The 144,179-nt window shown below is 40.3% G+C and overlaps 2 protein-coding genes across 2 annotated transcripts in view; both read right to left on the bottom strand.

Annotated features, from left to right (window-relative positions):
* The window catches only part of rgl1 (ral guanine nucleotide dissociation stimulator-like 1), a 101,451-nt gene extending 76,012 nt beyond the window's left edge, over positions 1-25,439 (bottom strand). Inside the window, exons 1-3 of the mRNA XM_061888313.1 lie at positions 25,381-25,439; positions 16,200-16,299; positions 15,857-16,123 (exon numbers count right to left, since the gene is read on the bottom strand). Of these exons, the coding sequence (XP_061744297.1) occupies positions 15,857-16,123; positions 16,200-16,202 (270 nt within the window). The 5' untranslated portion in view covers positions 16,203-16,299; positions 25,381-25,439. The remainder of the gene's footprint in view (positions 1-15,856; positions 16,124-16,199; positions 16,300-25,380) is intronic.
* Positions 25,440-48,216: 22,777 nt separating this feature from the next.
* On the bottom strand, positions 48,217-141,767 carry colgalt2b (collagen beta(1-O)galactosyltransferase 2b). The gene is made up of 12 exons (XM_061888011.1): positions 141,449-141,767; positions 76,559-76,669; positions 76,366-76,483; positions 76,169-76,303; positions 75,887-76,091; positions 74,196-74,315; positions 73,883-73,956; positions 71,126-71,232; positions 60,853-60,985; positions 60,588-60,715; positions 57,879-58,085; positions 48,217-48,900 (listed from the first exon to the last, which is right to left on the bottom strand). The coding sequence occupies exons 1-12, from the start codon at positions 141,673-141,675 to the stop codon at positions 48,627-48,629; spliced, it is 1,839 nt and encodes a 612-aa protein (XP_061743995.1). The 5' UTR covers positions 141,676-141,767; the 3' UTR covers positions 48,217-48,626.
* Between the last annotated feature and the right edge of the window lie 2,412 nt (positions 141,768-144,179).

The following is a 144,179-nucleotide window of genomic DNA, read 5'->3' as shown; positions in this document are numbered from 1 at the left end:
TTGATGTACCCCCTGTGAACATTTTTTTAATTCGAGTACCCCCTAAACAGAGCAAAGAATTTTTGGTTGGAAAAAAGAGATAAAGAAGTAAAATACAGCACTATGTCATCAGTTTGTGATTTATTAAATTGCATAACAGTGCAAAATATTGCTCATTTGTAGTGGTCTTTCTTGAACTATTTGGAAAAAAAGATATAAAAATAACTAAAAACTTGTTGAAAAATAATCAAGTGATTCAACTATAAAGGAAGATTTCTACACATAGAAGTAATCATCAACTTAAAGTGCTCTCTTTGGGATTGTAATAGAACTTAATTCTAAACATTTATTCACAAAAAAATAAATCTTTAACATCAATATTTATGGAACATGTCCACAAAAAATATAGCTATCAACACTGAATATTGCATTGTTGCATTTCTTTTCACAGTTTATGAACTTACATTCATATTTTGTTGAAGTATTATTCAATAAGTATATTTATGAAGGATTTTTGAATTGTTGCTATTTTTAGAATATTTAAAAAAAATCTCACGTACCCCTTGGCATACCTTCAAGTACCCTCAGGGGTACACGTACCCCCATTTGAGAACCACCGTCATAAATGATTGGTAAAAAGCCCCTCACGTGACTACAGCGTGCCATTTTTGCAATCAACTTTGAAACAGAGTTGACAAAACTCTCTCTGTACACAGCTCTGACTATTAAAAAAAAATGTCAGTCTGCTCTATATTTGCTGTACTAGTTTGCACAAAAGAAGCAATAGTGACCTATTGGACCAGGGGTGTCAAACGTACGGCCCACGGGCTGGATCATGTCCGCGAACAGGTTTTATCAGGCCCGCGGGATGAGTTTGCTCAGTATAAAAATGAGTGCAAAATTTTGATTGAAAGAAAATGCTGTTTTAAATGTGTCCACTAGATGTCGCAAAAGCAATTATTTGTATCTTTGTAGATGATACTACATTTGTAAAAAAAATAATTAACCACATGATGTTAGTACACCAGTAATGGAAAATGATCAAACTACATAAATAATCTCCCGTAATTTGATTTTGATATATATTTTTTTATCTTCACAGATTGAAAATGAACACCAATAAATTGACTAATGAACATTATCACATAGTTTATTCAAAAAGTATAAATAACGACAAATAAAGATAGAATACTATTAACCGCAACATGTAAGTCTAATAAAAAAACCCTACAACATTATGATTTGTACATTTTCAGAATGTGCTCGTTCTATTTTTAAACAAAGAAATCAATCTGAAGATGTCTTTATTTTTAAGTTATCGTGCCGTGATTTTACCAGTCCGGCCCACTTGGGAGTAGATTTTTCTCCATGTGGACCCCGATCTAAAATTATTTTGATACCCCTGTATATATTGAAATAATATTGGTAAACATTTACTAGAAGATATTGATTTTTTAAAACATTAAAGGGTAATTTTATGTTTTTTTCCGCATTTAAAAACACTTCCTTGTGGTCTACATCACATGTAATGGTAGTTCTTAGGTAAACATTTTGCATGGATAATGTTTTACAGACTGTCTTTAAGTCGCTTTCTGTCTGTCTCTTTAGGATGCGTCGTTTTGTGGGCAGTCTTATTTACTTGCCTCCACTTCGACTGCGTCTTCTCCGCGCAATCTTTGTTGTGGTTTTTAGCGTTTCCGTAGCGAGTCTACTGCCAGCCTATAAGTGAGAACTATACGCTACTTTGTATTGTAAACAGGATCTGCTGGAAGTCACACATTACATACATCAAAGGGAAGTTGGCGAGAAGTATTGCTGTCCTGGGTAAAACAAGGCACATTCTTAATCAAAAAACATTACACACTCTTTATTGTACACTTGTTTTACCATATTTGAGTTACTGTCTAGAAGTTTGGGGAAATACATATAGGACGAACATCCAACCACTATTCATAATGCAAAAAAGGGCCATCAGACTGATACATAACACAGGACCCCGAGAACACACTAATGGATTATTTATAAAAACATTTGATTTAAAACTACCAGATCTCATCCAACTCAAGACTGCCCAAATGATTTATAAAGCAAGTAAAGATTTACTTCCAACAGGGTTACAGAGAAGATTTTTACAAAGAGAAGGGAATTATAATTTAAGAGGAGAACTACTTTTTAAGATCCAATATTGTAGAGCAACGCAGAAACGAATGAGTATAACAATAGCAGGGGTTAAAATATGGAACTGTTTAAAGGATGAAATAAAACACAGCACCAACATAGACCAGTTTAAAAAGCTTTTTAAATCATTTATCATTAGTAAATATAAGAAAGAAGATCAAACATTGTTTTAGAAAGACAATAATATATATGTATATAAATACAATTTATGATTTCATAATTATACATATAGGTTATATTAAAATGTATATATTACCACTTTATATGGAATTTAAATAAATTGTGTATATATATAATATATATATATATATATATATATATATATAAGTGTACAAATGTATATGTTTGATTTAAATGTTAAACTGTGTATATGAGACGTGTGCTACATATATGTTGCTTATATATTGTTTGAAAAAAAAAAGTAATATAAGTGAAGCATGTTTTAGATTTTATATATTTTGAACCTTGTTCTTGTTGTGATGGGGTAGGTTTATATAAGATTTGCTTCAACCTACACCCTTTCGGCTTAATCATTGCTCAAATGAGTGTTTTTTTTTGTTTTGTTTTTTCTTTCCTTGTTGTTGTTCTTTGTTTTATGTGAAGATTGCCGAAATAAAATACATTGATTGATTGATTGATTGATAAACGGCATTAGCGGAAGATGCACGTGCATGTACGAGCCAGTTTGCCCCACAGCGAGATGATAGTGAAAAAGAAGCGCGAAAAACATCACAAGCTGGGCAAATTCCAACAGGCTCATCTGGAGGAAGTATGAAGAAAGGAAATATTGTTTTATAAATCTCTCTGCCAAGCCTCTATATCTTATGCAGATCCCAAATACAAGTACAAAAAGGTAAGAAAAGTTGTTTTTGCATAACAGGTCCTCTTTACGGATCATTATCTCTGTTCCTTACATTTTGAACCCCTATTCATCTTGCATACTAATACAATCCTTAATGTTAATATTTCACTTTTGGACTGTCTTGTGGTGTTTCAAAGAGTATACTGTGTTAGAGTTGGGTATTAAAAAAACGTGTCTGTGTTTGCCTGCTCTCAGCTCCCCATCAGGAAGTCATTTTTCCCTCGCTCTGTCGCGCTTCTGTAGCATCATTACTTGCTGACTTTGTAGTTCTTTGTAGTTTGCTACACCACAAGTCCCTGTGCAAAACAACCCACCATGAAGCTAAAGAAGGTGAGGACCAGTAGGAACTAGTAGGAACTTGTGTGTCACTTCCCTCAACTTCTCCCTCTCCACGCGTCACCAACAAGAGTCTTCAACAAAATGATGTTAAATGTTTATTTATTCATTTCATTCATCGTTTATAAGTATTGTGGCCGAGAAAGGTAACAACAAATACGAACGCCACCACACAACTTACACCACAACACAACATAGAGCAACTACAGAAGTGACATTGATCACAAGAGCTTATCTTCACTTACTTTTTGCCACTAACCAGCCGGGTTACACGAGGGCTGCAATGACTAATCGATTAAATCGTTTATTTTGATGAGGGAAAAAAGCTCCGACTTATATTCTGTTGCTTCGATTGATCATTTAATGAGAGTAACTAATAAAATTGAGACAAATCCGGACCACTAAGAGCACCTGGAACTTAAAATGGGCGTAAGTAGTTTTTGCATGGCACACATGTGAGCGGTAGTGTGTGGGTGCCGTGATCAGTGTGGCAGCAAACAGCAGATTTTATATAAAATGTTATGAACATATGTTAAATTGGAACTTTTAATCCATCCATCCATCCATTAATCCTCTTCCGCTTATCCGAGGTCGGGTCGCGGGGGCAGCAGCCTAAGCAGGGAAGCCCAGACTTCCCTATCTCCAGCCACTTCGTCTAGCTCTTCCCGGGGGATCCCAAGGCGTTCCCAGGCTAGCCAGGAGACATAGTCTTCCCAACGTGTCCTGGGTCTTCCCCGTGGCCTCCTACCAGCTGGACGTGCCCTAAACACCTCCCTAGGGAGGCGTTCGGGTGGCATCCTGACCAGATGCCTGAACCACCTCATCTGGCTCCTCTCGATGTGGAGGAGCAGCGGCTTTACTTTGAGTTCCCCCCGGATGGCAGAGCTTCTCACCCTATCTCTAAGGGAGAGCCCCGCCACAGGTCGGAGGAAACTCATTTCGGCCGCTTGTACCCGTGATCTTATCCTTTCGGTCATGACCCAAAGCTCATGACCATAGGTGAGGATGGGAACGTAGATCGACCGGTAAATTGAGAGCTTTGCCTTCCGGCTCAGCTCCTTCTTCACCACAACGGATCGGTACAACGTCCGCATTACTGAAGACGCCGCACCGATCCGCCTGTCTATCTCACGATCCACTCTTCCCTCACTCGTGAACAAGACTCCTAGGTACTTGAACTCCTCCACTTGGGGCAGGGTCTCCTCCCCAACCCGGAGATGGCACTCCACCCTTTTCCGGGCGAGAACCATGGACTCGGACTTGGAAGTGCTGATTCTCATTCCGGTCGCTTCACACTCGGCTGCGAACCGATCCAGTGAGAGCTGAAGATCCCGGCCAGATGAAGCCATCAGGACCACATCATCTGCAAAAAGCAGAGACCTAATCCCGTGGCCACCAAACCGGATCCCCTCAACGCCTTGGCTGCGCCTACAAATTCTGTCCATAAAAGTTATGAACAGAATCGGTGACAAAGGACAGCCTTGGCGGAGTCCAACCCTCACTGGAAATGTGTTCGACTTACTGCCGGCAATGCGGACCAAGCTCTGGCACTGATCGTACAGGGAACGAACCGCCACAATAAGACAGTCCGGTACCCCATACTCTCTGAGCACTCCCCACAGGACTTCCCGAGGGACACGGTCGAATGCCTTCTCCAAGTCCACAAAGCACATGTAGACTGGTTGGGCAAACTCCCATGCACACTCAAAAACCCTGCCGAGAGTATAGAGCTGGTCCACAGTTCCACGACCAGGACGAAAACCACACTGTTCCTCCTGAATCCAAGGTTCGACTATCCGGCGAAGCCTCCTCCCCAGTATACCTGAATAAACCTTACCGGGAAGGCTGAGGAGTGTAATCCCACGATAGTTGGAACACACCCTCCGGTCCCCCTTCTTAAAGAGAGGGACCACCACCCCGGTCTGCCAATCCAGAGGTACCGCCCCCGTTGTCCACGCGATGCTGCAGTTGGCAGATGGCACTTTTAATGTTGATTAAAATAACTGACGGTTATAGCAAGTAGAAAAATGTGTTTTTTAACCATATTTCCTAAAATACGCATTGAGGCTATGAAATGTGTTTGATTATTCGAACAAAAATAATGGATAGATTACTCGATTAATAAAATAATCAATAACTGCGGCTTAAAGTGGCGGTGCTGTGGTTTCATGCTGTTGCAGTTGTGATGTGGCTTTATGTTATTGGGTTGTTGCTAAAAGGATGGGAACGGAAAACCAGTTCTTATTGAGAACCAACTCCAAGGGTTTCTTTTCTTGGGAATCATTTGACAATTGTGTTAAAGATTCTCTTATCGATGCCTGTGGATTACAATTATTCACGAGAAAGGAAGACACCAGGGGAACTTGCAATACTTGCAAAGTGGGAATTGCATTAAATTGAGAAAATACTACCAGAAATATTAACAACATGTGGAAACGCGACTAAATTACATGTTTTTTCGATCCTCTCAAAAACGGAAGTGAATCATCAGCACGCCCTATGATATTAAAGGCCTACTGAAACCCACTACTACAGACCACGCAGTCTGATAGTTTATAAATCAATGATGAAATATTAACATTGCAACACATGCCAATACGGCCTTTTTAGTTTACTAAATTGCAATTTAAAATTTCCCGCGAAGTGTCCGGTTGAAAATGTCGCAGAATGCTGACGTGTACGCGTGACGTCACGGACTGTTAGGAAATATTAGCGCTGCGCACACACACGGCTTAAAGTCGTCTGCTTTAACCACATAATTACACAGTATTTTGGCCATCTGTGTTGCTGAATCTTTTGCAATTTGTTCAATTAATAATGGAGGTCAAAGTAGAATGATGGAGTTGGGAAGCTTTAGCCTTTAGCCACACAAACACACGGTGATTCCTTGTTTAAAATTCCCGGAGGTGAAACTTTACTATGGATTAGAGCGGTCAAGCGAACATGGATCCCGACCAAATGTCAACCAGCAGTTTTCGGGGAGAAAATTGTGGTAAAAAGTCGCCACTAGTATACTGGAGATCAGCTGAGCTTGTGCCGTCCGTACAGCTGCCGTCAACTTCCATCAGACACTGGCGTCAAGACACCCGTGGGAACACCCTTCCGATTATCAGGTACTATTAAACTCACTAAAACACTAGCAACACAATAGAAAGATAAGGGATTTCCCAGAATTATCCTAGTAAATGTGTCTAAAAACATCTGAATCCGTCCCAATGCAATCGCGTTTATTTATTTTTTTCTAGTCTGTCACTATCAATATCCTCAAACACGAATCTTTCATCCTCGTTCAAATTAATGGGGGAATTGTCGTTTTCTCGGTCCGAATAGCTCTTTTTGTTGGAAGCTCCCATTAAAAACAATGTGAGGATGTGAGAAGCCATCAACGGGTGACGTCATCATCTGCGACTTCCGGTAAAGGCAGGGCTTTTCTGTTAGCTACCAAAAGTTGCAAACTTTATTGTCGATGTTCTCTACTAAATCCTTTCAGCAAAAATATGGCAATATCGCGAAATGATCAAGTATGACACGTAGAATGGACCTGCTATCCCCGTTTAAATAAGAACATCTCATTTCAGTAGGCCTTTAATCTGCAGGTAAATAACAAACAAAAACTGCCTACAATGTTGAAACATACTTTTATCAACTGTAAACATGAAATAATTGTTTCTCATGCATCACGTGTCGAGACGACGTCTGACAAGCAGTTTGCATGCCGCGTTCCTAAGAGGTGTTCTCCACAGCTAAAGCCACCGTGATTAGTCAGAAATATTGCAAATGCAACTTAAAAGCGCAGATATGCTTAATCTTCTGCAAAATAATGGTACATTTTTATACTTGATATTTTAAAAATTGCACAGTGTGCAGTTCTACTATACTATATTGCCAAAAGTATTTGGCCACCCATCCAAATGATCAGAATCAGGTGTCCTAATCACTTGGCCCGGCCACAGGTGTATAAAATCAGGCACTTAGGAATGGAGACTGTTTCTACAAACATTTGTGAACGAATGGGCCACTCTCCGTGATTTCCAGCGTGGAACTGTCATAGGATACCACCTGTGCAACCAATCCAATCGTGAAATTGTCTCGCTCTTAAATATTCTAAAGTCAACTGTCGGCTTTATTATAAGAAAATGGAAGAGTTTGGGAACAACAGCAACCCAGCCACCAAGTGGTAGGCCATGTAAACTGACAGAAAGCGGTCAGCGGATGCTGAAGCGCATAGCGCAAAGACTTTCTGCACACTCCACACTTGATGTAACCTTTCAATTAGCCCACGTACAGTACGCAGAGAACTTCATGGAATGGGTTTCCAGGGCTGAGCAGTTGTATCTAAGCCATACATCACCAAGTCCAATGCAAAGCGTCGGATTCAGTGGTGTAAGGCATGTTGCCACCGGACTCTAGAGCAGTGGAGACACCTTCTCTGAAGTGATGAATCACGCTTTTCCATCTGGCAAGCTGATGGACGAGTCTGGGTTTGGAGGTTGCCAAGAGATTGGTACATTTCGGACTGCATTGTGCCGAATGTGAAATTTGGTGGAGGAGGAATTATGGTGTGGGTTTGTTTTTCAGGAGTTGGGCTTGGCCCCTTAGTTCCATTGAAAAGAACTTTGAATGTTCCAGGATACTAAAACATTTTGGACAATTCCATGCTCCCAACCTTGTGGGAACAGTTTGGAGCAGGCCCCTTCCTCTTCCAACATGACTGTGCACCAGTGCACACACCAAAGTCCATAAAGACATGGATGATAGAGTCTTGTGTGGATTAACTTGACTGGCCTGCACAGAGTCCTGACCCGAACCCGATAGAACACCTTTTGGATGGAATAGAACAGAGACTGAGAGGCAGGCCTTCTCGACCAACATCAGTGTGGGACGCCACCAAAGCGCTTTTGGAAGAATGGTCGAAAATTCCTATAAAAACACTCCGCAACCTTGTGCATAGCCTTCCCAGAAGAGTTGACGCTGTAAGAGCTGCAAAAGGTGGACCCACATCGTATTGAACCCAATGGGTTATGAATGGGATGGCACTTTAAGTTCATAAGTGAGTCAAGGCAGGTGGCCAAATATTTTTGGCAAAATAGTGTAACTTCACTTGCTTGTATTTGTCCTAACTGATATAGTTGCACTTATTTTTGAGCTCTCAGCATATATACTGTATATATACATAAAAAAAAATAAAACTTTACAATTCTATTTGAAAAATGTTAAACATCATTACTTAACATTTTTGTGTAATAGTAATTTGTCACAAAATAATTGATGCTGTATTTTGTTAATTACAACAGTAGAATATTTATTTTATTTTTATATTATGGATATTTTCAAAGCAAAATTTTTTGGGGGTATTTTAAGAGTTCACTGTTGTGTTTGTAAACTTGTTTTTCTAAACTGAACAAAGTGAAGTGAATTATATTTATATAGCGCTTTTTCTCTAGTGACTCAAAGCGCTTTACATAGTGAAACCCAATATCTAAGTTACATTCAAACCAGTGTGGGTGGCACTGGGAGCAGGTGGGTAAAGTGTCTTGCCCAAGGACACAACGGCAGTGACTAGGATGGCTGAAGCGGGAATCGAACCTGCAACCCTCAAGTTGCTGGCACGGCCACTCTACCAACCGAGCTAAACCGCCCCAAGTCGATGCTAATCACCTTGTTTTCTTTCCGGGTATTTAAATGATAATCGATAAGAGAATCGATTAAGCAGAATAGAAATCGTAAATCGGAATCTCAAAAATCTTATCAATTCCCATTTCTCCTTGTTACATTTGCTCTGACTCTTCTCGGCCAGTGTCGCATAAAGCAGGTAAATTTATCCAGATAAAATATATTTTTTTGTCAATTATTTTGTCTGTCTGTAACGGAGTAATTGTTTTTACAATATATTTTTGCTTAAATTTTCATACAATTTTCTGTCATACTTGGACAAAAGTACCAATGTATCGCACATTAAAAAAAAACGTCTGCCCCCTAGTGGTCTGGAGTGTACACCTTCATAGTCATGCCAGCAGATGGCAAATGTATACATACCAGGTTTGTTTATTGTTACATAATTATTTTTACTGCACTCCTCGTGCTCCTTTTATAATCCCCTTTATTGCCATGCAGCTGTTATAACACTAAAAGTCACAAGATGCTAACATGGAACTGATAGAAGCACTAAGTGCACTTAAACCTTCCAACCTCAGCCCCCCAACCCCGGCAGCAAACAATGGGAGGAAAGAGTGCAGCGAGCAGCGGAGGACACTAGTGCCGGGATGTTTGACGGGCTACACACACACACACACACACTAACACTCGCATGTGACTGACACTTTTCCACACTTGAGGGTCCCATCAGCGCACGTGCCTGTCGCTGCAGGTCAGTCACACGCTGACAAAACGCAGACGCTGACAGGCGGCCTAAAGTGACATTTTCAGCAAGTTTAGATATCGACTCTGACACACTTTCTAAGAGACATTAGGACTTCTCGCATTCTGCAGCTTGTGTGTGTGAGTAATGGCTTTCTCCGTCAATGGGAGGTCAGCAATCCTCCCTTTGGGTGTTACCAGAGGTCAGTGCTCTGTTTTGTGCTGTGGAACGGAACCAAACAGAGGAAGGAAGACGCTGGCAGAGAAAGTCGAGCTGCATTCAAAATGTATGGTTCCTTACTAAACATTTTAAAAATGGCTTGACTGATATTTTTGTCATGTGACCAAAAGCGTGAAAAGCCAAAAGGATTTGAATGAGAGGCAATAGTACAAAACCCAAAACCAGTGAAGTTGGCTCGTTCCGTAATTCGTAAATAAAATCAGAATACAATGACTTGCAAATCATTTTCAACTTATATTCAATTGAATAAACTGCAAAGACTAGATATTTAACGTTTGAACTGAGAAACATATTTTTTTTAGCAAATAATCATTAACTTACAATTTAATGGGAGCAACCAATTGCAAGAAAGTTGACAGAGGGGCATTTTTACCACTGTGTTACATGGCCTTTCCTTTTAACAACACTCAGTAAACGTTTGGGAACTGAAGAGACCAAGTGTTCAACAGTCTGGGGTCTCATTTGTTGTATTTTAGGCTTCACAATGCGCCACACATTTTCAACGGGAGACAGGTCTGGACTAAAGGCAGGCCAGTCTAGTACCCGCACTCTTATACTATGAAGCCACAGTGTTGTAACACGTGGCTTGGTATTGTATTGCTGAAATAAGCAGGGTCATCCATGATAACGTTGCCTGGATGGCAACATACAGTATGTTGCTCCAAAACCTGTATATTTACATTTCAGCAGATGTGTAAGTTACCCATGCCACGGGCACTAATACAAAACCATACCATCGCACATGCTGGCTTTTGAAATGTGCGCCTTTAACAATCCAGATGGTTCTTTTCCTCTTTGGTCCAGAGACAAGACGTCCACAGTTTCCCCCCAAAAATTGAAATGTAGACTCCAAGGACCATAGAACACTTTTCCACTTTGCATCAGTCCATCTTAAATGAGCTCGGGCCCAGCGAAGCCAGCGCCGTTTCTGGGTGTTGTTGATAAATGGCTTTCGCTTTGCATAGTAGAGTTCTAAATTGCACTTACAGATGTAGCGACGAACTGTAGTTACTGACAGTGGTTTTCTGAAGGGTTCCAGAGCCCATGTTGTGATAAATAAGTCACTTACAAGCAGTGATTTCTTCAGATTCTCTGAACCTTTTGATGATATTACGGACCGTAGATGGTGAAATCCCTAAATTCCTTGCAATAGCTCGTCGAGTAATGTTGTTCTTAAACTGTTTGACAATTTTCTCACGCATTTGTTCACAAAGTGACGACCCTCGCCCCGTCCTTGTTTGTGAATGACTTAACATTTCATGGAAGCGGCTTTTATACCCAATCATGGCACCCAGCTGTTCACAATTAGCCTGTTCACCTGTGGGATGTTCCAAATAAAGGTTTGGTGAGCATTCCTCAACTTTCTTAGTCTTTTTGCCTTTTGTGCCAGCTTTTTTGAAACATGTAGCAGGAATCAAATTTCAAATTAGCTAATATTTGCTAAAACATTTTGTTTTCCAGTTCGAACATTAAGTATCTTGTCTTTGCAGTCTATTCATTTAAATATAACGTAAATATTTTGGTTATTTATTTTCTTGTATTGATTTCGATCTGTGCTTGTATTTGTCCAAAAGGTGGCGCTACTTTTTTCCATTGAAAGTCACACAAACCATGAATTGATTAACGTGGACCCCAACTTAAACAAGTTGAAAAACTTATTCAGGTGTTACTATTTAGTCGTCAATTGTACGGAATACATACTGTATTATGCAATCTACCAATAAAAGTTGCAAAGTTTTTTTTTGCAAATAATCATTGACTTTAGAATTTGATGCCAACAACACGTGACAAAGAAGTTGGGAAAGGTGGCAATAAATACTGATAAAGTTGAGGAATGCTCATCAAACACTTATTCGGAACATCCCACAGGTGTGCAGGCTAATTTGGAACATTTGGGTGCCATAATTGGGTATAAAAGCAGCCTACATGAAATGCTAAGTAATTCACAAACAAAGATGGGGTGAGGGTCACCACTTTGTAAGCAAATTTTCGAATAGTTTTAGAACAACATTTCTCAATGAGCTATTGCAAGGAATTTAGGGATTTTACCATCCACGGTCCGTAACATAATCAAAAAGTTCAGAGAATCTGGATAAATCACTGCATGAAGCGATGATATTACGGACTTTTGATCCCTCAGGCGGTACTGCATCAAAAACCGACATCAGTGTGTAAAGGATATCACCACATGGGCTCAGGAACACTTCATAACACCACTGTCAGTAACTACAGTTGGTCGCTACATCTGTAAGTGCAAGTTAAAACTCTACTATGCAAAGCCAAACCCATTTATCAACAATATCCTGAAATGCCGCCGGCTTGGCTGGGCCTGAGCTCACCTAAGATGGACTGATGCAAATTGGAAAGGTGTTCTGTGGTCTGACGAGTCCACATTTCAAATTATATTTGGAAACAGAGGACGTGGTGTTCTCCAGAACAAAGAGGAAAATAACCATTCGAATTGTTATAGGCGCAAAGTCCAAAAGCCAGCATCTGTGATGGTATGGGGGTGTATTAGTGCCCAAGGCATGGGTAACTTACACATGTGTGAAGGCACCATTAATGCTGAAAGGTCCATACAGGTTTTGGAACAACACATGTTGTCATTCAAGCAACGTTATCATGGACGCCCCTGCTTATTTAGCAAGACAAGTGTTACAACAGGGTGGTTTCGTAAAAAAAGAGTGCAGGTACGTTCCTGGCCCTCCTGCAGTCCAGACCTGTCTCCCATCGAAAATTTGTGGCGCATTATGAAACGTAAAATACGACAGCGGAGACCCCGGACTGTTGAACGACTGAAGCTCTACATAAAACAAGAATGGGAAAGAATTCCACTTTCAAAGCTTCAACAATTAGTTTCTTCATTTCCCAAACGTTTATTGAGTGTTGTTAAAAGAAAGGGTGATGAACATGCCCTTTCCCAACTACTTTGGCATGTGTTGCACCCATTAAAATTGTAAGTTAAGTATTATTTGCAAAAAAAAAATAAAGTTTATGAGATTGAACATCAAATATCTCGTCTTTGTAGTGCATTTGATTGAATATGGGTTGAAAAGGATTCGCAAATCATTGTATTCAGTTTATATTTACATCAAACACAATTTCCCAACTCATATGGAAACAGGGTTTGTATAATGAGTACTGACATACTTTTGCTTTTTATGGCAGAGGGCATAAGTCAATTCCCGGCCAGGGTTGTTACAGAAGTTACAATGGGTGTAAACAGTAAACCAAAACTATTCTCTTGATTGACTCGCTGTGGGGACCCCTGACCAAGAAAAGCCTAAAGTGTAAGAGATTGTGTAATATCGCCTTTTTTACAATTATCAATATCGCTGTTTTATATATTTATTGTCAAATTGTCCATAAGCTAGGGGACAAACCAATTTTTTTTCTTTTGCCTAAAATGGTTCTGTTTAATTGTGCTTATAAACATGATCAACACATTAAAAGGCAAAAGTAGAAAGTCATTCAATGATTTTAAAAATTATAAAGTAAAAATATTTGGTATCGGTATCAGTATTGACATTACTGGGCCTGTATTTATTTGGTATTGGAGTGATGGCAAAATGTTCAGTATCTTCCACCTCTACCATTTGATCAAGCAGCTTTTGTGACATATTCCTGTCAATATGGCAAACTATCACAACATTTCATCATACAATGGATTATCAAAGCACCTTTCCGTGTATCGTCATTTAATATAGCATACTTGGGCAGTAAACTTCAAAATGAGGACTGACTTTTGCTTTAATAATGCGGAAGTGTCAAGAAAAGGTTCATGAATAAAATAATTGGGTGATACGGCAAACTAGCTAAGCCACCTCCTTTGCCAGCGATCGTAATTCATTTGGAGAAATATATCGATAATCTGCAGCATCGCTATGTGGAGCGATTGTCATGACCATGAGGCATGTACCGTAACGTGATACCACAAGATTCAGAGCGTGAAACAGTCCTGCCTTGCCATGTTGCGCTTCACCACATCAGAGATTTTTGGGAGATTTTAAAGCATATTCTACTATTTTTGGTCCTTAATTAAGAATCAAGCATAAAAATTGATAAATAAACTAAAACATACTAATACTACAGTAGTATTGGCCACTAGAGGAGACCAACCCAATCAGTATCGTGGCCATTGATTGACTCAGCCTCAGGAAGCATTACACATTGAAATAAAAGAGTGTAAAGGTGACTTAAATGTGTTATTTTATGTCTCATTATGAGGGCTCTCATAATGCTAAAAATTTATTTAGAAGGTAATAAACATGTTTTTTATGCTTTAGCTATGAAAATGTATAATTGATTATTTCGATTTAGCGGAAAGGAATTTATTGCAGTCATGTCCGGAGCTAATTACCAGTGATTATCAAGGTATTACTGTACTATATACTATATGACGTAACTCATATACTCCAAATTAAAATATGTCTCCTGGGTTTTTATATTTTGCTTTATTTACCATCTCCAAAATATATACTTTTAACGAACATTTTCTCTGACATATTTGTCACTTAAAACTGCCCAATGAAGCGATAATATTTCAATGATGGGTCCCGGTCCACTTGTTTGGTGCACACCAGGGTTCGGATGAGGGCATTCACTCTTGACCAAAGCAACCGTTTAACCCGGGGGTCAGCAACACGCGGCACTCGAGCCACATGCGGCTTTTTAGTGCCACCATAGTAGCTCCCTGGAGTGTTTTAAAAAAAGGATTGAAAATGGAAAAATATGGTATATATGGTTTTTTTTTTTGAGGAAAAACATGACACAAAAATTCCCAATTGTTAGAAAGCCCACTGTTGAATATGTTTGTGTGTATGCGTCACTGATGAGAGTATTGGGTGAACATCGTTTTGTCCTACTAATTTCAGCGGTTCTTGAACTCAACATACTATGGACTGTGACACATCAGTTTGTTAACATGTAAAATCTTCCACTCCTTCTTTGTCTCATTTTGTCCACCAAAACTTTTATGCTGTGTGTGGATGCACAAAGGCGTGCTCTGTTGATGTTATTGACTTGTTGGAGTGCTTACCAGGCATATTTGGTCAGTGTATGACTGCAAGCTAATCAATCCTATCATGTTATTTAGGCTAGCTATATGTACATGTTGCATCATTATGCCTCGTTTGTAGGTATATTTGAGCTCATTTAATATCTTTTACCTGTATCCCCTTTGTATATAATTTATATTTGCATGTCTCATGACACACTATCTGTATGTAATATGGGCTGTATCTCAGATAGTTGTGCGCCATGATGTTCCAGACCGCAGCAAACATTGCCTAGCTTGCCAAAGATTGTAATAAATCTATTAAAAAGAAGACAGCCTGCCGTTTCCTTTAACTTGGACACACACATCTATACCTTTGGCCAATAAAAGCCAGTCATTTCAGGGAGTTATCTAACCTTCTGAGTACCTTCAAATTTACTAATGGTTTCTAATGTTGTAAAAATGGGTAGAATAAATATTAGATTTCAACATTTCTGTCAGCGAAGACTTGCTTCAGCCTGTGACACATAGTCTTTTTGATAGTAGGCTAATATCAATCAATCAATATCAATCAATAATTATAATATATATAATATAGCTAATATTAGACCCTTACATAATGTGTTGTCTTCATTATAACACGTATATACTGCTTGTCATTTTTTGCGGCTCCAGACAGATTAGTTTTTTGTATCATGGGTCCAATTTGGCTCTATCAATGTTTTGGGTTGCCGACCCCTGGTTTAAACCAACCAAACATGACAATATGAAGACTGTGTGAAATGTTGTACTGTTGAATTCCCGTCCTTGAATGAAGTTCAAAACAACATGTGCAGGATTGTTGAACAAGACGGAGCCTCCCTTTCAATGCAAACACACACAAGGCAGACTAAACAGGCGTACTCACCCAGTGCCGGGGGCTTCCCTCTGGGGAGCGAGCCTGATACCTCTGCAGGGCCACCCCTCCGTCGCCCTCCAGCAGCAGGGTGCAGTCCAGGTCGGGGTAGTGGTGGCTGGGGGATGGAGGCCAGGGCAAGATGGTGGCCAGTGGGTAGTGGGAGATCATGCTGACCACCTGGACTGGATGGCGGCTCAGCACATGCCTGGACTTCAGCTCCTCTGGTTTGCCTTCACGGCAGTCAACAGAACTTTCCTCGAAGCTTCTGGTTCCCGCCTGCCGGAAGCCAACACAACTCAGGCAAATGAGTGATTAAAACTCTGTTGTCTCTCTTCTTTCTTCCCTCCCTCACCATTCATCCCAGTCAGATGAGGAAAGGAGGGGCGGAGCCTTCACGTGGTGGACGCGCCTCCCCTCTGGACTCGGCCTCCCCCACCCTCCTGGATCAAGACCTGCGACCCACACACAAAAGCGGTGGGGGAAATTTAGAGACAGGAAAGCTGAGAAAGACAAGAGGATGTTGTGGCAGATTTTCTAAGAACCGATAACAATGAGGCGCTTTTTCCATGCTGGATTTTGTTTTTTTTAATACTGAGGAGACACTTTATTAATACGTACACCAACTGAATGACACGTTGTTTGTATTTCATCACGTGACTTCTTCATGTGATTATCTGAGTACAAAAGAGGCTTAAATCTTTGTGCAAAAAGCAGATACGAGCGCAAAAATCTAACTATGTAATGGAATAGATCCCTATACTTTATAAAAAAAAAATTAGTCAAGTTATATTTAGGATTATCCGTTGGTCGCGTTCCCAGACATATCGAACCATTGTGCTCCAGACACCATTCTACACGACAAAAGGGATAAAAACTTGGAAAAGCATGGAAGTCTATGACTTCTTTGTGTGTGGCTGGGTCAAGAATATGCATCGTTTTTGCTCGGGTAGCAAGGTTGCATTTCATGATTTAACTTGGCATCTCCAGCCATGTTTGTTGCTCTTGCACGCATCATTAACGAGTAGCCTTTTTCCCCCCCCCCCGTATTTATGAAAATATAATTATAGATGTCAATATTCTGTATGTGCTGAAAGCTTCATTTATGATGGCTGCCTCTGGTAAAAAACTTAACCCTTTTAGGTTTTGCTCACATTTGCTTTCTAATGTTTAGACCAGGGGTGTCAAACTCATTTTAGCTCAGGGGCCACATGGAGGAAAATCTATTCCCAAGTGGGCCGTATTGGTAAAATCATGGCATGATAACTTCAAAATAATGACAACTCCAGGTTGTTTTCTTTGTTTTACTTTGGCCGAAAATAGAAGAAAGCACATTATGAAAACGTACACATCCCAAATAATCCTCTAGACAAAACACTTCAAATTTGTCAAAAAATTTGAGGAAATTAGTGCAGTTTAAAAAACACAATGAGTTTAGACTTGGTCTCAGTGTATCTACAAAGCCAGGATTAAACTTTAAGCCACAGTCTTTCTGGGATTGAACAAAAAACACAACATGTAAACTCTTCTAGGTATCAAATGCATCCTTTCTCATGTCCACGTATCAATCCAGTGCTAACTCAACAAACCGTAAGAAACGGAGGTAAAAACTATTGTAAAGGGTTAAGTTCACTTTTCTTGTCTTTGACAGAGACATGATAAGGGAGTAAGGGTGCCAAATGACGATGTGTTCGAAGCAGAAGACATAAAACGTCAGGTTTAAAGTTTCATGAGGGTCGAGGAGGAGGAGGAGCCACAGTCACCCTTTACTGTGTACCTCTGTGTTTAAACATTTTGCTTGCCTAACATATTTGCCCAACCAAAACATCCAGTGGACACATTTAGAACTGCAGTTTATTTCGTTATTAAAAAAAATTAATACAAAGCAGCTCATTTTTGTACTTGGCAAACTTATCACGCGGGCCGGTAAAAACCTGTTCCCACGGGCTGTACTTTTGACACCCCTGGTTTAGACTCACCGAGTTGATGCTTTTTAAAAACACTCATAGCAAACATGTTTTTTAAGAAATACAAATTATATGAAGATAATACTTAAATGGGAAATAATCCATTAACAATAAAAACCAAACAAACCTTTCACAAAGTGATCACTGCAAACTCATGCATTCTTCAACTCAGCTCCCTTGGAATGGAGTGTGAGCTGCGTGACTTTCTCGTTGTCGTTTCATAAAATCTTTCGCCCTTCTTAATTGCCTTTCAAAGAATTCAGAAGAAACGTCTATTCTTTTCACGATTTGAACGATTTGTACAGGCAAAAACAACACAAACATAAGGCATTTTTACTTCAAGAAAGGCTAAATGGCGCCTTGTACGCACTGAGAACAGAGTGAGCTTGACCACCACCACCAGTATTCATTGGGCGAGACATGATGTCAGTAAAATCCAAGCAATAAGAGCCATCATCAAACTATCATAAATTGTTCAATAAGGTTGCAGGCAAAGTTTTAGGCAACTGAACAGAACTGATCTGAACTGAACATTTTACATACAGTGGTATCTCACTTACGACTGTTTTGAGATAAAAGCTAATTGTTATGTTTTACGTTGCAAGCAAAAATTTGAGTTACAAGCATCTCCGCCATGAGTCAGCGTAGCAGATGTCAGACTGAACCCTGTAAGACCTAACCAAAACATCCGTTCTATGGAAATAACTTTGTTTGGGAAAGAGGAACATGAGTGTGAAGGACAGTGCTGAGAAGAAGTGGATGATATTCATCAAAACATGACGAAGCAATTTGAGCGGATCACTACTCTGCACTAATGATGAAGCAGAAGGAGTCTCGAATGCCCAGGCAAGAATTTAAAATAATACCAAGGAGGCGCACATTTATCCATGAAAATGTGAAAGCTGCTGAAAGAGACATAGAAATAGAATCTCCAATATAAATGCTGTACATTACTATTACATTATTTTATAAAACTACTGCAGTTGTTAATAGTACAATCTCCATCCATCCATCTTCTTCCGCTTATCCGAGGTCGGGTCGCGGGGGCAGCAGCCTAAGCAAGGAGGCCCAGACTTCCCTCTCCCCAGCTATTTCGTCTAGGTCTTCCCGGGGGATCCCGAGGCGTTCCTAGGCCAGCGGGGAGACATAGTCCCAGCCGGGAGACATAGTCTCATAGGGGCGGTATAGCTCGGTTGGTAGAGTGGCCGTGCCAGCAACTTGAGGGTTGCAGGTTCGATTCCCGCTTTCGCCATCCTAGTCACTGCCGTTGTGTCCTTGGGCAAGACACTTTACCCACGTGCTCCCAGTGCCACCCACACTGGTTTAAATGTAACTTAGATATTGGGTTTCACTATGTAAAGCGCTTTGAGTCACTAGAGAAAAGTGCTATATAAATATAATTCACTTCACTTCAATGTGTCCTGGGTCTTACCCAAGGCCTCCTACTGGTTGGACGTGCCCTAAACAACTCCAAAGGGAGGCGTTCGGGTGGCATTCTGACCAGATGCCCGAACCACCTCATCTGGCTCCTCTCGATGTGGAGGAGCAGCGGCTTTACTTTGAGTTCCTCCCGGATGGCAGAGCTTCTCACCCTATCTCTAAGGGAGAGCCCCGCCACACGGCGGAGGAAACTCATTTCGGCCGCTTGTACCCGTGATCTTATCCTTTTGGTCATGACCCAAAGCTCATGACCATAGGTGAGGATGGGAACGTAGATCGACCGGTAAATTGAGAACTTTGCCTTCCGGCTCAGCTCCTTCTTCACCACAACGGATCGGTACAACGTCCGCATTACTGAAGACGCCGCACCGATCCGCCTGTCGATCTCACGATCCACTCTTCCCCCACTCGTGAACAAGACTCCTAGGTACTTGAACTCCTCCACTTGGGGCAGGGTCTCCTCCCCAACCCGGAGATGGCACTCCACCCTTTTCCGGGCGAGAACAATGGTCTCGGACTTGGAGGTGCTGATTCTCATTCCGGTCGCTTCACACTCGGCTGCGAACCAATCCAGTGAGAGCTGAAGATCCTGGCCAGATGAAGGCATCAGGACCACATCCTCTGCAAAAAGCAGAGACCTAATCCCGCGGTCACCAAACCGGAACCCCTCAACGCCTTGACTGCGCCTAGAAATCCTGTCCATAAAAGTTAAAAGTAGTACAATCTATTGTATTGTTTTTATAGAATATTCTTATATTAAAGTGTGCTTTTCTTTTTAAAATATAAGTTACATGTTAAAATTCTGCTCTTTTGGGGGCCAAGCATTGATTTCAATTTATTTCAATGGGAGATGATGTTTTGAGATACACATGTTTTGAGTTAAGAGCTCCGTCAGCTTGTAAGTTGAGGTACTACTATGAAACAAGTGTAACAGTAAATGAACAATTATAATTACGTTAAGTATAAATGTCTCTCACAGGATGAATAGTCTGTCAAATTGATAATTGATCTTTAATGTTCATTAAACATATCATAGATGTCTGCATGGTATAAAAAAATGATTTTACGTAAATCATATCGTCGCCCGCATATTGTCGGGATAAAATCAAACAAAAATAACTTAACATGTAATGAAATGTAAGTTATGAAATGAGAAAAACTTGACATTATGTTACCAATAACTAATAATCATACACGTTGCCATCCAAGCTGACATCAACTTTTATCATTAAATATGTATCAGCTGTTTGTAGGGCGGCGTGGCTCGGTTGGTAGAGCGGCTGTGCCAGCAACTTGAGGGTTCCAGGTTCGATTCTCGCTTCCGCCATCCAAGTCACTACCGGTTGTGTCCTTGGCCAAGACACTTGACCCACCGCTCCCAGTGCCATCCACAGTGGTTTAAATGTAGTTTAAATAATGGGTTTCAGTATGTAAAGCGCTTTGAGTCTCTAGAGAAAAGCGCTATGTAACTATAATTCACACATTGACTTTTCAGTATGCAGCCCTTGGATGGAAAAAGCTTGGACACCCCTGCGCGTAAATGATGCCGCTAAGGCCTGTATTCAAATAACCACAGTCTCCTAAAGTCACGAGGCACGTGATCTACACAAGCTAATACAGTAAACCATTGTTTATTTCTGTTAATTGATCCCAGGCCTGACTGTGGAAAATTAATTCCGGCAAAGTAGGAATTAATAATTACAAATCAAATGTTTTCCTAACTAGAGCATACAAAACAATTTACTACATTCTAAATACGTTTTTTAACATTACAAAAGCCCACTAAACATGAAATAACCCCCTTTAGTCACTTTTACATTGTTTTAATCCAATATCCCATTGTTGTCTGAGGCTAAGCCAATCAGTGACCACGATACTGAACAACACAGTCTGTTTGGTTCTGGATCTGATGGCCAATACTACTCTAGTCAGGTATGAATACCGAATTCTTTACTTTTATAGGCATCGACCGAATTTCATCGGTATTTCCAGGCATCGATTCACATAAAATGAATCTGTGCCATATTCGATACCTTCGTGACTTTCCGTCCGATTGCAGACTAAACATCGGCTCAAAACCTTGGCGAGGAAACAATCACTCAAGCAGCGCTTAAAGTGGACTAAGTCGAGCTGTCTCTGGATGATGTTGCAATTTTCAATGCCTACAAAGCAAGTATGTATGCCTGATGGAATACGCTAAAGCAGGGCTCCACTTTTCAAAATGTGCTAACTTAATGCTAAATTACATTGCTTTTCCATGCACATGCTACTGATTAGCATTAGCGATTTTACAGGTGATTTCAACAAATTTAGTAATGAAAACGACAACTAATATGTTACAGTCAAAGTGGTGTGTAATAAGTACAATACGTACGGCATAAACACTTTGTTTGTGCAAAAAAAGACTAGATTAGCACATTCAACTTAATGACAAAGACTACGTCCTAGATAATACACTGTAGTCCAGAGCCAAGAGCCGCATACAGAGAGAGTATTGCTAACCTCGGTTTCAGAGTTGTTCTCAAACATGCCGCCCTGTAGTTACGTGAGTGGCTTTTGACCAATCCTTTAGGAGATCGTCTGGCCGTACTTTTCCTGATTGGTCAAAAGCTCCTGACATGACTACAGGGCGCCATGTTTGGAACCAATTTTGAACCCGAATTGGCCATACTCTCTCTATGCACAGCTCTACCATAGCCTGTACCCTATTTGGAATCGCAACTGCATGCAAAGTCTTCATAGTACTTGCAAATGAGACCCAGAAACGTAAGAAGAAAACAACATATAACTGGACAACCCAGTTGTATCAAAAAATTGGTACCGTTGAGTACTGGTATTGATTCCCAGGTATTGTATCGATTCAAATGTGAGAGGTACCTAACAGTAGCATTGATATTTTTAGTTAATTTAGCCATTTTTATGCTTGAAAATGCTTAATTTAGGCTAAAACTATGTTGAATATGCTTTAAAAAAAAATCTGCGATAGAGCGAAGCCGCATACTTCAAAGTGTGGAGTCGCGAGGTACGACTGTAAGCCATGGGTACTCCCCTTTTAGCGATATGTCAAAAATTAAGTTTACAGCTGTGGCTGTAGACAAACTCGTGATTTTTTTTTTTTTTAAATTACCGGTAACACCCTGGGTTTTTTTTTTTATTGACCTCTGCTTGCGCTTTAAAATGTTGCCGTGAACTCATCAGCGGTATTAATGCTGACTAAGCAGTTAGCTCCTTATTGCTATTACAACATTGGTTCTTTTGTGGCTGCGTTGTGCGATACACTTGTTAACAAATCACAATGTGGTCAAAGTGATTATTGTTATCCACAGTCTCATGCACCCCAGTACAATATTTGCATTGAAAACATTTACTTTTTATATACTAAACTTACAAGTTTATTTGGTTCTATGACGAAGCGCTTAACGCAAAACACTTACTTGTATCTCAAATCAGAGTCTTCCATTTCAATACAATAAATGTAATTGGGGATTGCCCCGAGATCCCAAAAAACAGCACAATTTTAACACGCAACATGCCTTATAAAATGAAAAGCAAACTTTTAGATACATAATATTGTACAAAACAATACACTAGAATGTACTATGAACAACTGCAGTACTTTTATGACGTAATGTGATAATAATGTACAGCAAAATGGACCTCTGAAATCTCTTTCCAGCTGCTTTGTCATCAAACACATCATCAGCAGCTTTTTTTTTTTAATTTTCTTGGATATATGTCAACCGTAAAGATATTATTTTAATATTTTTGGCTGGCGTTAGACTCATTTTGCTTCCAGCAGTGATACGCTCATATTGCTTTGCCAAGTTGGCTACATATGTTTTTGATGATTTATTTCTTCATTTCAATGAATATCATCCACTACTTGTTCTCAGCACTGTCCTTTACACTCACTTTCTTCCTTTCCATGGTTGGAAAAACAAAGTGAAGTCGATCTTCTCGCTATAAGATTTAAGCAAGTAAGACCAGATGTTTTCAGCGGATCCTACAGGGTTCACTGTGACATTGGCTATGCATACTAATGGTGGGGATGCTTATTACTAAAATTTGGGCTTGGAATTTAAAGTGGACCTATTATGCAAAACCATCTTTTCTTACCTATTGCAGAGGCAGTGATCATGTCACACACCAGTGTGATGATAGTTAATTCGTCTTAAAACAAACTCCAATGGAACTTTAGATAACACTGAGGTAATTAGTTAGTATTGCAGCGACAAACTTTCTTATGATTGGTGCAGGTCAAGTTAAAAAAAACCTCTTGAAGCGAAATATGAACGTGAAGATGGCGCTGCTGGCAAAGACAGTAAACAGAGGACAACAAACTGCTGGCTGCCTTTACCACAGATAAAATAAACAATTCCTTTTACAAATGGACAGCCACCGCATGGACGACACTTAAAATCTGAGGAGACCGCGTGCTGCAAGATGTTTGTTTAAACAACTGGTAAACTAAGGAAGAGTAAGTGCAGATGTAAATGCTGCACTAAGTACATTTGTGTGTGTGTTTGTTTACAACATTATATACTAATATACATCTGCACCTTGTTTGCAATATTATTGCAAAGTAGAGGAGAGGAAAATAATCGATTTTTAAATTAATCGCAAATAAAACCAAGTGGTTAGAAGTGTCCGCCCTGAGATCGGTAGGTTGTGAGTTCAAATCCCGGCCGAGTCATACCAAAGACTATAAAAAATTGCACCCATTACCTCCCTGCTTGGCACTCAGCATCAAGGGTTTGGAATTGGTGGTTAAATCACCATAAATGATTCCCGGGCGCAGCACCGCTGCTGCCAACTGCTGCCAACTGCTCCCCTCACTTCCCAGGGGGTGATCAAGGGGATGGGTCAAATGCAGAGGACACATTTCACCACACCTAGTGTGTGTGACAATCATTGGTATTTTAACTTTAACTTTAACTTTAAAATCGATTTGTGAACGTCAATAATCGATGTATTTATTGTAAATATTGTAATGCTGATTGTTTCTGAGATAGGCGCCAGCGCCCCCCGTGACCCCGAAAGGGAATAAGCGGTAGAAAATGGATGGGATGGATGGATGATTGTTTCTCAAATTTGGCAGACTGCAGTGAGCCACCTCACTGAGAATAAGAGGAATGAATTTAACTGTTTCTTATTACAAATGCGCTGTTTTTTAAAGTTCGCGTATTTAGTGAAACGAGAAGAAATGTAAAACTGCACCAATATACATAAATTAATGACGCGTCAATAATCGATTTTTGATCGAATCGTGGCTACTGAATCCCGAATTGTAATCGAATCGTGAGGTGCCCCAAGACTTTCAAAATGTGCATTTAATTCACCAAGTTTTGAGCAAATCAATGACTTGCAATTTAGTAAAATATTTAAAACATGTTTCTTAATGACATTCTGACTACAAAATAAAAAAATGTTATTCAAATATCGGGTTATTTTCTTGAGCAAATTTTAATCATGCATGCAAAGATGAATGATTAATCATAATTAATCAGACTTCAAAAGTGTCTATTATAAGATTGAAAAAGCCCTTGTATATATAACAAATTTAGTTGTCCTTGTCTGTAGAGGCGTCTTAATTATTCACTTTGGGCAACAATTATAGCCACAGTGCGCAAAGGTCAAACCATCACAAATAAAATCAATGTGTAACATTCCATTTTTTGCCGGAACAAGACTCTCAAGGCTATATTGAGCGCACTCATGCGCAAAAACTGCTGTGGTTGTTGCTGAGAAGAGGATTATTACACAGGAGCTGGCAGTGCACCGAAACACATTAAACAATGTGGATTTAGCTGTTCTAAGCAGTCAGACTCTGCATCCTGTTGTGTTATTTTGTGTGTAACAAACAACCCACACGGCAGGGCAGCTTAAATCGCCTTGCATGGATTGTTGCACAAACTTGTGTTCCGTTGCAGACGTGACTCACAACGAGTGACAACATTCCTCGGGATGCTTCATGCAATGTTTAGCTTTATATATAGCAAGTGACTCATAACAGGGGGCTCTTAAGAAACATATCAATCATTAAAATGCCTGTGTAATGGGAGCTGATAGTTGGAAGTGACTGAGGGATAAATCAGTGAATGAAAGAACAAAAGAGAGAGACTGACAGACTTTTGCTGAAGTGGTGTCCTTCCTCCACTTCCTGTGCCGGCGGCTCGAAAACACGGCGGACATTACTGGACATCCTGCCATCTTCTAACGGGGACACAAATGGAAAGTATGATTCACCTGTAAACCATGCAGAACATTACAGTTGTCCCTCGTTTATGGCTGTTAACTGGTTCCAGACATGAATTAAATGAGTTTGTTTCGGTCATGTAATCAAGCATTTTGTGTAATCAAATTAACAGTACAGATTATACATATTTAACAATCATACACATTTACACGCAAAAAGAAAAGAAAAAGAATGACCGAAAAGGAATAGGCTGAAGCCGAGGCTTATATTTGCCTATCCTATACATGCACTGAAAATAAGATTACCTGGAACATCAATGTTCAAAAAAATCAATGGGATGAAAGTAATTGTTACTATATTTTATAATTTTCTATTATTTCACCTTTTAAGGCTTTCTTAAACCTTAACAAAGCACTACATGTCTTCAACTCATCACTGAGCTTGTTCCACCATTTAACTCCTAAAACTGAAATACATTTGTATTTTATATTCCTTCTTATTTTACCTATTTCAAAAATCAAAAATACAGTAATATTTTCTGGGGCTGAGCCAATCAGTCCCCACAGTGCGCTGTCCCAACGATAGTCACACACACACTAGGTGTGTTGAAATTATCCTCAGCATTTGACCCATCCCCATGTTCAACCCCTGGGAGGTGAGGGGAGCAGTGAGCTGCAGCGGTGGGCACGCTTGGGAATCATTTTTGGTGATTTAACCCCCAATTCTAACTATTGATGTTGAGTAGTGAAGACACAATATTTGAAGCGAGGGACAACTCCATCCATTCATCCATCCATCTTCGTCCGCTTATCCGAGGTCGGGTCGCGGGGGCAACAGCCTAAGCAGGGAAACCCAGACTTCCCTCTCCCCAGCCACTTCGTCTAGCTCTTCCCGGGGGATCCCGAGGCGTTCCCAGGCCAACCGGGAGACATAGTCTTCCCAACGTGTCCTGGGTCTTCCCCGTGGCCTCCTACCGGTTGGACGTGCCCTAAACACCTCCCTAGGGAGGCGTTCGGGTGGCATCTTGACCAGATGCCCGAACCACCTCATCTGGCTCCTCTCGATGTGGAGGAGCAGCGGCTTTACTTTGAGTTTCTCCCGGATGACAGAGCTTCTCACCCTATCTCTAAGGGAGAGCCCTGCCACACGGCGGAGGAAACACATTTCGGCCGCTTGTACCCGTGATCTTATCCTTTCGGTCATGACCCAAAGCTCATGACCATAGGTGAGGATGGGAACGTAGATCGACCGGTAAATTGAGAGCTTTGCCTTCCGGCTCAGCTCCTTCTTCACCACAACGGATCGGTACAACGTCCGCATTACTGAAGACGCCGCACCGATCCGCCTGTCGATCTCACGATCCACTCTTCCCCCACTCGTGAACAAGACTCCTAGGTACTTGAACTCCTCCACTTGGGGCAGGGTCTCCTCCCCAACCCGGAGATGGCATTCCACCCTTTTCCGGGCGAGAACCATGGACTCGGACTTGGAGGTGCTGATTTTCATTCCGGTCGCTTCACACTCGGCTGCGAACCGATCCAGTGAGAGCTGAAGATCCCGGTCAGATGAAGCCATCAGGACCACATCATCTGCAAAAAGCAGAGACCTAATCCTGCGGTCACCAAACCGGAACCCCTCAACGCCTTGACTGCGCCTAGAAATTCTGTCCATAAAAGTTATGAACAGAATCGGTGACAAAGGACAGCCTTAGCGGAGTCCAACCCTCACTGGAAATGTGTTCGACTTACTGCCGGCAATGCGGACCAAGCTCTGGCACTGATCGTACAGGGAGCGGACCGCCACAATAAGACAGTCCGATACCCCATACTCTCTGAGCACTCCCCACAGGACTTCCCGAGGGACAGGGTCGAATGCCTTCTCCAAGTCCACGAAGCACATGTAGACTGGTTGGGCAAACTCCCATGCACCCTCAAGAACCCTGCGGAGAGTATAGAGCTGGTCCACAGTTCCACGACCAGGACGGAAACCACACTGTTCCTCCTGAATCCGAGGTTCGACTATCCGGGGGACAACTGTAAATGACTAATACTAACTGGACACTGCAATAGGTACAGGTGCTGGTCATATTATTAGAATATCATGAAAAAGTTGATTTATTTCATTAATTCCATTTAGAAAGTCAAACTTGTAGAATGTATACATTCATTCCAAACAGACTGATACATTTCAAGTGTTTTTTTGCCAAACAATAGATGATTATAGCTGACAACCAATGAAAACCCTAAATTCAACATCTCAGAAAATTCGAAAATGGTGAAAAGGTCAGATATTGAAGACACCTGGTGCCGCACTCTAATTAGCTAACTAACTCAAAACACCTGGAAAAGCCTTTAAATGGTCTCTTGTTTTGATTCTGTATGACACACAATCATGGGGAAGACTGCTGACTTGACAACTGTCCAAAAGATGACCATTGATACTTTAAAGAAGGAGGGCAAGACACAAAAGGTCATTGCCAAAGAGGTTGGATGTTCCCAGAGCTCTGTGTCCAAGCACATTAATAGAGAGGCGAAGGGATGACAAAGATGTGGTAGAAAAAAGTGTACAAGCAAGAGGGATAACCACGCCCTGGAGAGGATTGTCAAACAAAACTAATTCAAAAATGTGGGGGAGATCCACAAAGAGTGGACTGCAGCTGGAGTCAGTGCTTCAAGAACCACCACGCACTGGCGTATGCAAGATATGGGCTTCAGCTGTCGCATTCCTTGTGTAAAGCCACTCTTGAATAAGAGACAACGTCAAAAGCGTCTCGCCTGGGCTCAAGACAAAAAGGACTGGACTGCTGCTGAGTGGTCCAAAGTTATGTTTTCAGATGAAAGTACATTTTGTATCTAGTTTGGAAATCAAGGTCCCAGAGTCTGGAGGAAGACAGGAGAGGCACAGAATCCACGTTGCCTGAAGTCCAGTGTCAAATTTCCACAATCGGTAATGGTCTGGGGTGCCATGTCAATTGCTGATGTTGGTCCACTGAGTTTCCTGAGGTCTAGGGTCAATGCAGCAGTCTACCAGGAAGTTTTAGAACACTTTATGCTGCCTGCCGCGGACCAATTTTATGGAGGTGAAGATTTCATTTTCCAACATGACTTGGCACCTGCACACAGTGCCAAATCTACCAATACTTGGTTTAAGGACCATGGTATACCTGTTCTTGATTGGCCTGCAAACTCACCTGACCTAAACCCCATAGAAAACCTATGGGGTATTGTGAAGCGGAAGATGCGAGATGCCAGACCCAACAATGCTGAAGAGCTGAAGGCCACTATTAAAGCAAGCTGGGCTCTCATAACACCTGAGGAGTGCAACAGACTGGTGGACTCCATGCCACGCCGTATTGCTGCAGCAATTCAGGCAAAAGGAGCTGCAACTAAGTATTGATTGCCATACATGCTGAAACTTTCCATGTTCATACTTTTCAGTTGGCCCACTTTTCTAAAAAAATATTTTTGCTACTAGTTGTAACTAATATTCTAATTTTCGGAGATCCTGAATTTGGGATTTTCAGTAATTGTCAGTACTAATCATCAACATTTTAAGAAATAAACATTTCAAATATATCACTATGTGTGTAATGATTTGATATAATATGTAAGTTTCACGTTCTGAATATAATTACTGAAATAAATCAACTTTTTCATGACATTCTAATAATATGAACAGCACCTGTATAGCTGCCCATTGTGACACAATGTATGCTGTATGGATATGGGCACAAAAGTTTGAGTGACATGTAACTATAATCAACTTAATTTTGTGATTAATCCATCCAACCATCCATTTTCTTTACCGCGTATCCTGATTGGGGTCGTGGGAATGGTTGGAGGGTGGAGTCGGCTCTCTCGGTTGCTTTGTTGGGTCTGCTCCTCTCTCTGGCCATGCACCCCCCCCCCCCCCCCCCCCCCCAAAAAACACACACACACACACCCCAGCAGACGATGGCGTGGAAAACCACAGAGGCCACCACAGTGTATATTTTTGTTGTTGTTTTACTTTTGTGGCTGTGTGTAGAAGTGCCTGGTTGCATCAGCCCTGCTCTTTTAATGTTTCCCTCGTACACACATTTATGTGTGCTATGGCATTCTCCTGTTTCTCACCTTTTTTGTAAGGGGCAACGGAAGTTGGCAGACCCCTCAGCAATCCTGTTCTGTCTCCCTGCAATATTTGTCTGCTCTTAAATGGGATTGTGCTGAAAACCTTAATTTCCCCTCGGGGGTTCTGAAACTATTTCTGATGCTGTTGCTAAAGTTCAAAGTCCGAATTTCCCCAAACTTGTCTCAAACGTTTGTGCTGCAAATAATTTCGTTTGTGCCATTATGTTTTTTTAATTATTCTTTAAATATATTTTCTGACTACTTAGGTCATCCAGCCACCCTGCCTTGTACCATTCATTTGTGTTATGTTTGTGCTGCAAAATGTTTGGGTGTAACTATTATAGTTTTTGAGTTATTAACGTTTCAATATTCATAATCAGCTCCCCCACCGTGTCAAAACCTCCACAAACCAGTATCAACTGTTTGTGCAATGTTTGTGGTGCAAAAATGTTTTGGTGTAACTATATTGTTTTTTTTTAATTAAAGTGTAATTAGCGTGCTAAACCTCATAACTTTATCCACCCCCCAACTATGTCAAGCAAGTCAAACCTGCTCGAAGTCATGTCCTTTCTTGGTGGTCCATGGAACCCGCAAGACGACAGCGTGAGTCCATCACAGCAGCACTTACCAGTGAGCTGCCTCTATTTTTTATTTTTTTTTAATTTACTAGAAAGCTGGTCTCGCTTTGCTCTACATTTTTAATTCTAAGAGAGACAAAACTCAAATAGAATTTGAAAATCCAAGAAAATATTTTAAAGACTCGGTCTTCCATTGTTTAAATAAATTCCTTTATTGTTTTACTTTGCTTCTTATAACTTTCAGAAAGACTATTTTAGAGAAAAAATACAACCTTAAAAATGATTTTAGGATTTTTAAACACATATACCTTTTTACCTTTTAAATTCCTTCCTCTTCTTTCCTGACAATTTAAATTAATTTATTTATTTTTTTATTGTAAAGAATAATAAATACATCCATCCATCCATTTTCTACCGCTTATTCCCTTTTGGGGTCGCTGGCGCCTATCTCAGCTACAATCGGGCAGAAGGTGGAGTACACCCTGGACAAGTCGCCACCTCATCGCAGGGCCAACACAGATAGACAGACAACATTCACACTCACATTCACGCACTAGGGCGAATTTAGTGTTGCCAATTAACCTTTCCCCAGGTGCATGTCTTTGGAAGTGGGAGGAAGCCAGAGTACCCGGAGGGAACCCACGCATTCACGGGGAGAACATGCAAACTCCATACAGAAAGATCCCGAGCCTGGATTTGAACCCAGGACTGCAGGAACTTTGTATTGTGAGGCAGACGCACTAACCCCTCTGCCACAGTGAAGCCCAATAATAAATACGTTTTAATTAAATTCTTCATTTTAGCTTCTGTTTTTTCGACGAAGAAAATTTGTGAAATATTTATTCAAACTTATGATTATAATTTAAATATTCTGTCAAATCAAGAAAATTTGTAGAATCAAATTTAAATTTTATTTCAAAGTCTTTTGAATTTCTTTTTAAATATTTGGTCTGGAAAATCTAGAAGAAATAATGATTTGTCTTTGTTAGAAATATAGCTTGGTCCAATTTGTTATATGTTCTAAAAAAGTGCAGGTTGGATTTTAACCTATTTAAAACACGTCATCAAAAATATATATTCATTATGAGAAATATTTAAGATGATCAGTGTTTCCAAAAAGATAAATATCATTAATTATTAATAATAACATAGAGTTAAAGGTAAATTGAGCAAATTGGCTATTTCTGACAATTTATTTAAGTTTGTATCAAACTGGTAGTCCTTCGCATTAATCAGTACCCAAGAAGTAGCTCTTGTAGCTCTTGGTTTCAAAAAGGTTGGTGACCCCTGCTTTACATCCTATCATCAACGTCACCTCACGGAAGTCTTGCCCCCCGGCCAGAGTCATTGGCTAACTTTGATTGATTGATTGAGACTTTTATTAGTAGCTTGCACAGCACAGTACATATTCAGTACAATTGACCACTAAATGGTAACACCCGAGTACATTTTTCAACTTGTTTAAGTCGGGGTCCACGTTATTCATTTCATGGTAAACAGCCCATAGCCAGCCGCTACAATACGAAAAAGTCCAATAACCTAAATATTTAAAAAAGGACCTCCCTAACCCCCTGTTGGAGACCTCTTTACGATGGTATCAATACTTTTTAGATAGATTAAAACAATACAAATACAGTGAAACAATATAGAGTGGGGCAAAAAAGTATTTAGTCAGCCACCGATTGTGCAAGTTCTCCCACTTAAAATGATGACAGAGGTCTGTAATTTTCATCATAGGTACACTTCAACTGTGAGAGACGGAATGTGAAAAAAAAATCCAGGGATTCACATTGTAGGAATTTGAAATAATTTATTTGTAAATTATGGTGGAAAATAAGTATTTGGTCAACCATTTAAAGCTCTCACTGATGGAAGGAGGTTTTGGCTCAAAATCTCACGATACATGGCCCCATTCATTCTTTTCTTAACATGGATCAATAGTCCTGTCCCCTTAGCAGAAAAACAGCCCCAAAGCATGATGTTTCCACCCCCATGCTTCACAGTAGGTGTGGTGTTCTTGGGATGCAACTCAGTATTCTTCTTCCTCCAAACACGATGAGTTGAGTTTATACCAAAATGGATACATGGATGATACAGCAGAGGATTGGGAGAATGTCATGTGGTCAGATGAAACCAAAATAGAACTTTTTGGTATAAACTCAACTCGTCGTGTTTGGAGGAAGAAGAATACTGAGTCGCATCCCAAGAACACCAGACCTACTGTGAAGCATGGGGGTGGAAACATCATGCTTTGGGGCTGTTTTTCTGCTAAGGGGACAGGACTATTGATCCGTGTTAAGGAAAGAATGAATGGGGCCAGGGCTTCACGGTGGCAGAGGGGTTAGTGCGTCTGCCTCACAATACGAAGTTCCTGCAGTCCTGGGTTCAAATCCAGGCTCGGGATCTTTCTGTGTGGAGTTTGCATGTTCTCCCCGTGAATGCGTGGGTTCCCTCCGGGTACTCCGGCTTCCTCCCACCTCCAAAGACATGCACCTGGGGATAGTTTGATTGGCAACACTAAATTGGCCCTAGTGTGTGAATGTGAGTGTGAATGTTGTCTGTCTATCTGTGTTGGCCCTGCGATGAGGTGGCGACTTGTCCAGGGTGTACCCTGCCTTCCGCCCGATTGTAGCTGGGATAGGCGCCAGCGCCCCCCGCGACCCCGAAAGGGAATAAGCGGTAGAAAATGGATGGATGGATGGATGAATGGGGCCATGTACCGTGAGATTTTGAGCCAAAACCTCCTTCCATCAGTGAGAGCTTTGAATGATTGACCAAATACTTATTTTCCACCATAATTTACAAATAAATTCTTTAAAATTCCTACAATGTGAATTCCAGGATTTTTTTTCACATTCTGTCTCTCACAGTTAAAGTGTAAAAAGGATGAAAATTACAGACCTCTGTCATCATTTTAAGTGGGAGAACTTGCACAATCGGTGGCTGACTAAATACTTTTTTGCCCCACTGTGTATGTGTATATATGTATATGTATATATATATATATATATATTTTTTTTTTAATTATTATTTTTTTTAATTACATGTAACTCCGTTCCAAAACATTTACTTTACAAAAGTAATCACTTAAATCTAAATAAATTCTACTGTTTAGTCATTTTTGAGATAATTTGAATTCAAACTTTATTGATGACATCTGGTTAATAATTAACACAATGCTTGCTCACCGTATTTCAGCTGCGTCGTGGGTGGAAATCATAACTCACTTTATTATTCGTAGTCAATCATACTTGACGAACTATTTTCAAGTCGGGTGGGATTTTTAAAGGCGCACTTAATGCTTTAAAATCATTGTCATTATTAAATTTTCCGTATACTTCAGCGTCTTCTTTCGCGGGCTAATATCCAAGCGAATAACTTCCGGATCACGTGACATATCTAGTGCACTTCTTTTAGTTGTCCGGGTAAAATGGTGCCGTTTAACACACATAAATCTTACAATGTACAGTATATGGTTTAGCGTGGTAACACACACTGTTCTTATGAATATTTGGTCTAAAATTACGAAGAAACTTGTGACGAGATTGCATTAAAAATGGGAGTGTTTTGGGAAGTAAATGGACAGCCCTGTTTGCTTAAATACAAAGTCTACACTGCCATCTGCTGGTTAAAACAGGTACATAAACAACACTGCACTTCATGTATTATATCAGGGGTCACCAACCTTTTTGAAACCAAGAGCTACTTCTTGGGTACTAATTAATGCGAAGGGCTACCAGTTTGATACACACTTAAATAAGTAGCCAGAAATAGCCAATTTGCTGAATTTACCTTTAATAAATAAATCTATATTTATAAAAAAATTGTATTTCTATCCGTCATTCCGTCGTACATTTTTTTTTCTTTTACGGAAGGTTTTTTGTAGAGAATAAATGATTAAAAAAAAACAAAAAAAAAACACTTAATTGAACGGTTTACAGGAGGAGAAAACAGGAAAAAAATGAAAATTTAATTTTGAAACATAGTTTATCTTCAATTTCGACTCTTTAAAATTTTAAATTCAACCCCCCAAAAAATGAAGAGAAAAACTAGCTGATACGATTCTTTTTGAAAAAAGAAAAAAAAGAAAATATGGAACATCATTAGTAATTTTTCCAGATTAAGATTAATTTTAGAATTTTGATGACATGTTTTAAATAGATTAAAATCCAATCTGCACTTTGTTAGAATATATAAGAAATTGGACCAAGCTATATTTCTAACAAAGACAAATCATTATTTCTCATAGAATTTCCAGAACAAAAATTTTAAAAGAAATTCAAATGACTTTGAAATAAGATTTAAATTTGATTCTACAGATTTTCTAGATTTGCCAGAATAATTTTTGGGAATTTTAGTCATAATAAGTTTGAAGAAATATTTCACAGATATTCTTTGTCGAAAAAACAGAAGCTAAAATGAAAAATTAAATTAAAATGTATTTATTATTCTTTACAATGAAAAAAAATAATACTTGAACATTGATTTAAATTGTCAGGAAAGACGAAAAGGAATTTAAAAGGTAAAAATGTATATGTGTTTGAAAATCCTATTAATAATTTTTAAAGTTGTATTTTTTCTCTAAAATTGTCTTTCTGAAAGTTATAAGAAGCAAAGTAAAAAAATAAATGAATTTATTTAAAGAAGTGAAGACCGAGTCTTTAAAATATTTCCTTGGATTTTCAAATTCCATTTGAGTTTTGTCTGTCTTAGAATTAAAAAATGTCGAACAAAGCGAGACCAGCTTAATAGTAAATACATAAAAATTTAAAAAATAGAGGCAGTTCACTGGTAAGTGCTGCTATTTGAGCTATTTTTAGAACAGTCCGGCCGGCACTGCGTTGGTGACCCCTGTATTGTATTGTGAATCATTGTTCACAATTTTCTTAAAACAATGTGCAATACAAATTGAATTACCAATACAAAATAAATGTAGATAAAAACAACAACAAAAGTTGTAGATATGTAATTACAACTATTGGCGGTTAGATGGCAGTGCAACGCTTAAAAGTCATGAAAGCATCCTGCTGTTAAAATGTACTTTTTAAAACAACTAATTGGCCACAAAGTCAAGTTCAACACAAACTGTTTAATACATGCAATTAAAAAGTAGACTGCAATCATTTAATAGTGTTTCCTGTCACAATATCACCTTCTTGGGCCCATAGAATTGGCCCTGTCGGGCCCTCCTGCTTGCAGGAAGTGTAAAACAGTAGGCAGTGTCTCACAGTTGGTGGTCCTCCAACATGAAACAGCTCAAATTCATTAAGAGACTTTCAAGTGTTGTTGTTTTCTATGCCATCAGCATGTTGTGTAAGCACTGGGGGCCCACAGAAAGCTGCTGAGTGGCTCGTCTGCAGGCTCCTGTGGTCTCATCGGCAGGTCATGGGAACAACCGCAGTGTGTTTGTGCTCACTGTGCAAGCGGATAAACACAAATAAACTCGGACTTCATGAAAGGAGCAACTTGTATGAAATAACAAATAATAGAATAATCTCTTATAGCATGTGGTGTAGGAAAAAGTGCTTGAAAAAAAACATGATGACATAAGTAAGTGTGCTTGTAGTTTAGGGCTTTTACACTGACTGACGTATATCTGACCTTGAATAGGGACCATTTTCCCCAAAAAATGATATATAATAGCAATAATAATATACATGTACAGTGGGGGGGAAATGTATTTAGTCAGCCACCGATTGTGCAAGTTCTCCCACTTAAAATGACAGAGGTCTGTAATTTTCATCATAGGTACACTTCAACTGCGAGAGACAGAATGTGAAAAAAAATATCCAGGAATTCACATTGTAGGAATTTTAAAAAATTTATTTGTAAATTAAGGTGGAAAATAAGTAATAGTGAATTGTTAAGTGAATTATATTTATATAGCGCTTTTCTCAAGTGACTCAAAGCGCTTTACATAGTGACACCCAATATCTAAGTTACATTTAAACCAGTGTGGGTCAACCATTCAAAGCTCTTACTGATGGAAGGAAAATTTGGCTCAAAATCTCACGATACATGGCCCCATTCATTCTTTCCTTAACACGGATCAATCGTCCTGTCCCCTTAGCAGAAAAACAGCCCCAAAGCATGATGTTTCCACCCCCATGCTTCATAGTAGGTCTGGTGTTCTTGGGATGCAACTCAGTATTCTTCTTCCTCCAAACACAATGAGTTGAGTTTATACCAAAAAGTTCTATTTTGGTTTCATCTGACCACATGATATTCTCCCAATCCTCTGCTGTATCATCCATGTATCCATTTTGGTATCAACTCAACTCGTCGTGTTTGGAGGAAGAAGAATACTGAGTTGCATCCCAAGAACACCATATCTACTGTGATGCATGGGGGTGAAAACAACATTCTTTGGGGCTGTTTTTCTGCTAAGGGAACAGGACAATTGATCCGTGTTAAGAAAAGAATGAATGGGGCCATGTATCGTGAGATTTTGAGCCAAAACCTCCTTCCATCAGCGAGAGCTTTGAATGGTTGACCAAATACTTATTTTCCGCCATAATTTACCAATAAATTCTTTAAAATTCCTATAATGTGAATTCATGGATTTTTTTTTCACATTCTGTCTCTCACAGTTGAAGTGTACCTATGATGAAAATTACAGACCTCTGTCATTATTTTAAGTGGGAGAACTTGCACAATCGGTGGCTGACTAAATATGTTTTTGCCCCACTGTATATACTGTAAAAGTCACCAAATATCTGTTAAATATATTATGTTTATGATAGTTTAAATTTGGATAATGCATAATTGAATTTGTATTGTTTACATTATTTTGTGATAATATAGAAACGTACAATTTTTTTTACAATACAATTTATCATGTATTGTGACAAATTATTTTTGTATAGTATTTACAAACTTTGTATTAGGGGTGCTGAAAAAAAAAAACGATTCACATCCGAATCACTATTGTTATCCATCCATCCATTTACTACCGCTTATTCCCTTTTATGGGTTCGCGGGGGGCGCTGGCGCCTATCTCAGCTACAATCGGGCGGAAGGCGGGGTACACCCTGGACAAGTCGCCACCTCATTTCAGGGCCAACACAGATAGACAGACAACATTCACACTCACATTCACACACTAGGGCCAATTTAGTGTTGCCAATCAACCTATCCCCAGGTGCATGTCTTTGGAAGTGGGAGGAAGCCGGAGTACCCGGAGGGAACCCACGCATTCACGGGGAGAACATGCAAACTCCACACAGAAAGATCCCGAACCTGGATTTGAACCCAGGACTGCAGGACCTTCGTATTGTGAGGCAGACGCACTAACCCCTCTTCCACCGTGAAGCCCCCACTATTGTTATTCATTCCGATAATTAAAGAAATCATTATTTTTAGGATTTTTGTTTTCTTTTTAAAAATACATATTTGTAAGCCTGCATATTCACACTTGTCCGCGGCTTGTAAACTGTACGTCAGAAGCCAAGAGGGTCTTTTGGAACCTGTAACTTGTTTAAAAAAAAGAATGAAAAAAGGATTTACTATAGTTGTTATACCAAATGATATATTGCGAGAATTGGTTTGAACCGAGAATCAATTCTGATGCGAATAGTCAACCCCAAAATGTTAAATGAATCAAAACGTGAGTTGTTAAATATGCTATTATATTTTTCGATATATTTGACACAATACTATTTAGCATGGGCCTGGGATAAGGTGGGGACTTGTCCAGGGTGTACTTCACCTTCCGCCCGATTGTAGCTGAGATAGGCACAAGCGCCCCCCGCGACCCCAAAGGGAATAAGCGGTAGAAATGGATGGATGGACTATTTAGCATATACTGATGAATCTAAAATATATTTTTACCTATACTATTATATGTATAATAGTTTAAGTTTAGATATAGCTGACCTATAATAGAGATGCATACTTGTAATTTGATCTTTTTTACAATATTTTGTATTAATGATAATAATGACAATGAAATAGTACATAGATTTACAAGTTGAACGTATTAAATATTATTACAACTTAATTGACAATTTATTTGTAATATTGTGAGTACTGCAAATGATCAATTCATATCCGAATCCCCATTTTTATATATTTCCATAATGAAACGATTTATCAGTTTTCAAGCTTATTTAAAAAAATATTGTTCCCATCCATCCATCCATTTTTCTACCGCTTGTCCCTTTTGGGGTCACGGGAGGTGCTGGAGCCTATCTTAGCTGCATATTTATGAAATATAATTTTGACATCCGAACCCATTTTTTTTAACTACGTATACTGATATATTTAAAAAGAAAAAAAATATACAATATATAATAGTTTACGTTTCCACATACCTGACCTATGAGAGTTGCAGCCCAAGAATCTGAATTGAAATGTAAGTTTTTCCCTAGTATTAATATTTCATGTTCTTACATTAAAATATAAGTTATTCATAGAATAAAATTGTATATAGTAATCTACGATATTTGAAATAGTATTAAATATTTCTAACATGAATTTTTTATACATCTGACCACATATTAGTGAGAAGATACCGATTCATCTAAAAAATACCTATTTATTATGTGTCACTGGGGTTGCAAAGGGGTGGAAAGTTTCCGGAAATTTGCCGGAAACTCGGGAAGTTAAGCATGGGAAGTTGGGAAATATTGACCATTTTTTCATTATTCAAAGTTGGACACTGTCCATGGGAATTAACGGGAATTAATGGAAATTTGGAGTAATTTATAATAACCATCATATCCAGACATAAATATAAACATTTTGTGGTCATAACAAGCAGACATGCATGCAAACATCCATCCATCCATCCATCCATTTACTACCGCTTATTCCCTTTCGGGGTCGCGGGGGGCGCTGGCGCCTATTTCAGCTACAATCGGGCAGAAGGCGGGGTACACCCTGGACAAGTCGCCACCTCATCGCAGGGCCAACACAGATAGACAGACAACATTCACACTCACATTCACACACTAGGGCCAATTTAGTGTTGCCAATCAACCTATCCCCAGGTGCATGTCTTTGGAAGTGGGAGGAAGCCGGAGTACCCGGAGGGAACCCACGCATTCACGGGGAGAACATGCAAACTCCACACAGAAAGATCCCGAGCCTGGATTTGAACCCTCTTCCACCGTGAAGCCCGCATGCAAACATTTGTAATACAAATTCATTTTTGTGAGCAGAACTTGTTGATTGAATTAAAATAAATGATGGCCCCCAAAAAGTCCCGTTAAAAATGTAAAATGAAAGCATTTAGTGAAGCTTCTCAACCCTCTATTTTTTCATCAAACATAAAAAAACATGAATGTTCAATAAAATAAATGATGCCCCCCAAAAAGGTCCCATTCAAAATGTAAAATAAAAGCATTTAGTCAAGCTTCTCAAGCCTCTGTGTTTTGCATTTTTCCTCTGAATCCTTTCTTCCTGAACCTCATCAACGTCCTCCTCAATGTCCACTTCCTCGATATCTGACTTGTCGTCATCTTCGCTGTCGCTGTCCAACCTTGTTGAGGAGGGCTCTGTGTCAGGTTCAAAGAGCCTTAGGTTAGCCCGGATGGCCACCAGTTTTTGGACCCTGGCATTCGTGAGCCTGTTGCGAACCTTTGTGTGCGTGTTTCCAAACAGTGACCGGTTGCGCTCAGAGGAGGCTGATGTGGGTGGGATTTGGAGGATGACTGAGGCTACAGGTGCAAGGGCCTCAGATCCACAAAGTCCCTTCCACCAGGTGGATGCAGATATGTGCTGGCATGACTGCCATATCAAATCCCCTTCCCAAAGACCTTGCTTGGTACGGTACTTTGCCAGACTGCCGAGGACTTTGCCTTCATCAAGACCCAGATGGTGAGACATGGTAGTAATAGCAGTGTAAGCTCTGTTGATCTCTTCACCAGAGAGTATGCTCTTCTCATGGTACTTTGGGTCCAGCATGTATGCTGCTGCGTGTATTGGCTTCATGCAGAACTCTTGGCGCTTATCCATTGATTTGACCACTGCGGTTTCCTCTGCTTGGATCAGCAGGGAAGTGGGCAGAGCAGTTTGGATTTCTTCTTTGAGCTCGGCAAACAGACATTGAACATCTGACTTGACGGCATCGTCACCTTCTATCTTGGCAATAGCTGCTGCTATTGGTTTGAGGATTGTCTGGCTGCTAGCCACTCTTTCCCAAAACACATCTTCCAGCAGGATTCTCTTGATGGGACTTTCGAGGGACGCAGACTGGGATACGGCCATCTCTTGCAGGGACTCCTTCCCCTCCAGTAGGCTGTCGTACATCAATCAATCAATCAATGTTTACTTATATAGCCCTAAATCACTAGTGTCTCAAAGGGCTGCACAAACCACCACGACATCCTCGGTAGGCCCACATAAGGGCAAGGAAAACTCACACCCAGTGGGACATCGGTGACAATAATGACCCAGTGGGACGTCGGTGACAATAATGACTATGAGAACCTTAGAGAGGAGGAAAGCAATGGATGTCGAGCGGGTCTAACATGATACTGTGAAAGTTCAATCCACAATGGATCCAACACAGTCGCGAGAGTCCAGTCCAAAGCGGATCCAACACAGCAGCGAGAGTCCCGTTCACAGCGGAGCCAGCAGGAAACCATCCCAAGCGGAGGCGGATCAGCAGCGCAGAGATGTCCCCAGCCGATACACAGGCAAGCAGTAGATGGCCACCGGATCGGACCGGACCCCCTCCACAAGGGAGAGTGGGACATAGAAGAAAAAGAAAAGAAACGGCAGATCAACTGGTCTAAAAAGGGAGTCTATTTAAAGGCTAGAGTATACAAATGAGTTTTAAGGTGAGACTTAAATGCTTCTACTGAAGTGGCATCTCGAACTGTTACCGGGAGGGCATTCCGGAGTACTGGAGCCCGAATGGAAAACGCTCTATAGCCCGCAGACTTTTTTTTGGCTTTGGGAATCACTAACAAGCCGGAGTCCTTTGAACGCAGATTTCTTGCCGGGACATATGGTACAATACAATCGGCAAGATAGGATGGAGCTAGACCGTGTAGTATTTTATAGGTAAGTAGTAAAACCTTAAAGTCACATCTTAAGTGCACAGGAAGCCAGTGCAGGTGAGCCAGTACAGGCGTAATGTGATCAAACTTTCTTGTTCTTGTCAAAAGTCTAGCAGCCGCATTTTGTACCAACTGTAATCTTTTAATGCTAGACATGGGGAGACCCGAAAATAATACGTTACAGTAGTCGAGGCGAGACGTAACAAACGCATGGATAATGATCTCAGCGTCTTTAGTGGACAGAATGGAGCGAATTTTAGCGATATTACGGAGATGAAAGAAGGCCGTTTTAGTAACGCTTTTAATGTCTGCCTCAAAGGAGAGAGTACATGATGACAACTCCAACCCATCGAGCTTCAGTGTGGTGCTCTTGTTTTTTTCATTTTGCTTTGAGAAGTATATTGCTGAAGCTACCGGTTTGTACTTCACATATTTCACCACTTGTTTTGCTGTCTTGTACAGCGTGTCCATTGCCTTCAGTGCCATGATGTCCTTAAGGAGGAGATTAAGAGTATGGGCAGCACAGCCAATCGTTGTTATTTGAGGGTAGGTCTCCTCCACTTTTGCCCAAGCAGCACTCATGTTCGCAGCGTTGTCAGTTACAACTGCGAAGACTTTCTTCGGTCCAAGGTCGTTGATGACTCCTTTCAGCTCCTCACCAATGTAGGTGCCTGTGTGTCTGTTGTCCTTTGTGTCTGTGCTCTTGTAGAATACTGGTTGAGGGGTGGAGACGATGTAGTGGATAATTCCTTGTCCCTGGACATTCGACCACCCATCAGAGAGGACGGCAATGCAGTCTGCCTTGTCAATGGTGGGAGGTGTGTATGCTGGACGAAGAACATTCAGAAATCTCTTCCAATACACATTGGCTGTGAGCATCAGACCAGTTGCATAGACCACTCGAGCAAAACATTCATCAGCATTTCTCTGGCTGCGTTCATCCATCCATCCATCCATCCATCTTCTTCCGCTTATCCGAAGTCGGGTCGCGGGGGCAGCAGCCTAAGCAGGGAAGCCCAGACTTCCCTCTCCCCAGCCACTTCGTCTAGCTCTTCCCGGGGGATCCCGAGGCGTTCCCAGGCCAGCCGGGAGACATAGTCTTCCCAACGTGTCCTGGGTCTTCCCCGAGGCCTCCTACCGGTTGGACGTGCCCTAAACACCTCCCTCGGGAGGCGTTCGGGTGGCATCCTGACCAGATGCCCGAACCACCTCATCTGGCTCCTCTCGATGTGGAGGAGCAGCGGCTTTACTTTGAGTTCCTCCCGGATGGCAGAGCTTCTCACCCTATCTCTAAGGGAGAGCCCCACCACACGGCGGAGGAAACTCATTTCGGCCGCTTGTACCCGTGATCTTATCCTTTCGGTCATGACCCAAAGCTCATGACCATAAGTGAGGATGGGAACGTAGATCGACCGGTAAATTGAGAGCTTTGCCTTCCGGCTCAGCTCCTTCTTCACCACAACGGATCGGTACAACGTCCGCATTACTGAAGACGCCGCACCGATCCGCCTGTCGATCTCACGATCCACTCCATTGAGTCAAAAATCCTCTGATTCCTAAAAGACCTGGAGCTGTTGGGAGGGTGCCTGAATCTGCTAATGATGCAGCTGCATCGTTTTCACTTCGAATGGAAGCGGAGGAACTCTTGCCTGGGGTTGCTTGTTTTGATCCCCGAGGAAACTTTGGGCACTTGTCTATATGCTGCTGCATCTTTGTGGCATTTTTGACGTAGCTCTTTGCACAGTATTTGCAAATGTACACAGTCTTTCCGCCTACATCGGTTGGGGTGAAATGTCTCCACACGTCAGATGGTGTACATGGCATTATTCTGTAGAATAAAATGAGATGCTTGTAAAACACTAATGCAATGCCACACACAGATATAAATAGTCAGCTAAACCAGTGTTTTTCAACCTTTTTTGAGCCAAGACGCATTTTTTTCATTGAAAAAATCCGGAGGCTCACCACCAGCAGAAATCATTAAAGAATAAAACTCAGTAGATGATAAAAAGTCATTGTCGCAATTGTTGGATATGACTAAACCATAACCAAGCATGCATCACTATAGCTCTTGTCTCAAAGTAGGTGTACTGTCACCACTTGTCACATCATGCCGTGACTTATCTGTAAATTTTTACTGTTTTCCTGTGTGTGGTGTTTTAATTCTTGTCTTGCGCTCCAATTTTGGTGGCGTTTTCCTGTTGCAGTTTTATGTCTTCCTTTGAGCGCTATTCCCCGCACCTGCTTTGTTTTAGCAATCAAGAACATTTAAGTTGTTGCTATCTTTTTTTGCGTGTACATTGTTGATTGTCATGTCATGTTCAGATGTACATTGTGGACGCCGTCTTTGCTCCACAGTAAGTCTTTGCTGTCGTCCAGCATTCTGTTTTTGTTTACTTTGTAGCCAGTCCAGTTTTAGTTTCGTTCAGCATAGCCTCCCCTAAGCTTCGATGCCTTTTCTTAGGGGCTCTCACCTTTTGTTTATTTTTTGGTTTAAGCAGTGGACACCTTTTTACCTGCACGTTGCCTCCTGCTGTAGCCTGCATATTGTGATCACGACAAACCCTTGTCGTCTCATACTACGTGTTCCCGACATCTACAAGGCAATTGACTACCGGCTGCCACCTACTGATATGGAAGAGAATTACATGGTTACTCTGCTCTAGACAACACCGACACTCAACAACGGCACATTATTTGCGGATTATAATTACTGGTTTGCAAAAACTATTTTTAACATAATCTCCAACAGGACACCACACTGTATCTCACGGCACACTGGTTGAAAAAATACTGAGCTAAACAATTGGAGTAGTCTTTAAAATGATTTTACAGATGGATAAATGAATAGAAATAGGCTGGATGAATAAATGAACACTCAATTAACATGCTAAATCAAACTATAACCTACATTCTCCTATGACAGCGGTTCTTAACCTGGGTTCGATCGAACCCCAGGGGTTCGGCGTAGCCTCCGCCGCGAAAGTCAAGACACACCCGACTCATCGTGTAAATAAAAACTTCTCCCTATCGACGTAAAATGGATACGGCAACAGCAGAAGTCACACTTATTTGAGGTGTGCAATTTGTTGTGAGTTCATCCACTGTATTGGTTTTGTTCTCTGAACAAGGTGATGTTTGAGCACCAGTAAAAAAAAAAAAAAACATATAACTTTGTCTTGAAATTGAAAAAAATAAAACATTTTTCACTAAAGAAGGGTTCGGTGAATGCGCGTATGAAACTGGAGGGGTTCGATACCTTCTACAAGGTTAAAAACCACTGTTTTTTGACAACAGAAGTGCTAGCAGAACAGAAGGCAGAGGAAACTACACATTTTGATTTAGTATTTGCCGACCCCAAAAGGGACAAGCGGTAGAAAATGGATGGATAGTTGAATTTCACAGATCACAAAAAAGGTAAATACGGATCACCAACGTTGTTAGCATAAATGAATGGGATTTAACATAGAGAAAATTAGCATCACGGCTAACGTAGAAATATTTTTGGTTCTTTATTAGACTGTGGTGGTACATAAACCTAGCGAGCTAGAGATATTGGCCTCAAAATCATTTAACAAATACAGGAACAGCTAGGCAGATTGAGTGGAAGTCTGCTGGAGTAGTCGACAGCCATACAGTAACAATCAATTACACCTCTATTAAACCTAAATACCATAGATCAAATATATTTACCCCAGTAATATCATCAAAACTTACCTGACTGGATGAAGTCCTTGGGCTCAAATACTAGTGTGGCCTCAATAGCCCTGCTGTAGTGTGTAGCATGCTGGGAATTATCTGCACATGTGATGGAAGAACTCACAACACATGTGATCGAGGAATGAATGCACAGTGCAGGGTTGAAATTCAACTGGATTTGCATTAAATCTGGTTGTTGTAGCAAATAATCATGCTGCAAGATCGAGCATATTGCCTTCAATGTTTATTCCCAACAAATTTCCCATCAATTCCCATATATTCCCGTTAATTCCCATTGAAAGTTTCCAACTTTGAATATTCCCGGTATTTTGCAACCCTATGTGTAACTATTATTTTCTGTAGTAGTTAAATATGTATACAAGTCAGCAAATAGTTATTAGATGTTACAGTACAGTACATTAAAATATAGTTTAAAATACAGCATCTAATATTTAACAAATACGATTATCATTTTTTCAATTACTTGTCCAAGCTAATATTTGCTACAATATTGATCAAATATATACTGTTATGAAGCAAAAGTGGGCCAATTTAAGTACAAAACCCAAAAGTAGTTAAGATGGCACGTTGTGTAAATGGTAAATAAAAACAGAATACAATGATTTGCAAATCATTTTCAACTTACATTCAATTGAATGGACTGCAAAGACAAGATATTTAATGTTCCAACTGAGAAACTTAGTTTTTTTCGGCAAATAATCGTTAAATTAGTGAAGTGAATTATATTTATATAGCGCTTTTCTCAAGTGACTCAAAGCGCTTTACATGGTGACACCCAATATCTAAGTTACATTTAAACCAGTGTGGGTGGCACTGGGAGCAGGTGGGTAGAGTGTCTTGCCCAAGGACACAACAGCAGTAACTAGGATGGCACAAGCGGGAATCGAACCTGCAACCCTCAAGTTGCTGACACGGCCACTCTACCAACCGAGCTATTAGAATTTAATGGCAGCAACACACTGCAAAAAAGTTGGCACAGGGGCATTAGTACATGGCCTTTCCCTTTTAACAACACTTAGTAAACGTTTGGGAACTGAGAAGACCATTTTTTGAAGCTTTTCAGGTGGAATTCTTTCCCATTCTTGCTTGATGTACAGCTTAAGTTGTTCAACAGTCCGGGGTCTCTGTTGTATTTTAGGCTTCATAATGCACCACACATTTTCAAAGGGAGACAGGTCTGGACTACAAACAGGCCAGTCTAGTACCCGCACTCTTTTACTATGAAGCCACGCTGTTAAAACATGTGGCTTGGCATTGTATTGCTGAAATAAGCAGGGGCATCCATTATAACGTTACTTGAATGGCAACATATGTTGCTCCAAAACCTGTATGTACCTTTCAGCATTAATGGTGCCTTCACAGATGTTTAAGTTACCCATGCCTTGGGCACTAATACACCCCCATACCATCACAGATGCTGGCTTTTGAACTTTGCACCTTTAACAATCCAGATGGTTCTTTTCCTCTTTGGTCCGGAGGACACGTCCTCCCCAGTTTCCAAAAACAATTTGAAATGCGGACTCGTCAAACAGAACACTTTTCCACTTCGCATCTCGGTGTTGTTGATAAATGGCTTTGGCTTTGCATAGTAAAGTTTTAACTTGGGGCGGCATAGCTCAGTTGGTAGAGTGGCCGTGTCAGCAACTTGAGGGTTGCAGGTTCGATTCCCGCTTCCGCCATCCTAGTCACTGCCGTTGTGTCCTTGGGCAAGACACTTGACCCACCTGCTCCCAGTGCCACCCACACTGCTTTAAATGTAACTTAGATATTGGGTTTCACTATGTAAAGCGCTTTGAGTCACTTGAGAAAAGCGCTATATAAATATAATTCACTTCACAAAATTCACTTCACTTACAGATGTAGCGACGAACTGTAGTTACTGACAGTGATTTTCTGAAAGGTTCCTGAGCCCATGTGGTGATATCCTTTACACGCTGATGTTGCTTTTTGATGCAGTATCGCCTGAGGGATCGAAGGTCCGTAATATCATTGGTTACGTGCAGTGATTTCTCCAGATTCTTTGAACCTTTTGATATTACGGACCGTAGATGGTGAAATCCCTAAATTCCTTGCAATAGCTCGTTGAGAAATGTTGTTCTTAAACTGTTCGACAATTTGCTCACGGATTTGTCCACAAAGTGGTGACCCTCGCCCCATCGTTGTTTGTGAATGACTTAGCATTTCACGGAAGCTGCTTTTATAACCAATCATGGCACCCACCTGTTCCCAATTAGCCTGCTCACCTGTGGGATGTTCCAAGCAAGTGTTTGAGGAGCATACCTCAACTTTCTCAGTCTTTTTGCCACTTGTGCCAGCTTTTTTGAAACATGTTGCAGGCTTTAAATTCCAAATGAGTTAATATTTGCAAAAAATAACCAAGTTTTCCAGTTCCAACATTGAATATCTTCATCCACAGTTTCCAAAAACAATATGAAATGTTGATTTGTCAGACCACAGAACCCTTTTCCACTTTGCATCAGTCCATCTTAGATGAGCATGTTTCTGGGTGTTGTTGATAAATGGCTTTCGCTTTGCATAGTAGAGTTTTAACTTGCACTTACAGATGTAGCGACGAACTGTAGCTACTGACAGTGGTTTTCTGAAGTGTGCCTGAGCCCATGTGGTTATATCCTTTACACACCAATGTCAATTTTTGATGCAGTACCGCCTGAGGGATTGAAGGTCACAGACATTGCCGCTTACGTGCAGTGATTTCTCCAGATTCTCTAAACCGTTTGAGAATATTACGGACCGTAGATGGTGAAATCCCCAAATTCCTTGCAATAGCTCGTTGAGAAATGTTGTTCTGCAACTGTTCGACAATTTGCTCACGCATTTGTTCACAAAGTGGTGACTCTCGCCCCATCCTTGTTTGTGAATGACTGAGCATTTCATGGAAGCTACTTTTATGACCAGTCATGGCACCCACCTGTTCCCAATTAGCCTGCTCACCTGTGGAATGTTCCAAATAAGTGTTTGATAGAGCATTCCTCAACTTTCTCCGTCTTTTGTGCCACTTGTGCCAGCTTTTTTTTAAACACGTATCAGGCATCAAATTCTAAATGAGCTAATATTTGCCAAAAAATAACTTGGTTTTCCAGTTCGAACGTTAAGTATGTTGTCTTTACAGTCTATTCAATTGAATATAGGTTGAAGAGGATTTGCAAATCATTGTATTCTGTTTTTATTTACCATTTACATAACGTGTAAAACTTCACTGGTTTTGGGTTTTGTTTTACAATACTGTACAGTCAAGTACAAGTCAAAACTTAAAGTAGTACAGTTCTGTATTTAATTGATTAATTCTGCATTTTAGACCTATGAACACGTGTATGCTGGTGTCTGGACAACACTGATATGAGGAAGTTGTTTTATTGGTTCGACAACACATGGAATAATTAATTGTACATTGGGAATATTTCGTATTTAGTTACTTTATGAAGGACGTGTGATGAGAACTGTCAGGACCAGCCTGCTGCAGTGTTCGGCAATAAAGGGTTGTACTCTGTAGGGGTGTGTGTGTGTGTGTATGTGTGTGTGTTTGTGTGTGTGGCACAGCACATGCACACTTGCAAACTAGAAAGCTTTTAAATAAGATAAAAAACAACAGCAGTATTATTTGTGAGTTTCTATGGCGACACCCAAAGGAGAATAAATTAAGGCACTTCCTGCTATGTGTGTGTGTGTGTGTGTGTGTGTGTACAGTATTTCTGCTTCAGTGTGTCTTTCCAAGTGTGCACACCACACAGTCTCCTCTCTCTCTTGATCACAGTTCATCCCGCGAGGCTCTGGCTGCAGGCGGCGGCGAGTCCCCCGTGACGCTGTTCTGGGCCACGGTGCGTATTTGACCCTGCTGGGCGGTCTTGCGGGCCTGCTGGCGGTCCCAGTCGGTGGCCACGGCCTCGTCGTCCCAGATGGTGGAGGTCTCCGTGTCGCTGATGTAGCCCGGCTCCCCTGTGTAGTGGGTGGGGTAGATGAGCAGCGGCTCCACCGAGAAGGCCTTCAGGTTTCTGGGATGGAAGTGGGACATGTAGTCCACACTGGAGGGGGACAAGAACTGGGTTACTACAAAAAAGATCCTCTAACTATCAGAAGGGCTCTGCTCTTCTTTAGGAACTACTGCAAACACTCTATTTGACAGAAGAGCTACAGTATGCAGTTTTTAGGAACCAATAGCAAAAATGAAGTCAAGGATCATCTTTATGACAGGGACACTGTTATGAGCCCACAGCAAATAATGCAAACCAAAGATTTTCTTAATGACAAGAGGGCTGTGCTGTTTATTATTATTTTTTTTTTACTACAACTCTTATTTTTTTGTGATAGAGTGATTGGAGCACATACTTGTTGGTCACAAAAAACGTTCATGAAGTTTGGTTCTTTTGGATCTACTGAAAATGTGAGCAAATCTGCTGGGTCAAAAGTATACATACAGCTATGTTAATATTTGTTTACATGTCCCTTGGCAAGTTTCACTGTAATAAGGCGCTTTTGGTAGCCATCCACAAGCCTTTGGCAAGATTCTGGTTGAATTTTTGACCACTCCTCTTGACAAAACTGGTGCAGTTCAGCTACATTTGTTGGTTTTCTGACACGGACTTGTTTCTTCAGCATTGTCCACACCTACTCAGTGGCCTAGTGGTTAGAGTGTCCGCCCTGAGATGGAATTGGGGGTTAAATCACCAAAAATGAATCCCGGGCGCGGCAACGCTGCTGCCCACTGCTCTCCTCACCTCCCAGGGAGTGAACAAGGGGATGGGTCAAATGCAGAGGAAAAATTTCACCACACCTAGTCAATCAATCAATCAATCAATGTTTATTTATATAGCCCCAAATCACAAATGTCTCAAAGGACTGCACAAATCATTACGACTACGACATCCTCGGAAGAACCCACAAGTGTATGTGTTACTATCGTTGGGATTTTAACTGTAACTTTAACGTTTAAGTCAGGACTTTGGGAAGACCATTATAAAACTTTAATTCTAGCCTGATTTCGCCATTCCTTTACCACTTTTGACGTGTGTTTGGGGTCATTGTCCTGTTGGAACACCCAACTGCGCCCAAGACCCAACCTCCGGGCTGATGAATTTAGGTTAATCTGAAGAATTTGGAGGTAATCCTCCATTTTTATTGTCCTATTTACAGCACCAGTTTAATTGGCAGCAAAACAGGCCCAGAGCATAATACTACCTTCTCCTCCAAACATATTGCTGGGTATTGTGGCCAAACAGCTCAATTTTTGTTCCATCTGACATCACATGGACAAAGATAAGACCTTCTGGAGGAAAGTTCTGTGGTCAGTTGAAACAAAAATGTAGCTGTTTGGCCACAATACCCAGCAATTTGTTTGGAGGAGAAAAGGTGAGGCTTTTAATCCCAGGAACACAACACCTACCGTCAAGCATGGTGGTGGTAGTATTATGCTCTGGGCCTGTTTTACTGCCAATGGAACTGGTGCTTTATAGCGCCTCTCACGGAAACCCTCTACGACAAATTTTCTCCCGAAAATCTCCTGAAATTCAGGCGGAGCTGGAGGCCACGCCCCCTCCAGCTCCATGCGGACCTGAGTGAGGACAGCCTGTTTTCACGTCCGCTTTCCCAAAATATAAACAGCGTGTCTGCCCAATGACGTTATAACTGTAGAATGATCGAGAGCGAGTTCTTGGTTTCTTATGTGGGTTTATTGTTAGGCAGTTTCATTAACGTCCTTCCAGCGCGGTAACAACACACAACAACAGCAGTCACGTTTTCGTCTACCGTAAAGCAGTTCGCCTGCCATAAAGAGCAAGGTTGTGACACTCTTAAACAGGACAATACTGCCATCTACTGTACATGCATATGTGACAATAACATCTACGGCAGGGGTCTCAAACTCAATTTCTCCTCTCCCCTCTTAACCACGCCCTGCCCCCAACCACGCACCCTGCCACACCCCCAACCTCCCGAAATCGGAGGTCTCAAGGTTGGCAAGTATGCACAATACCCAGCAATATGTTTGGAGGAGAAAAGCTGAGGCCTTTAATCCCAGGAACACAACACCTACCGTCAAGCATGGTGGTGGTAGTATTATGCTCTGGGCCTGTTTTGCTGCCAATGGCACTGGTGCTTTACAGAAAGTAAATGGGACAATGAAAAAGGAGGATTACCTCCAAATTCTCCAGGACAACCTAAAATTATCAGCCCAGAGGTTGGGTCTTGGGCGCAGTTGGGTGTTCCAACAGGACATTGATCCCACACACATGTCAAAAGTGGTTAAGGAATGGCTAAATTAGGTTAGAAGTAAGGTTTTAGAATGGCCTTCCCAAAGTCCTGAATTAAACATGTGGACAATGCTGAAGAAACAAGTCCATGGGACTCTCGCTGCTGTCTTGGATCCGCTTTGAACTGAACTCTCGCGGCTGTGTTGGAGCCACTATGGATTGAACTTTCACAGTATCATGTTAGACCCGCTCGACATCCATTGCTTTCGGTCCCCTAGTGGGGGGCTTGCCCACATATGTGGTTCTCTCCAAGGTTCTTATAGTCATCATTGTCACCGACGTCCCACTGGGTGTGAGTTTTACTTGCCCTTATGTGGGTTCTTCCGAGGATGTCGTAGTGGTTTGTGCAGCCCTTTGAGACACTTGTGATTTAGGGCTATATAAATAAACATTGATTAATTGATTGATTGATTGATTGACGTCAGAAAACCAACACATTTAGCTGAACTGCACCAATTTTGTCAAGAGGAGTGGTCAAAAATTCAAGCAGAAGCTTGTAAATATAGGAGTAAAATGAGAATATAAAAATAAGAGTTGTAGAAATTATTGGAAACTCGAGAGAGCCATGACATTATGTTCTTTACAAGTGTATGTAAACTTTTGATCGCGACTGTGTATCATTCTTATTCTCCATATTCCCAAGCAGTTTCTGAGAGTTTGCAGAAAAAGATGCTTCACTGCAAACACAAAAAGTTGCACACAAACACAGAGGATACTTTTAGAACAGAACAAATATTTACAAACTAAAAGTGTCAGGACTGTGACTTGGATTTGTTTTGCTTCTTCCACGCAAAGGATGATTTGCACGAGCGAGACGCGAGTGTAAGTACATGTTTAATTTATTTACGCACTAAATACAAAAAAAGCAAACAAAGGGCGCTGAAGGAGGTACGAATACTAAACTACAAAATACAAAGATGAAACAAAAACACTTGCTCGATGGCATGAATAATAATGAACTATCAACAAAAACAGCACGATGGCATGGCTATTAAAAAAACCCTCAAACAAAACACTTATTGTGACAAAAACAAGGGGCATGAACAGCAAGGTGTGTGGCAGGTGATGGAGGGCATGAAGGATGTGCAGCAGACAGACTGCATAAGCACAAGCAGTAGCAAAGTTCCCAGGCCGATGAACAGAAAACAAATGATTTAAATCATGGGTTTCAAACTCTGGCCGTTTAATTTCATTTGGCCCTTGAGGCAATATCAAATTAACATTAGAGCTGGCCCACCGGTAACACGACATTCACCGCTAATACTCATACTTGCTAACCCTCCCGATTTTCCTGGGAGACTCCCGAAGTTTAGTGCCCTTCCCGAAAATCTCCCTGGGCAACCGTTTCTCCCGATTTCCACCCGTACAACAATATTGGGAGCGTGCCTTAAAGGCACTGTCCTCTACAACATGCCGTCACGTCCTCTTTTCATCCATATAAATAGCATGCTGGCCAAGTCACATAATATATGCGGCTTTCACACACACATACTTGGTCAACAGCCATACAGGTCACACTGAGGGTGGCCGTATAAACAACTTCAACATTGTAACAATATATACACCATACTGTGAACCCACACCAAACAAGAATGAAAAAACACATTTCGGGAGAACACTGAAACACAACAGAACAAATGCCCAAAACCCCTTGCAGCACTAACTCTTCCGGAATGCTACAATATAGACCCCCCTACCACCAAACCCTGCCCACCTAGTGTTTATTTTATTTCTGAATTTATTAGCCCGTGGAAAAAGTTAATGTTGATATTTACCTCAGAAGCCTGCAAATAGAAAAGAGGCATTAATTTTTTAAAATTACATTTAATTCAATATACCACTGATGTTTTTTCGTTTGTTTTTTGAAAGTTGATTTTGCACTATTACGTTATATAAGCTCTGCCTGTTCCATGGGAGGAAGCCCGAGTACCCGGAGGGAACCCACGCAGTCACGGGGAGAACATGCAAATTCCACACAAAAAGATCCCGAGCCCAGGATTGAACCCAGGATTACTCAGGACCTTCGTATTGTGAGGCAGATGCACTAACCCGTGTTCCACCGTGCTGCCCTAATTAAGCCTTGCTTGTTCAATATTCATTGCAAAACTTGTTTGGATCCCTCGTAAAAGGTTAATTTGTTCAACCTTGGCCCGCGTACTCCGGCTTCCTCCCACTTCCAAAGACATGCACCTGGGGATAGGTTGATTGGCAAGACTAAATTGGCCCTAGTGTGTGAATGTGAGTGTGAATGTTGTCTGTCTATCTGTGTTGGCCCTCCGATGAGGTGGCGACTTGTCCAGGGTGTACCCTGCCTTCCGCCCGATTGTAGCTGAGATAGGCGCCAGCGCCCCCCGCGACCCCGAAAGGGAATAAGCGGTAAAAAATGGATGGATGGATGGCCCGCGGCTTTGTTCAGTTTTAAATTTTGGCCCACTCTGTATTTGAGTTTGACACCCCTGGTTTAAATAGTGGCTATGGTGATAAGAAACAAGTGTGGGACTGAGGGCAGGGGCGTGACTTGGAGACCAGGTGGAAACTAATACGTGACGATGGAAACAAACAAAACCAGGACGTGCAAAACGGGAAACAAGAGCCCAAACACAAAACATAAACATGATCAAACATAAACCTAATTTACAGGCATGACAAAAAGGACTACAAATAGATGTCTGCAGGTGCAGAAATGCATGCAATCATCCTTACACACACACACACACACACACACACACACACACACACACACACACGGCTCACATTGTGTTTCATGCTGCCTCGCAGAGAACATACAAAGCTTCTTTTTATTTCCAACGGAGGATACCGACATTGTCCGCTACCTTTCATGCGCGTCTTTCTCATTTAGACATGTGAAATGTAATAAGATGGATTTCATCAACAAACCTTTGACTCACTGTCACCTCCTCCTGCTTCCTCTCTTTGAGGAATGTGGGCCAGCAAGGCTCTTCCTGCTGCATGGAGAAGGGGACAGGATTCCCATTGATAGCAGCATGGATGTGGGGGTGGGGTTTCGGGTGGATGGACCCTGCATGTGTGTGTGCGTGTGTGTAAATACACTGGGATGTGTGTCCAGTGTTCCTTGTATAGATTACTACAAAAATACAGAGTGTGTGTATTCAACATTCATTCATTCAGCAGCGAGAGAACTAAGAATTTAGCATATTGTTTGTTAGAAATGGTGAAATCTTCATCCCCTACACCAGGGGTGTCAAACTCATTTTAGACGGGGGGGCCACATGGACAAAAATCTTCTCCCAAGTGGGCCGGACTAGTAAAATCACGGCACGATAACTTAAAAATAAAGACAAATACAGATTGTTTTCTTTGTTTAAAAATAGATCGAGGACATTCTGAAAATGTATAAATCGTAATATTGTCGGGTTTATTTTACACTTACATGGTGCGGTTAATAGTATTCTATATTTATTTGTCGTGTGTGGAAAACTTGCACTTCCGGGTTTTTCGGATCACCAATCACCGACATTGCCAGGCTCTTCCAGTTTTACGAGAATGTTCTATTTTGCAATAAATTGTCTTTGTGCTTTTTAGCGAATTGTCTTTTCGTCAGTCTCGCTCGTGGTCCACCATCAACCACCCCTCTCTCCTTCCCGGCTGCTGCCTTTAACAGAGCAACAGGTGATTAGATAAGCACGGCCAGGTGGGCCACCGACGCACCTGTCGCTGATCTCGAATTCGTTCCTGGCACACCCTGCTTTGTTGCAGGACTGCAGGCCACGCCCCCCCTCCAAATCGTTATTTATACTTTCTGAATAAATTATGTGATAATGTTCATCAGTCAACTAATTTTCAATCTCTCAGGATAAAAAAAACAAAATCAAATTACAGGATGTTATTTATGTAGTTTGTTCATATGTTATTTATGTAGTTTGTTCATATGTCCAACACTTGTTTCTTATCACCATAGCCACTATTTAAACCAGGGGTGTCAAACTCAAATACAGAGTGGGCCAAAATATGTTATTTTCTTACATATGTAGCATAATCTAGATTAGAAAAATACAAATAATTGCTATTGCGACATCTAGTGGACACATCTAGAACAGCAGTTTTTTCATTCAAAAATTTCAGCTCATTTTTATACTTCGCAAACTCATCCCGCGGGCCGGATAAAACCTGTGAACTATATTTATATAGCGCTTTTCTCTAGGGACTCAAAGCGCTTTACATAGTGAAACCCAATATCTAAATTCAAGTTAAAACAGTGTGGGTGGCACTGGGAGCAGGTGGGTAAAGTGTCTTGCCCGAGGACACAACGACAGTGACTAAGATGGCGGAAGCGGGGATCGAACCGGGAACCCTCAAGTTAGTGGCACGGCCAGTACAATTGCATTTTTATATATATAAAATGTCAAGCCTCCTGCCACATTAAAGCGCTGCGATGAGCATTTTTGCATTCAGCCCCGTCATATAGAGGACCTTAGACTACATTTTTGCTGTAGGTCCTCAAAAACAGCAGTATGTTCCTGCACTATAAACAAAATCCTAGAATAGCCTTTTTGCAGCAGATTATTAAAAAAAAACGGCAACGCTCATGTGATATAGAGGATCTTTGACTACATTTTTGCTGTAGGTCCTCAAAAACGGCAGCATGTTTCTGTACGATAAACAGAATCTTAGAACAGCATTTTTGCAGCTGATTTACAAAAAACAGCAAAGCGCTTCTGTCATATACAGGATTTTGATATAGGTCCTCAAAAACAGCAGTATGTTCTGTTTTTTTTTTTACACCAGGTCCTTAAAAACAACAGATTAATCTCGGATCTTTGACGAGTGTTTATTTGTTGTAAGTTATTCAAAACAGCAGAGTCCTCCTGACAAATAGTTGATCTTTGATAAGCATTTTTTTTTTGTTGCCAAAAATTATTAAAAATAGCAGAGCACTCCTGTCATACAGAGGACATTTCAAACGTTTTTGCAGTTTGTTTCTAACAATAGCACAGCACTCGTGTCATATATATGTGATCTTTGTAAAACGTTTTTTTTGCAGTACGTCCTTAAAAACAGCAGAGCACTCATGTGTTACATCGGATCTTTGACTAGTGTTTTTTTGCTGCAAGTTATTTAAAACAGCAGAGTACCCCTGTCAAATACAGGATCTTTGATTAGCGTTTTTTTGGTTTTGTTTTTTTGCCATAAGTTATCAAAAATAGCAAAGCACTCCTGTCATTCAGAGGATCTTTCAAATGTTTTTGTAGTTTGTTCTTAACAACAGCACAGCATCGTGTCATAAACATGATCTTCGTAAAACTCTTTTTTTTTTTTGCAGTAGGTCCTTAAAAACAGCACAGCACTTGTGTTACATAGGATCTTTGACTAGTGTTTTTTGCTGCAAGTTATTCAAAACAGCAGAGTACTCCTGTCATATACAGGATCTTTGATGAGCGTTTTTTGTGTTTGTTTTTTTGCCATAAGTTATTAAAAATAACAGAGCACTCCTGTCATTCAGAGGATCTTTCAAACGTTTTTGCAGTACGTCCTTAAAAACAGCACAGCACTCTTGTGTTGCATAGGATCTTTGACAAGTGTTTTTTTGCTGTAAGTTATTCAAAACAGCAGACTACTCCTGTCAAATACAGGATCTTTGATAAGCGTTTGTTTTTTTTTGACAAAAGTTATTAAAAATAGCACAGCACTCCTGTCATACAGAGAAACTTTCAAATGTATTTGCAGTTTGTTCTTGACAACAGCACAGTACTCATGTTTTTTATATGATCTTTGTAAAACATTTTTATTGCAGTAGGTCCTTAAAAACAGCAGAGCACTCTTGTGTTACATCGGATCTTTGACTAGTGTTTTTTCTTTGGCTGTAAGTTATTCAAAACAGCAGAGTACTCCTGTCACATAGAGGATCTTTGAAAAGAGCTTTTTATTTTTTGCAATAAGTTATTAAAAATAGCAAAGCACTCCTGTCATACAGAGGATCTTTCAAACATTTTTGCAGTTTGTTCTTAACAACAGCACAGCACTCATGTCATATATGTGATCTTTGTAAACATTTTTTTTTTTGCAGTACGTCCTTAAAAACAGCACAGCACTCTTGTGTTGCATAGGATCTTTGACAAGTGTTTTTGCTGTAAGTTATTCAAGACAGCAGACTACTCCTGTCAAATACAGGATCTTTGATAAGCGTTTTTTTTTTTTGACAAAAGTTATTAAAAATAGCACACCACTCCTGTCATCCAGAGAAACTTTCAAATGTATTTGCAGTTTGTTCTTAACAACAGCACAGCACTCATGTCATATATGTGATCTTTGTAAACATTTTTTTTTTGCAGTACGTCCTTAAAAACAGCACAGCGCTCTCGTGTTACATCGGATCTTTGACTAATGTTTTTTTTTTTTGCTGTAAGTTATTCAAAACAGCAGAGAACTCCTGTCTGATAGAGGATCTTTGATGAGCCTCATATATATGATTTTTGTAAAACATTTTTTTGCAGTAGGTCCTTAAAAACAACAGAGCACTCTTGCCATAAATATATTTTTGAGTAGTTTTTTTTGCCGTAGATTTGTCAAAGAGCTTCTGTCATATATTGTATAGTCATCTTTGACCAGCTTTTTTTATGTTATGTCCTGAAAAACAAAGAAACACTATAATTAAATCATAACATATCGTAGCAATTCCCTGATACCACGATAGTTGATGCCCCCTAGTGGCTGTATAAGGCATAATATCAGTTGGAGCGCCTTAATTGTTTGCTGAAACAAGAAAACCAACTCACTTGGGGTGTTTGTTGAACATGACCGGCAGATACTCATCGACCGGCAACATCTTGGAGAAAGGATCCGCAGCCAGGAGCTTCCTGGCGCCTTGCAGCGACAGCACGTAGCCCAGCGTCCAGTACGAGTAGTCGGCCACCACCAGGTTGTTGACACCATCCACCGAACGCTCCGGCTGCTGCACCTGCATGCGCTTGCGCCCCACGTAGCTGAAGAAGAAGATGGAAGATCCAATCATTAGTTCCACAAACTGGCCACCACATTAGGTACATCTGAATATGCCCAAATATAGGACACCATTTTTCTAATAGAAAAACCTAACGAGAGACAGAACGTCTCCTAGAGATGTGTACTTGCAACCTGGCAGGTAGTGGCAAAATGGTAAATAATATTTGTCAAAAAAAAGGCTTGAAAAAGAGGGGTCGTCTTATATTCGTGTCACTGAGGTGAAAAGGAAAAAATTGGGGTTTGTCAGAGAAAACAAGCAAAACAAAGACCGGTGGACAATAAGAGATTGCATACCGTAGTCTTAAATGACCTTAGTTGTCTTATATTCATTTATTATTTGATTGTTTACACAAGCGAACAAACAAAATGTTGTCTTCGTATGTCTTTTAAAAAAATGTCAGGTACATTTGAAGAATACTGTTGTGTTGACATGGATAAAATAGAGTTTTTTCTGGGAAGAAGTCTCAAAGGCTAGCTCAATAAATGTTTTGTCTTCAAATTAGCACTGTCAAACGATTAAAATATTCGGTATAGCTCGGTTGGTAGAGCGGCCGTGCCAGCAACTTGAGGGTTGCAGGTTCGATCCCCGCTTCAGCCATCCTAGTCACTGCCGTTGTGTCCTTGGGCAAGACACTTTACCCACCTGCTCCCACTGCCACCCACACTGGTTTGAATGTAAAAATTAGATATTGGGTTTCACTGTGTAAAGCGCTTTGAGTCACTAGAGAGAAAGTGCTATATAAATAAATATAAAAAAATATAATTCACAATAGTTAACTCATAAATAATCCCAATAAATGCAATTAGATGGAATTTTTAACTTTAATAATTGTATTTTGGACAGACAAATTCAAATAAACAAAAAAAATAATAATACAGCACTATCAACATAGGATTGGACAATGTGTTTGATTTTTGAGCATTTGGTTAAACATGATCATTTTTAGTATTATCATTAAAACAGGGCAAAAGCACACAAAGACACACACATGCATGCACACGCACACTATCTTCAGGTACATCATAAGAATAAAGCTGTATAAACCCGAGCATAAGACGTTATTGGAAGTTTCAAAGGCAGGTTGTATGTGTAATTTTGTCATAAAAACATATATTTTTAAATGAGTTGTTTTATGTTCAGAGTGCTTTAAACTAAGGTCTATTACTAGTGATTTAAATTCCATTTAGAGAAAAACAGACTGACAAACCAAAGCTAAAGAAAAGCACTATGATTGAGAATAACAAGCAGTAGAAAATGGATTAGAAAGGACAGATAAAAAAAATATATACTTATTAAAAAAAATAAAAATAAGTATATATACACCGTATTTCCTTGAATTGCCACCGGGGCGCTAATTAATTTAAAACCTCTTCTCACTCCTGTGCTTATCAAAGGCATGCGGTAAAAGTAAGCATGCGCTAATTATTTTAAAACCTCTTCTCACTTCGGCACTTACCAAAGTTATGCAGTAAAAAATTGAGTGTGATGTAAGCTAGGACCTTAAATCCTACTGAATAGCTCTTAATCTTCTTCCCTTTATGCGATTTCAAATTACCGGTATTGAAATCAGCCTCCTCCATTTTGAAAATGATGACAGGGGAAGTGTCACTCGTGACGTCACGAGTTTGACCAGGCGGTAATACTAAGCATGCGCTAATTATTTTGGGAAGCGAGTTTGACCCGGCAGTAATTCAAGACAGGCGCATACTATATGCCCTGCGGCAATCCAAGGAAATACGGTTCACATATTACAACAGCATCTATATATATATATATATATATATATATATTTTTTTTTTTTTTTTATATATATATATATATATATTTTTTTTTTTAAACTCTGGGAACCCTGCTTTATGTGGTCGGCCACATCATTCAGAATGGCCCCAGTCGCCTTACACATCATTTTTGCGGCCCGCCACAAGATTTAATGTCGCCTGCCGCATTATTTAAAGTGGCCCACCACATCATTTAATATGTTGCTGATGCAAATTGTGTAACAAGTCTATCATACGTTTATATTTATTCATACAGTGTATATTCACAGAGAGCAGCCATAATTGTGATGTGTGTAAAACTTGTCATGACCTCTTTGCCAGCACTCATAGTCTTACATGGTTTACTTTCCTATTGCTAGGAGCGCTGACAATTACACACCGACTTCTGTTTGGTGATTCGGACACACCTGCTGCCAATCCCAATCATCTTGCCACTGTTGAGATGATTCACTTTATGATACTTTGAGGCTTTGACTGTTAGCTTCACGCTACGGTTTGCAGTTTTTTTTTTTGCCTCATGCCATGATAGGCTTTTTAAAATGCGCTTCCCAGCGGCATGAGTCCTTGTGTTTTTTTTTTTGCATTGTTATTGGATTAAATATTTCATTCTTACATGCAAGCTACCTTCTGTCCTCTGCAACCTTGGAAACGCAAACAACACACCAGGCTGAAACGCGACAAAACCGAGCCAAAGAAGTTCTTACATGAGGTCCCAGTCCAGCTGGGCTTTGTCTACGTCGTCCATGATCGCCTGTAGCCGTCGCTTGAACCGAGGTTCAAACCTCACGTCGTCCTCTAAAACAAGAACTTTCTGTAGGCCACGCTCCACCACCTGTGCAACCCAAAATAACAAAACACCACCCAGTTTTTGCCTCATCTTGACAAGACACGCAAAAGCCGTGTTTAATGCTCCGAACGACCAAACATGCTTTGACAGGTTGTGGCTTCAAGGTGGGCCGATACATTCACCTGTCTCCAGATGGAGTGATGGCTGAGGAAGCAGCCGATCTCGCCTCTGGTCAGGACCCGGCCTGAGTATGGGTCCTTGTAGTCCGGCATCATTTCTATTCCTAGGGCCTGCAGCTGGGACGTGTTCAGGGCTCTGAGAGAGGGAGAGAATAATAAGTCAAAAGGCTACAGCAAGTTCCAGCCTGTGGCTATGAAAGGCTGCCAGGTGGGAGGAGAGGGATTAGGACTTTCTCAACAGGATTAGACTGAGCGCAGTGAAGAAGAAGTCTAACCTGAGGCTTGGATAAGAAAGTGTGAAAAGAGACAACATTTTCATTGCTGAATATTGTTATGGTTCAATCCACATCATTTGTTTGTGCCATTACGCATTTGTCTGTCCATTTGCATTCTGTACAGCAGTGGTCCCCAATTATCGGTCTGGGAAACCGGTACCGGTGTGTGACGCATTTGCTACCGGGCCGGAGAGAAACATCCATCCATCCATCCATCCATCCATCTTCTTCCGCTTATCCGAGGTCGGGTCGCGGGGGCAACAGCCTAAACAGGGAAACCCAGACTTCCCTCTCCCCAGCCACTTCGTCTAGCTCTTCCCGGGGGATCCCGAGGCGTTCCCAGGCCAGCCGGGAGACATAGTCTTCCCAACGTGTCCTGGGTCTTCCCCGTGGCCTCCTACCGGTTGGACGTGCCCTAAACACCTCCCTAGGGAGGCGTTCGGGTGGCATCCTGACCAGATGCCCGAACCACCTCATCTGGCTCCTCTCGATGTGGAGGAGCAGCGGCTATACTTTGAGTCCCTCCCGGATGACAGAGCTTCTCACCCTATCTCTAAGGGAGAGCCCCGCCACACGGCGGAGGAAACTCATTTCGGCCGCTTGTACCCGTGATCTTATCCTGTCGGTTATGACCCAAAACTCATGACCATAGGTGAGGATGGGAACGTAGATCGACCGGTAAATTGAGAGCTTTGCCTTCCGGCTCAGCTCCTTCTTCACCACAACGGATCGGTACAACGTCCGCATTACTGAAGACACCACACCGATCCGCCTGTCGATCTCACGATCCACTCTTCCCCCACTCGTGAACAAGACTCCTAGGTACTTGAACTCCTCCACTTGGGGCAGGGTCTCCTCCCCAACCTGGAGATGGCATTCCACCCTTTTCCGGGCGAGAGAGAAACATTAAATAATCTATAAAAGGACTGCATTTTCTCCGGGGAGCACGGTAGAAGAGGGCTTAGTGCATCTGCCTCACAATACGAAGGTCTTGAGCAGTCCTGGGTTCAATCCCGGGCTCGGGATCTTTCTGTGTGGAGTTTGCATGTTCTCCCCGTGAATGCGTGGGTTCCCTGCGGGTACTCCGACGTCCTCCCACCTCCAAAGACATGCACCTGGGGATAGGTTGACTGGCAACACTAAATGGTCCCTAGTTTGTGAATGTGAGTGTGAATGTTGCCTGTCTGTGATGAGGTGGCGACTTGTCCAGGGTGTACCCCACCTACCGCCTGAATGCAGCTGAGATAGGTGCCAGCGACCCCAAAAGGGACAAGCGGTAGAAAATGGATGTAAGGATGGATGCATTTTCTCCGACTTAACTTTGGCCTGTCCCACCAGACCAGGGGTGTCAAACTCAAATACAGAGTGAAATTCGGGAGTCTCCTGTGAAAATCGTGAGGGTTGGCAAGTATTAGAATTAGCGGTGAATGCACCGACGCTAGGGGCTTCACGGTGGAAGAGGGGTTAGTGCGTCTGCCTCACAATACGAAGTTCCTGCAGTCCCGGGTTCAAATCCAGGCTCTGGATCTTTCTGTGTGGAGTTTGCATGTTCTCCCCGTGAATGCGTGGGTTCCCTCCGGGTACTCCAGCTTCCTCCCACTTCCAAAGACATGCACCTTGGGATAGGTTGATTGGCAACACTAAATTGGCCCTAATGTGTGAATGTGAGTGTGAATGTTGTCTGTCTATCTGTGTTGGCCCTGCGATGAGGTGGCGACTTGTCCAGGGTGAAAGATCTCGAGCCCGGGATTGAATCCGTGGTGCCAGTAAAATATTGTACTGCAAAATATATGGCGTTTATTTATTTATTTATTATTATTACTTTTAAAACATATTACTGTCATGACGTGGACTTTGGTGTGATTTGTTTTCCCGTGGTGCAAAGCGACATGGCGTGAAGGTAAAAACTTGATTTTAATCTTAACTCGAAAAAAAGTACAAACGAAAGGCGCTCATAGAGGAGGTCCAAAAATTTGGCTCCGAAAACAAAAACTCACACAATGGCAGAACTATGAACAGCCAAAAACGAAAACACTCACTGTGACGTGAAAAGCGTGAATCTATGGCAAGACGTGAGCAATCAGGTATCAAGGGTGTGTAGAAGGTGATGTCGCCAGGCTGACTGCCTGGCAACTACAGGCTTAAATAGGTGCAGTGATTAACAGGTGCATGAATCCAAATGAATCAGGTGCGTGAGTCGTGAGGACAGGTGAACTGATTGGTAGGGACGGAAACAGAACAATGGAGTGAAAAAACAGGAACTAATGGAGTCAAAAACAAAACAGAACATAACTAAACAGAACATGACCATAAAGACAAGACTATTACCTTAAATAAAAACACAGTACCGCTGTTTGATTTCATTTTGGCAACTCAGATGCCAGTTTACCATAATAAAATGTGGTACCATAAAATCATCAACGGTGGATTTTGAAAAAACAACAACAAATAACTGACAGCTCAGTCGACAGAATTTTACTGTAAAAAAACAAACGTTGGTAATTTTTTTCCCAACTCACAGTAATATGCTGTAAAAAAAAAAATCTCCCTAAATTTTACAGTAATATCTATTGGTCATATCTATTTCAAAATTATAAGTCAAGCAATCCATCAGTCAATCAGTCAATGTTTATTTATATAGCCCTACAGCTAAAGCAGATATTTAAGTATTTATTTGGATTGTGACCATCCAAGTTAGATAATATAATATTTCTAGCAATATCGGACACTATTTTTTTTCCCTGTCAAACGAGAAAAAGAACCATAATACCTATAGTAAGAAAATAAAGTAGAGAAAGAAAATATAAGGTATTTTATTGAAACATATTATTTACAGGCTTTTGTGGGCCATATAAAATAACCCAATATATATTGGTATATATACCAATATATACCAAAATATATTGGTATACAGTATATTGGTATATATATCAATATATTGGTATATATACCAATATATTGGTATATATTGGTATATATACCAATATATACCAATATATTGGTATATATACCAATATATTGGTATATATACCAATATATACAATATATTGGTATGTATACCAATATATTGGTAAGAAAATAAAGTAGAGAAAGAAAATATAAGGTATTTTATTGAAACATATTATTTACAGGCTTTTGTGGGCCATATGAAATTACCCAATATATATTGGTATATATACCAATATATACCAAAATATATTGGTATACAGTATATTGGTATGTATATCAATATATTGGTATATATACCAATATGTACCAATATATTGGTATATATACCAATATATTGGTATATATACCAATAAATTGTATATATTGGTATATATACAATAAATCTCCTGATAGGAAGTTGCCAGTTGTTATATTTGTTATAAATTTGTGACATGATACAATGCACATTAACGAACATATCAGACAGAAAAGTGACAGATTGTAGCCAAAGGCTGATTTCCATCTGCATCTCATTGCAAAGAAACACTCATTCAGCGTTATAGTGAGTTGTATTTTTCATGCACTCATTCTGGCCGTATTTATCTGGCACAAGCAGCTGAGATCGGCTCCAGCACCCACCGTGACACCAAAAAGGGACAAGCGGTAGAAAAGTGGTCCCTGAAAATAATGCCGACATTAAACTGGTCCGTGGTGCAAAAAAGGTTGGGGACCACTTATGTACGGTACACATATGGAAACAATTGTCAGTTACATACACACCTATTGTTATGTAAGCATCTGGCTGTTCATACACAAGTCTAATGTAAAAAATCCATCCGTCAATTTCACATACACAAACATCATATAAACACATAGTACAATAATGAGTCTGTCAATTCACATACACACATATGGTGTCTGTCTGTCTGTCCATATGGTGTCTGTCTGTCTGTCCATTCACATATACACATCATGAAAACAGGTCCGTCAATTCACAGATACTGTTAACATCGGGGTGCCCCTTCACGTACAGTCATAATTTAAACATGTGATTCTGTCAATTTTGCAGAGGTGGGTAGAGTAGCCAGAAATTGTACTCAAGTAAGAGTACAGTTACTTTAGAGATTTATTACTCAAGTAAAAGTAAGGAGTAGTCACCCAAATATTTACTTGAGTAAAAGTAAAAAGTATGTCGTGAAAAAACTACTCAAGTACTGAGTAACTGATGAGTAACCTGATTACGGGAAAAAATAATGCACAAAAACATAAAAATAGCAATGAACAAATTCAGATTCAGGAATATCTCTTAAGCAACTAAAACAATATTATATATTAAATAATAGTACATTAAAATAAAATGAAAAAAATGGCACATTGAGCCACAATAACTTAACAGCACCATAGCCTCAGTAGGAATTCATTGATTTGATTGATTGATTAAAACATGTATTAGTAGATTGCACAGTACAGTAAATATTCCGTACAATTGACCACTAAATGGTAACACCCGAATACGTTTTTCAACGTTTATCAATTATTTAGTAAATGACCAAGTCGAGGTGATCTACCTCATATATACATACACACACAAATCATTTATACACACACATATCATATATATATACATATATATATATATATATATATATATATATATATATATCAGATATATATATATATATATACATTTATATATACAGTATATAATTTATATTTATTTATTTTGCCGTTTTTGTTGACATGTTAAAGGTGTTTTAATGAATATACATGCATGTTTAACACATATATTCCTATCTTTCATGAAGACAAGAATATAAGTTGGTGTATTACCTGATTCTGATGACTTGCATTGATTGGAATCAGACGTTCACGTTTTCAAATGGAGGAGAAAAAAAGTTCCTCTTTTCTGTCTAATACCACATGAAAGTCATTGGTTTTTGGCATCTTATTTGTCCAGCTTCCATATTGGTTTTTAGACACTTTACAAGAAATACATTGGCGGCAAACTCCGTGGCTTGCTAGCTTGTTTGCGCTGGCTTTCGGAGACTCTTATTTTGTTAGCGCAGGCGCGATGGAGCGGCACTTTTATTGTGAAGACAGGAACTGTGCGATCAGTCTTTAGGTTTATGACGGGAAGTACAATTGAAATAAAAAGTGTCTTCTTTCCTTTACACTTTTGATTGATTGATTGAAACTTTTATTATTAGATCGCACAGTACAGTACATGATCCGTACAATTGACCAAAAAATGGTAACAACCGAATACGTTTTTTAACTTGTTTAAGTCGGGTCATGTGACCACCTGGCTCTATTTGATTGGTCCAACGTCAGCAGTGACTGCATGTGATTGGTGAAACGCAGGCATGTGTAGATTCTACTTTGAAGCTCTGTCATTAACCAAAACAAACATTAATAGATCGATAAAAAAAAGTAGCGAGTAGCGAGCTGAATGTAGATAAATGGAGCGGAGTAAAAGTAGCGTTTCTTCTCTATAAATATACTCAAGTAAAAGTAAAAGTATGTTGCATAAAAACTACTCGTAGAAGTACAATTTATCCAAAAGTTACTCAAGTAAATGTAACGGAGTAAATGTAGCGCGTTACTACCCACCTCTGCAATTTTGCTAAACGCTTGTCTGACCACACACACACACACACGCACACACAAATAATGTCCACTTAAAGTACCGGTAGAGTAGAAAAACAGTATGCTGAATTGTGTTTCAGTGTATCCGTTAAACCATATCCAATTGTATTTACAATCCGCAAAGTATGTGGAAATAGCGTCTAAATACCGCTAACACAGACAAAGTATTTTTTAGCAGCACATTCATAACAGAACGCTAAATAGCTTATGCTGCTTTAATGAGCCGGACGGTGTTTAACTGATGGAAGTTAATTCTAGATTATAAATCAAACCTCTCATCTGGATAATAGGAGAATTTAGCCATAAACCGAGAAGTTTTGGGTTATAGTTGTACTTGTATTGGTTATACTTGGGGACGGCGTGGCGCAGTTGGGAGAGTGGCCTTGCCAGCAACCTGAGAGTTCCTGGTTGGATCCCCAGCTTCTGCCAACCTCGTCACGTCCGTTGTGTCCTTGAGCAAGACACTTCACCCTTGCTCCTGATGGGTTGTGGTTAGGGTCTTGCATGGCAGCTCCCGCCATCAGTGTGTGAATGTGTGTGTGAATGGGTGAATGTGGTAATAGGGTCAAAGCGCTTTGAGTATCTTCAAGGTAGAAAAGCGCTATACAAGTATAACCCATAAACCGAGAAGTTGTTCATCTGTGACATTCAACTTATACCTGGAAACGGAGAGAAAGATGCGTCTACAGCAACTTTTCTTTTTAACCCTTCGTGTGGATAATGATAAAGGCCTACTGAAACCCACTACTACCGACCACGCAGTCTGATAGTTTATATATCAATGATGAAATATTAACATTGCAACACATGCCAATACGGTCGTTTTAGTTTACTAAATTGCAATTTTGAATTTCCCGCGGACATATCATGCTAAAACGTTGCGGTATGATGACACGTGCGCATGACGTCGCGCATCGGAGAGGACATTTTGTTCCAGCACCGTTCACAGCTATAAGTCGTCTCTTTTCGTCGCATAATTCCACAGTATTATGGACATCTGTGTTGGTTAATCTTTCGCAATTTGTTCAATGAACAATGGAGACATAAAAGAAGAAAGCTGTAGGTGGGAAGCGGTGTATTGCGGCCGCCTTTAGCAGCACAAACACAGCCGGTGTTTAATTGTTTACATTCCCGAAAGTTGGCAGTCAAGCTTTACTATGGAACAGAGATGTCAAGCGAACACGGTTGGATTGGACCACACACACAAAGTACAGTGTATTATGTATATTAATAAAAAAACATTTTACCAATCTGTATTCTGAAGGCGATCTATGTCGTGTGCTACTCCCGCATTGATGTGCGTCCTCCTGATCGGCACCGTCAGCGTCGGGTTCAAAGCGGTATGGCTCTATCCCTTGTTGCGGTTGGGCCTGGCCGAGTGGTCCTGCCTCCCCCACGGCTGCCATGGTGCCTCTCACAGCACATTCCCTATCTGAATCACTCCCACTGCCCTCTTTTTTTCCCTAGTCCTTCACTCGCACTTTCCTCATCCAAGAATCTTTATCCTCGCTTAAATTAATGGGGAAATCGTTGCTTTCTCGCTGCTGGTGGCCATGATTGTAAACAATGTGAGGATGAGAGGAGCTCCACAATCCATGATGTCAAGCGCACATTGACTGCTACTTCCGGTACAGGCAAGGTTTTTTTTTATCAACACAAAACCTGCGGACTTTATCGTTGATGTTCTCTACTAAATCCTTTCAGCAAAAATATGGCAATGTCGCAAAATGATCAAGTATGACACATACAATGGACCAGCTATCCCTGTTAAAATAAGAAAATCGCATTTCAGTAGGTCTTTAATTAAAAAGGAAGATATGAGTCAGTCATCAGTCGTCATCCCAGTGAGAGCAGATATTGTACAGTAAGTGATTTTTTTATTATGTAGTTATGTATCCTGGTTCAATCCCCACCTTCTAACATCCTAGTCAGGTCCGTTGTGTCCTTGACCAAGACACTCCACCCTTGCTCCTGATGGGTCCTGGTTAGCGCCTTGCATGGCAGCTCCCGCCATCAGTGTGTGAATGTGTGTGTGAATGAGTGAATGTGGAAAAAATGTCAAAGCGCTTTGAGTTCCTTAAAAAAAAAAAGGTAGAAAAACGCTATACAAATATAACCCATTACCATTCCATTAGTTTGTATTTCTTGTGTAGCACATAGCTGTACTGCTACACGATGCTTAGTGTTTATCACACAGCTTCTAAAACTTGTAGCTCACCTTCTGTATATTCAGGCTCAAAAATGTAAGGTTTTGATAATAATTTTTCACAAAGTCGTTGTTGTTGGCTCCCAAGGAGTGCATGATTTGCATTGTTGTTGGTTGTGAAAGGATCCGTGGTTCCCACTTGTACGTCACAGATCAAATGACTGGCTTGTTCATTATCTCTCAAACTTACTACGGAATCTCCGTGAGATTGATACTATTTTGATGATATCTATTTACTTGCAAACTTTGTAAGTATTTTGGTGTTCTAAATCCGATATATATGATAATAGCTTCATTATAGTGGTAACTACTCAGTGGCCTAGTGGTTAGAGTGTTCGCCCTGAGATCGATAGGTCATGAGTTCAAACCCCGGCAGAGTCATACCAAAGACTATAAAAACGGGACCCATTACTTCCCTGCTTGGCACTCAGCATCAAGGGTTGGAATTGGGGGTTGAATCCCCCAAAATAATTCTTGGGTGCGGCCACTGCTGCTGCTCACTGCTCTCCTCACCTCCCAGGGGGTGATTAAAGGTGATAGGCCAAATGCAGAGAATCATTTTGCCACACCTGGTGCTTGTGTGACAGTCATTGGTACTTTTTTTTTTAACTTGTTTTTCCACTCTCCTGGTACTTTAAAGACACATACCGTAATCCTGGGGCGCTCACACTTTTTCTGCAGGCGAGCTACTTTTCAATTGACCAACTCGAGGAGATCTACCTCATTCCTATTTATAATTTATATTTAGTGAAGTGAATTATGTTTATATAGCACTTTTCTCTAGTGACTCAAAGCGCTTTACATAGTGAAACCCAATATCTAAGTTACATTTAAACCAGTGTGGGTTGCACTGGGAGCAGGTGGGTAAAGTGCCTTGCCCAAGGACACAACGGCAGTGACTAGAATGGCAGAAGCGGGAATCGAACCTGCAACCCTCAAGTTGCTGGCAAGGCCACTCTACCAACCGAGCTATGCCGCCCATTTATTTATGAAAGAGACATTTTTGTTAACAAGTTAATGGTGTTTAATGATAATACAAGCATGTTTAACACACATAGATTCCTTTCTTTCATGAAGACAAGAATATAAGTTGGTGTATTACCTGATTCTGATGACTTGCATTGATTGGAATTAGACAGTGGTGCTGATAACGTCCGCATTTTCAAACGGAGGGAAAAAAAGTCCTCCTTTCTGTCCAATACCACATGAAAGTGGTTGGATTTGGCATCTCATTTGTCCAACTTGCATACTCGTTTTTAAACACTTTGTTATGAGAGTAGCATATGTGTGTGGCCCTTTAATGTCTGGCAGCAGGTGAGTGACGTCAGTGAGTGTGCGGGTGGGCAAGCAAGTGAGAAAGCGGTCGCTGAGGGCGGGGGAGAAATACATTGGCATCAAACTCCGTAGCTTGCTAGCTTGTGCACGCTAGCTTTCTGAGACTCTTATTTTGTTAGCACAGGCAGGATGAAACAGGTCTTTTATGGTGAAGACAGGAACTGTGCAGTCGGTCTTTAGAGTTTTGACAGTAGGTACGGAGTCTCTAGAAATAAAATGTGTTTCTCTGCGTCCGCCCTGTTAGTGATTTTTTTCTTAAATATGAGCTCGCAGCAGCCAGCGTCATCTCACAAGATCCTCGGGTGCCGAGAATGTCAAACAACTGACGAAAGTGAAGTCTTGGTATGATTGATGATTGCTCATTTTTATGTCTATTTTTTAATGCCTGGCTTGAGATCGACTGACACACCCTCCGAGATCGACCAGTCGATCGCGATCGACGTAATGCCCACCCCTGCTGTAATCTAACCATCTGCCGGTCCACTTATATAAGTGAAGTGAAGTGAATTATATTTATATAGCGCTTTTTCTCTAGTGACTCAAAGCGCTTTACATAGTGAAACCCAATATCTATTTTTTACATTTAAACCAGTGTGGGTGGCACTGGGAGCAGGTGGGTAAAGTGTCTTGCCCAAAGACACAACGGCAGTGACTCGGATGGCGGAAGCGGGGATCGAACCTGCAACCCTCAAGTTGCTGGCACGGCCGCTCTACCAACCGAGCTATACCATCATCTTTGAATTCACATACAAACATAATGCAAACGTTTGTCAGTCCATTCACATACACAACATATGGTAAACATCCGTCTGTCGAGTCAGTTCAAGTATTTCCATTTACATACACGCGTGCCGTTTAACTGTTTGATTTAATGATGTCGACCTACTTGCCATCCACTGCGTCTATAAGCGTGGTGTGCAGGCCCAGTGAGGTCATGGTTTTCAACATCCGGCTTCTTCTGTCCAGCCGACGCTTCAGGTTTATCAGGAACACCTAGGAAAAAAAAAACAATTCCATACATTGTAAGGTGGAAAGAAAGAAAGAAAAGGGAATACAGGAAGGTAAATAAGGCAAGCGGAGGATGAATAATCCATCCATCCATCCATCCATCTTCTTCCGCTTATCCGAGGTCGGGTCGCGGGGGCAACAGCCTAAGCAGGGAAACCCAGACTTCCCTCTCCCCAGCCACTTCGTCTAACTCTTCCCGGGGGATCCCGAGGCGTTCCCAGGCCAGCCGGGAGACATAGTCTTCCCAACGTGTCCTGGGTCTTCCCCGTGGCCTCCTACCGGTTGGACGTGCCCTAAACACCTCCCTATGGAGGCGTTCGGGTGGCATCCTGACCAGATGCCCGAACCACCTCATCTGGCTCCTCTCGATGTGAAGGAGCAGCGGCTTTACGTTGAGCTCCTCCCGGATGGCAGAGCTTCTCACCCTATCTCTAAGGGAGAGCCCCGCCACACGGCGGAGGAAACTCATTTCGGCCGCTTGTACCCGTGATCTTATCCTTTCGGTCATGACCCACAGCTCATGACCATAGGTGAGGATGGGAACGTAGATCGACCGGTAAATTGAGAGCTTTGCCTTCCGGCTCAGCTCCTTCTTCACCACAACGGATCGGTACAACGTCCGCATTACTGAAGACGCCGCACCGATCCGCCTGTCGATCTCACGATCCACTCTTCCCCCACTCGTAAACAAGACTCCTAGGTACTTGAACTCCTCCACTTGGGGCAAGGTCTCTTCCCCAACCCGGAGATGGCATTCCACCCTTTTCCGGGCGAGAACCATGGACTCGGACTTGGAGGTGCTGATTCTCACTCCGGCCGCTTCACACTCGGCTGCGAACCGATCCAGTGAGAGCTGAAGATCCCGGTCAGATGAAGCCAACAGGACCACATCGTCTGCAAAAAGCAGAGACCTAATCCCGCGGCCACCAAACCGGATCCCCTCAACGCCTTGACTGAGCCTAGAAATTCTGTCCATAAAAGTTATGAACAGAATCGGTGACAAAGGACAGCCTTGGCGGAGTCCAACCCTCACTGGAAATGTGTTCGACTTACTGCCAGCAATGCGGACCAAGGATGAAGCATGACTTTCATTAGCTAAGAGAGGCACCGATAATCTAAGGCAGGGATTTTCAAACTATGTTCCACAAGTGGTACGCGGCCTCCATTTAGTGGTACACCAAAGAATCACTTGATTAATGTGACGTATTTTCCGGACCATAAGGCGTGCTGCCGATGAATGGTCTATTTTTTATCTTTTTTCTTAAATAAAGTGACCGGATTATAGGGCGCATTAAAGAAGTCATATTATCATGATTTATTTTTTTCATTTAAAACACTTCCTTGTGGTCTACATATCATGTAAGGGTGGTTCTTTGGTCAAAATGTTGCATTAGTTATGTTTTACAGATCATCTTCAAGCCGTTTTCTGACCTTCGCTTCCGGATGCGGCGCTTTGTGGGCGGTCTTATTTACGTGGCTCACCTTCGACAGCGTCTTCTCCCCGTCATCTTTGTTGTAGCCGTGTAGCGTGCAAGGACGGGAGTGGAAGAAGTGTCAAAAGAAGGAGCTAACTGTTTCAATGACATGCAGACTTTATTTCAATCAATAACGGAGCAGCATCTCCTCATCCGGAAATGAACAACAAGGCCGAAAATGTGTCCCGTTAAAAACCGTCTGACCGGAACTCTCCGATAACTAAAGTTCCTTGGGTGAATAATCTAAACTCACTACACCGGTATGTTTTAGCGCTTGCATGGGAAGTTTACTGACATATATAAGTAAGAACTTTACACTACTTTATATTAGAAATGGCAACAGCGGAGGATGAATGTCCCAAAACAAGAAGATAGAGAAAAAGGAAAAAACTTATCGACGATGGTGTCGACACGGACCACAAAAGGCGGATGCGCGCAATTTTTAGGATTAACGCAGATCCAAATACAGATCAGCAGGTACCAGAAGGTAAGAAAAGTTGTTTTTTGCATAATATTGCAAAACAAAAACGTCAAATATGTCTTACCTTATACACACACCATAATAATACTCGTATGTTTAATGCGCCGACAATCCATCAAGCTTTGCGGCTTCATAGCTTACCAAAGTCATACTAAAATATTTTGATAGATTTTTGTGCGCCATGTGTAATGTCTTATATTTTCACTGGAACATATAACATGTTAGTGTTGTTTTCTTGAGTCATATTGCCATCATACTGCAGTTGACACGTATCTCTTATGTTTGACTGCCATCTACTGGTCACACTTATCATTACACCAAGTACCAAATAAAATTGCTTCGAGGTCGGTAAGCAAAACCAGAATTATACCGTACATTAGGCGCACCGGGTTATAAATGTGCACAGTCGAGTTTTTAAGTGAGCTTTATAGTCCTGGAAATACGGTACAGTGTTTTATTTTACCATATTCAAACACAGTGTTACTGTTCAAACTATGTGTAACGTTACAGTGGCCGAAGATATTAAAAATACTTGTTAAATAAAAACTTTGTTTTGTTTTAAATGAATATTTAGACCTACTACGCTACTGTATTTTAATGTTGGTCATTATGAGGGTAGAGCTTTTTCTTAAGTAAAAACTAAGTGAAAACAGAAAACCACTGATCTAAGATAACTCACATTATTCAAACCGATGGTGTCCTGTGGCGATGGCGGCAAGTACAGGTGCTCAGAAGGGTCAACATTGTGGTCAACTGTGGGCAGGAAGAGTTCAAACAAGATCATTTAACATGAAGAAAGAGGGGAAATAGAGAAGTAAGAGAAAGGACAGAAAGATGGAAGGTTTGGAGGACTGACAGGATGCAATCAGACACGCCAGTGGAGGTCAAGGGGAACCAACGAGGCAAAGCGTGGCGTGACAGATTTCTGGAGAGCATCTGTATACGTACATCTCTGTAAGGGTGTGCTTGTGTGTGTGTGTGTGTGTGCTCACTCAAGGCCTCCGTGATGGTGTGTGTGAAGCTCTCGTGTTCATCCTCCACATTCTGCTCTGCCTTAAGGGGGACAGGAAGGAAGCCATAGTGCTCTCTGTTGCACACAAACATCTGCACACCTGCAGGACACATTACACATTACTAGAGATGTCCGATAAAGGCTTTTTTTTGCCGATATCCGATATTCCGATATTGTCCAACTCTTAATTACAGATTCAAATATCAACCAATACCGATATATACAGTTGTGAAATTAACACATTATTATGGCTAATTTTGTTGTGATGCCCCCTGCTGGATGCATTAAACAATGTAACAAGGTTTCCCAAAATAAATCAACTCAAGTTATGGAAAAAAATGCCAACATGGCACTGCCATATTTATTATTGAAGTCACAAAGTGCATTATTTTTTTTAACATGCCTCAAAACAGCAGCTTGGAATTTGGGACATGCTCTCCCTGAGAGAGCGTGACGAAGTTGAAGTGGGCAGGTTGGGGGGGGGGGGGGGGGGGGGGGTGTATATTGTAGTGTCCCGGAAGAGTTAGTGCTGCAAGGGATTCTGGGTATTTGTTCTGTTGTGTTTATGTTGTGTTACGGTGCGGATATTCTCTCCATATGTGTTTGTCATTCTTGCTTGGTGTGGGTTCACAGAGTGGCGCATATTTGCAGCGGTTTTAAAGTTTTTTATACGGCCACACTCAGTGTGACCTGTATGGCTGTTGACCAAGTATGCCTTGCATTCACTTGTGTGTGTGAAAATACTTAGATATTACGTGATTGGGCCGGCACGTAAAGGCAGTGCCTTTAAGTTTTATTGGCGCTCTGTACAGCGTTGTTTTAAAAAGTCATAATATTTACTTTTTGAAACAGATAGCAATAATTTGACATGACATTGAATAAACATAAAAAAACATGTTTTTTCAACGTTGTATTTGTGTTGTAAAATATTGGTTGAAAATGACCAACATTCAATGGTCAAATCAACCTGAGAACCCAACATTGATTAAACGTCGTCAAAAAGCATGTTGTTTCAAATTTATGTTTGAGTTGCTCAACATCAGGACCTAATTCAACAGGTTCTCAACGTTGTTTTAATGCATTTTGCCTTCTGGGACACTTCTGCATAATGGCGTGGCGGCCCTAAGCAATTTTTGCAGTAATTCCAGAAGCAAGCAGGTATCTAATGTTGGATCAACGTTGTTGGTTGGAAAATGACCACATTTTAATGGTCAAATCTATGTGAGAACCCAACATTGATTAAACGTCGTCAAAAAGCTTGTTGTTTCAACGTTATGTTTGAGTTGCGCAACGTTAGGACCTAATTCAACAGCTTCTCAACGTTGTTTTAATGCCTTTCACCTTCTGGGAGACTTCTGCATAATGGTGTGGCGGCCCTAAGCTATTCATCCAGCAACCAGCAGGGTTTTTTTTTTAACCTGTGAGCCTCTTCCCCCTGTACCCCAAGCAACACATTCTTGTCAAGTCTGTGAACTGGCATGCGTTCCGATAAGCAACCACACACCATGTGCACATGCTTCTGCTTTCTTTCATCGTATAAAGTCCCGACTCTTGCCGAGCATACAATAAGTGAGCAAATAAAAGCAGCTCCCTGTTGACCAGAGCCTGACGCTTAAATGCGTTTGCAGCCTTGCTCCAAATCTGCTAGTTTGCCGTTAGCTTCAAACTGACCCGCTTGACGGGCCGAGAATGCAAACACCATGATGTCATCAAAGGACCAGCTGTAGTCCGGGTGAGGAGGGTAGAAGGTCAGATCCCTGCTGGCCTGGCGACGCAGGTCCAGTAGGACGGTGCTGTGCACCATGGGAACCGGGAAGCAGCCCTGACGCTTCCACTCCCTGATTGGCTGGTAGTCTGGAGTTCGCTTGTAGTAACCCTTAAAAGACGGCATGTTTTTGGCAAGGGGTCCTAAAAAGAAAAGGAGCACTTTCCATGGGATGCTGAGTGACGTACCTGGGGGGTCATGCCACACCAGAAGTTGGAGTACAGGGAGCGGGACTCCATCATGGGGGCCACCAGGGTCAGGTTCTCAGCGATGAGAAGGTTGAGCACACGAGGATTGGTCAGCAGGTTGTCGCTGTCTACAAACTACAAACACAACCTTTTGTTTTGAAATGTAACGTTCATGCATACGACTGACTGATTATTACCAGTATGAAGTCGGCCCATCGTTCCCGGGCAGTCTTCAGCGCCGCCTGTCTCAGCTTCATCACATGATTAAACCTGGACGGAGGCCAGTGCTTCGGACCCCACTCGTCCGTGTAGGACCTTGACAGAGACCAATCTCAGCGTCACTCGTTCATGAACTGATGGATTCATGGACTTCGAACCAAAGGGACTGACTTGGGCTCCTCCATGGGCCGCCACTCCACGTAATGGTAGAGACGCTGAGCGTTCTTCAGCCACTCTCTCAACATGGACGTGGTGTTGTCCATATTGTGGTCACTCGCTGCCCTGCAACGCCGCAAATACAAGGTGGTCTTTAGACTGCAGCGTTGTTTGGATCGAAGCAGAGGCCGGAGCATCAAATTATGGGCCCTCGTACACAAGACTCCTACATCCCACCATAAAGCCAACTGTGACAAACTCTCTGTGTCCGGGTTCCACTGACCACCAAAGATGGACAAGACAGCGAGCAGATTGTGACTTTGTTTTATTTTTGCAATAAATCTTCTTCGTCGGTCGGGTCGCTTTTCAGCTCCACCTCCCCCTGCTCACTCTGCCATTCACGGTGTCGTCTGGCTTTCGCTCTCGTTCTCCGTCGCACTGCGAGACGGGATTCCATAATTGTGCCCAGCTGGGCGATCCATGCACCTGTCGTTCATTTCGGCGCCGATCCGTCCACACCGCACCTCGCTGCTGGTCCGCCGGCCACGCTTCCTCGCCGCCATTTCGGAGTCGGCCCCGGCGTACCCCACCTTGCTGTCGGTCTGCACCAATGTTACCGCCCATTAAATAAATGATAAATGGGTTGTACTTGTATAGCGCTTTTCTACCTTCAAGGTACTCAAAGCGCTTTGACACTACTTCCACATTTACCCATTCACACACACATTCACACACTGATGGAGGGAGCTGCCATGCAAGGTGCCAACCAGCACCCATCAGGAGCAAGGGTGAAGTGTCATGCTCAGGACACAACGGACGTGACGAGGTTGGTACTAGGTGGGAATTGAACCAGGGACCCTCGGGTTGCGCACGGCCACGCCGTCCCTAAGCATTGACATTACACACACTTGGTATGTTTGCATGCACTAAAAAAACTATTGGTGCATGGATTTCAGTCTAAACTAATTTTTTAAAACACATGTAAAAAAAAAAAAGATATACAGTCTTGGTCAAAAGTTTACATACACTTGTAAAGAACATAATGTCATGGCTGTCTTGAGTTTCAAATAACTTCTACAACTTGTATTTTTTTTTGGTGATAGAGTGATTGGAGCACATACTTGTTGGTCACAAAAAAAATTCATGAAGTTTGGTTCTATTATGAATTTATTATGGGTCTACTGAAAATGTGACCAAATCTGCTGGGTTAAAAGTATACATACAGCGATGTTAAAGGCCTACTGAAACCCACTACTACCGACCACGCAGTCTGATAGTTTATATATCAATGATGAAATATTAACATTGCAACACATGCCAATATGGCCAGTTTAGTTTACTAAATTGCAATTTTAAATTTCCTGCGGAGTTTCTTGTTGAAAACGTCGCGGAATGATGACGCGTGCGCCTGACGTCACGGACTGTCAGGAGATATTAGCGGAGCAACACTTACGACTACAAGTCGTCTCATTTCATCGTGCAATTACACAGTATTCTGGACATCTGTGTTGCTGAATCTTTTGCAATTTGTTCAATTAATAATGGAGAAGTCAAAGTAGAAAGATGGAGTTGGGAAGCTTTAGCCTTTAGCCACACAAACACACGGTGATTCCTCGTTTAAAATTTCCGGAGGTGAAGCTTTACTATGGATCAGAGCGGTCAAGCGAACATGGATCCCGACCACTTGTCAACCAGCAGGCTTCGGTGAGAAAATTGTGTTAAAAAGAATAAATGGGGCCATGTATCGTGAGATTTTTAGCCAAAACCTCCTTCCATCGGTGAGAGCTTTGAATGGTTGACCAAGTACTTATTTTCCACCATAATTTACAAATAAATTCTTTAAAATTCCTACAATGTGAATTCCTGGATTTTTTTTTTCCACATTCTGTCTCTCACAGTTGAAGTGTACCTATGATGAAAATTACAGACCTCTGTCATCATTTTAAGTGGGAGAACTTGCACAATCGGTGGCTGACTAAATACTTTTTTGCCCCACCTTATATATATATACATATATATATATATATATATATATATATTGTGTGTTTGTGTGGGGAAAATTAAACAACATTTAGAATGTGGGAGGCTTTGTACAATTTTTGGGGCACATTAGTGAGGTCAGAGGTCACTGATGTACAAACCTATTCCAACAAAAACTGTGTTGTGTGTTGGTGAGGCCTTGGGACACACGTGTTGTCCATATGTTGATTATAAAAAGGAAGGGGTGGGGAGCTAACAAAAACACACTAGGGAGCAGAATAATGAGGCTGCAGTTGACCGTAAAAAAACATAAGAAGACTAAGAAGGACCTTCACAAATCTGACGGCGTCTGCATGTTTGATTAGTGTGCACATTTCCTCTCAGGAGGAGGTGGGCCAGGGCACAGCATGACTCCATGCACACTATAGCACTTAGTCATAGAATGACAGCACAGTACAGTAATGTGATTGTTATTAATGACAATATTGAAAATGAAAATACAACACAATGACTGAAACACAAATACATTAAAATGCCTAGCAAGTAATGATTGACATCTGCCACTTTGCACGATAATAAACAGGCTGCAGCCCGGCAGGGACCAAGGGAGGAAGAAGGACTCGAGCCCAAGTCCATCATGACAGGAGCGGCCCCGAGTGCTGCTTGGAAAAGGCCAAATAAACTCGGGTGTTTGGAAACCAGGAAAGACTTGGATTTCTCTTAAATGTGTTTGTGCTTGCCATCTTCATTAGGTCTCACATATCCTCAGAAGCAGCAGGAAGGCTGAGTCATGTCATGTTGGTGGTGGAAAGTCACACTGTGTACTCACAGAGACGGAGAGGGACTGGGCCAAAGCTGGGCTGAGGGCGAGGCCCGTAAGCATGTGTGCATACAGGCAAGGCGTGCATGAGGAAAACAGACCTGACTGAGTAAATCCTTGAAGGGGAACATTATCACAATTTCAAAAGGGTTAAAAACAATACAAATCAATTTCCAGTGGCTTCTTTTATTTTTCGAAGTTTTTTTCAAAATGTTACATCTCCCGGAATATCCCTAAAAAAAGCTTTAAAGTGCTTGATTTTTGCTTTTTGCGATGCGACTGTCCATTTCCCTGTGACGTCATACAGTGCTGCCAATACAAACAAACAATGGCGGCTACCACAGCAAGATATAGCGACATTAGCTCGGATTCAGACTCGGATTTCAGTGGTTTAAGCGATTCAGCAGATTACGCATGTATTGAAACGGATGGTCGGAGTATGGAGGCAGATTGAAGAAGAAATTGAAGAAGAAACTGAAGCTATTGAGCGAATAGCTATTGACGCTATTCGGCCATAGCATGGGTGTACCTAATGAAGTGGCCCATAGCATGGCTGCCTTAGCATCGCCGGTAAAATGTGCGGACCAAACGATCAGGACTTTCGCAACTTGTGACACTGGAGCAACTTAAATCTGTCGATTGGTAAGTGTTTGTTTGGCATTAAATGTGGGTATCTAGTTTCAAATGTACATGCAGCTAGTGTAAATAGTATGTTAGCATTGATTAGCGTAGCATGTTAGCATCGATTAGCTGGCAGTCATGCCGCGACCAAATATGTTTGATTAGCACATAAGTCAACAACATCAACGAAACTGACCTTTGTGATTTTGTTGACTTTATTGTTGCAAATGCATCTGCAGGTTATCCATACATCTCTGTGCCATGTCCGTCGTAGCACCGCCGGTAAAATGTGCAGACACTCCGACACATTCAATGGGGGTCTGGCGGCAGATTTCTTGCCACTTTCGCATCTTCGGGCCAGTGGTGCAACTTGAATCCCTCCCTGTTAGTGTTGTTACACCCTCCGACAACAGACACACGAGGCATGATGTCTCCAAGGTTCCAAAAAATAGTCGAAAAAACGGAAAATAACAGAGCTGAGACCCGGTGTTTGTAATGTGAAAATGAAAATGGCGGCTGTATTACCTCGGTGACGTCACGTTCTGACGTCATCGCTACAAGACCGATAAACAGAAAGGGGTTTAATTCGCCAAAATTCACCCATTTAGAGTTCGGAAATCGGTTAAAAAAATATATGGTCTTTTTTCTGTAACATCAAGGTATATATTGACGCTTACATATGTCTGGTGATAATGTTCCCCTTTAGAGGGGAACTGCACTTCAGGGTACCATTATTACATAGTGTATCTTTAAAAGGCCTATGATATTAGATGCATTAAACCAGGGGTGCCCATTAAGTCGGTGTGTCAGTCGATCTCCAGCCAGGCTTTTAAAAAAAATAGACCTAAAAATTAGTGATCATTAATCTTCACCAAGACGTCACTTAAATGACATTCACGGTATCGGAGGGTCTTGTGAGATGACGCTGGCTGCTGCAAGATCATTATTATTAAAATATGACCAAGAGGAAGGCGAGAAACACTTTTTATTTCAACAGACTCTCGCGCCGTACCTTCCGTCAAAACTCTAAAGGCCGACTGCACATTTCCTATCTTCACAATAAAAGCCCTGCTTCATGCTGCCTGCGCTAACTAAATACAGAGTCTCGGAAAACTGGCGTGCACAAGCGATCCCTCAGAAAACTGGCGTGCACATCACTTGTGCACGCCAGCTTTCCGAGACTCTTATTTTGTTAGCGCAGGCAGCATGAAGCAGGGCTTTTATTGTGAAGATAGGAAATGTGCAGTCGGCCTTTAGAGTTTTGACGGAAGGGACGGCGCGATAGTCTGTTGAAATAATGAGTGTTTCTCGCCTTCCTCTCTGTCATTTTTTCATAATAATGAACTTGCAGCAGCCAGCGTCATCTCACAAGACCCTCGGGTGCCGTGAATGTCAATCAAGCAAGCTACGGAATTTGCCGCCAATGTTTTTCTTGTAAAGTGTATGGAAGCTGGATGAATTAGATGCCAAAAACCAACCACTTTCATGTGGTATTGTACAGAAAGGACAACTTTTTTTCTCCTCCATTTGAAAATGTGGGCATTATCATCATTACTGTCTGATTCCAATCAATGCAAGTAATCAGAATCAGGTAATACACCAACTTATGTTCTTGTCTTCATGAAAGAAAGACATCTATATGTGTTACACATGCTTGTATTAACATTAAACACATTTAACTTGTTTACAAAAATGTCTCTTTCATAAATAAATAAATATAAATGATATATATAAATGAGGTAGATCCCCTCGAGTTGGTTAATTGAAAAGTAGCTCGCCTGCAGAAAAAGTGTGGGCACCCCTGCATTAAACAGTGTGGGGTAATGGTTTTTCACTTTAATGTTGTCAACCATTCACAATCCCTATGTAAGACAAAAACATGTTTTTCTTTTATTTATGCATTGTAATTCGTAATGTACGGCAAGAACAAGGTGGCTGCCAATGCAGCTAAGTGGAGTACTCCATAGCGACCATAAAGACCTCTAAAAAAGACATCTAAAAACCAACAACAATACTCCATTTACCTGCATATTTACCAAGTATAAGCGATATTGCTATTACAATATAAGGGCTAACACCGAAGAACTACTTCTAGCAGCACTATGATCACAGAGCGGTAACTGGCTTATGCAGCTATTGACATACTGACATGGTGAGCTGCTGCATTGTCTCTGAGTTGGTGAAAATGTATTCTAGGAAGAGATGTCCGATAATATTCTGATATTGTCCAACAGTCGTGGACTGTAACACATTATTATGCCTAATTTTGTTAGGCATAATAATGTTTCCATTGAGGTGGGCGGGGCTGGGGGGCGGAGCAGGGTGGTGTATATTGTAGCGTCCCGGAAGAGTTACTGCTGCAAGGGGTTCTGGGTATTTGTTCTGTTGTGTTTATGTTGTGTTACGGTGCGGATGTTCTCCTGAAATGTGTCTGTCAATCTTGTTTGGTGTGGGTTCACAGTGTGGCGCATATTTGTAACAGTTTTAAAGTTGTTTGTACGGCCACCCTTAGTGTGACCTGTATAGCTGTTGACCAAGTATGCTTGCATTCACTTGTGTGTGTGTGAAAAGCCGTAGATATTTTGTGATTGGGCCTGCATGCAAAGGCAGTGCCTCTAAATGGTAAATGGGTTGTAATTGTATAGCGCTTTTCTACCCCTTTTTAAGGAGCCCAAAGCGCTTTGACAGTATTTCCACATTCACCCATTCACACACACATTCATACACTGACGATGAGAGCTGCCATGCAAGGCGGTCACCAGGGCCCATCAGGAGCAAGGGTGAAGTGTCTTGCCCAAGGACTCTAAGGTTTATTAGGACTCTGTACTTCTCCCTACGTCCGTGTACCACTGCGTAAAACGGCGTTTTAAGAAGTCATAAATTTTACTTTTTGAAACCAATACCGATAATTTCCAATATTACATTTTAAAGCATTTATCGGCCGATAATATCAGCAGTCCGATGTTATCAGACATCTCTAATCCTAGATAATAAATAATACCTCTTAGCTGGATAGTAGAAGGTCGTGGCTAAAAAACGGGAAGTTGGCATTCAACTTAGACCCCGAGATGGCGAGAAAGACACGAAAAGATGCTTGTTTGCACGCACCTTTGTTTTCTTCACCTGCGTGGGGATTTTGATTCATTCTTCATCCAAACGGGAAGATATAAACATCCCATCTGTCAGCATTCTAGTGAAAGCAGACATTGTACAGTAAGTGATTGTTTTATTATATTCCTAGTTTGTATTTCTTATCTAGCATTTAGCAATACTGTCATTTCCTGCTTATCACTCAGCTTCTAAAACTTGTAGTTCTGTTGTGTGTTATCTCTATTTCGTTGTACTTGTTGCAATGACAAGACCTACCTGCCTTTATCCTGCCTTCTCCTTTGTCTGCGCCTGTGTATTCAGTGATTTGTCCTCGTCGAAGGGCGGACTATGAGGCACACCTGCTCGCAATTAGCCCGCCAGTATTTAGGCTCGTCACTGACAGCTTGGCCTTGCCGGTTAATGTATCTTGAACCTCTCTTGTGCATGAGCCTGCTTCACCTCACCAGACCTGGTACGTTGTCGCTACTTCGTTCTGAATTCCCTAACCTCTTCTGTTTGTTTCCTACCCCCCCTGAAGTAAAGGGGATTCTTTTGTTGGACTCTTGCCCTGCTCAGTGTGCCCTGGCCTTTTCTCCTGCCGACCACTGAGGAACCTATTTTGTCCAGGTTACACGGTGTGCGCTTCTGCCCCATCGCCTTTAGTTATCCCTTTTGTCTAATTAAATTTTTTCATTTTGTAAATCCACCTTGTCTCCCGTCTCTGCATCCTGGGGTCACCCCACCTTGACTAAGACCTTAACAAGCTCATCCCTATTCAGGCACCCAAAAAATTGTTCTGGAACATCCATTGCAGCAGTCGCCCCCACACCTGCGGTCCCCTCTGAGGTTTCTCATTGTGCCTATTGGATTGAGGTTTTTCTTGTCCTGATGTGGGATCTGAGCGGAGGATGTTTCTTTTTTTTTCCCTTTGTCATGAAAAAGGGAGGTTTTGGTCAGGAAAAAGGGAGTTTTTTTGGGGTTGCTGCACTAATTGTAAGTGTATCTTTTGTATTTTTATGTTGATTTGATAAAAAAATAAATAAATAAATAAATACAAAAAAAAATATATATATATATATTAAAAAAATTCTTCTGCGGACCGGTGGTTAGGGACCACTGGCATATAGCAGTTAGCTTTCCATGACCCACAATGCACTTCTGCCATGACACTCCCCCTCCGAATTCTTATTGGTTGACGTGTGAGTGATGATTGCTGACATTTTCTTGGTCTCTTCCGCGAATGAGAGAAATAATCCATCCATCCATTTTCTACCGCTTATTACTTTTTGGGGTTGCGGGGGTCGCCGGCGCCTATCTCAGCTACAATCAGGCGGAAGGCGGAGTACACCCTGGACAAGTCACCACCTCATCGCAGAGAGAAATAATATTAATTGATAATTTACAGTAATGTGTTAATAATTTCACACATAAGTCGCTCCGGAGTATATGTCGCACCGCAGGCCAAACTATAAAAAAAACTGCGACTTATAGTATATAGACAAAATGCGGCTGCTAGACTTTTGACAAGAACAAGAAAGTTTGATCACATTACGCCTGTACTGGCTCACCTGCACTGGCTTCCTGTGCACTTAAGATGTGACTTTAAGGTTTTACTACTTACGTATAAAATACTACACGGTCTAGCTCCAGCCTATCTTGCCGATTGTATTGTACCATATGTCCCGGCAAGAAATCTGCGTTCAAAGGACTCCGGCTTATTAGTGATTCCCAAAGCCCAAAAAAAGTCTGCGGGCTATAGAGCGTTTTCCGTTCGGGCTCCAGTACTCTGGAATGCCCTCCCGGTAACAGTTCGAGATGCCAACTCAGTAGAAGCATTTAAGTCTCACCTTAAAACTCATTTGTATACTCTAGCCTTTAAATAGACTCCCTTTTTAGACCAGTTGATCTGCCGTTTCTTTTCTTTTTCTTCTATGTCCCACTCTCCCTTGTGGAGGGGGTCCGGTCCGATCCGGTGGCCATGTACTGCTTGCCTGTGTATCGGCTGGGGACATCTCTGCGCTGCTGATCCGCCTACGCTTGGGATGGTTTCCTGCTGGCTCCGCTGTGAACGGGACTCTCGCTACTGTGTTGGATCCGCTTTGGACTGGACTCTCGCGACTGTGTTGGATCCATTATGGATTGAACTTTCACAGTATCATGTTAGACCCGCTCGACATCCATTGCTTTCCTCCTCTCTAAGGTTCTCATAGTCATCATTGTCACCGACGTCCCACTGGGTCATTATTGTCACCGATGTCCCACTGGGTGTGAGTTTTCCTTGCCCTTATATGGGCCTACCGAGGATGTCGTGGTGGTTTGTGCAGCCCTTTGAGACACTAGTGATTTAGGGCTATATAAGTAAACATTGATTGATTGATTGATTGATAGTCCGAAAAATACGGTACTTACATCGTGAATATAAAATGGAGGTTTTTGGATGTTTTTTTTTTTGGAGCGCTTTATAGGCGGAATTGAGCCAATCCCATTGCCTCCACTGTTAGCTGACTTTTGCTAGCATTTATTTACGAGTTAGAATGCATAAAAAAAAGAAAAACATACGTGTGCTTGTCTTACTTCGGAATTGTAAATGATAGGCAAAATTCCCGAAAAAGTACAGTTCCCATTTAACTCAAAGCCTATAATGTCATTCAAAAAAAAAAAAAAACATGAAAAAACATGCAGACACAATTAAGCATGCATCACACACATCATCCCTCTATCAATTTCTCTAATTAGCTAGCAAACTAAGGATGTTCGCCATCAACTATTTTGCACTTGCATATTTCGCTTTCCTGCCGAGTAAGAAATCTGCTCGGTTTGCCTTCAGCAAAGCGTGTCATTCGCCTCGCAGGCTGGTGGCAACAACGTCTACGTGGCGGGCTGCCGTGTGGTTTGAGCGGGTGAAGACGCTGAGTAAATATGTGTAAATATGTACACACGTCTACTCATTAGGAGCACCTCAGATGTACAATAAAATGGCAACAACCAGTTAGACATCAAGCGGCGGCAGCGGGGGCTTCCTCCCTTATGATCGCCAAGGGCTGATAACACACATGCACATGCTTGCCCGCACATGCTTTTCATTTTTTTTAACATGCAAAGTCTGTACACACACACACACACACACACACACATACACACACGTTTATTCTTGTATTTCTTACCGTCTTGATCCAATGATTAGTGTTCTGTAATGTCCTGTCTTGCAAATGTCCAGTATTATTATGGATTTAACAATGTACTGCTTGTATATTTCCTGTATTTTATATTATTACTTTGAACTGTTTTATATTTAAATGTTTTAACCTGAAAAGCGCTATACCAAATAAAATGTATTATTGTTATTATTATTATTATCGTCATGATTGAGACCTCCGAAAAATGCCTGCCTCTTTAGGACCGCCCTTTCTAGATATATGATGATTTGTATTTTCAACATTATTAATATGGACATTCTATGCAAATGTAAAAAAGTGCGTTGTGAAAAATTAGTTGGAGTTTCACAAGAAAAAGGTCACAATTTCACCATTTTTGGCAGTAATATAATAAAAGTCGTCATTTTACTCAACGCAAGTCAAAATTTTACAAGAAAAACTGAACATTTGTGCAATATTATGATAAAAGTTGTAATTTTACTCAATAACAGTCAATTTTACGATAAAAGCTTAACATTTTAGCAATTTTTTGAAAAGAGTCGTAATTTTACTCGACAAAAGTCACAATTTTAAACGAAAACTTTAAAATGTTGGCAATTACATGAAGAATCCTAATTTTACTCAACAAAAGTCAGAATTTTATAAGAAAACTTAAAAATGTTGGCAATATTATAACAATAATCGGAATCTTACTTGGCAAAATTATGACGGAAGTCATAGTTTTACTCAGAAAATGTCCCTATTTTACAGGGAAAACAAAAAAAATGGCAAAATTGTGATAAAACTCAGAATTTTATATGAAACGTCACCATTTTGCATTCAAAAGTAATAATTTTACATAAAAAAGTAATAATTTAAATTTAAAGTATTGCAATATTACATAAACGGAAAGAGTATGAGAAGTTGTTCCCAATTTTATAAGAAAAAAGTCGACACACTGAAAACAAAAAGAAGAAATTTTGTTGTTTAAATTTTTGTTTGTAATTTGGTTTTCAATCTTCATTATTTACTTCAAGTTATCACAGTATGTCTCCGTATACATATGTATCTATTTATTTTTTTTAATTAATTTTGGTCAAAGGGAGCACATTTCAATTTTTTGCACACACTTGTTATTTCATATGTTGACCAGATGGGTAACACTTTTAAAACTGACACACAGTCATTTTGAAAAAAATCCCTCCTTTTTGAAACCACCCTAATTTTGATAGATAACCACCAGGGCTGCAAATGAGACATTCTTTATTAGATGCAATGGTTTTCCATATTGGGACCGTGATTTATGTCCTAACTTGTTCACAGGTCCTCATATGGAAGGTACTTTTCCTTGTTGATGTCTCAAGAAGGCTAGAAATACAAGAACACACACACACACACACACACACACACACACACACACACACACACACACACACACACACACACACACACATTTATTCTTGTATTTCTTACCGTCTTGATCCAATGATTAGTGTTCTGTAATGTCCTGTCTTGTAAATGTCCAGTATTATTATGGATTTAACAATGTACTGCTTGTATATTTCCTGTATTTTACATTATTACTTTGAACTGTTTTATATTTTAATTTTTTAACCTGAAAAGCGCTATACCAAATAAAATGTATTATTGTTATTATTATTATTATCGTCATGATTGAGACCTCCGAAAAATGCCTGCCTCTTTAGGACCGCCCTTTCTAGATATATGATGATTTGTATTTTCAACATTATTAATATGGACATTCTATGCAAATGTAAAAAAAGTGCGTTGTGAAAAATGAGTTGGAGTTTCACAAGAAAAAGGTCACAATTTCACCATTTTTGGCAGTATTATAATTAAAGTCGTCATTTTACTCAACGCAAGTCAAAATTTTACAAGAAAAACTGAACATTTGTGCAATATTACGATAAAAGTTGTAATTTTACTCAATAACAGTCAATTTTACGATAAAAGCTTAACATTTTAGCAATTTTTTGAAAAGAGTCGTAATTTTACTCGACAAAAGTCACAATTTTAAAGGAAAACTTTAAAATGTTGGCAATTATATGAAGAGTCCTAATTTTACTCAAGAAAAGTCACAATTTTATAAGAAAACTTAAAAATGTTGGCAATATTATAACAATAATCGGAATTTTACTTGGCAAAATTATGACGGAAGTCATAGTTTTACTCAGAAAATGTCCCTATTTTACAAGGAAAACAAAAAAATGGCAAAATTGTGATAAAACTCAGAATTTTATATGAAACATGTCCCCATTTTGCATTCAAAAGTAATAATTTTACATAAAAAAGTAATAATTTAAATCTAAAATATTGCAATATTACATAAACGGAAAGAATATGAGAGATTGTTCCCAATTTTATAAGAAAAAAGTCGACACACTGAGAACAAAAAGAAGAAATTTTGTTGTTTAAATTTTTGTTTGTAATTTGGTTTTCAATCTTCATTATTTACTTCAAGTTCTCACAGTATGTCTCCATATACATATGTATGTATTTATTTTTTTTAATTAATTTTGGCCAAAGGGAGCACATTTCAATTTTTTGCACACACTTGTTATTTCATATGTTGACCAGATGGGTAACACTTTTAAAACTGACAAACAGTCATTTTGAAAAAAATCCCTCCTTTTTGGAACCACCCTAATTTTGATAGATAACCACCAGGGCTGCAAATGAGACATTCTTTATTAGATGCAATGGTTTTCCATATTGGGACCGTGATTTATGTCCTAACTTGTTCACAGGTCCTCATATGGAAGGTACTTTTCCTTGTTGATGTCTCAAGAAGGCTAGAAATACAAGAACACACACACACACACACACACACACACACACACACACACACACACACACACACACACACACACACACACACACACACACACACACACACACGCACACACGCACACACGCACACACGCACACACACACATTTATTCTTGTATTTCTTACCGTCTTGATCCAATGATTAGTGTTCTGTAATGTCCTGTCTTGTAAATGTCCAGTATTATTATGGATTTAACAATGTACCGCTTGTATATTTCCTGTATTTTACATTATTACTTTGAACTGTTTTATATTAAAATTTTTTAACCTGAAAAGCGCTATACCAAATAAAATGTATTATTGTTATTATTATTATTATCGTCATGATTGAGACCTCCGAAAAATGCCTGCCTCTTTAGGACCGCCCTTTCTAGATATATGATGATTTGTATTTTCAACATTATTAATATGGACATTCTATGCAAATGTAAAAAAAGTGTGTTGTGAAAAATGAGTTGGAGTTTCACAAGAAAAAGGTCACAATTTCGCCATTTTTGGCAGTATTATAATAAAAGTCGTCATTTTACTCAACGCAAGTCAAAATTTTACAAGAAAAACTGAACATTTGTGCAATATTATGATAAAAGTTGTAATTTTACTCAATGACAGTCAATTTTACGATAAAAGCTTAACATTTTAGCAATTTTTCGAAAAGGGTCGTAATTTTACTCGACAAAAGTCACAATTTTAAAAGAAAACTTTAAAATGTTGGCAATTACATGAAGAGTCCTAATTTTACTCAACAAAAGTCACAATTTTATAAGAAAACTTAAAAATGTTGGCAATATTATAACAATAATCGGAATTTTACTTGGCAAAATTATGACGGAAGATAGTTTTACTCAGAAAATGTCCCTATTTTACAAGGAAAACGAAAAAATGGCAAAATTGTGATAAAACTCAGAATTTTATATGAAACATGTCACCATTTTGCATTCAAAAGTAATAGTTTTACATAAAAAAAGTAATAATTTAAATTTAAAATATTGCAATATTACATAAACGGAAAGAATATGAGAAATTGTTCCCAATTTTATAAGAAAAAAGTCGACACACTGAGAACAAAAAGAAGAAATTTTGCTGTTTAAATTTTTGTTTGTAATTGGTTTTCAATCTTCATTATTTACTTCAAGTTCTCACAGTATGTCTCCATATACATATGTATGTATTTATTTTTTTAAATTAATTTTGGCCAAAGGGAGCACATTTCAATTTTTTGCACACACTTGTTATTTCATATGTTGACCAGATGGGTAACACTTTTAAAACTGACACACAATCATTTTGAAAAAAATCCCTCCTTTTTGGAACCACCCTAATTTTGATAGATAACCACCAGGGCTGCAAATGAGACATTCTTTATTAGATGCAATGGTTTTCCATATTGGGACCGTGATTTATGTCCTAACTTGTTCACAGGTCCTCATATGGAAGGTACTTTTCCTTGTTGATGTCTCAAGAAGGCTAGAAATACAAGAACACACACACACACACACATTTATTCTTGTATTTCTTACCGTCTTGATCCAATGATTAGTGTTCTGTAATGTCCTGTCTTGTAAATGTCCAGTATTATTATGGATTTAACAATGTACTGCTTGTATATTCCCTGTATTTTATATTATTACTTTGAACTGTTTTATATTTTAATTTTTTAACCTGAAAAGCGATATACCAAATAAAATGTATTATTGTATTATTATTATCGTCATGATTGAGACCTCCGAAAAATGCCTGCCTCTTTAGGACCGCCCTTTCTAGATATATGATGATTTGTATTTTCAACATTATTAATATGGACATTCTATGCAAATGTAAAAATAGTGCGTTGTGAAAAATGAGTTGGAGTTTCACAAGAAAAAGGTCACAATTTCACCATTTTTGGCAGTATTATAATAAAAGTCGTCATATTACTCAACGCAAGTCAAAATTTTACAAGAAAAACTGAACATTTGTGCAATATTATGATAAAAGTTGTAATTTTACTCGATAACAGTCAATTTTACGATAAAAGCTTAACATTTTAGCAACTTTTTGAAAAGAGTCGTAATTTTACTCGACAAAAGTCACAATTTTAAAGGAAAACTTTAAAATGTTGGCAATTATATGAAGAGTCCTAATTTTACTCAACAAAAGTCACAATTTTATAAGAAAACTTAGAAATGTTGGCAATATTATAACAATAATCGGAATTTTACTTGGCAAAATTATGACGGAAGTCATAGTTTTACTCAGAAAATGTCCCTATTTTACAAGGAAAACAAAAAAATGGCAAAATTGTGATAAAACTCAAAATTTTATATGAAACATGTCACCATTTTGCATTCAAAAGTAATAATTTTACATAAAAAAGTAATAATTTAAATTTCAAATATTGCAATATTACATAAACGGAAAGAATATGAGAAATTGTTCCCAATTTTATAAGAAAAAAGTCGACACACTGAGAACAAAAAGAAGAAATTTTGTTGTTTAAATTTTTGTTTGTAATTTGGTTTTCAATCTTCATTATTTACTTCAAGTTATCACAGTATGTCTCAATATACATATGTATGTATTCATTTTTTTAAATTAATTTTGGTCAAAGGGAGCACATTTCAATTTTTTGCACACACTTGTTATTTCATATGTTGACCAGATGGGTAACACTTTTAAAACTGACACACAGTCATTTTGAAAAAAATCCCTCCTTTTTGGAACCACCCTAATTTTGATAGATAACCACCAGGGCTGCAAATGAGACATTCTTTATTAGATGCAATGGTTTTCCATATTGGGACCGTGATTTATGTCCTAACTTGTTCACACCTCCTCATATGGAAGGTAATTTTCCTTGTTGATGTCTCAAGAAGGCTAGAAATACAAGAACACACACACACACACACACACATTTATTCTTGTATTTCTTACCGTCTTGATCCAATGATTAGTGTTCTGTAATGTCCTGTCTTGTAAATGTCCAGTATTATTATGGATTTAACAATGTACTGCTTGTATATTTCCTGTATTTTATATTATTACTTTGAACTGTTTTATATTTAAATGTTTTAACCTGAAAAGCGCTATACCAAATAAAATGTATTATTGTTATTATTATTATTATCGTCATGATTGAGACCTCCGAAAAATGCCTGCCTCTTTAGGACCGCCCTTTCTAGATATATGATGATTTGTATTTTCAACATTATTAATATGGACATTCTATGCAAATGTAAAAAAAGTGCGTTGTGAAAAATGAGTTGGAGTTTCACAAGAAAAAGGTCACAATTTCGCCATTTTTGGCAGTATTATAATAAAAGTCGTCATTTTACTCAACGCAAGTCAAAATTTTACAAGAAAAACTGAACATTTGTGCAATATTATGATAAAAGTTGTAATTTTACTCGATAACAGTCAATTTTACGATAAAAGCTTAACATTTTAGCAATTTTTTGAAAAGAGTCGTAATTTTACTCGACAAAAGTCACAATTTTAAAGGAAAACTTTAAAATGTTGGCAATTATATGAAGAGTCCTAATTTTACTCAACAAAAGTCACAATTTTATAAGAAAACTTAAAAATGTTGGCAATATTATAACAATAATCGGAATTTTACTTGGCAAAATTATGACGGAAGTCATAGTTTTACTCAGAAAATGTCCCTATTTTACAAGGAAAACCAAAAAATGGCAAAATTGTGATAAAACTCAGAATTTTATATGAAACATGTCACCATTTTGCATTCAAAAGTAATAATTTTAAATAAAAAAGTAAGAATTTCAATTTAAAATATTGCAATATTACATAAACGGAAAGAATATGAGAAATTGTTCCCAATTTTATAAGAAAAAAGTCGACACACTGAAAACAAAAAGAAGAAATTTTGTTGTTTAAATTTTTGTTTGTAATTGGTTTTCAATCTTCATTATTTACTTCAAGTTATCACAGTATGTCTCCATATACATATGTATGTATTTATTTTTTTAAAATTAATTTTGGTCAAAGGGAGCACATTTCAATTTTTTGCACACACTTGTTATTTCATATGTTGATCAGATGGGTAACACTTTTAAAACTGACACACAAGTCATTTTGAAAAAAATCCCTCCTTTTTGGAACCACCCTAATTTTGATATATAACCACCAGGGCTGCAAATGAGACATTCTCTATTAGATGCAATGGTTTTCCATATTGGGAACGTGATTTATGTCCTAACTTGTTCACACCTCCTCATATGGAAGGTACTTTTCCTTGTTGATGTCTCAAGAAGGCTAGAAATACAAGAACACACACACGCACGCACATTTGCAAATAAGTGGGTTGCATTTGTGTGACATTAACGTGTAATCGCTTTATAAAACACATATTTCTCCAGAGCACATTTGTCTTATAGATATTTTGTATGATGCTGGATCATACAAAAATACATACATAAAGGTTTGTTAAAATTTACACCACACTAACTCATCATAAAAAAAAAACACTTTGGTCATTTTGCATGTGTCATATTTAAATGAGATGTAATTGTATGACAATAGGTGGCATATTGACACCCTAACCCCGTCTTTGGAGAGAGGAATATTACAGCAAACTGTGGAAAAATCCAGCTTTTTGTAAATGAGTGCATGTGTGTGTTTATGTGTGCTAGAGAGGAAGAGAGGACAGCTGTCACTAATAGTTACTCCCAGCAGCTGCTTTGCACTGATATTACTTATTTACAAGTGTGCCTGGGTGTGTAATCTACTGAAAACTACTAAAAAAAAAAAAAAGTATAATAACTGCTTGTGTTAGCCTTTAAATGTGTCTTATGCAACACCGTAGACTTGACAAGTCTCGTAATCGCACAATTAAGGGTTACATCACATCTGGGTGAAAAAACATTACTCCACACTATTGCACCTGGGGATAGGTTGATTGGCAACACTAAAATTGGCCCTAGTGTGTGAATGTGAGTGTGAATGTTGTCTGTCTATCTGTGTTGGCCCTGCGATGAGGTGGCGACTTGTCCAGGGTGTACACCGCCTTCCGCCCGATTGTAGCTGAGATAGGCGCCAGCGCCCCCCGCGACCCCGAAAGGGAATAAGCGGTAGAAAATGGATGGATGGATGGATATTGCATGCATCTAACATCAAAGGCCCTTTAAAGATACACTATGTAATAATGGTACCCTAAAATAACCTTCAAAATGCTGTTGATGTTAGACTGGCTCATAATAGGATGACTAATGTCTAATTAGGTGAGGGGCCGTGCCAGCAACCCTGAAGGTTACTGATTCAATCCCCACCTTCTACCAAACTTGTCACGTCTGTTGTGTCCTTGAGAAAGACACCTCACCCTTGCTCCTGATGGGTAGAGGTTAGGGCCTTGCATGGCAGCTCCTGCTATTAGTGCAGGGGTGTCAAACTCAAATACAGTGTGGGCCAAAATTTAAAACTGAACAAAGCCGCGGGGCCAAGGTTGAACAAATGAACCTTTTAGGTGGTAGCGTGTATTGTAGTGTCCCGGAAGAGTTATGGGTATTTGTTCTGTTGTGTTACGGTACAGATGTTCTCCCGAAATATGTTTGTCATTCTTGTTTGGTGTGGGTTCACATGTGTGGCACATATTTGTAACAGTGTTAAAGTTGTTTATACGGCCATCCTCAAGTGTCACCTGTATGGTTGTTGACCAAGTATGCCATGCATTCACTTATGAGTGTGTATAAGCCGCTTACATTATGGAGCTGTTTGTATGGAGGATAAGCGGACGTGACGACAGGTTTTAGAGAACGTTAAAGGCAGTGCCTTTAAGGCACGGCCCCCAATATTGTTGTCCGGGTGGAAATCGGGAGATATTCGGGAGAATGGCTGCCCAGGAGATTTTCGAGAGGGGCGCTGAACTTCGGAAATCTCCCGGAAAAATCGGGAGGTTTGGCAAGTATGAATATTAGTGGTGAATGCGGTGTTACAGCGGCACAGCCACTGTATAATACCGGGGGGCCAGATCTAATGTTAATTTGATATTGCCTCAAGGGCCACATGAAATTACATCATGGGGGCCAGAGTTTGACACCCATGTATTAGTGTGTGAATGTGTGTGTGAATGGGTGAATGTGGAAATAATGTCAAAGCGTTTGAGTACCTTGAAGGTAGAAAAGTGCTTTACAAGTTTTACCCATTTACCATTGTGTGTCTGAAAATCCGTCACTGGTGCAAAATATGGAAACGCTGCAATTTCACATGTGTGTGACCTATCATACTGTGGTGTTAGACTTTGTGGAGCCTTCCTATTTGTATTATGAAAGGTGGAGGGCATCATTAATAACTGGCGGGAGAGGCAATATCTGATCGGGATCTTCAGCTCTCACTGGATCGGTTCGCAGCAGAGTGTGAAGCGACCGGAATGAGAATCAGCACCTCCAAGTCCGAGTCCATGGTTCTCGCCCGGAAAAGGGTGGAATGCCATCTCCGGGTTGGGGAGGAGACCCTGCCCCAAGTGGAGGAGTTCAAGTACCTAGGAGTCTTGTTCACGAGTGAGTGAAGAGTGGATCGTGAGATCGACAGGCGGATCGGTGCGGCGTCTTCAGTAATGCGGACGTTGTACCGATCCGTTGTGGTGAAGAAGGAGCTGAGCCAGAAGGCAAAGCTCTCAATTTACCGGTCGATCTACGTTCCCATCCTCACCTATGGTCATGAGCTTTGGGTCATGACCGAAAGGATAAGATCACGGGTACAAGCGGCCGAAATGAGTTTCCTCCGCCGTGTGGCGGGGCTCTCCCTTAGAGATAGGGTGAGAAGCTCTGTCATCCGGGAGGAACTCAAAGTAAAGCCGCTGCTCCTTCACATCAAGAGGAGCCAGATGAGGTGGTTCGGGCATCTGGTCAGGATGCCACCCGAACGCCTCCCTAGGGAGGTGTTTAGGGCACGTCCAACCGGTAGGAGGCCACGGGGAAGACCCAGGACACGTTGGGAAGACTATGTCTCCCGGCTGGCCTGGGAACGCCTCGGGATCCCCCGGGAAGAGCTAGACGAAGTGGCTGGGGAGAGGGAAGTCTGGGTTTCCCTGCTTAGGCTGCTGCCCCCGCGACCCGACCTCGGATAAGCGGAAGATGGATGGATGGAGAGGCAATATGACATGTACGCTACGAATGTGTGCATGTACGTATTTTATTGTGAGCCTTACATTGGTGGATTATTTATGTATTTATAAAAATGTAATATAATAAAATAATATATCATTATACATTATATACTGTATATATCAGGGGTGCTCACACCTTTTCTGCAGGCGAGCTACTTTTCAATTGACCAAGTCGAGGGGATCTACCTCATTCAAATATATCAAATATATTTATTTATGAAAAAGACGTTTTTGTTGACAAGTTAACTATGTTTAATGATAATACAAGCATGTGTAACACATATAGATGTCTTTCTTTCACAAAGACAAGAATAGAAGTTGGTGTATTACCTGATTCTGATGACTTGCATTGATTGGAATCAGACAGTAATGATGATAACGCCCAGATTTTGAATGGAGGCGAAAAAAAGTCCTCCTTTCTGTACAATACCACATGAAAGTGGTTGGTTTTTGGCATCTTATTTATCCAGCTTCCATACACTTTACAAAAAAAAACATTGGCGGCAAATTCCGTAGCTCGCTCGCTTGTGCACGCCAGTTTTCCGAGACTCTTATTTTGTTAGCGCAGGCAGCATGAAGCAGCGCTTTTATTGTGAAGATAGGAACTGTGCAGTCGGCCTTTAGAGTTTTGACGGAAGTCTGTTGAAATAAAAAATGTTTCTCGCCGTCCTGTCTGTCATTTTTTCTTAATAATGATCTCGCAGCAACCAGCGTCATCTCACAAGACCCTCGGGTGCCGTGAATGTCAATCAAGTGACGTCTTGGTGAAGATTGATGATCGCTATTTGTCGCCTCCATGGCGACAAATAGTCAGTTTAAAAGAAAAGGTGATGTAACACAGTGGTGAACATGCTCTTTCCCAACTACTTTGGCACGTGTTGCAGCCATGAAATTCTAAGTTTATTATATTTTTAAAAATAAATAAAGTTAATGAGTTTGAACATCAAATATATTGTCTTTGTAGTGCATTCAATTGAATATGGGTTGAAAAAGATTTGCAAATCATTGTGTTCCGTTTATATTTACATCTAACACAATTTCCCAACTCATATGGAAACGGGGTTTGTATGACCTATACTGAGTAAAACATGCTTGAAACTAGAATATCCATCCATCCATCCATTTTCTACCGCTTATTCCCTTTGGGGTCGCTGGTGCCTATCTCAGCTACAATCGGGCAGAAGGCGGGGTAAAACCTGGACAAGTCGCCACCTCATTGCAGGGCCAGCACAGATAGACAGACAACATTCACACTCACATTCACACACTAGGGACCATTTAGTGTTGCCAATCAACCTATCCCCAGGTGCATGTCTTTGGAGGTGGGAGGAAGCCGGAGTACCCGGAGGGAACCCACGCATTCACGGGGAGAACATGCAAACTCCACACAGAAAGATCCCAAGCCCGGGATTGAACCCAGTCTACTCAGGACCTTTGTATTGTGAGGCAGACGCACTAACCCCTCTGCCACCGTGAAGCCCAACTAGAATATCAACCGTTGCAAAGCTGTATCATCAACACTCACAAGTATAAAACTACTTTTTAAAAGTAATAATTTCTTACTTAGACGGACGGCGTGGCGAAGTTGGTAGAGTGGCCGTGCCAGCAATCTGAGGGTTACTGGTTCAATCCCCACCTTCTACCATCCTAGTCACGTCCGTTGTGTCCTGAGCAAGACACTTCACCCTTGCTCCTGATGGGTCCTGGTTAGCGCCTTGCATGGCAGCTCCCGCAGTCAGTGTGTGAATGTGTGTGTGAATGGGTGAATGTGGAAATACTGTCAAAGCGCTTTGGGCTCCTTAAAAAGGGCTAGAAAAGCTCTATACAAGTACAACCATTTTCTACAATATCATGATGCCGAGCGCATTTTTTTTTTTTTCTTTTTCAAGGCTGTCTTGGTTGCTTTGTTGGGTCTGCTCCTGTCTCTGGCCATGCTCCCTCCACCCCAGCGGACGATGGCGTGGAACACCGCAGAGGCCACCACAGTGTATATGTTTCTTTTACTTTTTATTCATAGCTGTATGTAGAAGTGTCTGGTTGTATCTGCTGCTTTAATGTCTTTAATGTCCTCTGTGTTCTTTGATGTTTGATGTTTCCCTCTTACACACATTTAAGAGGGATGTGTTCTATGGCTATGAGTTGTTTTTTTTCCCTTGGCCTCAGTTTGCACCCCCTCCCCAGGGCCCAGGCTAAGACCGATATTTTTATTTTATTTGAATCTTCCATTTTTTTACCTGTATCTCATCTTTTTTGTAAGGGGCGCTGGAAGCCGGCAGACCTGTCAGCGATCCTGTTCTGTCTCCCTGTAATGTTTGTCTGATCTTGAATGGGATTGTGCTGAAAATTTTAATTTTCCTGAAGGAACTCTCCTGACAGAATAAATAAAGAACTATCTAATCTAATCTAATATCACTGACAAGGTAATGGCACTAGCATTTACTTAATTTAAGAATATTTTTCAACATATCTCATTTTTTTCCTACCAAGAAAAGTGCACTTGGTGTTAGTGAGAATATACTTATTTTAAGGTATTTTTGGGTTCATTGAGGTTAGCTAATTTTACTTGTTTTGGAAAGTCTTGACAAGCCAAATTTTCTTGTTCTGTAGGCAGATAATTTTGCTTCATTCAAATGAAATACCCCTCATTTTTGTATTTTTTTTGAAGGACTGTTTACGCCAAACGCCATAGCTCGGTTGGTAAAGTGGCCGTGCCAGCAACTTGAGAGTTGCAGGTTCGATTCCCGCTTCCGCCATCCTAGTCACTGTTGTTGTGTCCTTGGGCAAGACACTTTACCCACCTGCTCCCAGTGCCACCCACACTGGTTTAAATGTAACTTAGATATTGGGTTTCACTATGTAAAGCGCTTCTTGTTTTTGAACACTGACTTTTTGCAGTGTAGTTGTTTTTCAAACAATGGTTTACTTATGTTTGCTGTGCTACTTTTGCCTTTCTTTTCTCTGACTGTGGTCACCTAGTCATTACGGCGGGGTTAATTGTAGCAGGAGTGTGTCTCAGATAACAGCAGGCGCAAAGGAAATCATCTGAAGGCTGACATCTGGCTTTTAACACACACGCATGTGTCTTCGACGTGTCCATTTGGGTAAACACAGGTCTGAAAGGGCCCAGTGGGCAAGTGTCTGCCGCCTGTTGATTCAACAAACCATCTCAGAACACCGCCAATAATGACGGCATGTCATTATTTCAGCTAGAAGAATGCCCCTTTGAGACCCGAGCGGCCTGAGGACCGCTTCAAAAGATAAAGCCAGTGAGTGTAGGGGTAATAGAGGTTGAAAAAAAAAAAAAAAAGAGTGAAGAATTCCTCATGGGTCTCAGCGTCAACAAAAGTCCACTCGCACTCAAGTGTGACATTCAGTATTCATATTCAAGGGTCTAAGGCAGGTGTCTAAACTTTTTCCACTGACGGCCACACACAGAAAAACTAAAACATGCGGGGGCCGTTTTGATATTTTTCATTGTCAAACCATAACAAAATATATGGATTCTTTTTTTTTTTTTACCTTTAGGTCTCCCAGGGACCATAGACGGTCTCCGTCATTAACGTGTTAAAAATAAGTCAAATCATTATTTTCATTTTTTGATATTTTTCATTGTCAAACCATAACAAAATATATGGATTTTTTTTTTTTTTTTTACCTTTAGGACTCCCAGGGACCATAGAGGGTCTCCGTCATTAACGTGTTAAAAATAAGTCAAATCATTATTTTCATTTTTTGATATTTTTCATTGTCAAACCATAACAAAATATATGGATTTTTTTTTTTTTTTTACCTTTAGGACTCCCAGGGACCATAGAGGGTCTCCGTCATTAACGTGTTAAAAATAAGTCAAATCATTATTTTCATTTTTTGATATTTTTCATTGTCAAACCATAATAAAATATATGGATTCTTTTTTTTCCCCTTTAGGACTCCCAGGGACCATAGAGGGTCTCCGTCATTAACGTGTTAAAAATAAGTCAAATCATTATTTTAATTTGTTGATATTTTTCATTGTCAAACCATAACAAAATATATGGATTCTTTTTTTTCCCCTTTAGGACTCCCAGGGACCATAGAGGGTCTCCGTCATTAACGTGTTAAAAATAAGTCAAATCATTATTTTCATTTTTTGATATTTTTCATTGTCAAACCATAACAAAATATATGGATTCTTTTTTTTTTTTACCTTTAGGACTCCCAGGGACCAAAGAGGGTCTCCGTCATTAACATGTTAAAAATAAGTCAAATCATTATTTTCATTTTTTGATATTTTTCATTGTCAAACCATAACAAAATATATGGATTCTTTTTTTTCCCCTTTAGGACTCCCAGGGACCATAGAGGGTCTCCGTCATTAACGTGTTAAAAATAAGTCAAATCATTATTTTCATTTTTTGATATTTTTCATTGTCAAACCATAACAAAATATATGGATTCTTTTTTTTTTATACCTTTAGGACTCCCAGGGACCATAGAGGGTCTCCGTCATTAACGTGTTAAAAATAAGTCAAATCATTATTTTCATTTTTTGATATTTTTCATTGTCAAACCATAATAAAATATATGGATTCTTTTTTTTCCCCTTTAGGACTCCAGGGACCATAGAGGGTCTCCGTCATTAACGTGTTAAAAATAAGTCAAATCATTATTTTAATTTGTTGATATTTTTCATTGTCAAACCATAACAAAATATATGGATTCTTTTTTTTCCCCTTTAGGACTCCCAGGGACCATAGAGGGTCTCCGTCATTAACGTGTTAAAAATAAGTCAAATCATTATTTTCATTTTTTGATATTTTTCATTGTCAAACCATAACAAAATATATGGATTCTTTTTTTTTTTTACCTTTAGGACTCCCAGGGACCAAAGAGGGTCTCCGTCATTAACATGTTAAAAATAAGTCAAATCATTATTTTCATTTTTTGATATTTTTCATTGTCAAACCATAACAAAATATATGGATTCTTTTTTTTCCCCTTTAGGACTCCCAGGGACCATAGAGGGTCTCCGTCATTAACGTGTTAAAAATAAGTCAAATCATTATTTTCATTTTTTGATATTTTTCATTGTCAAACCATAACAAAATATATGGATTCTTTTTTTTTTATACCTTTAGGACTCCCAGGGACCATAGAGGGTCTCCGTCATTAACGTGTTAAAAATAAGTCAAATCATTATTTTAATTTTTTGATATTTTTCATTGTCAAACCATAACAAAATATATGGATTCTTTTTTTTTTTTTTTTACCCTTAGGACTCCCGGGGACCATAGAGGGTCTCTGTCATTAACGTGTTAAAAATAGGTCAAATCATTATTTTCATTTTTTATTTAACGCTTACAGTAAATCTCTATATCAGGGGTAGGGAACCTATGGCTCGCGAGCCAGATGTGGCTCTTTTGATGACTGCATCTGGCTCTCGGATAAATCTGAGCTGACATTGCTTAACATGATAATTAATGAATAATTCCACTTGTAATCAAAGTGTTAAAAATAACGTTCAAAATATAAAACATTCTCCATCCATCCATCCATTTCTACCGCTTATTCCCTTTTGGGGTCGCAGGGGGCGCTGGCGCCTATCTCAACTACAACATTCTCCTGCATTTTTAATCCATCCCTCCGTTTTCTACCGCACCTGTTCAAGAAGTTGCGTTAAAGGTAAGAAGTTATTTATTATTGGTTAGTGTGGGGCTTGCCCTCCAGGGGGTTCTTCAGACCACCAAGCACCGACATGAGAGCCTGTTTCAGGGTTACAATATTGTTTTATTTCTCAATTAGTCTCTCAGTTGCTTTCCAGAAATTGTATTTTTCTCTTTCGTTCTCGCTCGCGCTCTGGCTCCAGCCCCAGCCCCAACCCCGTCTCTCCTCCTGGCTGCTGCTTATAACAGAGCGACAGATGATTACATAACAAGGCCTAGGTGGGCCATCTACACACCTGTCGCTGATTTCAAGGCCGATCCTGGCAACACCCCGCTTCGCTGCAGGCCCGCAGCCCACGCCCCCTCCAAATTTTGCTTCAGAATAACAATGTTATTACAAAGAATAAGAGACCTATTATACTCTAGAAATGTTGGTCTTACTTAAAAATGCACACGTTTAGTTGTGTTCAGTGTTAAAAAATATATATGGCTCTTAAGTAAATACATTCTAAAATATTTGGCTTCTTTGCTCTTTCAGTCAAAAAGGTTCCCGACCCCTGCTTTATATCAACTTCAGGTTGATATAAAGTTAAACAAAAAAAAAAAGGTTTTTTGCCTTTTCAGTCAAAGACAACTTTGTTTTTTTATAGTAAAACTGAAATATACAGTATTTCCCCCATTGCCCAAAACATTCAGAAAGCAATGTTTGATCTGAAGTAATTGGAGCCCTAAAAAGATAAATACTGCAGGACGCCATTGATTTAAATGTATTATTATTTCGGAGTAATCACAGTGAAAAAGTAAATAAAATCCCACTTAATATCTTTGGGATCCAAAAGGCCCCCCACTCATAAAGTGATACATTTTTATTATTATTTGTTTTACTTTCAACACTTAAGTTACGAGATCAACTTCAGATATATCCGTCGATTTTACGTTTGAACTATTATTTTGTTGGTTTTATGCTCTTTTGTCAAAGAAAACACTGTTTTTATATGGCAACCACACAGTATATGCAAATAATATTTTCCACATAAAACATTATAAAGTGAAATATTTGAAGTAATTGGAGCCTTTAATATGTCAATTATCCATTATAAAAAAAAACTTTTTTTTTTCTTTCTTTTTTTTTAGCATTGGCAATAAGAGCAAAATAAAGAAAAACAAACAGCCTGCAAGGGAGCTTTGTGTCAACATAGCAACTTTTCCCCGTTAGATTTCACCTCATTGTACTTTTTTTTAGTGTTTTTATTTTTTGTTTTTGCAATCGCATTTCCAGAATGTGTAGCGGGCCCCACTTTAGACATCCCTGGTCTAAGGAGAGAGGACTCTTTGACAAAAGTGCACTGAAAAAAAGCTCCCGAGGTTGTCCGAGTGAAGCGAAACATTTGCATATTGAGCTGCACAGTTCAGCAAGCATCATAACATTTGCTTTGAACCTTTTCTTTGTATTTTTGCAATACTTGGCAAGGTTAGTTTACCGTTTCAAAACAGAAACGATGGAATCTCAGACTTGAACTCAGCACACATTAGAATGACGCAATATATACGATATAAATAATATACATTTCTCCAACGATAGCGCTTTTAACACTATCGTCATATCGTGATAATGACACATTCTATTGAGTGAACGACTAGGTCCTGTACGTTCTGGTTATGGTAATTGTTATATATTGTATATATTTGTGGAGAGGCGGAGCGGCAGTGAGGCAGGGCACCAAGATGGCGCCGAGGAGGCGTGGGCGGCGAGTGAGCGGCGAGGCGGGGCGCGCCGAGAGCGACGCTGCAATCGTTATCAGGTGCGCGGGTCGCCCAGCCGGGCACAATTAAATAATCATCTCGCGCTGTATAAAAGGGCTGCGGCCGTTAACGTGGGAGAGAGAGACGGAGCAAGAGAGAAGCGGATGCCGAGCGAGAGAGACGCAAGAAGCTGAAAAGCTGGAGCGGAAGAGCGAGCAGCGGACGGCAAGGCTGAGAAGCAACCCGGCAAGAGACATTTATTCTTTGAAATAAAGAAGTCTAACCCTGCTCGCCATATTGTCATTCCTTGGTGGTCCTTGGAACCCGCACAACGGCTTGAGACTCACAATATTATATAAAAAAGCCACTATGGATTGAACTTTCACAGCATCATGTTAGACCCGCTCGACATCCATTGCTTTCGGTCCCCTAGAGGGGGGGTGGGGGGGGGTTGCCCACATCTGAGGTCCTCTCCAAGGTTTCTCATAGTCAGCATTGTCACTGGCGTCCCACTGGATGTGAATTCTCCCTGCCCACTGGGTGTGAGTTTTCCTTGCCCTTTTGTGGGTTTTCCGAGGATGTTGTAGTCGTAATGATTTGTGCAGTCCTTTGAGACATTTGTGATTTGGGGCTATATAAATAAACATTGATTGATTGATTGAGGTTGCCTCTAGTGGGTTCTTCAGACCACGACAGACTGCCAGGAATTCCGGATATAACACTGTTTTATTTTTATCCAATGGTGCAAAGTCTTTTGCTTTTCAGCACAGTCTCTCAGCAGCACCTCCAACTACAACTACACGTTTCTAATAAGGCGTCAGGTGATTAGATAACAAGGCCCACCTGGGCCATCCACGCACCTGTCGCTGTCTTCGAGGCCGGTCTTGACACACCCCGGTCCTCCTCAGGCCCGCATGCCACGCCCCCTCCACAATAATATATATTTTTGTCATATTTTTTCATTATATATCATATTTTCATTTTCCTGAAGGAACTCCCCTGAAGGAATAAATAAAGTACTATCTATCTATCTATCATATACTGTATATATAATATGTAAGTATTACATATATATTTGAAATTGCTACTACGGTATATTTTTGTCTACTTTTTACCTGCATTATCCTTTCCATACTTACACTATATGTTATAATTTATATTGCTACTACGGTATATTTTTTTGTCTACTTTATCGCTGAAATATTCTTTCCACCCTTTTTAGACCAGTTGATCTGCCGTTTCTTTTCTTTTTCTCCTATGTCCCACTCTCCCTTGTGGAGGGGGTCCGGTCCGATCCGGTGGCCATGTACTGCTTGCCTGTGTATCGGCCGGGGACATCTCTGCGCTGCTGATCCGCCTCCGCTTGGGATGGTTTCCTGCTGGCTCCGCTGTGAACGGGACTCTCGCTGCTGTGTTGGATCCGCTTTGGACTGGACTCTCGCGACTGTGTTGGATCCATTATGGATTGAACTTTCACAGTATCATGTTAGACCCGCTCGACATCCATTGCTTTCCTCCTCTCCAAGGTTCTCATAGTCATCATTGTCACCGACGTCCCACTGGGTCATTATTGTCACCGATGTCCCACTGGGTGTGAGTTTTCCTTGCCCTTATGTGGGCCTACCGAGGATGTCGTAGTGGTTTGTGCAGCCCTTTGAGACACTAGTGATTTAGGGCTGTATAAGTAAACATTGATTGGTTGATTGACTTTCAATCCTTTGTCACTGAGCTACTGTGTGGAACAATTTCCCTTGTGGATCATTAAAGTTTGTCTAAGTCTACCATCCTCGCAAGGGGCTACTGTCCCTCCACAGTGCAAAGTCAGCAGTTTTCCCCTCCATGATGGCAAACAAACTATGTTTCTTACAAATAGCATTATCACTGGAGGAGGTGGAATAGCTTAACATGCTACACTACACACCATAAGACATGGGTGTCAAACCGATTTTAACTCAGGGGCCGCATGGAGGGAAATCTGTGCACACGAGGGTCGGACTATTAAAATCATGGCATTAAAACTAAAAAATATGTTGTCTTACTTTGGCCAAAAATAGAACAAACACATTCTGAAAACATTACAATAGGAATATAAGAAAAGTTTACCGGCAGCGGTAAAGTTTAGATCGTTAAAAGACAGAAGAAAGAGAATGAATGATAATAACTGCATAAATGTACATATCCCAAAAAATGTGTTTTCTTTTCTATTATTATTATTTATTTACTTAAGCAACATTTATGACAACCTTTTTCCAAAACACAACATAGAATGTGAGATGTAACAGGATAATGCATATCTTTTGTTTTCAAAAAAATCACCCCAAAAATTTACTAAGCGACCCCAATTTGAAAATTCCTAGCGCCAACACTAATAGAGTATTGGTGCGTGCAAAACAGCAGCAGGCGGCTGTGGCTTGTGGGCCGGTCCTTAAACTAATCAAATATCCTCCCGCGGGCCTTGACTTTGACACCACTGCTGTAGGAGGATGCAATATGTTAATCATTAACATATTGTACTTCAATTTAAACCGGGGTGGGTGGATCGATACACATATCGACAGTAATGATACCAAGTAGAGTATCAGTGATTGGTTGAAACTACATCTATCGATTTTGTCGTTTTTGTTCATGTTTACAATCCAGGAAATAAGTTCCTGGACAAAGGAGGGCTATAAGGAGAAAAAAAGGCTTTAAATTAGAGTCAATAGGAGTTTTTGTTTATGTTTACTTTTTTGCACTACTTACTTTATTTGCTCAAAATATTGTATGTGGCGGTATAGCTCGGTTGGTAAAGTGGCCGTGCCAGCAACTTGAGGGTTGCAGGTTCGATTCCCGCTTCCGCCATCCTAGTCACTGCCGTTGTGTCCTTGGGCAAGACACTTTACCCACCTGCTCCCAGTGCCACCCACACTGGTTTAAATGTAACTTAGATATTGGGTTTCACTATGTAAAGCGCTTTGAGTCACTAGAGAAAAGCGCTATATAAATATAATTCACTAATTCACATAAAAAGACATGAAGAAAATAGTTAAAACATTTAAATGGTATTGTTTCACCATTACTTGTTTTTTTCTGAGAATATTAGTGATCAAAAATGCAATCACTCGATGATCTGGAAAATTCCAGCATTGGTATGATCAATACTGCATTTGTCACTACTAGGTCTTGGATCGTTACCCACACTTTCACAGTAGCATCACCCAAAACTAATGTAAAGTATCGAAAGAACCGAAGGATGAATGCTTATTACATCATAATGGAAGAAAGCAACATATTAGGACAGAAAGTAACCAGATGTTAACATTAAATCAACAAGTTGATTAATATTACTTTTGAGAAAATAATACATCAGAAAATGAAACAATATGTTCCCACATTAGGAGCCATTGTAACCCTTTTTGAGATGGTTTTATCATCGTTTACCGTATTTTCCGATTAATGGTCTATTTTCGATCTTTTTTCATATATAAAGCGTACTGGATCATAGGGCGCATTAAAGGAGTCTTTATTGTTTTTGTTTTTGTAAATTCCTTGTGGTCTACGTAACATGTAATGGTGGTTCTTTGGTCAAAATGTTGCATAAATTATGTTTTACAGATCATCTTCAGGCCGCTTTCTGCAATCGCTTCTGGAAGCGCCGTTTTGTGGGCGATCTTATTTACGTGGCTCACCTTCGACGGGGTCTTCCCCCCGTTATCTTTGTTGTAGCCGTGTAGCGTGCAAGGACGGCAGTGGAAGAAGTGTCAAAAGATGGAGCTAACTGTTTAGTTTAGTTTATTAAGGATTAGTCTACACCGCAGTGGAGACTATTCTTCCTGGGGTCCAGGCAAAAAACATCACACAACCACAGAACAAACGATTAAAATGCAGTACAACATGATCCAATAATAAATTGTCATAATACAAAAATAGCAACAACAAAGAACCAAAAAATACTAATAGATGTTGTTACTTAATAATTTTCATACCAAAGATAAAAATAGCAATATAAAAATAGATATACTTTATACATTTTTGCAAAAATAAAACAAAGAACCAATGGCCTAAAACACATTAGTGTACCAAAGACAAACAATAAGTGACGAAAAAGTATCATCCATCCATTTTCTGCTGCTTATCCCATAATCAATAAAATATTCAATAGTCAATAAAAACAGTCATGACATTAGGTACAATCTAAAATAATCTCTTTACACAATACTTCTCCTTTTAGTCTATTCTTAAAGCCCACTATGCTGGTGATTGATAGGAGATATTGTGGAAGTCTATTTCAGTAAGTGATTGCCCGATACATTACAGTCTTTTTCAAAACATCACTTTTGGGTTTAAGACGGGTGAGAGCACCTCTTAGGGCTAGCCTGGTACTGTAGTTGTGACTGTCACTGGCAAGCAAGAGCTGAGAATACAGATATGAGGGTTTATAGTATGTATAGATGTTTTTTAAAAATAGAATCAAACTACAAGCCAGTCTTTCATCAACTTTCATCCATGACAATTCATGATGCATGTTCTCAATGCCAGTCCTAAATGAGCAATGGAGAGCTAGTCTGGCAGCTCTGTTTTGGGTAAGCTGGATTTTATTTAGATCTTGTTTAGATGCATTAGACCAGATTGCTGGGCAGTAGTCAATATGTGACAATACAAGGGATTGTATAACTTGCTTCATAGATGTGTTAGTTAAAAAAAAGGCACTTCTTCTTATGATTGAAATGCTTCTGCTCATTTTTGTTACTATGTTTTTAATGTGAGTGGCCCAAGATAGTCTTTCATCTATTGTAACTCCCAGCAACCTGGCCTCTTTAACTTGTTCAACATGAACTCCGTTCAGAGAAACATTTAATATGCGTTCCTTTCTATGAGCATGTTTTGAGCAAATAACAAGACATTTTGTTTTGGAAATATTAAGTTTCATCTTATTTTCTGTAACCCATTTTGAAATCCGCATGACCTCATCTTGTAGTATACTGCTCAGGTCGGTGCAGTTATCTGCATGTGCATATATTGTTGTGTCATCTGCGTAAATTGCACAGCAACTATTCTTTAAAATACATGACATATCATTTACAAATATTGAGTATAATAAAGGTCCCAGGCAACTTCCCTGTGGAATACCACAATATAATGTTTTAATATTTGAAAGGGTTCCATTGAACATGACACATTGCTGTCTGTTGACTAGGTAGCTTTTCATCCAGTTAATCGCTGAGAGTTTAAAACCATAAGCAGACAGTTTTATAAGTAGTAGTTTATGATCAATAATATCAAAAGCTGCACTAAAATCTAGTAGCACTGTGCCAACTAATAATTTACTGTCAATTTGTTTTAGCCAGTCATCTGTTATTTGTGTGAGAGCTGTGCATGTTGAATAGCCAGTTTTATATGCATGTTGAAAGTCTGAATGAATGTTATTTATAGAGAAATACTTTTGAATTTGCTTAAATATAATTGTTTCCATTAATTTTCCTAATACTGGTAAAATGCTAATGGGCCTACTATTTAATCCAGTGAATGTTTCTTTCCTATTTTTTGGTAGAGGAGTCACTCTTGCGACCTTCCATACTTGAGGATAGATTCCTTCTTTAAAACTTAAGTTAAAAATATAGCATATCGGACTGGCTATTATTCCAGCTGACAACTTTAAAAGTCTACTATCTATATTATCATGACCACAAGGTTTGTCAGATTTCAATTCAGACAGTAGATTCTCAATTTCCAATACATTGGTGACTGAGAATTCAAATGTACATTCTTTGTCCTGCATGATATCATTTTTAATAAGTGACTCAGATAGAATACCGCTTACAGGCAGCATGCCATTTCTTATAGTATCAACTTTACTTATGAAATAATTGTTGAAGTAATTAGCAATTTCTTTGGGCTTGGTGATAAATCCTTCACCTGATTCTATAAATGCTGGTGTTTTTCCCCTTTTATCTCTACCCATGATTTGATTGAGAGTACTCCAAAGTCTTTTGCCATCATGTTTAACTTCTTCAATTCTAGATTGGTAGTACACCCTTTTTTTCTGTTTATTTAATTTGGTCACTTTGTTTCTTAAAGAGCGATATGCTAGCCAGTCCTCTGAGCTACCTGAATCTACAGCAACTCTTTTCCATTTATCTCTATCTTTCATCAAGTGTCTCAGGTCAGAGTCAAGCCAAGGGGCTTTGACAGATCTGACGGTGAGTTTCTTGATGGGTGCATGCTTATCACAGACAGAAGAAAATGACTTCATGAATTCATGCAGAGCTGCTTCAGTATGCTTTGACTCAAATACACTGTCCCACTGTATGTTATGTACATCTTCAATAAAGGCATTATCACTGAAATGTTTGTAGAGTCTCTTGTATATAATTGTGGGTCCAACTTTGGGGACTTTCACTTTTCTTGCCATTGCAATCATGTTATGATCACTAAATCCAATTGGCACTGAAACAACCTTTGAGCATTTATCTACTGAATTAGTAAAAAGATGATCAATGCAAGTTGAAGACAATACACCAGAATTGTTCATATTTATTCTGGTTGGTAGATTTATCATTTGCGCTAGGTTACATACAGTGGCAGTGTCATCAAGCTTTCTTTTCATCGGGCAGTTTTTTGAGAGCCAGTCAATATTTAAGTCTCCTAAGAAATAAATTTCTCTGTTTGTGTCAGAAACATTCTGAAGCATTGCACATATTTTTTCAAGATGTGCTGCATCAGAGGAAGGTGGTCTATAGCAGCAGCAGATTAGTAATGGCTTTAGATGTGGCAAGTGAACCTGGATCCAGATTGCCTCTACATCTGTCAAGTTGAGATCTCGTCTTTGCTTTATTGGAATGTGGTCTTGTACATAAAAGGCTACTCCTCCCCCATATCTGTCTCTATCAAGTCTAATTATATTGTAACCTTGTATAAATATTTCAGTATTGTAAATTGAATCATCCAAATGAGTTTCAGAAATTGCTACTATATGTAGATCATTATCAAACATTATTTTACCTAACTCAATTGCCTTGTTTTTCAGACTACAGATGTTCAAGTGGGCAATTTTGAGTCCTTTTTTGGGAAGTTTGATAGACATTTGAAGTTAGTAAGGATTTGCAGAATAGATGTCAACCCTAAAAACACAAAAAACATATAAACCAGCAAACCACAGTCTATGCAAATTTTTCCAAATCATTTAAGCTTGTGACCATTAGCACTTGTGCCTGCTCAGGTGCACCATTTAGCTTTATGTAGACTTTGCAGTTGGACGACCATGTTGCTTGTATTTTTCCCTCTTTGCGTAGGAACCGAGCTCTTTTAGCAATATCAGCATTGTTCTTGGTTAAATGTTCATTGAGATAAACATTTGATCCCTTGAGCATCCTACTTTGTCGCAAAAGACTGATTTTGAATTTTCTATTTGCAAACCTCATAATGATGGTTGCCGGTTTGCTTTTATCTTTCTGAGGGAAACGGTGACAAGCTTCTATATTCTCCTCATTTAGGCTAATTCCCTTTTCTTGGAGGAATTTCACCACTTGCCGCTCCACTGAGTCCAAATCTTGGTCCCTGGGCACTGATCCCTGGACCCCGGACCTCACTGCAAGAGCAAATGACGCAGGTCGCGTTGGCAGACCAGTAACAATGACATCGTTCATTCTAGTATACTGTTCTATATTAGATAGTCTTCTTTGCAGTTGCATAATCATTTTGTCTTTTTCTTCATTTTGCTTCTTCAGTTCCTTAATATCTTTCATCATGCCCATCAAAGTGTCTTGCTTACTTGTCATTGCTTCCATTTGGTGTGCCATAAACTCCACTGATTTCCGTAGCTCCTCATTAGATCTCTTTAGTTCTTCCATGTCTCTTTTGGTGACCATTGTTGATGATAGCTGCTGGGCCTCTGTTGAAGCCTGCAGCCAACCTGAAGATAGCTGCTAGGCCTCTGTTGAAGCCTGGAGCCGACCTGATGATAGCTGCTGGGCCTCTGTTGAAGCCTGGAGCCGACCTGATGATAGCTGCTGGGCCTCTGTTGAAGCCTGGAGCCGACCTGTTAGCTGCTTTGGTTTTAGTTGTTGTTGTTGTTGTTGTTGCTGTTGTTGTTGTTGAGTGTGTCCAGTATGATGTCAAAGCTGACTTTGCAACAATAGTCCTTCACCTCTGTTGGCCACTCAATGTTGGAAGAGCGGCGTCAGCTGTTGCGTGTAGCAAGCAAGAGTCCAAGTAACATATTACAATTGTTTAATAAGTGCCAAAATGTTCCCAAAGAAGAGACTTTAATTAAGTAACAAGATACCAGCACATGCCGGCTGTTTGAGTAATTGGTAAGCAGAGACCTCCTAAAATAGCGATATTTTTGTATTTCACTGATGATTCTAAAACCCCCGAGTGTCATTTAAACACATTAAAACAGTACCAACACCAGATTGCAGTGGAAATGTGTAGCTATTTCTTATATTCGCAGCTTGACAGTTGCCAGCGCTAGCTTATTAGCATGAAGCATTCTCTTCTTTTACTGTATTTACTGTTTTAATGACATTCAGACTTTAACTTGAATCAATAATGGAGCAGCATCTCATCTACACCTAACATCCACTGTAATGATACCAAGTACAGAGGTGTATCTAGTCGATACCACTATGATTACGTCGATATTTTTTGGCATCGTTTTTAAAACATTTATTATATGTTTGTAAAATTTAGAAAATATGTCCCTGCACACAAGAGGACTTTGAATATGACCAATGTAGGATCGATACTACTATGATTACATTAAAAAAAATTGCATACAATTTTTTTTTATATATATATATATATATATATATATATATATATATATATATATATATATATATATATATATATATTATGTTTATAAACTCAGAAAATAAGTCCCTAGATACATGAGGACTTAAATTATGACCAACTTCTTGGTATCGGATCAATACCACAACTTGTGGGATCATCCAAAACTAATGTAAAGCATCCAAACAGAAGAATAAGTGATTATTACATTTTAACAGAAGTGTAGATAGAACATGTTAAAAGAGAAAGTAAGCAGATATTAACAGTAAATGAACAAGTAGATTAATAATTCATTTTCTACCATTTGTCCCTCATAATTTTGACTAAATGATAGAATGGAAAACGACACAAGATGTTACTGCTTACGTCAGCAGTTAAATTAGGAGCCTTTGTTTGTTTACTTACTAATAAAAGACAGGTTGTCTTGTATGTTTACTATTTTATTTAAGGACAAACTTGCAATAAAAAAACATATTTTTAATGTACCCTAACATTTTATGTTAAAATAAAGCCAATAATGCAGTTTTTTGTGGTCCCCTTTATTTAGAAAAGTATCGAAAAGTTTTTGGTAGCAGTACCGGTATATTAGTATCGGGACAACCCCCTCGGGCACGTGAACCAGGGAATGTAGGTAGAGAAAAGAGAAACTACATACTGCACCGACAGAAAAACAAAACCAAAAACCGCAACGTGTGACTCACTAGATTTGCAAGCTACTTTGAAATTAAAGATGCAAGCAGCCATGGACGGGACCGAGTATATATGGAAGTGGCTGAGGAGAGGGAAGTCTGGGCTTCCCAGATATACGTTACAACAACACACTACTTTATATTATATTGTAGTTTTTACCTTCCATAACGTGTCTACTGACAGATATAAGTTAAAAACTATACACTACTTTCGTATTATAAATGTTGTAGTTTTTACCTTCCATAACGTGTCTACTGACAGATATAAGAACTACTTAGTATTATAAATGTTGTAGTTTTTATCTTCCATAACGTGTCTTCTGACAGATATAAGTTAGAACTATATAATACTTTGCATCATACATTTTGTAGTTTTTACCTTCCATAACGTGTCTACTGACAGATATAAGTTAGAACTACACACTACTTTGTATTATGTTATAGTTTTTACCTTCCATAACATGTCTACTGACAGATATAAGTTAGAATAAAAATGCATGGGTACGGCTAGTAGCTACTATTACCAAAAAGGTAGACCTACCAGCTCTGCGCATAAAAAGTGCAGATGGCCTTAAAACGCCACAACAGTCAGGCACCATATGTAAGTAGCCAAAATAAAAACTCGACATACAAAGAAATTCAATCGGAGCAGAAACATAGGAGGAAAAGGGATTAAAACCCCATGCTAACCGCCCAATGAAAATACATTGGTACGGCTAGTAGCTACTATTCAATCAATCAATCAATGTTTACTTATATAGCCCTAAATCACCAGTGTCTCAAAGGGCTGCACAAACCACTACGACATCCTCGGTAGGCTCACATAAGGGCAAGGAAAACACACCCAGTGGGACATCGGTGACAATAAGGACCCAGTGGGACGTCGGTGACAATGATGACTATGAGAACCTTGGAGAGGAGGAAAGCAATGGATGTCGAGCGGGTCTAACATGATACTGTGAAAGTTCAATCCATAATGGATCCAACACAGTCGCGAGAGTCCAGTCCAAAGCGAATTCAACACAGCAGCGAGAGTCCCGTTCACAGCGGAGCCAGCAGGAAACCATCCCAAGCGGAGGCGGATCAGCAGCGCAGAGATGTCCCCAGCCGATACACAGGCGAGCAGTACATGGCCACCGGATCGGACCGGACCCCCTCCACAAGGGAGAGTGGGACATACAGATTAGCAAACAGATAGACTTACCAACTCGGCGTGATATTTTAACATCGACACAGTCTTGTCGCAACTCGGCCCTGATGGTCGGCACTTATAAGTTTACAATAACTTGTAAAATGTTGGACGGTTGTTTTTATGATATGCAGGCAAACGGCAACTTTAAAACATACCGGCTTAGCTACGGCACCTGGCAGCCATCTTGGTATAGACGATCCCAGCCCCTCCCTCACGGATGTTGGTGCGTGCGCACCAGCAGCAGACTGTACGGAAAAAAGAAGAAGAAGAAAAACGTCTCCCTCACTTTGTCTGCGCACGGCGGCCATCTTTAAAATGGTTTTCAGCGCGGCTGTTCTTTGACGGCTGATAAAATAAAAACCGTAGCAGTAGTAAAAACTATTTCATCAACTTTTAATTAGAAGGGTACAATCTCTCTCCTGTGGTAGTTTGAAGCTGAGAAGAGAAACGCGCTCAGAGGAGATAATGTTTGACAAAAGGTGACCGGTTTTTATAAAACTTTTAGTTTGAAGGGGGAATTGCAAACTTCCTGTTGATTTTTGCTGTGAGTGGTCAATATATGAAATGTAGGTATAAGTGAGACCTACATAGAGGTTTTTGTTTCATGTCTCTACAACGTTCCTACTGGAAGTTACAGGAAGTTTTATCTGTTTTCTTCCTAGGAGCAGTTTTGTCTGTGTATTATTCCTAGGGGGCGCTAGAGCGCAATTTTGAGTTTTGGGGTTAGGTTTTCCGGTTAGATAGCAGTTTTTGCCAGTCCTGATGTGTGTGTCCAGTTTGGTGAGTTTTGAAGCATGTTAAAGGGGTCAAATTACAGCTCAAAGAGGCAAAGGTGAGTGTTTTTACAAAATGTTTGTTTTGAAGGGGGAATTGCAAACTTTCTATTTATTTTTGCTGAAGGATGTTAGTGTATGAAATCTAGGTCTAAGTGAGACCTACATAGGGGTTTTTGTTTCATGTCGCTACGACATTCCTACTAGAAGTTAAAAGCCGTTTTGTCTGTGTGTTTTTCCTAGGGGCGGTAGAGCGCAATTTTTAGTTTTGGGGTTAGGTTTTTTGATTAAGTCGCAATGTTCGCCAGTCCTGATGTGTGTGTCAAATTTGGTGAGTTTTGAAGCCTGTTAAGGGGGTCAAATTACAGCTCAAAGCTGCGGAATAATAATAAAGAAAGAAAGAAAGAATAAAATGCTAGAAATTCAACAAGGTCCTCTGTCCCAAAGGGACATTCGGTCCTTAAAAAGAAAAACAATCCCAAAGTCACTCATAATAAGCGAATTTGGCATCTCTGGATTTTATCCAAGAGGATAGGCAGCAAGAAAAAGGCGCAGCCTTTGAGCAACGATGACAAAATGATGCATATGGCCGAGCAAAGGAAAAACAGGGTATAAGACTCCATTTTGTCACATATCCTGTATGCTAAGGTACAGTGTTGTTGACATTTTACAGGGCTTAACTTAATTTTTCAGTGTTTAGCCCCTCTATATTGTTGCCAACAAGGGGCATTTAAGGGAGAATACATTGTTTAAAACCCACAAACCAGTGGTTCTCCCTCAGGGACAGCAAGACAGAGCATGACCTCTAATCAACCTTGAGGATCACATCATCAATTGTTTTTGTTTACTCCACTTTATCCAATACATGCAAATACAACTTTCCCATGAATATAAACTCTGCATCGGGGGCTGTTGGCAGGCTTGAGTAACAAGAGGCTGATTACGCTCTGAGGCCATAGCGATTCAGTTACTACACCGTGATTAAAAAAAGCCAGCGTCCCAGTAGCGTAACCCTCCTCCACATAAAACCAACATAAATGTTGTTCAAATACGTAAATATATAAATATCAGCACAACCATAATGACCAACGTTGAAACATAAAATGTTTTATTTAACGAGAATATTTAATATTTTTGGCCACTGTAACATTATACAAAGTTTGAACAGTAACACTGTGTTTGATTATTTAATTAAGTGGCTCTTTGGCCACTACACAGTTTGAGAATTACTAATGTAAATAATACGTACCGTATTTTGCGGACTGTACGATCAGTGCCAGAGCTTGGTCCGCATTGCCGGCAGTAAGTCGAACACATTTCCAGTGAGGGTTGGACTCCGCCAAGGCTGTCCTTTGTCACCGATTCTGTTCATAACTTTTATGGATAGTCAAACCTCGGATTCAGGAGGAACAGTGTGGTTTTCGTCCTGGTCGTGGAACTGTGGACCAGCTCTATACTCTCGGCAGGGTTTTTGAGGGTGCATGGGAGTTTGCCCAACCAGTCTACATGTGCTTTGCGGACTTGGAGAAGGCATTCGACCGTGTCCCTCGGGAAGTCCTGTGGGGAGTGCTCAGAGAGTATGGGGTATCGGACTGTCTTATTGTGGCGGTCCGCTCCCTGTACGATCAGTGCCAGAGCTTGGTCCGCATTGCTGGCAGTAAGTCGAACACATTTCCAGTGAGGGTTGGACTCCGCCAAGGCTGTCCTTTGTCACCGATTCTGTTCATAACTTTTATGGACAGAATTTCTAAGCGCAGTCAAGGCGTTGAGGGGTTCCGGTTTGGTGACCGCAGGATTAGGTCTCTGCTTTTTGCAGATGATGTGGTCCTGATGGCTTCATCTGACCGGGATCTTCAGCTCTCGCTGGATCGGTTCGCAGCCGAGTGTGAAGCGACCGGAATGAGAATCAGCACCTCCAAGTCCGAGTCCATGGTTCTCGTCCGGAAAAGGGTGGAATGCCATCTCCGGGTTGGGGAGGAGACCCTGCCCCAAGTGGAGGAGTTCAAGTACCTAGGAGTCTTGTTCACGAGTGGGGGAAGAGTGGATCGTGAGATCGACAGGCGGATCGGTGCGGCGTCTTCAGTAATGCGGACGTTGTACCGATCCGTTGTGGTGAAGAAGGAGCTGAGCCGGAAGGCAAAGCTCTCAATTTACCGGTCGATCTACGTTCCCATCCTCACCTATGGTCATGAGCTTTGGGTCATGACCGAAAGGATAAGATCACGGGTACAAGCGGCCGAAATGAGTTTCCTCCGCCGTGTGGCGGGTCTCTCCCTTAGAGATAGGGTGAGAAGCTCTGCCATCCGGGAGGAACTCAAAGTAAAGCCGCTGCTCCTTCACATCGAGAGGAGCCAGATGAGGTGGTTCGGGCATCTGGTCAGGATGCCACCCGAACGCCTCCTTAGGGAGGTGTTTAGGGCACGTCCAACCGGTAGGAGGCCACGGGGAAGACCCAGGACACGTTGGGAAGACTATGTCTCCCGGCTGGCTTGGGAACGCCTCGGGATCCCCCGGGAAGAGCTAGACGAAGTGGCTGGGGAGAGGGAAGTCTGGGTTTCCCTGCTTAGGCTGTTGCCCCCGCGACCCGACCTCGGCTAAGCGGAAGATGATGGATGGATGGATGGATTTTGCGGACTATAAGGCGCACTTAAAATCCTTTTTTCCCCTCAAAACTCGACAGTGCGCCTTATAACCTGGTGCGCCTAACGTACGGAATAATTTTGGTTGTGCTTACCGACCTCAAAGCTATTTTTTTTGCACATGGTGATATTAAAAGTGTGAACAGTAGATGACAGTCACACATAAGTGATATGTGTAGACTGCAATATTACTTAAGTAAACAACACCAAAATGTTATATGTTTCATTGAAAATATTCAACATTACACACGGCGCTCAAAATTCTATCAAAATGTTTTAGTGCCACTTTGGTAAGATATGAAACCGCATGGCTTGATGGATTGTACTGTGCTTCAACATAGGAGTATTATTATGGTGTGTGTATAAGGTAAGACATATTATCTGGCGTTTTGTTTCGCAATATTATGCAAAAGCAACTTTTTTCACATTCTGGTACCTGCTAATCTGTACTTGAGATCTCCATAAATCCAGAAAACTTGCACGAGTCCGCCTTTGTAGTCTGTGTAAACACCGTAGTCGATAAGCTTCTTCTTTTTCTCTATCTTCTTGTTATGGGACCTTCATCCTCCGCTATTGCCATTTCTAATATAAAGTAGTGTAAAGTTCTTATTTATATCTGTCAGTAAACTCGCCATGAAAGCACTAAAACATACCAGTGTAGTGAGTTTACATTATTCACCCAAGGAACTTTAGTTATTAGAGAGTTCCGGTCGGACTGTTTTTCACGGCACAGATTTCCGGTGTTGTTGTTGTTTCCAGAAGAGGAGATGCTGCTCTGTTATTGATTGAAATAAAGTCCGAATGTCGTTAAAACAGTTAGCTCCATCTTTTGACACTTCTTCCACTCCCGTCCTTGCACGCTACACGGCTACAACAAAGATGACGGGGAGAAGATGCTGATGAAGGTGAGCCACGTAAATAAGACCGCCCACAAAACGGCGCATCCTTTAGCGACTGTCAGAAAGCGGTCATAACGTTTTTAGCATTTAATCCGATATTATTGTGAGGTTTTGTATTAGTGTTCCGGCCCAAAGACACATTTTTTTCTCTAAATTTGGCCACCTAGTCAAAATAATTGCCCAGGCCTGGCCTACCGCGTTTACTTTTATAAAAGACCATCCATTTAAAGACGTTGGGTTGTTAACTGGCTGTTCAGCTTTGCACAAGTAAACACGATGTAGTACTGCTTGTATCAAAGCGCGTATGTTAGAGATAGAATAAAATAGAATGGACTTTATTGTCATTATATTTGCATATAATGAGATTAAGGACTCCAGTTTAAGGTGGGATGAAAATAAATTACACAAGAAGTAATAAAAATAAAAGCAAGAATTAAAACGAATAGACTACTATCCAATGAAAATAATAAGCAATCCTGTACAATATACAAAACAAGACAAGAGTACCGGAGTGATAATCGGTGTTGGATGTATCGCACTCGAAGGGTAATATTGCACAGTAGGGTATTAAGGTAAGATATCATATCGGGGTGAATTATTTATAATAAGAGATTTTAGATGCAAGCCGATAAAACCCGATTTTACTAATCGATATCAATACCGAATCAAGACACCACTTCCTTCCTCAATATAGTCATGTTTTGTGGTCACGTTCTGTTTGGTTTTGGACTCATTGTGCACTCGTTTGTTTTTGTCACCATGACAACTCACTAATTTTCACCTGTCATGTCACGTACCTGATTGACTTGGACTCATGGACCTGTTAATGACCACAGCACTATTAAAGCCTGCAGTTGCCAGGCAGTCAGCCTGGCGACATCACCCTCTACACACCCTTGTCATCCATGCTGATGATCCATGCGCTTTTCTCGTTCCACGTGAGTTTTCGTTATTCATGCCATAGTTTGCAAGTTGTGTTTTATGTCCATAGTTTACGTTATTTTCCTTGCCAAGTTTTGTATCTCCAATGAGAGCGCCTTTTGTTTGGTACTTTTTGAGTGATTTATTAAAAGATGTCAGCACCTTCACGCCATGTCCGGTCCAGTCGATTTGCACCACAGGAAAACAAACCACACCATCGTCTACACCATGACAAATATATGTTCGTCCTTCGTTTTCGAAGATGACCATGTGACTTCACGTTGATTTGTGTGTGCGAAGATGGCTGATGAGGCCAATCCTTGCACGGAATGACCGGCTGCAGTGACGGCAGGTTATGGCTGGCTTAGAGGGAGGAACAGTCTCTGGTCTTGCGGAGCTGTCGCTTTTGTTCGGCTTCATGGATGTGTTTTTTCTCAAAGTCTGCTTCAACATTCCAGACTGCAGAGCGCCAGTTTGAACGGTGTTGGGCATCAGCTTCCCAGGTCTCTGGGTCCAGACCACAGCCCTTGAGACTGGTCTTTAGGGTGTCCTTAAAGCGTTTCCGCTGACCGCCGCGTGAGTGCTTTCCATGGTGCAGTTCACCGTACAGAAGCATTTTTGGTAGGCGTTCGTTTGACATACGGCAGACATGGCCCGCCCATCTCAGCTGGGAACGTTTGAGGATGGCATAGACCAGGGGTCGATCTCGGAGGGTGTGTCAGTCGATCTCAAGCCAGGCATTAAAAAATAGACATAAAAATGAGCAATCATCAATCATACCAAGACTTCACTTTCGTCAGTTGTTTGACATTCTCGGCACCCGAGGATCTTGTGAGATGACGCTGGCTGCTGCGAGCTCATATTTAAGAAAAAAATCACTAACAGGGCGGACGCAGAGAAACACATTTTATTTCTAGAGACTCCGTACCTACTGTGAAAACTCTAAAGACCGACTGCACAGTTCCTGTCTTCACCATAAAAGACCTGTTTCATCCTGCCTGTGCTAACAAAATAAGAGTCTCAGAAAGCTAGCGTGCACAAGCTAGCAAGCTACGGAGTTTGATGCCAATGTATTTCTCCCCCGCCTTCAGCGACCGCTTTCTCACTTGCTTGCCCACCCGCACACTCACTGACATCACTCACCTGCTGCCAGACATTAAAGGGCCACACACATATGCTACTCTCATAACAAAGTGTTTAAAAACGAGTATGCAAGTTGGACAAATGAGATGCCAAATCCAACCACTTTCATGTGGTATTGGACAGAAAGGAGGACTTTTTTTTTCCTCCATTTGAAAATGCGGACGTTATCAGCACCACTGTCTAATTCCAATCAATGCAAGTCATCAGAATCAGGTAATACACCAACTTATATTCTTGTCTTCATGAAAGAAAGGAATCTATGTGTGTTAAACATGCTTGTATTATCATTAAACACCATTAACTTGTTAACAAAAATGTCTCTTTCATAAATAAATACACATAAATTATAAATAGGAATGAGGTAGATCTCCTCGACTTGGTCAATTGAAAAGTAGCTCGCCTGCAGAAAAAGTGTGAGCGCCCCTGGCATAGATGCTCTCCTTCTCAGCCCTGTGGAGGACCTCAGTGTCTGGGATCTTGTCTTGCCACCTGATGTTGAGCAGCCTCCTGAGGGATCTCATGTGGAAGGCGTTGAGTTGTTTAGCATGCCGGCTGTATACAGTCCAGGTCTCACAGGCATACAGCAAGGCGGGTAGGACAACAGCACGGTAGACCTTAAGTTTGGTCCGTAGACTGAGCCCTCTGCGCTCCCAGACAGAATTGGGAGTCGGCCGAATGCAGCACTTCCATGCGCTATCCTATGCATGAATTCCTCGTCGATGTTGCCCATGCGTGACAAGGTGCTACCCAGGTAGACAAACCTTTCAACAGCTTTGAGGTCTTCACCATTCATGCTGACGAGGGGCTCAGTGTACGGGTCTCCAGGTGCAGGTTGACGCATCACCTCTGTTTTCTTTGAACTGATGGTGAGTCCTAAGTCTGAGAATGCTGTGGCGAAGTTGTTCATACAGATTTGCATTTTCAGCTCGTTGGAAGCATTCAGGACACAGTCGTCCGCAAAGAGGAAGTCGCGAACCTTGGTGGTCTGTACTTTTGTCTTTGCCTGGAGTCTTCGCAGATTAAACAATATATACTGTATCATTGGCATACATTGCCCAAAATAATGTTACTTATTTTACTTTGCTTCTTCATATTGCAAACTTATTAAGACTACAACCAAGTAGCGGAGGTGGGTAGTAACGCGCTACATTTACTCCGTTACATCTACTTGAGTAACTTTTGGGATAAATTGTACTTCTAAGAGTAGTTTTTATGCAACATACTTTTACTTGAGTATATTTATAGAGAAGGAACGCTACTTTTACTCCGCTCCATTTATCTGCAATCGGGTCGCTACTCGCTACTTTTATTTTTATCGATCTGTTAATGCACGCTTTGTTTGTTTTGTTTTTGTCAGACACGCATTCAAAGTAGAATCTACGCATGCCTGCTTTTCACCAATCACATGCAGTCACTGGTGACGTTGGACCAATCAAACAGAGCCAGGTGGTCACGTGACCGTCATACGTAGAACCCGACATGTTGAAAAACTTATGGGGGTGTTACCATTTAGTGGTCAACTGTACGGAATATGTACTGTACTGTGCAATCTACTAATAAAAGTTTCCATCAATCAACTAATCAATCAAAAGTGTAAAGGAAAAAAGACACTTTTTATTTCAACCGTACTTCCCGTCAAAAGCCTAAAGACTGATCGCCCAGTTCCTGTCTTCACAATAAAAGCGCCGCTCCATCGCGACTGCGCTAACAAAATAAGAGTCTCCGAAAGCCAGCGCAAACAAGCTAGAAAGCTACGGAGTTTGCCGCCAATGTATTTCTTGTAAAGTGTATAAAAACGAATATGGAAGCTGGACAAATAAGATGCGAAAAACCAACGACTTTCATGTGGTATTCGACAGAAAAGAGGAACTTTTTTTCTCCTCCATTTGAAAACCGGGACGTTATCAGCACTATACTGTCTGATTCCAATCAATGCAAGTCATCAGAATCAGGTAATACACCAACTTATATTCTTGTCTTTATTAAAGATAGGAATCTGTATGTTAACCATGCATGTATATTCATTAAAATACCTTTAACATGTGAACAAAAACGGCAAAATAAATAAATATAAATTATATACTGTATATATAAAGGTATGTATATATATATATATGATATGTGTGTCTGTATATGTATATGTATATATATATATATATATATATGATATGTGTGTATGTATATGTATATATGAGGTAGATCACCTCGACTTGGTCATTTATTAAGTAATTGATAAACGTTGAAAAACTTATTGGGGTGTTACCATTTAGTGGTCAATTGTACGGAATATGTACTGTACTTTGCAATCTACTAATACATGTTTTAATCAATCAATCAATCAATCAATGCCTACTGAGCCTATGGTGCTGTTAAGTTATTGTGGCTCAATTTGCCTTAATTTTTTTTATTTTAATGTATTATTATTTAATATATAATATTGTTTTAGTTGCTTAAGAGATATTCCTGGCTCTGAATTTGCTCATTGCTATTTTTATGTTTTTGTGCATTATTTGTTGCCGTAATCATTAAACAAACAGGTTACTCATCAGTTACTCAGTACTTGAGTAGTTTTTTCCCAACATACTTTTTACTTTTACTCAAGTAAATATTTGGGTGACTACTCCTTACTTTTACTTGAGTAATAAATCTCTAAAGTAACTGTACTCTTACTTGAGTACAATTTCTGGCTACTCAACCCACCTCTGCCAAGTAGTGCCCATCCCGGCAAAAGTACAGCATATCTAGGTGTAACATTTTCTTAAGAGGGATCCAACCTTCAAATCCTGAAAATACGGCTGAAACATCTTAAACGCCCACAAGGTGTGACTCCACAGGTGCTGGCAGCTTCAGGGCAGTCACTCTGCACAAGTTCTGGTCCGCTCTGAGCCGGATTAACTCACTGAGAAAAAACTGGAATGGAAACCAGACACGGCTGCCAGAGGAGCAGTACTGGGTGTGTATTTGTGCAACTGCATCCTAACGCACATGCACACAATGAATAAGCAACTGCACGGACTAAGACTATGACGTAATAGATAATTCCACATATCCCGGCCACGTGTTGACAAACTGTCACTAATGACAAAAAAAAAAACTAGGCAACCCTTCGCACAAGCGGAGCTTCTTTCTCGGTCTGGTGTGTCTGGAGGCAACACACCTGGCATGAATGAAACAAAAGGAACATTTTAAGCCATTAGCCAAATGATTACACATCTGCTTTGTAAATAAGAATGAAAAAAACGAAACAGGAATCGGCTGTCAATGTCGTCTGATTCTCTCCAGACGTGGAAAAAATGATGTTCGTAATATCGGAGGTGAATTTCTTCTACTTCTTGGTTTATTTTGACACTTTTCAAGGTACGATAATACCATAATTTTGCATTTTACAGCTGACAAAGGTAACTATAACGTGGACAGTTTGACCCTGGAACTATCTAGGAAATTAATCTTATGGCACTTTTTTATGACATACTGCAATTTATAAGGGGTTAAATTTGTATAGCGCTTTTCTACCTTCAAGGTACTCAAAGTGCTTTGACGTAGGGCTGGGCGATATGGCCTTTTTTTAATATCTCGATATTTTTAGGCCATATCGCGATACACTATATATATATCTCCATATTATGCCTTAGCCTTGAATGAACACTTGATACATATAATCACAGCAGTATGATGATTCTATGTGTCGACATTAAAACATTCTTGTGCATCCTGCATTAATATATGCTACTTTTAAACTTTCATGCACAGAAGGAAATCCCAACTTAGTCAATTTAGCAAAACTGTATTTATTAAGCAGTTATTAAGCAGTGGCACAAACATTCATGTCATTTCCAAAACAGAAAGCGCAAGATCTTCAGAGACATTTTAAAACAAGCTATGAGTGCACTTTTGTGCATGATGTCACTAAGATGACATATCAAAACAACACTAAATTAAAGTGTACTTTTTGTACAGAATTCCACTAAAATAGTTAAAAACAAATAAAGTGCACTTTTCTGCATGATGTCACAAAAGATATTTCAATAACTGTTGTAACAGTCAATCATGTCATTGTCAGGCTTGTCCTGGACAGTTTGTCCGTTTCCTGTTTGTCTCCCTGAGTGCTGTGTCTGATTGGCACCTAACCAAACCTGGTGTCAATCAGCCAGTTACAATTTAAAGCTGCCTTCCCCCTCCAGTCAGTGCTGGATGATTGTCACCACTACCTGTCCATGTCATTAATACTTATCGTTGTAGCTGTGTCTACATCTGTTCACTCTGCTCATGTCATAGTTCCTTCGTGTCACAGTAAGTGTTTTTGTTTCTAGTCCACAGTTAGCCTTTGTGCTAGTATTTGTACATAGCGTAGTTTGTTCTCCGCCTTGTGCTCGCATTTTGTTTGTACCCTTTTGTTTGTTCTTGTTTTAGTTTTAAATTATATAATTTTTACCTTCTCTGCATCTTTGGGTTCGTCAACAACAACACGTGACAGTCATGTTCCGATGTAATTTTTGGTTGCCGTCTTTGCCCCACAGTAAGTCTTTGCTGTCGTCCAGCATTCTGTTTTTGTTTATTCTGCAGCCAGTTCAGTTTTAGTTTCATTCTACGTAGCCTTCCCTTAACTTCAATTAATTTTCTTAGGGGCACTCACCTTTTGTTTATTTTTGGTTCAAGCATTAGATACGGTATAGCTCGGTTGGTAGAGTGGCCGTGCCAGCAACTTGAGGTTTGCAGGTTCGATTCCCGCTTCCGCTATCCTAGTCGCTGCTGTTGTGTCCTTGGGCAAGACACTTTACCCACCTGCTCCCAGTGCCACCCACACTGGTTTAAATGTAACTTAGATATTGGGTTTCACCATGTAAAGCACTTTGAGTCACTTGAGAAAAGCGCTATATAAATATAATTCACTTCACTTATACCTGCATGCTGCCTCCTGCTGTTTCCGACATCTACAAAGCAAATAGCCACCGGCTGCCACCTACTGATATGGAATAGTATTACACGGTTACTCTGCCGAGCTCTAGACAGCACCGACACTCAACAACAACAAATTATTTGCAGACTATAATTACTGGTTTGCAAAAAATATTTTTAACCCAAACAGGTGAAATTACATAATCTCCCACGGCGCACCAGACTGTACCTCACGGCACGCTAGTGTGCCGCAGCACAGTGGTTGAAAAACACTGAGTTAGGCCATATACTTTGGTACATTAACATATAGTGTCACTTTTCAATACTAACATAGAAACCCATCACCTAGGATACATTACGACCGACATTCTTTGCCTACAGTGTTCATTGTCCTCAGAAATAAATTCCATTTGTGCCTCTTGACAAATTCAACCCCTGTACTGAATCTTTGAGGTGGTCAGTCCAATCATTGCCTCATGGTGTGTCTAATTGGAAGCACAAGGACCAAAACGATTGGCCTCAGTTCAAACTGTCATACAAAATACATCTTTTATAGTCAATATTCATTTATAGCTTGTGTTTTTTGAAAAATACACGAGCAAAGGACCTTAAAAAAATAATCGCATTATCGGGGACGGTTGGGAGAGGGGCCGTGCCAGCCGCCTGAGGGGTTCCTGGTTCGATCCCCACCTTCTACCAACCTCGTCACGTTCGTTGTGTCCTTGAGCAAGACACTTCACCCTTGCTCCTGATGGGTCGTGGTTAGGGCCTTGCATGGCAACTCCCGCCATCATTGTGTGAGTGTGTGAATGGGTGAATGTGGAAATAGTGTCAAAGTAGGGCTGGGCAATATATCGATGTCAACATCTCTGTTCGGTGCCACACCCACAACTATTTCCACATCAACACCGTAAGACATACCGTATTTCCTTGAATTGCCGCCGGGTAAATAGTATGCGCCTGTCTAGAATTACTGCCGGGTCAAACTCGTTTCGCAAAATAATTAGCGCATGCTCAGCATTACCGCCGGCTCAGGATTAACGCTGGGTCGAACTCGTTTCGCAAAATATAATTTTTATTAGCGCATGTCTAGAATTTCCGCCGGGTCAAACTCGTCACGTCACGAGTGACCTGTCATCATTTTCAAAATGGAGGAGGCTGATTTCAATAATTTGAAATCGCATAAAGGGAAGATTAAGAGCTATTCAGTAGGATTCAAAGTCCAAGCTATTGAATATGCTAAAAAGAACACTAAGCAGCTATGTTTTATTAACATACAGTAGCTGCGTGTGTCAAATATGAGTCATTAAATGACTCCCGCCTCCTGGTGGTGGAGGGCGCTAATGATCCTTCTTGCGACTATTCGGCTGCAGAAGAAGTGACAACAAGCAGCAAGAGTGAGCAGCGATCGTTTATTTTTTCCTCTCGCTTGCACTTTTAACATGGAGGATGACATATCTAAAATAAAACAGTTTTCTAAACTGGACTTTCAACCGAAGCAGGAGGTAATAAAGGAAGATCTCCATCGAGACAGAGAGACTTTTGAAACTGAAGAAAGATAAGGAATACTTCTATAAACAAGTTATCGATGCTTTTGATCAGAAGGAGCTGCGCACAAACTTCATTTATAAAGGTAAGACCGTAATAAGGTTTTTTTTTTATTAAATGTGCTTTTCATGATGGTATCCTTACATCACACTCAAATTTATAAGCGCAGGCCGAAATGTACCACTTGCCTTTGGTAAACGCCGGAGTGAGAAGAGGTTTTAAATTAATTAGCGCCCTGGCGGCTATTCAAGGAAATACGGCATACTCTTTGATATGCAGCTCATTTTTATTTGACAGTTATTGAAATATCTTGTGTGACATCATGCACAAAAGTGCACTTTATATGTTTTAAAACATTGTAGTGGGGTTCTGTACAAAAAGTGCACTTTTAATTTAGTGTTATGTCATCTTAGTGATATCATGCACCAATGTGCACTCATAGCTTGTTTTAAAATGTCTCTGACAATCTTGCACTTTCTGTTTTGAAATGACATGAATGTTTGTGCCACTGCTTAATAACTGTTTAATAAATACAGTTTTGCTAAATTGACTTGGTGGTTTCCCTCTGTATGAAAGTTTAAAATGGGCATATATTAATGCAGTATGAAGAAGAATGTTTTAATGTAGACACAGAATCATCATACTGCTGTGATTATATGCATCAAGTGTAAAATATCGAAATATATATCGTGTATTGTGACATGGCCTAAAAATATTGAGATATTAATAAAAGGCTATATTGCCCAGCCCTAACTTGAGCCTTTTGACTTGACAAGACTTGCTACTTTCCCCAAAACCCAAAGTTTAAAAAGTTATTCAGGCGCGCTCCGTATCTCTCCTTGTGTACGTGTGTGTGTCAGCATGTGTGCTGCCTGTCAGTACAACAGCCAATCAAATTACATCCACATTGTGTTCATTCAATCAAATTGCAGGACAACCAACGAAGAAGAGCTGTCAAACAACGCACCAGTGAGAAAAACTTATGCCAAATATAGTTTTGTTCGGGTACAAAAACTACGACTTGGTCAACAAAAATCGAATTGCAGTATGCAAAACACGCGGACAAAGATTACAGACGGAACAACTTCCAGCTTTGTCCGACATTTGAAGTAGCACAAAGAACGGTAAGTTTTGAACGTAAGCTAACGTTTATTGGCTGAGTAACGTTACTTTTATTTGCTGTGTAGTTAAATCAGTGAGGCAGTAAACTCACTGCTAACGTTAGAACCATAGACATCTTATAAGTAGACGCAGCATCGAGGGCTACTGCCGACTGGCGCAGACAAGTCGCGGGGCCGCCATCTTGGAGTGGTGATCCGCTCCACTCAGTGCAATTCATTTGGCAGGAGCAATGAACTGTCAGCGCATTTCATTCATATTAACTCACTGAATACCACTTACATTCACGCGCTTTTTTGTCATACGTGTAGCTATGATAAAGGACACATGTTTTGGCGTGTTCATAATTTGCTTAACAGTAATAGAATATTCTTATATGCTATAAGTGACCAGACGTCCAAGATCCAAACTGGGAATATAATCCCAGAGAAGGGGGGAAAAAAACGGTCAGCTATTTTTAAATTGAAGAAACAATATGATTAGGTTATATATACATGCGTACATCCTACATAAACAATGTATGAATATATTAGATATCTATTTCAATTAGATATGTATCTCTGTTGCTGCAACAGCAGAGGGTTTATTCCGTCTTGACACTTTGTGTTGATATTTTGTATTACATTATTCCCTTAAATGATCACGTTTACAGTGATTGTTTTCTATGTATGTCGCTTTGGATAAAAGTGTCTGCCAAATACTTAAAGGCCTACTGAAACCCACTTTTACCGACCACGCAGTCTGATAAATTATATATCATCGATGAAATCTAAACATTGCTACACATGTCAATACGGCCGGTTTAGTTTACTAAATTGCAATTTTAAAATTCGCGCGGAAGTATCATGCTAAAACGTCCCGATATGATGACGCGTGCGCGGGACTTCATGCATTGTAGAGGACATTTTGTTCCAGCACCGTTCACAGCTATAAGTCGTCTCTTTTCATCCCATAATTCCACAGTATTATGGACATCTGTGTTGCTGAATTTTTTGCAATTTGTTCAATGAATAATAGAGACGTCAAAGAAGAAAGCTGTAAGTGGGAAGCGGTGTATTGCGGCCGCCTTTAGCAACACAAACACAGCCGATGTTTCATTGTTTACATTCCCGAAAGATGACGGTGAAGCTTTACTATGGAACAGAGATGTCAAGCGAACACAGTTGGATTGGACCACACACACAAAGTACAGTGTATTACGCAGCGATCATTTCGAAAGATCGTGTTTTGAAGAGGGTCCCTTGCGAAGGGCAGAAATGGGCATCGCCACCGCCCGTCGACTGGTGCTGAAGAAAGGTGCGGGGCCGACCTTCAGGTTGTACAGGTACGACAATATAATCTCACTAAAACACTAGTAACACAATAAGCAGATAAGGGATTTTCCAGAATTAACCTGGTAAAATTTGTAGTAATAGTTGTTTGTAGTAATAACATCTGAATCACTTCCACTGTATAGTCTTTTTTTTTTGTAGTCCTTCACTCTCACTTTCCTCATCCACGAATCTTTCATCCTCGCTCAAATTAATGGGGAAATTGTCGATTTCTCGGTCTGAATCGCTCTCGCTGCAGGTGGCCATGATTGTAAACAATGTTCAAATGAGCTCCATAACCTGTGACGTCACGTGCATATCGTCTGCTACTTCCAGTTCAGGCAAGGCTTTTTTATTAGCACCAAAAGTTGCGAACTTTATTGTCGATGTTCTCTACTAAATCCTTTCACATAGAATGGACCTGCTATCCCCGTTTGAATAAGAAAATCTCATTTTAGTAGGCCTTTAAACATAAACATATATAAACACCTGAAAGTCTTTATATCGGCTAAAATCATCAATCTGTTTCACTGGATTCCGAATAAAACCAAATTCTGTCTTACCCAACAATGTTAGTATTTGAATATTGTTACTTGAAGACTTATTCCTGGTTACAATTATACTGTTATGAAAGTATGGTCTTATTCTTTGCCTAAAATGAGAATGCATCATAATCAGTGGCGGCTGGTAAAGTTTGTTTTAGGTGTGGCTGAAAGTTTGTAAACCAAAACCCTGTAGGGGGGGTCATCCTCCCTCAAGAAGATATTTTTGTGATTTTCACATACAAATATCGAAGATCTTTGCTCCTTCTCAACTCTGTGGTAATATAATTTTCACAAAATACAACCAATAGTACGTAAATGTTAAATCCTACTTGTGAAAAGTAATCCCATGATTCCTATTTTCAACAATCCGCTCATTTCAGCAGGAAAATCTTTTTTTTTCATTTACCTGAGCGAACTCTTCTGAAGGAATCAATAAAGTACTATCTATCTTGTTTACTACCTGCCAACTGTCAGTTTAGGCTGCTCACTGCTCCTCATCACCACTTGAAGATGGCGGCCGAATTTCTCGCTTCATACTTATAAGATGTCTATGGTTATAACATCATTGCAAACACGGCAATCTGTTGCGTCCACTGCAGTTGGCTACCTTATTCATACTTTTTGTCAAGTGATTTTTTTTTCAGCAGGGTTGCATGAGGTACCTACACATAATGTTACGTTAGTGAATGTATCACACACTGTAACCTAACGGTAGACGGCGGTCAGCAGCACCGCGTATTTTAGCCGCATACAAAAAGACAAACATAGTCAAATAAAGGTCAGTTAAAATGTATACTATATTAAGAATATGTGTACATTTTGCATAGGGCCCTGACATCTAAAAAGTACAACAATGTTCATTGTTATGTTCATGTATTTGTTATGTTTTTCATGTGTACGCACACATCAACACACATACAGTATGAGATGAGATCAATGAGATAAGGTAAGAACAGGATAGAAACAGCTGTGGAACTAGTTACCATGCAATATATCTGTGAAATGCGATGTTAACACGTTTGTACAAATAAGTACAGTTGCACTTCTTTTTTGAAATGTGTTTATACTGTAAAGAAATTAGTTAAATGTTTAAAATGACTGGTTAATAGTGCTAATATGTAGTGCAATGTCAGCACAATTTTTCCCCCCTGCAATTTCAAATGCACTTGTTTTAATAAACACTGCGTTTTAAAAGCATACACAATCCGTTTAAATATATTAGTATGTGCTTAAAAGGACTTGGAAGTACTCGAAACTCAAAGTGCAAGACTTGGGTTTTGACTTGAGACTTTCCCGTCTTGACTTTGGACTTGCATGTCTTGACTCGGGACTTGAGGGCAAAAACCTGAGACTTACTTATGACTTGCAAAACAATGACTTGGTCCCACCTCTGGTGTGAAGTAATGAATTGGCAAATTTAGATAAGAGACAATGCTGGATCAAAAATTAAATCCAGCCATGATGCTGGAATTTATACGGATAAAAGTGTTTTTCTATTATTAAGCCCGACTGGTAACAATGTTTTATTCTGACCTCAAACATGTGGCTAACATGTTTGTTGGTTGTATAAGTCTGTAAAAAGTTAACTATTGTTTTCATACCCTGGGAGTGCTGCATATGCAATGATTTTTTTGTTTTTAAAGAGCGCCGTAAGTGGCTGATCCGTTAGCGGTCCTGTTCTTGTCTCCCTGTAATGTATGTCTGCTCTTAGTGGGACTGTGCCCAAAATGTAATTTCAGTTCTTATATGTCTTGTAGATGTTAAAGAATGGACAATAAACAGCATCTTGAATCTTGAATTGATCTTGAATTTTCTGTGTGCAAAATCCGTTTTAAATGAAGGATTGGAGCATCTGCTTCTGCAAAAAACTTCAAAGGGTCAATCTGCGCCTAGACTTTTGGATCACATTCCTTTTTTTTTCGCGATATATGCATCATCCATATCATTTATGCCTTATATAGCATACTGATGCACTGAACCATGCAACTGAGCATTCTTATTCCTTTATGACCTCACTCAGTTTACTTTATAAAACCAGGGCTGGCAACCTGAAAATGAAAATGTTGAAAGAGCCATATTGGACCAAAATACCAAAAAAAAACCTGTCTGGAGCCGCAAAAAATTAAAAGCTTTACCTGTATATGTCTTATAATAAAGGCGACACAATGTAGGTGTCTATATTAGCTATAATAGCCTACTATCAAAGGCTGACGCAAATCTTCGTTGACAGAAATGTTGTATTTCAATTTTTATTCTACACATTTTTGCAACATTGGAAACCATTAGGAAAATGGAGGCTTCTTTCGGGATGAGATAACTTCTGTAAATTACTAGCTTTAGAATGGCCAAAGGTATAGATGTGTGTTCCCAAGTTTAAGGAAACGGCAGGCTGTCTTCTTCTAATAGATTTATTACAATCTCTGCGAGATGGGTAACGTTTGCTGTGGTCTGGAACAACATGGCACACAAATAACTATCAGAAATGCAGCCAATATTACACACAGATAATGTGCCATGAGACATGCGGATATAAATGATACACAGAGGACATAAGAAAAGGAAATTAAATGAGCTCAAATATAGCTACAAACGAGACATAATGATGAAATATGTACATGCAGCTTGCCTAAATAGCATGCTAGCATCGATTAGCTTGCAGTCCTGGATTGAGTAAATATGCCCGATAAGGACTCCAGCAAACCAATAAAATCAACAAAGCTCACATTTGTGCATTCACTCACAGCGTAAAAAGTTTGATGGACAAAATGAGACAAAGAAGGAGTGGCATATAACGCGTCTTTCTCTGGCAGCATCGGAGAAAGTTGTACATGTAAACAAACTATGATGAGTTCGAGGACCGCTGAAATTTGTAGGACACAACGGTGCTTGCCAAGTAAAGTTAAAGTACCAATTATTGTCACACACACACTCATACTTGCAAACCTTGAGACGTCTGAATTCGGGAGATGGTGGTGGGGGGGTCGACGTGTGTGTGTGTTTGGGGTGGGGGGGCACATATTGTAGCGTCCTGGAAGAGTTAGTGCTGCAATGGGTTCTGGGTATTTGTTCTGTTGTGTTACGGTGCAGATGTTCTCCCAAAATGTGTTTGTCATTCTTGTTTGGTGTGGGTCCACAGTGTGGCGCATTTGTGTTAGACTTGTTTATACGGCTACCCTCAGTGTGACCTGTATGGCTGTCGACCAAGTATGCTGGGCATTCACTCCTGTGCGAATGCAAGCCACGTTAATTATGTTACACGCTGTTTGAATGGACTAAAGAGATTTTCGGGAGGGGCACTGAAATTCAGGAGTCTCCCAGGAAAATCGGCAGGGTTGGCAAGTATGCACACACTAGGTGTGGCGAAATTATTCTTTGCATTTGACCCATCACCTTTGATCACTCAAAGGGCAGGTGAGGGGAGCAGTGAGCAGCAGCAGGGGCCGTGCCCTGGAATCATTTTTGGCGATTTAACCCCCAATTCTAACCCTTGATGCTGAGTGCCAAGCAGGGAGGTAATGGGTCCCATTTTTATAGTCTTTGGTATGACTCGGCCGGGGTTTGAACTCACAACCTACCGATCTCAGGGCGGACACACTAACCACTAGGTCTCTCATCAGTGAAGCATGTATAGTATAAAAAATTGGGTTTCTAACTATTAGGAAGGTTTGTGTCATGTTTGTCCTACAGAAAATATATTAAAAACAAAAAATATATTTTTTTTCTTCATCTTTTTCCATTTTCACACATTGCTGAAAGAGATCCAAGGAGCCGTGGATTGCTGACCCCTGTTTTAAACTAACGTCAGATACGATTTTTATCCTCATTAAGCACTTGCCAAGACAACTTCAACAAAGAATATTAGCTCCTCAAGCCAAGAGGCCTCCAATTTAGCATGTTTATGTTACAGAGTCACGCTGATTAGGGCTGGGAACCTCTATGACAGGGGTGTCAGACTCAAATACAGAGTGGGCCAAAATTTAAAACTGAACAAAGCCGCCGGACAAGGTTGAACAAATTAACCTTTTAATAGGAACCCAAACAAGTTTTGCATTGAATATTAAACAAGCAAGGCTTATGTAGCTTTATAGTCACATATAAAATCGAGTTTCAAATTATAATAATGAGTAAAAAAATATCAATGGAATATCAAATAAAATGTAAATAAAAATTGGGGGAGCGGGGTTTGGTGGTAGCGGGGGTGTATATTGTAGCGTCCCGGAAGAGTTAGTGGTGCAAGGGGTTTTGGGTATTTCTTCTGTTGAGTTTATGTTGTGCTACGGTGTGGATGTTCTCCCGAAATGTGTTTGTCATTGTTGTTTGGTGTGGCTTCACAGTGTGGCGCATATTTGTAAAAGTGTTAAAGTTGTTTATACGGCCACCCTCAGTGTGACCCTTATGGCTGTTGATCAAGTATGCCTTGCATTCACTTGTGTGTGTTAAAGCAGCATATATTATGTGACTGGACCGGCACGTTGTTTGTATGGCGGAAAAGCGGACATGACGACAGGCTGTAGAGGACGCTAAAGGCAATGCATTCAAGGCACGCCCCCAATATTGTTGTCCGGGTGGAAATCGGGAGAAATTCGGAAGAATGGTTGCCCCGGGAGATTTTCGGGAGGGGCACTGAACTTTGGGAGTCTCCCGGGAAAATCGTGAGGGTTGGCAAGTACGAGTATTAGCGGTGAATGCAGTGTTACAGAGTCATTGCCGCTGTATAATACCGGCGGGCCAGCTCTAATCTTAATTTGATATTGCCTCAAGGGCCAAATGAAATTACACGGCGGGCCAAATTTGGCCCACGGGCCAGAGTTTGACACCCATGCTCTACGATAAACATTGGTCAATTACTGGAATTATTCTCGCCCAGTGTCAATCAACAAATCATGTATCTTTCGGCTAGATATGTGACGTCCTGAACAAATCAGGCAATTTGAACGACTCTCAAGTGAACGATAAGAGCCGGTGAGCAGTTGCGGACCGTTCCTTTGGGAGCCCGTTTTATAAATCGAGTCCATTATGCCTCCGTGTGCCGACCAACCATGTCTGTGAACGAACGCTTCATTCATTCATTTTGTCTCCCGTTAGAAGCAATTTTGTGATAGCTCCAATTGAAGAGATCGAGGACACCGGTTTCCTTTTTTTTTCTAAACTACTATTCTCTTAAAGGGGAACATTATCACAATTTAAAAAGGGTTAAAAACAATAAAAATCAGTTCCCAGTGGCTTGTTTTATTTTTCGAAGTTTTTTTCTAAATTTTACACCTACCCGGAATATCCCTAAAAAAAGTTTTAAAGTTCTTGATTTTCGCTATTTGCGATGCGACTGTCCTTTTCCCTGCGACGTCATACAGGGCCGCCAATACAAACAACATGGCGGTTACCACAGCAAGATATAGCGACATTAGCTCGGATTCAGACTCGGATTTCAGTGGCTTAAGCGATTCAACAGATTACGCATGTATTGAAACAGATGGTCGGAATATGGAGGCTGATAGCGAAAACGAAATTGAAGAAGAAATTGAAGCTATTGAGCGAATAGCTATTGACGCTATTCGGCCATAGCATGGGTGTACCTAATTAAGTGGCCCATAGCATGGCTGCCTTATTAGCATCGCCGGTAAAATGTGCGGACCAAACAATCAGGACTTTCGCATCTTGTGACACTGGAGCAACTTAAATCCGTCGATTGGTAAGTGTTTGTTTCGCATTAAATGTGGGTATCTAGTTTCGAATGTACATACAGCTAGCGTAAATATCATGTTAGCATCGATTAGCATAGCATGTTAGCATCGATTAGCTGGCAGTCATGCCGTGACCAAATATGTCTGATTAGCACATAAGTCAACAACATCAACAAAACTCACCTTTGTGATTTCGTTGACTTAATCGTTGCAAATGCATCTGCAGGTTATCCATACATCTCTGTCCCATGTCTGTCTTAGCATCGCCGGTAAAATGTGCAGACACTCCGGCACATTCAATGGGGGTCTGGCGGCAGATTTCTTGCCAGTGGTGCAACTTGAATCCCTCCCTGTTAGTGTTGTTACACCCTCCGACAACACACCGACGAGGCATGATGTCTCCAAAGTTCCAAAAAATAGTCAAAAAAACGGAAAATAACAGAGCTGAGACCCGGTGTTTGTAATGTGTTGAAAATGAAAATGGCGGGTGTATTACCTCGGTAACAGAAAGGCGTTTAATTTGCCAAAATTCACCCAGTTAGAATTCGGAAATCGGTTAAAAAAAAAACATGGTCTTTTTCCTGCAACATAGGTTTGGTGATAATGCTTCACCACCGCTATCATCAATTACTAATCTGTCAAGTCAGACACGAGTCGAGCGGTAAGTATTTTGGGTGTTTGCCAGTTTTGGAGTTCCATCATCACTTTATCTTCTTACCGCGACCTTCCTGCATAAAAGGAGGCTGTTTTTCCCGTAAGCGTCTCTGACAGGGAAAGTGACAGAGATGTGAGAAAGACCTCTCGTGGCGCTGTTAAAAGAATGAAGGAATGTGGGGAAACAGCGACGATGTGGGGAGGAGATGCCGAGGGCTGTTAAAATGCCCAAATATGTCGGGTGGGATGCATTGTGGTGGCACACAGCACTGTTTACTACTGTGATTCAAGGTTGCTGAAGCCCTAATAATGAATGGTATCAGGGAAACTAATCTTTTCCTCTGCGTGACTGCAGCCTGGCCCACATTCTGGGAGGCGGGAAAGTATTAGGTCATAAACAACAGTTTAAAAGTGCTTTTATTGCATGCAAATGTCGCAATATGGCTTCCGTTTTGGTATTATGTGTCGTCATCACAAGAAAGGCCTCCACCTGGCTGCTTTGTCTGTATTCTTTATGCCCTATTGCATCACTCAAATAGACCTAGGACACATTTATTAAACCCCATAGTTGTGCAACATTTCATTATATTTTTACACTTTTATGTCCAATAATGTGCAATACATCTCAAGCTGCCATTCTGGTGATTCCACTATGTACAAAACCCAAAACCAGTGAAGTTTGACATGTTGTGTAAATGGTAAATAAAAACAGAATACTAAGACTTGCAAATCCTTTTCAACCTATATTCAATTAAATAGACTGCAAAGACAACATACTTAGCGTTCGAACTGGAAAACCTTGTTATTTTTTGGCAAATATTAGCTTGTTTAGAATTTGATGCCTGCAACGTGTTTAAAAAAAAAGCTGGCACAAGTGGCACAAAAGACGGAGAAAGTTGAGGAATGCTCTATCAAACACTTATTTGGAAGCACAAAAGACGGAGAAAGTTGAGGAATGCTCTATCAAACACTTATTTGGAACATTCCACAGGTGAGCAGGCTAATTGGGAACAGGTGGGTGCCATGACTGGTTATAAAAGTAGCTTCCATGAAATGCTCAGTCATTCACAAACAAGGATGGGGCGAGAGTCACCATTTTGTGAACAAATGCGTGAGCAAATTGTCGAACAGTTTAAGAACAACGTTTCTCAACGAGCTATTGCAAGGAATTTTGGGATTTCACCATCTACGGTCCGTAATATTCTCAAACGGTTCAGAGAATCTGGAGAAATCACTGCACGTAAGCGGCAATGTCCGTGACCTTCAATCCCTCAGGCGGTACTGCATCAAAAATTGACATCGGTGTGTAAAGGATATCACCACATGTGCTCAGGCACACTTCAGAAAACCACTGTCAGTAACTACAGTTCGTCGCTACATCTGTAAGTGCAAGTTAAAACTCTACTATGCAAAGCGAAAGCCATTTATCAACAACACCCAGAAACGTGCTCATCTAAGATGGACTGATGCAAAGTGGAAAAGGGTTCTGTGGTCTGACAAATCAACATTTCATATTGTTTTTGGAAACTGTGGATGTCGTGTCCTCCCGGAAAAAAGATGAAAAGAACCATCCGGATTGTTATAGGTGCAAAGTTGAAATGCCAGCATCTGTGATGGTATGGGGGTGTATTAGTGCCCAAGGCATGGGTAATTTACACATTTGTGAAGGCACCATTAATGCTGAAAGGTACATATGTTGCCACACATGCAAACTTCACTAGTTTTGGGGTTTGTAAATTGTTCAGCTTTATTTAAACCAGTGTGGGTGGCACCGGGAGAAAGCAGAACTGCAGTGACTAGGATGACAGAAGCCGGAATCAAACCAGGAACCCTGAGGTTTCTGCCTGGCTGCTCTACCATCCGAGCCACGCCACACCCCACAAAACAGGGCAATTTGACATTGGCTGATTTCCTTTGACTGCCAGTTTTTCACTTCCAGGAGAGTCGGCGGGTTCTCTTTTTCCCAAAGTATCAGGGATTTTAAGCAGAGTGGATAATGGTGATGACAACCATAGACCGCAGCTAACAACCACATTCTATTAAGAAGGCAATGCTACTACTGGATAAGCACAGAAAAAAGTTTTGCAGCATTAAGGAGCAACGATGATAGCCCCTTCACATTTCTGACTGCCCCTCATATTTATATATTATTTATTATTATTATTATTGTCTATTGTGAGCGAACTGTGGTGCTGAATTTCTCCCAGGGATCAATAAAGTACTTTCTATTCTATTCTATTCTATGCCCGCCTAAAACCGGCCCTGATTGCTGTAAATAATACACAAAAACTGAAGGCATTCAAAGATTTTTTTTTGTTAAGATGTCGTTTTGCACTCTCAGGACAAATAACTACCAGAAAATATGGCTTTAATTCATATGTCGTGTTAAAAAGTCCAACTTAGTCTGTTCTATTACCATATGGGATTAGATCATCACTACATTGCCTTCATCAACTTTATGACTTTATTCTTCTTTATTTCATGGCAGCCTGCTTATTTATATATTTCATTTATTTCATTAACATTTTCTCTTTCATTTTAAATTAAAATTAAATTAAATGGGCTGTACTTGGATGGGTGCTGGTTAGCGCCTTGCATGGCAGCTCCCTCCATCAGTGTGTGAATGTGTGTGTGAATGGGTAAATGTGGAAGTAGTGTCAAAGCGCTTTGAGTACCTTGAAGGTAGAAAAGCGCTATACAAGTACAACCCATTTAATTTAATTTTAATTTAAAATGAAAGAGAAAATGTTAATGAAATAAATAATATTACTTTAATTGTCAGAAGAAAACGTATCAATATTTTAAGAATTATTTTGTTCCCTCGAACATCTGATTAATCGCGTGGTTTTACTGCCGTGACCAGATATGGTTCTTCACGCCTTATAGCGAGCAGTTGAGCGTTTATCCATGTTGTTTTGCCTCTCAATGAACCCAAAAATGAACATATTGACAAAAACTGACAATTGTTGTCATTATGGAGGCATATTTGCCCAGGTGTGCCTAATATTGTGGCCGTCCCATGGAACCGCCATGTAAGCTGCACACACTGTTTTCCACGCATGACTTGCCTGAATTCCTGCAGTCAGAACGACTTAACGTCTTCTTTCACCTGCAGGTTATGTTTTTGTATCCTCTATTCATTCACATATATGTATATTTAAAAAAAATAAAAATTAAAAAAAAATTATATATATATATATATATATATATACACACATCCATCCATCCATCCATTTCCTACCGCTTATTCCCTTTGGGGTCGCGGGGGGCGCTGGCGCCTATCTCAGCTACAATCGGGCGGAGGGCGGGGTACACCCTGGACAGGTCGCCACCTCATCGCAGGGCCAACACAGATAGACAGACAACATTCACACTCACATTCACACACTAGGGCCAATTTAGTGTTGCCAATCAACCTATCCCCAGGTGCATGTCTTTGGAAGTGGGAGGAAGCCGGAGTACCCGGAGAGAACCCACGCATTCACGGGGAGAACATGCAAACTCCACACAGAAAGATCCCGAGCCCGGGATTGAACCCAGCACTACTCAGGACCTTTGTATTGTGAGGCAGACGCACTAACCCCTCTTCCACCGTGAAGCCCTGTATACATACATATATACAGTATATATACATACATATATACAGTATATATACATACATATATACAGTATATATACATACACATATACAGTATATATACATACATATATACATATAGTATATATACAGAGTTTCCCAGTCATTCATTTATTCGTGGCGCCCCGCCACGAAAGAATTACGGCCGCTACAAATAAAATAAATAAAAATAAATATTTTATTATAATTTTTTTCCCCCCCGGCTTTTGACTCGCTCGACCGCTCATAAAAGCAATGGGACTCTGTCTGGGAATGGAGCTTGTAGTTACATATTATATAAATATGTAAATATTATATAAATATGTACATAAAGTGTTGTAATTATATTCCAACTCCGCGTTCTTCTTGGTCATCGCCGCCGCTGCCCCCCCCCACCTCGCCGCCCGACCACACCACCACAAATAGATGCCTGACCTGTGGGAAACACTGATATATATATATATAGGCGTTTGGGTGGCATCCTGACCAGATGCCCGAACCACCTCATCTGGCTCCTCTGCCACCCGAACGCCTCCCGAGGGATGTGTTTAGGGCACGTCCAGCTGGTAGGAGGCCACGGGGAAGACCCAGGACACGTTGGGAAGACTATGTCTCCCGGCTGGCCTGGGAACGCCTCGGGATCCCCCGGGAAGAGCTAGACGAAGTGGCTGGAGATAGGGAAGTCAGGGCTTCCCTGCTTAGGCTGCTGCCCCCGCGACCCGACCTCAGATAAGCGGAAGATGATGGATGGATGGATGGATGGATGGATGGATATATATATATATATATATATATATATATATATATATATATATATATATATGCATACATACATAAATATACGTGCCTACATATATTCATGCATACATATATATACATGTATATACACATACATACATACATATATATATGTATGTATATACATATATATACATACATACATATGTATATACAAATGCATATATATATATATATATATATATACATATATACACAAACATACATATATACACGTACATAGATACATACACATACATATATATATCTATATACACACACATATATATATACATATATGTATATATATACACAAACATACATATACATATATGCATACATACACATACATAAACACACACATACATATATATACATACATACTTATATGTATACATTTATATATATCTGTATGTGTATACATATTATATATGTATATGTATGTATATATATATATATATATATGAATAAATAATAAGAAAAGCACCCTCCTGCTGCTTTAAAGCCCTCCTTTATGCACATTCGAGACATGAGTGTCCACGCACTTTATCTTGAAAGTGCGTGAATTCACTCGTTCAAACTAACATGTTGCCATGAATTGATTAACGTGGACCCCGACTTGAACAAGTTGAAAAACATATTGGGGTGTTACCATTTAGTGGTCAATTGTACGGAATATGTACTGTACTGTGCAATCTACTAATACAAGTTTCAATCAATCAATCAATCAATCAATGAGTGGTTTCCCTCACCAGATGGCGATGCGCTCCTTGGGGTAGTCCAGCCTCTCGATGCAGCCCAGGTGGTGAGGCAGGCTGTGCGCCGCGTTGCGAGCCACGATGGCGATGAGCACCTTGGGCTTGAGCAACGCGGACTCGGCGGCGGCGGGCTCCGGCTGCACCAGCGTCACCAGCTCGGACTCCACGCCCGGCCTCGCAGCGGCCAGCAGCGCGCACGTCACGACCCACAGCGCCCGCATCTCGTCCTGGACCCGAATTCCACGATCCGGTCTTGAGTTGTGGGGTAGAAGGGCGAGTGTGAGATTTACTGTGGGAGTGGAGGGAGGGGCAGGACGGACACGCAGGAAGGTCGGGGGGAGGGGCCAGGAGCAGGCTTTAGACCACGCCCACACCTTCATTTCACCTGCAGAAACATTTGGACTTTTATACATCCTTTACTGACGTCATTGTTTCACTGACGTCACTTTGGTGCATCTCTTTGTTACACGGACAGGAGAGGATATATCTTTTATTGTCATTTTATTATGTGACTGCAAAAAGTTGAAGAAAAAGTCACGAAAGTGCCAGAAAGAAACATTCAAACAGGATCCATCCAGCCATCCAATTAACTACCGCTTGTCCCTTGTCCTTTTCGTGGTTGCATCAACATGCTGCCTCAGTTATTTATTTATGTATTATTATTATTATTGTCATTCCAACTATCCATCCATTTTCTACCGCTTGTCTCTTTTAGGGTGGCAGGGGGTGCTGGAGCCTATCTCAGCAGCATTCTGGCGGAAGGCAGCGTACACCCTGGACAAGTCGCCAGCTCATCACAGATTATTATTATTATTATTATTATTATTATTATTACTCTCATTATTAGACAAAAAACACAAATATTTTATACTTTTTCATGTCCCCAGCACACAATAAATAAAGGAATTGTATAATTTATTATTACATTGTTAATAGCATAATTTATTGTGTATATATGTATATATAAATAAATATGTATACACGGTGTATGTGTGTGTGTGTGTGTGTGTATATATATATATATATACACGTACATATATACATATTTCTTTTATATTACATATACAATGACCCATATACTGTATATACACACATACTGTACATCAATTATATAAATGTACATATTTGAAATATTATGGAGTTTCATATGAAATAATGTTTATACATTTTAGTCATTGTTCACAAAAACAAGAGGGGTAAGATAATCAATTATTGAAATTATTCATTTATTCAGGTCCATACAAAACAAAAAGAGGAACAGTTAATGTCGGTATATATTTTTTTTCAGGTCCATAGTGATGTATACAGTGAATTAAATTAAATACATATGTTATTATCATTATCATTTGTATTATTATAATTATTATTATACAGTGCTTACTCTTGTGTTTATCATTATGTATTTATTTTTCACTTATTAATTTCAGGTTTATAGCTAGTTAAAATAAATACATACATATACATATACATACAATATCCTTTTTTCCCCCTTTGTCATGAAAAATGGACGTTTTTGTCATGATAAAGGGAGGTTTTTGTGGTTGGTGCACTAATTGTAAGTGTATATTGTGTTTTTATGTTGATTTAATAAAAAAATAAATAAAAATAAAAATGTTTTTTTTTTTTTAATAAAAATGAATAAAAAATTATTCTGCGGCCCGGTACCTGAATGACACTTTTCCATCGGGCAATCTGATGGACGAATCTGGGTTTGGAGGTTGCTAGGAGAACGGTACATATAATAATAGAAAAGCACTATATAAAATCAAATCCACTATTATTATTATTATCATTATTATTATTATTATTTTGGTCTACATTGTGCCGAGTGTGAAATTTGGTGGAGGAGGAATTATGGTGTGGGGTTGTTTTTCAGGAGTTGGGGTTGGCCCCTTAGTTCCAGTGAAAATAACTTGGAATTATCCAGGATACCAAAACATTTTGGACAATTCCATGCTCCCAAACTTGTGGGAACAGTTTGGAGCGGGCCTTCCCCTTTCAACATGATTGTGCAAAACAAGGTCCATAAAGACATGGATGACAGAGTCTGGTGTGGATTAACTTGACTGGCCTGCACAGAGTCCTGACTTAAACCGGGAAGAACACCTTTGGGATTAATTAAAAAGGAGACTGAGAGCCAGGCTTTCTTCACCAACATCAGTGTGTGACCTCACCAATGTGCTTTTGGAAGACTGGTGGAAAAGTCCTGTAAACACACTCCGTAACCTTGTGAAAAGCCTTCCCAGAAGAGTTGAAGCTGTAAAAACTGCAAAAGGTGGACCCACATCATATTGAACCCTGTGGGTTAGGAATGGGATGGCACTTCAAGCTCACATGTGAGTCAAGGCAGGTGGCCAAATACCTTTGGCAATATAGTGTATATCATTTAGTAACAGGCACGTCCATAATACAATGGAATATTTGCGTATTTTTGCTCATTTTAAGCATATGGTGGACTGGAACTACTTTTAGAGGCACATTAATCACAGACATAACTACAGTATCTAGCTTATGATGCTAGCGTTTCTGGAGCATATTAGACTGGTGACTCTTGAGGCTCTGGTCAAGAAGCTAACAAAGTAAATAAGAAATGCATGTCTTGTATGCATGTATGTATATCTGTATGTTTGTGTGTGTGTATGTATGTATGTATGTATGTATGTATGTATGTATGTATGTATGCATGCATGCATGTCTGTATGTATACAGTATATGTATGTAAATA

This window comes from Nerophis ophidion, linkage group LG26 (assembly GCF_033978795.1).
Source record: "Nerophis ophidion isolate RoL-2023_Sa linkage group LG26, RoL_Noph_v1.0, whole genome shotgun sequence".
NCBI lineage: Eukaryota > Metazoa > Chordata > Actinopteri > Syngnathiformes > Syngnathidae > Nerophis > Nerophis ophidion.
Note: the sequence above shows the minus strand (reverse complement) of the source record. Positions and strands in the feature narration are given on the sequence as shown.

Excerpts from the sequence above, each read along its gene's own strand:
- colgalt2b (XM_061888011.1), bottom strand. The coding sequence starts at position 141,675 with ATGCGGGCGCTGTGGGTCGTGACGTGCGCGCTGCTGGCCGCTGCGAGG. Across the intron at positions 76,670-141,448 it reads AAGGAGCGCATCGCCATCTG|GGCAGCGAGTGACCACAATA; the intron begins GTGAGGGAAACC and ends GCGGCGTTGCAG. Across the intron at positions 76,304-76,365 it reads GATGGGCCGACTTCATACTG|TTTGTAGACAGCGACAACCT; the intron begins GTAATAATCAGT and ends TTGTGTTTGTAG.